At 46.6% G+C, this 144,179-nt stretch overlaps 4 protein-coding genes and 1 long non-coding RNA gene across 6 annotated transcripts; 4 read left to right on the forward strand and 1 right to left on the reverse strand.

Annotated features, from left to right (window-relative positions):
- Window positions 1-18,761: 18,761 nt before the first annotated feature.
- On the forward strand, window positions 18,762-60,832 carry LOC139047739 (uncharacterized). The gene is made up of 9 exons (XM_070521757.1): window positions 18,762-19,334; window positions 32,702-32,944; window positions 41,095-41,276; window positions 42,466-43,071; window positions 43,472-43,636; window positions 44,557-44,657; window positions 46,201-46,454; window positions 49,051-49,217; window positions 59,758-60,832. Exons 1-9 carry the CDS (start codon window positions 19,274-19,276, stop codon window positions 59,941-59,943), a joined length of 1,965 nt encoding a protein of 654 aa, XP_070377858.1. The 5' UTR covers window positions 18,762-19,273; the 3' UTR covers window positions 59,944-60,832.
- LOC139047743 (uncharacterized) lies at window positions 48,744-82,897 on the reverse strand. The gene is made up of 2 exons (XR_011507346.1): window positions 82,627-82,897; window positions 48,744-49,280 (listed from the first exon to the last, which is right to left on the reverse strand). It is a non-coding gene; the product is annotated as an uncharacterized lncRNA (long non-coding RNA).
- Window positions 77,290-84,501, forward strand: LOC139047740 (uncharacterized). The gene is made up of 2 exons (XM_070521760.1): window positions 77,290-77,795; window positions 83,915-84,501. Exons 1-2 carry the CDS (start codon window positions 77,417-77,419, stop codon window positions 84,160-84,162), a joined length of 627 nt encoding a protein of 208 aa, XP_070377861.1. The 5' UTR covers window positions 77,290-77,416; the 3' UTR covers window positions 84,163-84,501.
- Window positions 84,502-85,961: 1,460 nt separating this feature from the next.
- On the forward strand, window positions 85,962-111,807 carry LOC139055163 (membrane metallo-endopeptidase-like 1). Its single transcript, XM_070532730.1, has 4 exons — window positions 85,962-86,038; window positions 99,155-99,285; window positions 107,287-109,206; window positions 111,461-111,807. Exons 3-4 carry the CDS (start codon window positions 107,494-107,496, stop codon window positions 111,629-111,631), a joined length of 1,884 nt encoding a protein of 627 aa, XP_070388831.1. The 5' UTR covers window positions 85,962-86,038; window positions 99,155-99,285; window positions 107,287-107,493; the 3' UTR covers window positions 111,632-111,807.
- Window positions 111,808-130,537: 18,730 nt separating this feature from the next.
- Window positions 130,538-136,238, forward strand: LOC139047734 (uncharacterized). Of its 2 annotated transcripts, none has more exons than XM_070521756.1 (2): window positions 130,538-132,108; window positions 136,000-136,238. In XM_070521756.1, the coding sequence occupies exons 1-2, from the start codon at window positions 130,848-130,850 to the stop codon at window positions 136,002-136,004; spliced, it is 1,266 nt and encodes a 421-aa protein (XP_070377857.1). In that variant the 5' UTR covers window positions 130,538-130,847; the 3' UTR covers window positions 136,005-136,238. The 2 variants fall into 2 exon arrangements, with proteins under 2 accessions (XP_070377857.1, XP_070377852.1); XM_070521751.1 differs by having other exon boundaries at window positions 136,163-136,226.
- Window positions 136,239-144,179: the final 7,941 nt, after the last annotated feature.

Below are 144,179 nucleotides of genomic sequence, written 5' to 3' on the forward strand. Positions count from 1 at the left end.
CATCCTTTCATCCATCCATCCTTTCATCCATTCAGCGGGCTCACAGCGAACTAAAATAAATAATCTCCACAAACTTCGGCCCTCAACATTCATGCACGCGAGTGAAATACTATCACCGCTCGACACACGCACGTGTATACTTTCTATGGCACCTTTGTATCGTTGTATGTTACTTGCCTCGCATAGTCGTGCTGTTACCGACGGTTTAAAGTCAGTCCTTGCAATTCTGTGTAACCATACTTTTCGTCTGGTTAGGTTCTGGTTGCCGCGCGCGATGCAAAATAACTTCTTGCCATCCTTCGTCCGGTTTCGGCACCCAACCGCACAGCAACAAGGCATTTCGGACCTCCCGGAACGAAATTATCGCAGCGATGTGCAAAGCACAACAAGCGAAACGCGCGCTCTTCGCCCGGCGCGCCGGAACTTTCATGGCGGCAAAGGGGCGGACCAAGGTCACATGTCACCGATCAGCCTATCGCAGGCGTTGTCGGCTGGATCAAAGCCTGGCGGTACTTTTAAATGATTGAGGGACTTACCGCGTCGCGGCCCACGCAAGAGACGGCGTTTCTATTAGAAAGTGCACCTTCGTGCATAGCGTTCGCCGCCAGCGTTTTCTGGCAAACATTACGGTTACATGCGCTGCAGTTGTCAGGAAGCGTGAGAAGCAGTCATGGATCTTTGAATGCTGTCGCGTTCTACTTTTAAAGGCGGAGCTTGAGCGTCTTCTAATTTTTTTTAACAAAACGCTCTTTTTGGATTGAAGCACAAAGGTAGCTAGAACTGCCATGTATTTCATCTCATATTTCGGAAAATAATATCTCGAAATTGGTGTAATCCTGGAAATTAAATTCAAGTGGATGCGTCTTGCAAACTCGCAGCCTACAATTCGTTAAGTGCAATATGTGCCGTTAAATAATTAGTTATTTTTGCTAAACAGTTGAATATGTGTATCAATTTCAATGTTTAATGTCCGCCTCTTCGAATAATCCAGCTTAACGACAAGAATTTTGCTATCTGCCACAGGTGATTTTTAAAAATCGCGTAAAACTTAAGTATGATCACCCGGTATGTCGAACGCCGGCGCCTTCCCTGTATTATCTTGTTCGGTATCAGAAGTAGGTAGCAGTGCTGCGGATTTAGTTATTTTATAGATATCTAGCTACTTCTATGCTCCTCTGGCGACTGAACTCATTAAGCTGCCAGCAACTTATTTTTGCAATATTTTTGCAAATCTAGCTACCCTGGGGAACTTCAGCTACTTTGCTGCATATACATATAGAAAGCTAGGTTAAAGCTAGCATCTTGTGTAGATATGCGGCCCTATAACGTAAACCTGTTCCAATCTGTTTTTATTCCAATATCCTGACGTCAAATTTACGTAACCCTCGACGCAAGCATCGGGCTGTAACCTGCAGCGTTGCTTGAAAAGCCAAATCAGACGCGTTTCTCATTTCTAGAATGTAACTTTTTTTGCTTTCAAAGCGAATAACATAGCCTACATTGAGCAGTTTTTGTTATCTAATTCGCTGACAAGAGGCAAGGAGCACACTCAATTGGAGAGAGTTTCGATGGGGCTGAGCCAGCACAGAGAAAGTAGATAACCGGATGAAGAGGGAAGTGCCGGCGTCTGCGATTGGTCCGCTTCCCTTTACTTAGTTTGCGGTGGCTGGTCAAAAATCGCGACGGCGTGCAACGGAAGGTTAAAAAAGCGGATTCGTGCCGTAAGGTCTCGATAACGTTATACTGGCACGCAATTTTTTGTTATTTTACGCAAATAAATCCATGCTCCTCGGCAGTTCCGAGTAGCCCGTGCCAGAGCGAACGGCGGGCAGCCATCTTCCATTTCTTTCGGAACGGGACAGTCTTCGGCTATTCAGAAAAAAAAACAGTTTTGTTCGGCATATTAATGCGTCTTTAATGCGTACACGTCACTTTGACGCGGTGGGTTTTTGCGGTTTTGTGACGTCGCGTGACAGAAAGGCGAAGTGGGCGCAGCCCGAAAACGTTTGACCAATAGCAGATGGTCAAACGACGCCTTTCTCGCTAATGGCCAGAAAGGTTGCGGATGAAAAATTAGTATTTTTCTTTCGTTTGGTCTAATCATAGATAATCAGCGTACACATATCATATAAGATGGGGCGTTCTCGCGGTTTTCGTGACGTCGCGTGACAGACAGGCACAGTGGGGGTGGCCAGAAAGCTCTTTTGACCAACCGTCGACCGCTGATTGCAAAATTCGAACAGAAAAGTGTAATAGCTGTACGTTATAGCACCTCTGTTCTCGTATCCACAAAAATGGTCCCCCGCATAGAACTGTTCGTAAGAGCAGGTGCCGGCTAATCGTGGTGTCAGACATAATAATAACGAAACAGCATTTGCGACCGTAAAGCTTCGTAAATTCGGTCCCTGCTCATCGGTAACGGCGGTGGTGTGAACATTTTTGCTGAATTAGTGGCCTCAGAGCCAATTTAAACTTTCATCTCCGACGTGATAGAGCCTAGGCCAAGACTCCATGACGTGAGAGAGGACGAAGTTATGGTGAAGTATAGCTTGTCAAAAGCAAGTCAAAAGCAAGGAGTGTTTACAGCGGAGCTGTATATTGCTAGGGTACCATAGAATTTTTGTGTCCGCACACAAGAACTATCATCATCAATGGCTCATACACCCGTAAGCAAGAAAATAATGCAATGGCACATAGCTCCGTAAGGCAGAGGCTACAAACGCTCAGTAAAGTGAAGCGAACAATGCTTACATTCTTTCGGATCTCGCACACAACATACAGAACATCATTTCGAAAACTGTCATTATCATCAATGGCTCATACCCCCGTAAGCAATAGCTCATACCTCCTATGCTAGCAAAAAATGCTCTGGCTCATAGCCCCGTAAGGTTGGCTGTTAATGTTGCGATGACACTACCCCTGTGGTCGTTGTCAGTGATTTCAATGTGAATGTGTCGAGACCGAAGGGATTGGTTTAAGCTTTTCATGTTGCAGACATATCGGTTGCGATGCCACACCGATCCGGCCCAACCGACCTCCTGGCGGCGTAAGTGCATCGATTTGACATTATCAAAGGATGTGCCTGCAGTTGCAAGTATGTCGATCAGTGTATATCATAGTGACGACAAAGCCACTGTGACCGTCGTTACTAAGTGACATTATGTGATGCAATAAACTCTTTACCACAAGTTTTCCTACCACGATGCTTACAGCTCTGCTGGTCATCCACCTTCGCACGGTGGAATGGCCTTGAAATTTTAGGTTTAATATAACATTTTCTAGATAGTCAGTCCCCGTGGTTTCTTACCAGCAAATGTGAAGTCAGCGGCATCCATAAAGGAGGGCCGCGCTCTGTCACTGTAAATTCTAGGCTAATTGGAAAATAAAGGCTCGTTGTTTCAGGCTTAAGTATTATCTTTGGCTCAGCAGTGATATCACGATCTCTCATACAGTTTGCCAAAGCGTTCAAGTTTCATTCTTAAACAAGTGACACGAAGAGACACGTCGAACAATATGTACAGGACAAAATTGTCCGTCTGAAAGCCGCCAGAAGTAGCAAGAGAGCAGTTCCCGTTCTCCGTTATATGCTAACGTTGGCCAATTCCTCCGTTAAGATAGTGACGACCCGGGTTCAATATTTTTTAAAAGCTCCTTGGTCAAAAGATGTAAAATTAGGGCATATGCAGTGTAGCGGCGCTTTGTAAAACAAAATCACTTTTGCAAGTCCAGCTTCTTTCGAGCTACCTGGGGCCGAATTTACAAAGCTCTTCGTACGTAAATGCAGTTTGCGTGTGGCCAGCCCCATTCCCTAATAATATGTCTGACATCACGATTGGCTGGCATTCACTCTTACGGATACCCCTAGCGGAAGTGCTGTTTTTGTGAATACGGATCATGGGGCCGTATTCACCATGCTTTTCGTTCGTAAGGGCTTTTTGCCATTGGCTGACCGCCGTCGATAATATTATGTTCAGCATGAGGATTGGTTGTAATTTACTTTTAACAACAATTCCAGCGCAAGAGCTTTTTGTGAAGACGGGCCCTGATTTTTGATTTACCCATTTGTTTAGTTACTTTCGGGATCGATTCCAGCTGCTTCCTTTTCTCATTTTTACTTGACAACAGTGCTAGCCGGCGACCCTTACGAGCCTTTTTAATTAAATTCTTACGAGCGTTCTTACGGAGAGTCTGGTCCTAGACATGGATTTGAACTGGGCTCGTTCCCTGCCAAATAGATCGAGGTTTACGCACGATGTTCTTCGACGCGAGTTTGGCATAAAGCTTTCATCTACAACGCTAGAAACTAATACTCCAAGAAATACTAACCACTCCGTGGCCAGAAATACATGGGATCAAAATTCGCAAGGTCACGTTTAGGAGGCGCGAGTGTTTCTTGCAGTTCTCTACACACTGAAATATAGTATTTACAAAGCCTTCCACACTACAGTTTCAGCACCCGCAGTTATATACAAGATATGACAATCAGTACACTGCAACAGTGTCACTTCCGGGCTGGCGACAGGGTCGCCTATAGTAGGACACCACGCGAAGTTACAGGTGCACATGTAGTGGCTTCGCAGCCTTCGCGGTGAAAGAGAGCGCTTGCAATGACATCGCAAAGTGCACGCAGGTACATTGTATACCGCAATAGAGGAAACGAGAATTTAAAATGCGAGTTAAACGCTTATTAGAGTGTCGATAACCACCTTCTCAGCCACTTCTGTGTTAATCCGACGGCAGTTAAGTGCTCGGAATTGGCGTTTGCCTTGTCCATCTGTCCGTCCGTTCCATTGCGTCGGCGATGACTGTTGTAGTCAATGGCGTGTGTTGGTCGTCGTGAGGTCGCCTCGTAATTCCAAGTTTCACCATCGCAATAGAGCAAATAAAAATTTGAACCAGTGCCACTACAACAATGGTCATTTGGGAATCGGGAGCGCTAACGACTGCGCTATCGCGCTACGTTCTTTTCTTTGTTGCACAAGAGTAAAACAGTCTAGAAAAAATAAATCACTGCAAAAATTGAAGGCACTCTCTAAATTCACGCACTCAGAAAGTCAGGCTAGCAAATGCAAGCGTCCAATGAATATATATAGACCGGCGGTGATTCTTGATCTGCATACACGCTGCGAACGCAAGCAGCATATTCCCAAAATAACGACCTAGTGTTACGTGGTGTTTCGGCATGCCTATCGCGCATTCTAATACGCCAGAGGCTATGCAGGCCAAATGACATAAACACGTCATACGATGGGTCACAGGTATATTTAAAAGGTAGGCAACGAATCGTATATGGTGTGATATGTAAATAGTTCTTAAGCGTTCTTTGAAGAATGCTTACAGTCTGCAAAACAGTGATCACTTGGGTCAGCAGGTGAACAAAAACGGCAGTTTGTCTACCACGGCACGAAGCAGTCTCTTTTCTCCAACAATGTTTTTACAGGAAGGGTTGCTGAATGAAACTCAAATGGCCCCTCACCAGGCTTAGCATTTGAAGTAGACAAGCACAGTGTATACATGGCGCACTGACGATCGCGTCTGCAAAGCACTACACTGCTACGCGCAGCGAAAATAGCTGAAATTTCATACCAAACGCCGCATGCCCTTCTTCTCAAGGGAGCCGCGCTCTAAGCCGGAAAGCCGAGGTCAGACGCACCATTGCAATTCAAGGCTTCTGCATGTATTTGTCTGATCTCTTGCGTCACTAGACGCTTTAAAGTTTAGAGACATATAAAAAACAACCTACAAGTTGAATGCCAGCCAGTCTTTCTTTTACTCCGTGCCGTAGCGAGAGGGACGTACTTCCGTTTCGTCTGCTTGTTCCCACGTCGTGCAGTCGCGCGCGCGGAAAACGAGACTATCTGAGGCCATTTTCTACCTGGTTCCAGCGCGCGATCGTGCTCTTGGATCCGTTTGTGTCTGCCTCAATGCTTGTGTGGCAATGACTTATACTGCTAGTCAGATGAGACAAAAGCAAAATCTCGCGCGCGAGACCGTCACCGGAAGTGCGCCGCGCAGCAAAAATGCAAACGAGAGGGAAAACAAAACAAACAAGATGGCGGGGTCAGGGAGGTATGCATGCGTCACGCGATCCACCTGCTCCGGTATGGGAGATTGTAGAGAAGGAATTTCGAGGGGGGAGAGTGTCCATGTTGGCGGTGAAGCTCGACTCCTGAAATCATGGGTTCGCGGGGCTTAAAATGTTTCTATCTCTGCTCTCTGCTATTACCAAACCGATTTCAAAAAGTATTGTGGTAGAACGCTACCTAGAGGGCGCGTAACAACTTCCAACGTATAAACTAATTTTTCTATGTTGCCCGGTGAGGGGCCCTTAAACAAAAAAGCTTTGACAATTGGTAGAATTATCATCCAGCCGACACGCTTAAGTGCACGTTGGTAATATCATTTTTAGTAAGGTGCACGATAAAGGGGAACGGGCGATAATGTGTTTACCAGTGCAGCAGAAATTTCCTTCCGGGAGGCAGTGAAGATATAATCCAGACTAAATCGAGCCTTTAGAAAGTAAGTGTAGTATACATCATCGTCGCCTCGGTGCACACACACGTTCACGTCACTCGCAATTTCTCGCCCTACGCAAGCATATTCGTCCGTCTGGTAACGCTTCGCAGAAGCCCGAACAATGCTTGATAACCAGCTATCAGCAACGCTCCTAGATCGCGAAGACGCCTCGTCTGTGGCCATGCACTTTTCAATCAATCCAATTTGGCCAATCCCCTTCGTGGGTACGAGCCACGCTTTGAGGCAACAGCAATGGCATATGGCCATTTGCCCTTGGTTCAAACATGGGTCACTGAGTACTTAAAGGAAAGACAATTTTATTGTTGTCAAGGCGGCCCTTGTCGGTACAAGCAAACACGTGGTTTGCCTCAAGGTACTGTTCTTTCACCGAATTTATTTAATATCTTGCCGTGGAAAATACCACGACATCAGCGTGTTAGTATATTTACTTTACGCTGGCGGCATTGCCACTTTTGCCACGGCTGGTGTATTCACCGACTTTTCCAGATTTTACAGCTACACCTAAATAATCTAGGATCTCGGTTGGATAACTTACGCATGTCCCAGAATGTTAGTAAGTGTGCGGTTCTAGTTTTCACCATCATTTCACCATTTCATATTTCACTCACATATCACCTTAATGCTATTCTACAAGTTGAATAAGTTAGGTACATTGGTGTAATTTATTACGGATATCTTATTTGGAGCCGGCACCTTGATGGTGTTGCTGTAAAAGGTCTGCGTGCGATCGGAATAGTGCGCAAGTTGATCAACCATAGGTCGAGTGTGCTAGAAAGGCACTTTTAATGGTTTACCGCGTGCACACCTGGCCAAATCTTAAACTGACTTATGCGAGTACCGACTTTCTTTATGCCAGCGCCTTAGGACAGGTACAACCAAACACATGACTCTCCTATCTGCACGAGCTTTGTGAGCATCAGAACCTCATCCATGTCGCAAGCTCGCTGCACCATAACGCGCTGAAAAAAAAAAAGCGATGATTGCGTGAGCTAATTAAAGATCTGACAGGCTGTACATTCGTACTGTTCTAGAGTTTGTCTGCGTTTTATTTTACTGGCCTCCTGCGTAGAAGGTTCGACCACCGATTCCCTTAGAGAGAGACGCGTTGCGCTTATCCTTAGACCTGCCATCATTTGTGGCAACCACCGTATCGTATCTGGAAGCGAGAAGTACGCTTCTTTTCGGGCGATTTCGCCTTTTGACCGAACGATGCTTTTTTAAGACTTTATGATTCATCTTTGAGCCGCTCGCAAGTAGTTTTCACCACGCAGCCTCATTTATTTTATGCGCGCCAGATTATTTTGTGCCAACTTGACTGGATTACTATATATACACTGAATGGGAAAATTCGAGGTATTCTTCGAACTAATGTTTATTCTAGTTCTATTAAAATAATATGCGGCACTATAAATGGACTAATCCGATATCACATATGACAATTTCAACAAGTGATGTCGTTGCAACTGACTCATTGCAGTGGGAAGAAATACCAGAAAATATTGTTTGTCCTGAACTTCATTGGTATTTTTTCTTTCGATTGCCAGATTTCATATAACCTCTGTTTTATGCATTAAAGTTCAAAAGTAGCTGGAACGCCAATGCATTTCGTCGGACACATAAAAAACTACTATCTCGGAACTGGTGCTGTCCAGAGAATTCGTTCCGAGTGGATACGCCGTGTGAACGCAGCAACCATAATTCGTAGATTCAAACATGTGGCATAAAGCAATTATTTAAAACGTTAATTAGCGTAAATATGTTAATGATTGAATTGGGCATTTCGGTGTCTCTTGTCGATGTAATGACCGCCTCATCGAGTAATTTAGATCAAAGGTTAGAATTGTGCTGCCTGCCATAGGCAATCTTTAAAAGATTTGGTGCTGCTAAAAAACACGCCCTGTATATACATACATATATATATATATATATATATATATATATATATATATATATATATATATATATATATATATATATATATATATATATATATATGCAGGTGTGAGAAGCACGACTTGTCGGTTACTTTTGGTTTAGTTATCCAACAGTTTCGGTCGGTCCACCGACTGTTGGGTAAATAAACCGTAAGTAACCCGGAAGGGTAACTATTTTCCAAGCTATTCAGTAAGTTAGCAGTTTCCATTCGACATTATTCCATGTGCCTTCATCACTACGTGCGTGACAAGTAAGGCGGCGTGGTCAGTACACTTTGGCTTGGCTGCGGCAGCTGCAGCTCGTTAGCGCCCGCATTGAGAAGTACATTATAGTTACGTGCTTGGAAGATGCATTCAAGCTTTTAGACTGGGAAGGTGCGAGGACCAATAAGGAACATCTCAGCACATTGACGCATCTCCGACGCTCAAGCCGACTCGTATTTAATTTTTGTATAGCTCGACGAGGGATTGAACGATATCTAGAGCCCCTGTCGGTGCCGGTTCTAGCGCATTCAGCCAGGCCTGAAGAATCGGGACGCACCCTTATTGTATGAGTCTGTTATTGCGCTTAAATGTCGTCAGAAAAAGCGCAGTTTTGACCACTCAGGCGAGGGCAAACGAATTGCTCGCTTTCCGAACCGTTATGAGATCGTAGATGCAGTTGACTCACTTCCGACAGTGCTTCCGACAGTGTCGGCGGCTCTTGAAAGACAAAGGCCGAGCGAAACCGACGGAACGTTGCCCCTCAGGGCGACCGACCGCGGGAGTAACACGCGCTGGAGTTGAGTAGAGACCACTCGCTGAGAAGACGTCAGGGCCCGCGTCACGGCACCATTTAGTCATGGTGTCGTTCTGCAGGCGACTACATGAAGTTGTTTCTCTCTCTCTCTCTCTCTCTCTCTCTCGCTTTGCCGCCTGCCCTTCGATTCCTTTTGAAGGTGGCGCCACCGTGCACACCCGAGAAAGTGAACAACCCATTAGACGCCACTTGAATACTGGTCCCTAGACCTACCAGACAGGCATTTCGGGACAGCTCGGGGTCCGGATAGGCCAAAGCAGGACAAAAATACAGTCCCAGATGTAACTCGTGGGACAGCGGGACCATTGCTGTAAAAGCGGTACCGCATAAATCGGGATGTCTGGTCACTTTACCCAGAATGTATGGGCTACTCTGGCACAAGGGATGTGGAGACGTACATGCATTAAAGTCAACCTTGCTTTGTTCTTCTCTCCTCTTTGCGGGTGCTGGCTGCGGAATGCTGCTGTGTTGCCGATTATACAATATGGACCGCTGAATATTGGTCACTGCGTATCTGTGCTGGGTGTCTGAGGTATGCGCAACTGGGTATGCGCCACTGGTTATGTGTCACTGGGTGGGTGCCCGAATAGGCGAGTAGAGCAAGAGGCGAGAAGTGAACAAGTCGGCAACAAAATCAGATTGTGGAGAAAGAAGTAAAGAACGAAATTTGAGCAAGCGTGCATTGAACAAGGGGCTCAGAACCATGGCCAATTCCCCCCTCATGGGTACGTACCAAAATCTAAAGGAAGAAGGAGCGTTGGAGCTAACAGAGCAGTGAAGAAGTTGGCAACAAAACTAAAGTCGGCCACAGAGAAGTGAATAAGAAGTGGGCAACAGAAGCAGCCTATCTCGGCTGCTGCGGCGCCGATGAAACACACCGAGACGGTTGCAGGGGAATCAGCGACCTGCTTTATTGCGAGCTAGATTGATACCCGCCATCGGCAGTGGAGGGCAAGGGAGTGACCTCCTCTCCAAGAGAAGCTGGATGTGCGCGCATGCCCCGTGGCGTCTGGGCCAATGACTCGGCTACCGTTACACAGCCTTAAGTGTGAAGAAAGAAGTTTACAAAATAGAAGAAGAGCGTTCACTGCACGGGAAACGTTGATCTATATATAATTGGAGAAATAGATGTGAAGGAAGGCTCCGGAAAACATCAAGGAAAGCTCCGCTTAACACTGATTCCTACATATGCGTGGGATCTGGCGATCTTTTTGTATATTTGTCTTACTTTTCTGGGCCCATGCACCTGTCATCAATATTCTTCCCTCAACAAGCACCACGCAGGCCTACATACTTTTTCTTGAAGAAGACGGCTAACATTCTGTGCTCGTGTCATTTGTTACTGCCGCCGCCTCAACTCAAACAAGCGTCGCGTCATTAAGATTTCAACGTTGCGCTGTGTCTGCGCGTTCTGTATGTAATTGCAGACTCACTGGCCAAGGCGCCCCTTGAAGATTGCAATCGTTCCGGTGGTACCGGTGGCACCATCGCAGTCCTTCTGGTGGTGCCATTGTCAACCTACTTCGCTGCGGGTAGATTCCGAATGCGTACAGTTGAGCAAGCGCTGTCTAAACCCCTAGTAAGTGCTTTTCCTGAGCATCGGCACCTCTTATGTTTCTGGCGTAGTAAATGTTTCAATACATAGATGCTTCAAGCACAGAAGCGTAGACTGTTGGGCCAGTTGGTGCCTCATGTCCACTCCGTTTCTTCCCGCCCGTATGCTTCAAGTAGTTCTCACCGAATTACGCTGTCGAGTTCCCTCTCTAAATCTTTAGCTACACAGGTCTGGTTCGGTGAACTCCCTCTATGCATTTTATGTAAGGGGCAGGACACAATAGATCACTTTGTCGTAGTGCGGCTTCACTATACTCAGAAATCTTTGAAATTTTCATTTGCAAATTGGCCTGGATCTGACAGTTGCCGCTATCCTATTATTTGGAGATTCGACTCTCGGGTATACAGCAACAGAGGTGTCTGCGCCGTCATCGAGGATGCTATTATCAATTCCAAGTGGTTGCTCAGTTAAATGTAGCTCATTTATTGTTGATAGTAGTTGTACAACATCTTAATGCAGGCTCACGTCATTAATTTCCTTGAATCTTTCGCATGGAATTTATCCTTTCTCGTCAATTTAGAGTTGGCTTTAATTTCCACATTCATTAGCTTCATCCACTGGAGTTTTGAGCAAACCCCTATGTAGTAGGTATGAGCCACGAACTAAGAGGGAAAGGATAAGACGAAGGAACAGCATGTCTTTCGGATAGGTTGGATTCTTGTTCTTGTTCTCGTTCCCTAGTGAAATGGCGCAACCCACTCTGGGGGATCAGCCGTGAATCGGGCGGGGAGAAAACGGTGATTATTATTATTTTTTAGGAAAATAAAGTGAAATCAAATAAGTGTTTTGTGAATACTGAATTAAAATGTTTACTGTTACAGATATGAATGACCAAATATCCAAGTATTAGAGTAACTATTGTGTGCCGGCGGTTTTCTAGTTAACTAAACCAATGTTTGGAAATTTCGCTTTGTAATCTAGGGCTGCCTTTATGCGGCGCTGTTGTATACTCTCACTTGTAGCCTCGGTATCAGGATACAGCCACAGGAACGTTTGCCAAGCCAACCTTTGCGACATAAAAAGATGGCCTTAATAATATTTCCCATTTTCAATGATTGATTTATTTCTCCTTCAATACATCATCAAGTTAGAAAATTCATATAGCAAAAAGACAAATTCACAGTAATAATATTATGAATAGTATTACTCAAAATCTAACTCCCTTATTCTTTACGTCGACCCTTTAGGTATTTTTAATATTAAGTTTATGTTACTCTACCAGTTTCTGCAAGGCTAGCTACCTTTTTAAAGAATATTTTATTTCTTGTGTAGCGGCGTGACTATCGCCTCCAGAGCCGGTGAAGAAGACAACGGCTCACGTGCAGGCAGCGCGATAACTAAAAGCCACCCGATTCCTGGCCAATCCCCAAGAGTGGGTGCGCCAGTAACTGCCCCGCTACCCTACCCCATCCCTCATCCACCCTTACCGAGCGATGGGAGACCTTGCTAACCAGCACCGCCCTGGAAGACCAGCTCGTCCTGATCTCCAGGGGCCAGGCGGCTAGGGAAGCATATGGGTCCCGTGAAGAGGGAACCACTTCCATCGACGGCGTCTGAGAAGATGCCGAGCTCGGCTCAATAAAGTTGTTTCTCTCTCTCTCTCTCTCCAGTACATCACAAGGATCATCTACACCTACTAAAGAACACGCTGGCGCGCTCGACCTCAGCGGCCGCGCTATCGGCCGCTCCCGAGACCCCGTGGCACCTTTGCTGGCCTCCTCCCACACATGTATTATCGTTTTCTTTCTCGTCTCCGATGACTTATTTATTTTCTCTATTTTTATCGTATTACCGTCCAGTTTGTGGCATATCCCACACAGTGGGTTTGTGCCATTAAATAAGGCATCATCATCACCAGGCTGGGTTCCTGGACAACCTGGCCTTTGCAGACGACGCTTCCGGTGAAGGTCAGCCATCGACGTCGGCCGCTGGCTCCGCTGCAGGCAGAGGACCGCTAGCGCGCGCCTGCGAAGCATTCAGTGCCTGCTGTCGCAGGCAGAGCATAAGCAGCAGAAAACTTGTTCCTCACCCACACTGTCGCGTTTACTAGCGCGAGAGTGCTAGATCGCACTAATAGTTTTGTAAGCTCTATTGATTGTGGCAAAGAATGCAAAGGGGATGCAACGGCTGTATATTCTTTGTTTATGAGGAAGTCGTTACATCCTCTGAGGTGTCCCCTGTTGCGGGCACCAGTTACGCTGTTGCATCAGTCCCAGAGACCCCTCGACAGCATAAACGCGGAAAGGAGTGAGTGTATTCCGCGTTTTGAGGAAATAAAGTGGGATGCTAGGATCTCGGAAGCTCTATTTTGCTTCAGTGTGAAATTTAGTCGATTTGATCACAGCTTGTGAGATTATATGCTAGCTGATGAAGCAAGACAAACACTGGCTCTGTGGACGTGGTATGCAGTGGCTTTTGATGTGAAACGCCTTTAAAATCGGCGAGAAGAGGTCGCTTGCTAAAACCACTGGTAACATGAAAACATGTTATAGCATTACTGCTTATTTCTTTGCAGCCGCGCTACCCATGCGCCTTAATTTGGTATCGTTGTGCTGATGAAAGAAGCCATTATTTGATCATGCATGCCTCGCGTTTGCATATGGCGTCGTGATCATGCCACGCGTGACGTAATAGTAGCTAAATTTAGTTTCGCGCGCTGTTCAGAGAGGCTTGGCTTGGCAGCACGTTTGCCCATCCGAGCAGGAATGACCGCGTTTGAGAAAGTTTACTATGCCGTAGTAGGTATAGTTTATCAAGCTCAAACCGGCGCTCATCAGGAGTTATAAGGCCTACAAGTGTGCAAGTTATTGCAGGAATTTCACGCTTGTTCGGCTATGGCCCCCCTGCGTTTGACACGGGCCCAGAAATGGCGTGAACAGACTCGGTCACTAAGGCTAAGGGATATCCAACCCTTCCGACCGGGACGGAGCGTGTCCGTCTTCATAGGGAGGGCAGGCGTAGGAGATTGATGCAAGCGAAGGAGCGCCAGCCATCTACGAGTGCGGCAGGCTCGAACGGCGCATGCGCAGTCTCGGGCGCCGCCAGTATAGGGGGTGGGGGGAAGGGGTCATTTCTTTACCCTATAGTGCCCAACACTCTCTGCAAACCAAACAGACCCACTACGAATAGGGAGCGAGCACGATTGCAAAATTAGACCTTAAAACTCTCACTAACTGTAATATAAGTTAGACATCCAAGCTTTCTAATGCATATAACTGCAACTTGTGGTTGGTTGCGTCATTTCTGTAACTGTGACATAAGCTTAAAAATTAAACTAAATTGTGGGGTTTTACGTGCCAAAACCACGATCTGATTACGAGACACGCCGTAGTGGGCGACTCTGGAATAACTTTGACCTCCTGGGGTCCTTTTAACGTGCCCCTAAATCGAACTACACGGGTGTTTCTGCATTTGGCCCCCATCGAAATGCGGCCGCCGTCGCCGAGATTTGATTCCCCGACTTCGTGCTTAGCAGCGCAACGCCAAAGCTACTAAGCAACCACGGCGGATTGTAACGTAAGTTAGACATGTAAGCTTTCTATTGCGTGAATACCTGTTGCTTGTGTATATGGTTACGTCATTTCTGTACCCTATAGTGCCTGTACGCCGTCTCCAGCACGCGTACGGCGTTTCACGTACCCCACTGCAGCTGCGTCCCTCATACAGCCTACCCGAATTTTCTTATTAGCTAATGATGATTTGCATGTAATTACTTTCGAATGGGCAAAACTTGCCCGTATCGCAATCATCTCATGTGGTGACATAGAGACCTTCGCCCCTTCAAGGTCGCGCCACAAAGGCAACAGCACTGTCCTCTTACTGGCAGATGAGACATATTCGTCTGTGGGGAAAAAGTAACATGAAAAAGCTAACTAATATGGGTTCGCCAACCGTCCCGAATTCAGCGACATACAGTCCCGACTTTCGAGTAAATGTCCCGAGTTCCGACTTGACCCAGTCGGCCGGAACGCCTAATGTCTCGTCTTTTGCATTTTTTTTTTGTACTGAAGAACAGCCAATAACCCAGATGTTTTTATATTGCCTGACAGCTTGTATGCGGACTTATTTCTTGTCTACTGTTGCGTTGTCATGTACCCGCCGCGGTAGCGTAGCACCTTCGACGTTGTGTTCCTAAGCATGGGGTCGCGGGTTCGGTTCTCAGCTGCGGCGGCCAAGTTTCGATGGTGGCGAAATCCCAAAACGCTTTGTTTACTTGGATTTCGGGGCAGGTTAAAGAATCCCAGGAGGTAAAAATTATTCCAGAGTGCCCCACTGCGGCGTGCCTCATAAGTTTATCGTGCTTGTGGCACCTAAGACAGTAAAAATTAAATTTTGACATTGCCGTCAGCATACAGACAGTTTTCTTTTTGTCGTGGTTCTATGGTTCTGTTGTAGGCCCTAACCGCTCGCAGTACCTCTATCTGTATTGGTAGCCGTGTTAGCCTGGTAACATATTGCATTTTTTTCTTACGTAAACGGCTGACACAGTAAGACCCCCCCCAGAAAAAAAGAAAGAGGAAAATGTTACAGTGACGTCTGATTTCGTAAACGCGGATTACGCCCAAGCGTATGGACGCTGCGAGCATACATAGCGAGCACCGCGGCGTCGAAGCACAAACGGAAAAGGCACGAACGTGGTCGCGGATGCTACATTTATCTCGAAGGTGCAACGTCTGGTGTGCCACAGGGAAAGCGCGTATTGCGATTCTGTTCTCCACATGCAGGTGCCTTACTCCTCTGGCGCTCGCTTCCCTCGCGGCGATAAACATTATCTCGCCCATTTGAGAGACGGGGCATCTACACTTGCGCGTAAAATTTATGAAACTTGCATGTACAGACTGGCGACTCCTGGCACTGACAGTGTTGGTGCCAGAACGACACTTTTCTTTTTCTAATATCATAGGTTATAACTGTAATTTTAGTATTATGTTAAAGATATTTCTTTTTTAATGTCTTACTTTTAGTTAATCCTTTATTATACGACCGCATTCCTCCGCTACCCCAACGAAGGACCCTGTAACCGCTGGCTTCATGCCCATTCCACCGTGTGGATAAGAGCAATTAGTCGAGTAAAAACTAGTCAAGCAAAAATAATACGGTGGTCTTCACTGTGGGAGGATGGCTGCCGTCGCCGTGAGTGAGTTCAGATCCGAAGGAGTCGCTTAAGTCTGCTATCTTTTTTATCACATAGCGAAGAGCACGGTCTAAGAATTGCTAGGAAGATGAGAGTACAAGATTCCCTTTCCTTTTGTTAGATTATACACTAGAATTCGCTTAACTTGTTTAGAATAACCTTACTTCGGTAACCCCGTGTTAATTTACTTCCAAATTCGGAACTGGGGAGGCTCTTTGTATTAATTTTTTATTTAACATTATTTTTTCTTCTTCTAACCCCCCCTCCCCCCCCCCCCTTCTGATTCTCTCGCACTAAGCCGCGCCTCCACTATCACCGGCATCGGCCTCACGTAACGACTGATGGTAAGATAAGAAATGTATCAATCAAATAGGAAAAATAATCCTTGGAATATACAACCGCTGTTATCTTTGATCTTTGGGCTTCAGCAGACGATAAAGAAATGAAACTGCTAGGGCCTGTATTCACAAAAAAGTGCTTACTCACAAACTGTCCGTAAGAGCAGAAGCAAGCCACACATAGCACTTACAAAAGCTTTGTGTAGTTCGCCCCAACGTCTTTATGCAACCATATGTTACTTGCTATGGGGGCTGCAAATGCGGCGCACAAAAATTCACTTAGATGTTTTGGCCCGTACTCACAAAGAAAGTTATCAACTTATCTGTTCGTAAGAAGAGATATCGTCATTTTTCCACAAAGTGTCAAATACAGCCGGCCAGTGACTCAAAAAAAAAAAGAAAATCTTACGAACAAGGAGGTTTGCGAACTCGGGTCCCGGTTTCTTAATTGTTTACTAAAATTCAGCGCAGTACTCGACATCTTATGAAGTGAAGCGAGAGCCAGTCATAAGTGATCCTCCGTTTCTCTTCCACTCTTCCACGCAGTTTATAAACGCTATAGTACCTCCAAGAAACAGCTTAGGCCAACTTTTACCGCCGCTTTCAGGCGCCTCAAACGAAGTAACTGCTCGACGCGCGTTCGACAGAAAAGAGAGAGATTCGGCGAGAGAGGCGGAGACTACAGATGGGAGCAGGACGGGCGAAAGCTGTCATGCACCTCCTTCCACCTGTAGTTATGCAAATGCACGCTACTTGACGGGCGGCACCGCGGCCCCGGAGGCACTGAAATTAAAGTGCTTTCTCACAGTGGCGCATATGCGCTGCATGTGTAAGAACGCGCACACGCCATGCACTTCTCAAGTTTATCCAGTGGCCGACGTATATGCAAGGCTTCTTTTTTTTGTCGATACTATTTATTCCTTATGACCGGTCGCAGTGAGTGGCCGATACTGGCGGTATCAAAGGGGGGGGGGGGGGGGCGTTATGCCAGCCAATGACGAAGGACAAAGGGAATATAAAATCAAAAGAATGATTACATAATGTGTGGCTCCAGGAATAGGACCCCGTCACGCGCAGCGCGCCATCGGAAGCGTGGAGATTGAAAAAGTCATGATGTATCTCCATTTAAAAAGGCGTTTTTGACTACGTGGGGACTTAATTTTAATCGAATAAACGTCGAATAATAATGACTAAAATATTGCACGAGTGAAATATTCATGCGGACGCTTGGCTTAACGTAGTGCCTTTTTAGTACTTTTCTTTTTCTTTAAAGAACAAAGTAAAATAAATCAGTGCACTGAATTTCACAGGCTTTTCGATAGCTGAATGAAGGCTTTCTCAATTGAACACCGCACTCGCTGCCTATCGTGTCTGTCGCTCACCTAGAGGCGGTAGTGCGGCAGTGCAGCAGCAAGCCGCTCAGCGTGATGTCATTTTCGCTTGGTTTATTTTCAGTATAGACAGTTAGTCATCGTATGAGCTAAGACTCTGGTGCACCAGAAATGAGTGAGCGGAAGTGCACAGTGGGCAGCCAATACAACAGGGAACACGCGCTGAGAGAATATGCTAAAGAGGCTGTAGATGCTTTCCATAAATAATGCAGTAGCAGCCAGTGCACAATGAGTCGTCGGCCTGACTTTGTATCCCGACAGGTTCGAAGAAGTGCTTTATATGAACCGTGCCTGGCGCTGGCAAAACAACGCTCGCATCGAAATGAGTCCACGCACCGGGTTCTCGTGACTATGTTTCACTCCGATTCTATGTGCACGACGGCCTTGCCATTCCGCAAAGCGATAAAGCTATGGAACGCTACATAGCTTCCTGTTAAGTCACGAAACAAACAGACGCACGATCGCAAAGGCGTCACCTACTGTTTTGTAAACACGGGGGCATAGCGGAGGTACATTTCCAGCGATCACTCATCCTTGCCGGAGAGGAGGATCATCAAAGCGCGCTGGCCGTTGCACGTGTTGCCGTGCGCGAGCGTGCTAGCGTCCAGGCGGAACTGTTTCTGCAGCGCGCAGGGTCGGTTGTTTACCGAGGCACGACCGCTGCGTAAGCACCAGCGCGGACCGCTGAAAACCGGCGCGTTCCGAGAAGGCTTTCGGCGAGGCCGGCGTAGCGCAGGTGACAACGCGCTTCCACCTCGGCGCCGCACGTCAACGCACCTTGCGGCATCCGACGCGCGTCCACCGCTCCCAGGCAGCGCACTTCCTGAAGCGCCTTCTTCGGATGGGCCTTCGCAAGCTGGCCGCGAGGGCTCGGAGAACTGTTCGGTGGGCGCCGAGCAACATCCGTGGGAACACAATGCGAACCGCTGCCTCTCCAACCACAGCCCGATAAGAGAACGCGCTTCCTTGCGCCGCGCACGTCAGCAAAGGCGTACAAACAGTTCAAGCTGGCCGGGAAGAGCAGCGGCGGCGACGACGACGTGAGCCCCGACGTCAGCGGTGTAGCGCTCGCACCCGGAAGCCACCGTCGCGGGAAAGTTTGAAAAAGGGGTGCGCGCGATAAGCGGTAGCAAAAAAGCGTCGCCGTTCGTTCCAAGCGCCAGTGTCACATCGCCTACGGAACCGTGCGGAGTGCATCGAGCCTCGTGGGGCATCTACGTAGCCGCTGCGCGTGTTTTTTTCCCCGCGCCGATTTCGAGCCCTCCCTCCGGCCGTGCCGAGGAGAGGAGTCGCAGAAAAGAGAAGTGCGCCGAACCCGAGCAGCGCGCGGGTAATTTTCGACAGGAAGGGAGAGGGACCGACACGCGGGAGGAGAGCGCACGGACGGCCGCTGTCCGGAGTCCCACCGAAACGTCAGTCGCACAGAGGCAGCGGTCAGGCTCGGACTTGTGCGCCCCCCCGGGTCGTCGTGCCAGCGAGTCGGCCTCTGCAGCCTCCTTTGGACGAGCACGCCGCCGTGACCACGATGCGCGGAGGCGCCGGAGCAACCATCATCCTCCTGCTGCTGCGACTCGCCGTCGCTCAAGGTCAGTCTGCCCGAGAGCCTTTTCTCTCGACCGGGGCTTTAAGACTGCGGGTCGCGCGGTCGCCACGGTCTCTCACCTCTGCACTTGGGCACAGGTGGGAAGAGCGCTGGCGCGGGAGTGTGTGTGTGGAGGGGACGGGGGGGGGGGGGCGCTTACACGACCATGGCCACATGGCTGAGCATCCCCTAGTGAATACGCCCATTCTCTTGCCTGACTGCGCTTATCATTTGAGTTCACTTCTAGCCACTGTGGCTCAGTGGTTAAGACGTTCCACTGCTGAGAACGAGGTCGCGGGTTCGATTAGCGGCTGCGGAGGCTGCATTCATATTGGGGCGCGATTATTGTGTGCTGATATTTTGAATAACATTAAAAAACGCCATGTTGATCAAAACTAATTTGAAGCCCTCTTCCACGGCGTCTCTCATATGGCTGGTACGTGTTGCTTCCGGACCCTAAGTCCTACCACTTCTTACTATTCATAATACTTCTTGATTTCCACCAAGAATATTCATTAGACTTAGTCAAAAGTTGCATGATAGTTCATCTGGTCAGGATAACTTAAAAATTACGTCTTTTACCAAAGACACGGTCAACATACAAAGTGATGCTTGTTAATATTTCTCTCATCGTGCGGTTAACCTACAAATCGAGGTCACCTTTAAAAAAACAACTATACAGTGAGTTGATTTTGACATAACGAAACAATTGAGCTTTAGTGCCGTTGTTACCACGGTTAAAATTAAAAACTTGCCTACAGAATTCATACAGAGGCCGTGGATCACATGCATTTAGGCACCTCCTAACTGACCCTGCGGTGAAAGTTCATGCTCTCATCGGCGTCGTTCGCGCAGATTATTTTCCATTTCGCTAAATAATTAATGCGGGTATAGACTCTGGCATCTCCGTGTCGGTAATGCGAACTTTCGGGCGTGTTATCTTTAGCATCATTTCTTGTGTGTGTGTTCAGCTCGCTGAATACCACAGGAAAAAACGGTTTCGCATCAGCGTTATCAGCACCATGCATACTCGGTCCCTGCCGCCTAGTTCTTCCGCAATACCATGGATCTGGACCGGTACTCACAAAAAGCTCTTACGCTAAAATCGTTTGTAAGAGAAACATTTGGACCAATTCTGATGTTGGACATTATTATTAGCGAATACGGCCATCCAACGACAAAGAGCGCTGACGAACTAAGAGCTTTGTGAATTCTGTCCCTGTAGCTTTCAGCCCGCACCTGCACAGCCACTAATTGGTTCAAATTCACAAAACTCTTCATTCGTAAATGCATGCTCTTTGCCAATGGATGGCCGCCTTCGCTGATAATATCTCCAGCATCAGGATTGGCTGGAATTAGCTCTTACGAAGAGATCGAGCGTCAGAGGCTTTTGTGAATACGGGTCATTATCTTTCTGGCACTTTTTCTATTCATAGAACAGTGCCGTGTCACAGAAGCACTAACTAGTGACATCATCATCAGCCTGGCTTTCGCCCACTGCAGGGCAAAGGCCTCTCCCATACTTCTACAACTACCCCGGTCATCACCACCGTCACTAACTAGTGACGGTGGTGCCTTATTCAATTAGGAAGTTCATTTTTCTGCGTAATTTTTCCGTGCCGCTAAACTACGCTTGTTGTTCGCTCGTACGGAGCGCGAGAGATGCGCCATGGCCACATTTCTCGGTATGGCTGTTTGGACAGCTGAATGCAGCTCCATAAGTCACGCACAGCAACGTAGTGGGTTTCGCCTTTGAATATTTATCGTCTTCGGAAAGCCCATATGACAGAGCGGTTCTCTTTATAGCATAGTCTCCCTTTACGCGGTCGTTACTCACCGTGTTACGAGTAACGGCACTCGTCGAATGAAAAATTATGCCGGTCTATATACAGAAGCGGGAAGAGCGGCTGCCAGCTTAGATCTGACATTTGTATATCGGACGTTGGAGGTTCAGACCAGTTTCGGTGAACGTGCAACTAAAGGGCCGAGCAATGGAGTTTCTAGTGTCGTTACATATTCCTAGTTAGCAAAAAGAATTGTCGAGCGCAGCGTTGAAGGTTATCATGAAGCCTTGCACGGAATATTCAGCTAGGGGTGCTGCTTTGTGCGTTATGCGTTCAAGGAGCGTAAAAAAGGGCGAGTGCCAATGCTCTTAAAAAGTGACTCCGTGCAGTTGGCAAAGGAGGGGCGTGTAGGGTGTTTCCCAAGTAGACCACGCTTAGGATATTTCGCAATCGTTTAACGGGTAAGATTTAATTGCGGTATACAGAAGACACGCTCCGCTTGTACATGAACTACAAGAGCGAAAACAGCTGCTGCTATAGCAGTTATGCCAGAAAAGATGCTTGTTGCGGAGCGTCAATTTATTCGTATGTATAAAGCATTGATTATGATAACGAGCTCGTCGCTTCGGAAGCGTGCTGTAAGAAACTATATATACATATATATATACATATATATATACATATATATATATATATATATATATATATATATATATATATATATATATATATATATATATATATATATATATATATATATATATATATATATATATATATATATATATGAGAATATCAACGTCCCAACCGGCTGCATGATTGGCTGTGAGGCATGAGGCTTAGCGCGGTCGCAACTAATGCGCCTTTTAACGCAAATGGAAATCATATGGTGTCTGCATTTCGTCTTTACCAAAATGTGGCGGCCTTGCCCGGCTGTTCAAGTGAATAAGCGCGGGATGCGGCGTATCTGCCTTGTGCTTCATGTTGGCGATTCGGTAATTCTGTTTTTCTTCCGATATTCGTTATTTTGCTTGTTACTGTAACTGCACATAGCTCCCACTGCGCTTGTACGCCACTAGGGGCGCAAAGAGAAAGCGAAAGACAGAAAAAAAAAACGTGGGATAGGTTGCAGGAGATGCATATGTGGGCTCTACTAAGTGCATACAGAACGCCACAAGGTGCTCTCAGTCAGTGGGTGAACATAGATGTTGTCAAAAACTGGCGGTGATTAATGAAAAAAATCGCATATATATATATATATATATATATATATATATATATATATATATATATATATATATATATATATCCAGTAAAAAGAACAAAGGAATAGGACATTTGAAGGGAATATTCCGGAGTACTGTGGACGAGCTCCGTGGCGGATTTTTTTCTCGCCACCTGGCCATGCGAGAAAAAAAGCTCCGGTTACGTGAAAATCCTATAGTTTAGGAGCCCTGCCCTGTAGCCTCACAGAGACGTACCTTCAACATCTAAATTTCAAGGTCACCGTTCGCGTTGGGAGAAAGATCTCACTAAAAAAAAATGAAAGCCAAGCATAAGAGAGACGACATTAGTCTTCCTTCCTTCCGTTCTCTCTCCCTTTTTTCCCTTTGTATATATATATCCATGCGCTTCTTTTTTGTCAGCTTCGTACATTACTAGGAATTTAGCCGCGCAACTAGTGCTCTCTCTGCTTGCTTCGGTCGGTAGCAAACCGGAGGTGGTCTCTCTTTTGGCGAACAATGCCGCTACCCAATGACATCAAAGTTCACGCTTCGTTGTTTGAAAAAAAAAAGAAATAAGAACAAAGGACAAAGCACAGCGAAATAATGTTTTTTCTAGCGGCACTGCGGGCTCGACTTTGTTTTTCTGTGTTACGTGCAAGGCCTCTCTCTTTTCCTTTTTGCTTTGTTCGCGTTGAATCAAAGCACTGATGATCTCTCTGCAGTCACTGTTGATGGATACCCATTCTTCCTGGTGTATACTGTATACTACGTTCGGTTGTGCTTAGTGTCAGAGAGAGAGAGAGAGAGAGGCGTAATATTATCCTCCTCTACCACTCCGTGAGGAACGCAGCAATGCGACCGCTCAACGCGCCCGTCATTGGAGACATCCGAAGCGGGTTCACGCCGCCCTCACCCCACAATGCTGCCCTCCAATCTCGGTCCTCGGCGAAAGGGTCAATGATACCCGTCTGCGCCGCGCGACGCGGCCTCAGCCTACACCGGAACGGATCCTCAGTGTTCTCTGGGGAACTGACCGGCCGACCGACTCATCTGCAGAAGCAAAAGAAACAGGCCCTGCGGCGACTTGTCTCGTCGTGGTCAGCGTTTCTTCCTCCTGTACAGCCGCTGCTATCAGGTGTTTCTATCTGGCTTGTTCGTGGCGCGTGAAGAGCGCAAGGAAGAAAAAGGCAAATGACATGCTTTGGAAAGCAGCAACACGCAAACACTAGGAAAATAGGGGATCCGCCTTTGAAAGGAGGAGGGGGGGGATGAGGGGAGGTGGTTTGAAGGTTGGGTTGGAAGCAGAGAAGTTGTGCGCTCGTTGTTGACTCTCGCTACGGATGGCGGTTACCAGCATAGCACGATATCGGTCGTAACCACATGTACTTAAATAGACGTGGGTGTTGTCTCACAGCCCCTATAGACATACAGGTTGATGGATGAAACGACGCACGCAACAAACACCGACGCGTCCGCACACAAAAAACTGGAGGACGCTTAAGCTTCCCCTTTAAGAGGGGAACTCGATAGCATTCAAAGACCCCTGACTGCAGCTTATGTAACCGTAATGTTTACCAAAAAACACTGGCAGCGAACTCTATGCACGAAGGCGAGCTTTCTGGTAAGAACGCGGCCTCTTGTGTAGGCCGATCCCGGTGATAGTACACAGCCACGCCAAAATATTTACATCATTTTCAGGTTTCTGTTGTTGTTCGACACTTAATATTCCAGTCTGAGAATATTGAACATAAAAGACACGCGCTGTCGGTGTTTTGTTTCATGACATTTGTTTGTAGGCTGTCGTTCTCAAAATTCCGAGGTATAACTTCGTCCAGAATGTAAGACAAGGTATGAGCAACTTTAATGACATAATGGTGTGGCAGTATAACCCGCATATACCGCATGCCATATCGCAAGGCGTGGCATATACATAAACCTAAATATGTACGGAAATTTTCGCTCACGGGCATCACAGACAACTGCGTCGAAAGCGGCGCCGGACGCCGACACCGGATTTTCTTTGACACTGGGCCCTTAACGCCCCCGCGTTAAAATCTATCCAGAAGGTCTGATCAGGACTCTACACCAGCAAAACCTCTCAAAGATAGTCGCTAATTTTGAATCCTCTGTGTATAGATTTTGTAAGGTGAACTGAATGTAACTTAGGAGTCAATTTGTGCAGAAGCTAAGTCGTTAAGGAAGCAAGATGTTTCCTACACTGATATCACCAAGTGAAGCGTCAATGGACATCGCTAGCAACGCAATATGCTGAAACGAAGCTTGGAGTAGAAGTGTTGGCGGCGACGTATTGAGAGCTCGTGCTTGACGGAAATGTATTAGAGCAATTATCGCACTTCGATTGACTGCGCGTTGGCTGAACAGCTACTCAGTAGGCGTCGCTGGTGGCCATGTGACTTCAACACCTACGCAACACGGTGTGATAACGGCAATGCATGCGCGTCAAACTAGAAATTGCTAATGTTTCCATGTCACACTTCCATATTCTGGGAATCAAGAAAGCTGTGTTAAGCCAGCGTGCTATACCAGTGAACGGTAGAGGTATAGCCAACCCAAGTGGCTTGTTCATGTCATAGGACCCTTGCGTGCCCAAGCAGCAGCGTCGGCTGTGCTGCGCATGCGTAGAAACAAAACTCTGCTTGAACCCTGTTGCATGCATGCATGCAAACTTGAAAATAGTATTTCCTAACTTCTGTTTACATGTAGCCGTATTACAATGCTTGGTGACGTGTAAGTCTTGTCTTACCGAAAACGCTATAGGACGTGCTGTTAGAGGGACTGATCGAGCTCTGGATTCATAAAGCCGTTAGTGTTGCGGACACTCTGGACGCCGGCAACTGGTGGCAGTGAGCAAGATGATGTCGAAACGCTGGCTATAATGACAAAATGTTGTTAAATAAATTATTTTTGTCGATCTTCCCAGATGCCTACAATTTGTAGTTGCCATTATGATATTCTTCTTAGATGCACCTGTCAGAAAATTGGAAACATTGTTGCTTTCTGTCTGACGCTACGCATAATTCGTTCAGAAAAGAACGTGGACGGGAAGGCAGCTGCAGGCCTCGTGCGGCTTTACCTCAGTTTGGCTTGGCTGCTGCGGCGGCGGTTCCATAAGATAAGCAAACAGGTAGCCAGGCCGTAACACGCAGTTCCGCCACGGAATGCCTATCCTTGCGAAGAATAAGCTGGTGCTGACTTAAGGCTTGCCAAGCGTGTTTTGTCGTTTGTGTGCAACGCGATAGTACGCTGCGCGGGATAATGTCTGGTTGGCTGGGACAAACTACGGCCAAAACGTTCCTCAGATCCGGATATCAGGAAGGGTGCCAGGAAAGGTTGCGACGGCCTCCCGAACCCGCGCGTGTGCGATACGAGACGACTCTAGTGGAACCAACTGAGCTGCGACAGTCTCACTGTAGACCCCGTAATTTGTCTCTAGTCGTTTTCTGTGCGCATGCGCGTGCAACCTTGATGATAAATTGTGCACCACGGATGACAGTTGTATTGCAATGCGCTGGCACGAGCGATAAAATTTATCTTGTTTTCGCTCGTTGAGAGGCGCATCAGCTTAAGAAGGAAGCGCCAGCTTATTTATTTACCTCTTGCCCATCAGTTCGGTGGTCTGAAAAGCAGCAGTGGGTGCAAATACAGTTCCTCGGCATTTTTCTTTTGGATAAAGCAGCCCCAGGATGCTGAGAGAATAGGAATGCAAAGCACAGGCAAAAGACTGAGACTCCAGAGAGCGCAGAGTCCAATGAGTTATTTTCCTCGAAGACCCCGCGCGCGTTTCGGGCGGCGTGGCCCGCAAACTACTTCGCCAAACGCGCGCGCACCGCATAGTTAAGCCGCGGCAGATGCAACGAGGCAAAGCGTGTGGCTTTGAAGTACCAGACGCGCGTTATCCATTACGGTGCCGTTGAAAAGTCACGCATTCGTGAGTTAATCGGGTATCTTTTGCGGCCATCTCCACCCCAAAGAGGCACTCAGCTTTACCTTCTCATTTTTTTTTTGGGGGGGGGGGGGGGCAGTAACCAGAGGACTTCGACGAAGACTTCGCCGTGCGCTGCCCTCCTCGCGCGGGGCCAGTTCTTCGAACGTGGTTGAAGCGGCGGGCCTGTAGGCTGGGAAAGGGGGCTGGCGACCTTGCCGGTGGTGTTCAGCTGGAAGCCGCGCCACTGGCCTTGAGGGAACTGGCGCCCTCTGCACGGGCTCAGGAAGCGACCAGGACGAAGCCATATAGGAACGGGCGCACCGCACCTATACACAAGGAGCGCACGCGTGTACGCGAATCGCGCCTCGGCGCTCTACGAAAGCCCCCTTTTCTTTACGCTATGCCCGGGTGCAGCGCGGCACCTTCCGCGGAAAGCCGCGAACCACTTCGCAGTAATTTCGCTTTGCGTTGGCGGCTATTCGCTTTCCCAGGATTTGAGCCGCGCTGCGCAACCTAGGACGAGAAAGAAAAAAAAAAGATAAAGTAGAAGTGAGTGTAACATTTCACGAGCCTTCGAACGTTGTACCGGTTAAACCTCCGCAACGTGCACTGTGTGCCCACGTTGCGTGCGTCGGGTGCGCAAGGTGTCGGGTGCCTTGTACTCATTAGCCTCCTATATTGTTTGTTGTTTCGTTTTTTTCCCTATAGTGTAATTCGCCGCGCCATGAAACACTACTGTGAAGATTATCCAAAATTGTTGCCGTTTTCACTCAGTTTTTGTTGTCTTCTTTTTCGTTACTTCTCGGTTGAACGTTTACATAGCGCCGGTTGGCGCCATCGAGCGCAAAAGGAGAAAACCTTCCAAGGAAACACGGACGGTGCTCGCAAACACCGTCCGTGTTTGCGAGCACCGTGCCCAGCTTATGGTGCTAAGCAATAAAGCTTGATGTTTGCTGACTTCGTTTTGACCTCTGTGGGCATACAGTGCGGCGGCAACGTCGCGTCCTTGTTTTTCGGCCCTGCGTTACATGCGCGCGCGACCACTGCACTTGCCCTCGCTTGCGGCGACGCACTGAACAGCGTAGGCTCTAGACCAGGGGTTTCCAAACTCCGACCCGTGGCGGTGACCTGACTGGCAAGAGGTGGTCTGTCCAAAGTTTCTCCTCGCAAGGCCTCCCTGCGCCTTCTTCTCAGCGCGGAATGTCTCCGATATACCTTGGGCTATTGCGCTTCTTACTAGGAGCTCGCTTCACTGCGGCTAACATATCATACCGCGACGGCACCTTTTCAGAGGCAGTGCCGACGAATTAGGAGCCTGATACAACCATCAGGCGAGGAACGCGTGAAGCTTTGATTAGGCCGGTCCAGGTCAGAAGACAGGCCGAAGCTTTTTCGACTTCGCGCAAGCGCGCTGTGCTCAGAGAGCTTTCGCTAGCTATTCGCCCGAGAAACTACATCAAGTGGATAGCTGTAGTATGGTATGAAGTTCCTTTCTTCCTCAATTCACCTCAATTCAACTTCAATTCACAGCGTACATGGTTCGTTAACAGGGAAGACCACCTTCAAAGACTTAGACGAGGCAGTGTCGGCGTTTAGCTTTTGGCGAGGCAAGCAAAAATATGTCACAAATTGTGGGGGAAAACATGTCCAATGCCCAAGGGCAAATAATATAAGCTGCTGAAGCTTGCGGATTATCAAAACCAATGTTTCTGCACTGCATGATTCACGAGAAGGCCCTATGTGGGACTTATGTGGGCCCTATGTGGGAAGTGGGTGAGCATGTAGTGTGTTCTGAATCGTGTTGTTTCAGCTGTTAACGTTATGAAGTCGCATTGGCTTGATCATGACAAGTTCCGTAAATTTCTGAAGGCGAAGGAATCCGAGTTCGTTGACCTAATGCATTACACGGCAGTTCAGTGGTAGCGGAAAAGTTTCATCTCGCTTCTGTAACCTTACGTAATAAATAAAGTGCTCCTTGCACAGAAGGATCGCGTCTATAGCCACTACTGTGAATTTTCTGGCGGCTCTGGAAACTGTCCTGTTTTTGTCGGCTAAACGGACCACATAAGCGCACTGTGAAGCGGCAATGAGAGGTGCACCTCATTTGTGGCCTGTACGTGAACGTAAAAGGATTTAGGATAAAACTAGCTTTTTAGAAGCAACTGCAAAAATCGAAAGTTGGAGCGTTTTCACTGCTGTTCAAGAATTAGCGTGGATACTAATGAGGCATTTCGTTTTCTATTTGCGACAAGAATCCTTGGTGATATGCACACGAACTTTTGCGACCCATTATCTGATGCCACGAAGGAGGAACTACAAATTTTCCAAAATCTGTTTAGCCGCGATGTGGCTACACTGCCAGGTTCCTTTCAATTAGAAGCAAAAGAACTTGAAGCCAAAAGACCTTATTTAGGACAGATACAAAGAAGAAATTATAATTAATTTCTGTACGGTTCCCGAACATAAAGCAATTTACCAGCAGGTGCATGACAATTTTGGGCCCTATACCTACCTTCGCAAGCAAGCTTTCTCCATAACGAAGAATGGCAATTTGAGAGGCTAATTCACCTGACCAACATCTCAGTTTCCTGTCCATTATTGGCTCATCAGGCTTGTCACTATAGTTCACTGAAATAATGAAGTTAAAGCATCAGAATCACGACTCACATTAGCCCCCTTCCTACGTCTTGACAACGGTACGCAATTCACATATATTCAAATACTGTGCATTCTGATTAGTGCCTGGTGCGGTATATAGCTGTCATCACATGTTTCCCCATTTGAAAATATGTTAATATTATGTGAATGTAATGTATATATGTAAATATTTTCTCTCCCCCTTGAACTTTTTGGTGAGAATTCTACTCCACATTTTTTTTTTATTGGCGTTATTATTACCTTTGATATTTTTGTTTATCAACTGTTTCTGTTTTCAATATGTTGCTCTCTGTATGCGTTCCGATTCGTGTAATTCTGATTGTACAGTGTCTGTATATTGTACATTGCGCCCAGCGGCTCTCATCGATTTTAGCCGAAAATTTAAAGCCTTCGTAATTAAAGTAAATTCTCTTTCCGACCTCATGCATGTTCTGCTTCGCGCCTTGCTTCAGTGCGGTCGCACGATGTCACTGCCGTATGTACCATTTCTATTCATCTCCTGGTCTCTGTAATTATTGCGAAGTCCTTACGTGCTCTAGAATGCGTTTAAGTATGTTTGATGTGTTTGACGAAAACACAGCTATACATTGTGTTTTTTATGTAATTAGGCAGTTCCCACATAAATCACCTGTAACCGCCTGCCTCAGATCGATTTTTTTTATATCTCACTTGAAAACTTGCGATGGTAGCTTTATATTTAGGGCTTGACAATTTGGTCAATGATTATTAGTAATTTATTAGTGGCTGTCACGCCTAGCTTTTCAACCAGGTTAATCGGTTCAACCGCGCAACATCATTAGCTTAACTTTCCATTCTAAAGTGCCTGTGCGCACTTGAAGATATCTCATGCAGTGGCTCGTCTTCTTAAGGAATAAACTATCTGGTACGGCAGTGATTACTGTTCATAAATAGCGTACGGCAAACTATATCAAATAACGTTGCAAGGATGAGACCACAGAGAACCGAAATAAAAGGAGGTGACTTTTCAGCGTAACGTTTCTAAGCCTTATTTTATTAAAATAAGCCTGTACTCTAGTTTGCATGAATAGTATTTTCTCGCGACTCTTGAAAAGTAAACATTGTCAACGATAAAATAGAGCAATACGCAGGACGACAAACCAGAGGAAACATCACGATGAGTGCTCTCAGTCATGTGTACTGCGTTATATTATTCTTGACAATGCCACACCAACTGACTTACGCTTCTACACTACTGAAAGGTAAACAGTGCGCACATAAGTGAATACGGATTCTCAGAAACACAGCAGTTGAGGCAACGACACACCAGCAAAACAAAGGGCCCTTGTAAAGAATGGTGACACTTTCCAGACCACCTCAGTGCCCTGTAGATGCCTGTTTCGGGCAGATAGAATGGCGGCGAACATAACCCGGGAAATGAGAACAACGTTTTTTTTTTTTTTTTGCCACGACGACTGTTTAGTATTATTCCAAATGGATATACCAACGGTGACTTAACGCTAAAAGCGAAACTTTAGTCATAAAGCAGTTATTTCGCTTCTTTAGACGTTATGCCTCAAGGTCAACTCAAATAGTAAAGCTAAAAAATTATTTGGAAGAGCATGTCGTTTAAGTGGAATAATGTGTTTACGCTCAGTACCGTTGGTTATGTTTACCAATTGGAAACGCACGTCGATTAACATGAATAAAGTATTTAGCCTGCGGTCAGTATCGTCGATTATGTTTACGAATTGGGAAAACACATCTATTAACTTGAATAAAGTGTTCAGTCTATGGTCAGTACCGTTCTCAGTATTATTTGTATCTATTGTTCTCAGTATATGTCAGTATCTGTTTAATTGACTGATTTATTATTTATTAATTTATAAACTACCAATCTAAATTGATTAAAATTTATTACTTTCTACTTTGGTCTCCCTTTCAAAAGCACCCTTTCTGCTCTAAAATAAAAAGTCTCTAACATTAGTGTTTGTCTATACTTTAATTCATTCACCGTTCCCTCACGTACTTGTTCCCTCAAGTTTTCTGCCCCCGCCCCACCTGTATAACCGCCGGCTCCTTGGTCAATTTCCCGCAGTGGGCACATGGCATAATAGGAAGCAAGCAAATAGTTCTGGAGAAGAAGGCAGTGCCACTGTGATTGCTGTCGAAGTGAATTAGTTTTGAACCGGAAGAATCGCTGGTCTGCAAATTTGTTTTCTTCGTCAGACGTCTTGGTAATCATGGAACGCGCAATGGGTAAAACGTTCTCTCATCTAAGCAAAGCTTTTTATAGGTGGAACCAACTTGGGTGCACAGAGCCCTGGTACCACGCTGATTGCATGCATTTTCAAAGAGGGGGGGGGGGGGGACACCGGGAAGCGAGTAGTGACGCATCTCGAGTTCATGCATTTGTCATTTCACGCTTTGCGATCAAAACATTGGGCCAGTAAAGCGCCCGTGAGCCCCATCTTCTAAGCATGCCTTATATATATATATATATATATATATATATATATATATATATATATATATATATATATATATATGTAGTCGATTGCTTTGTGGCTTAGCATGAAACAAACTACAGCTTAATATACAGGGTGTCCCAGCTAACTTTAGCCAGAGTTTAAAATATGCGAAGGCCACGTAGCTGGGCAGAACGTGGACACAAGCCCGCAAGTGCACGCAATATTGCCGCTGGCCGCTCGAGGCACTTTGCGTGTATTCGTGAGCTTCTTTCACTCTCGGAAAAACACTCTTTTGCGGCACGTATTGATCAACAGCAAACTGTATCAGGAGTTTTTCATGTGGCTCTACAATTCTCTCGTTCAGACTTTTCATTAATTATAATACTTGATGAGTTGATTATTTAATTGAGACTAATTGTCTAATTAGGTGATACGAACAAAATAATTTGAGTATCTCCAAGTGACGGCAAACAACATTAACTTGGTTCTGTTCAGCGACTTGGCATTCACATACTTTTAACTCCGGCTAAAGTTAGCTGGGACACCCTGTATATAGGGTTACTATTCTTTGCACGGGTGCTTGAAGCATCAGGTGTAACCTGGGACAGCGGGCTTCTAACATTTTATGTGTTGATAACGCGCTGTTTTGAGCAAGCTGAGCACTGTTTACTCTAGAACCAAGCCAAACAGCGCTTAAAGGCAGAGTGCAACACTAGTGTGAAGGACACCCTTCGCATCGGTTCGATCCCTTCTCAGTGCGCTTAGCTTCTTGTTTTCTTAGTGCAAATGTTGAAACAACGGTGCTATTGAAGCGCTGATGGCAAATTAACGGCGGACGCTCGCTTCTCGCGAGATCGATCCTACAACCTAAGTTGGATTCCTGCTCCCGCTCTCATTTTTATTCCAACGGCTTTTTATGAAATTACGTGAGAGCGAGCTGCGTTTGCCGTTTTGTTTGATATTAAAAAAGAAAGTTTGCGGGCGCATTCACAGCGCTGTAAATATGTACGTTTCGCATCATGCGCGCCATGGCGTCTTACGGAGGCGTGACGCGGCTCCACCCATGGCGCCTTATATCACGTGACATTTTAACGAACACCCCGTGTGCGAGGCCACTTGCGGCGATGGGAGTGAGAGAAAGCTTTGCTTGGCCAGAAGGAGCCTATTTAGAGCACTCAAGCGTGCGCTTGCAAGCATGCCCAACCTAACTAGGGCGGCATTGTGAGGCGTATACAGTCTTCACTTTTGTAGAGTGCTTCTGCATGGACACGTCCGCGTAAAACAGGGCTTGTAGGACTCATGCAGCAAACGAGATACTTGATGCGCAGGATCGCCCGCCGAGCGGAGCAAGTACTTGCCTATCGTGTTTCCGGAGGAAAAGCCGCCGTGTGCTGCTGGCCTCGTGTGCCGGGACATCACGCTTTGCTCGTCGGCCATCAACCAGGTGCGCAGCGGTGGCAGGCCCACCATCTGCGGCTGGAACCGACATGTGGCCAAGGTGTGCTGCCCGCAGGACTCCCGGGTCGGCACGGGTCACACACCAGAGTTCATTGCTTTCCGAAGGCCGTCGGGTGAGTAGTTCGGAAAGCATCTTCGCACTCGCCGCGCCAATGCCGAAAATCACTTGCGAAGGAAAGACTTTGTCAATTCGGCCCCAGGTCTTTCGCGTGAACATTGAGTTTGCTTCGCTATACGTTAAACTTTGCGCGCTTCATAGTTGAGTCGCATTATGTACACATTGCCCGCGAGCTGGCAGTCCTATTATGCAGCTGTGCAGCCGAGATTATATGCATCTCGGTATATTAATGTGGCTTAGTAACGGGTTCTTCAGTAATTGCAGGGTAATCTATACGCCGACAGCTTTTTTTCACCCGCTTGCCGAGTGCCTTGAACGATACTGACAGAGTATTTTGCCTGATCAAATGCGACCAAGGGCTTGACGATACGATGGGATCTATCTGTATTAAGCTAATGTTTGTGCAACGACACAATGCATATGAGAAGACTCAATAACGCACATTTTCACTTTCAGATTTGGTGTCTCTCTAAAAGTGAAATGTCTGGCGCCAGCGCTCGGCTGGCGCCTTTCCGGTGGGCACCAAAATCTGTTATTTCGGCTTGTATTCCACTTCTAATTTTGACTCATTGAGAAGACACTGAGGTGATTTTCGTTTCGCCACCGCCTACCAAGGGCCCCTGAAATTCGTTGCATAATCCAGTGAACACTGGCAGTACGGTGAACGCTGGCTCTCTCATCTCAGTCGTCGAACATTGCAAACTCGTCCAAATGACGTTTACTCCGGATTGGGGTTGTTAAATGGGAGGCCCCATCGAATGCGAGCTTGCGTTCCTGACTCGACTGAACTGAGCCTCGGCTTCGCATCATTCTCAGAGTTCACGGCGAGAAGAGCTATTTCAAGAAACGTGCGCTTGCCAAGGAACGTGGAAGGCGCTCGTGCGTCCGAAGTGTCGCACATCCTGCGCCGGAAACGCGCACCTCAGAGCTCGTGATTTCCGATGCAGTAAGCTGGTCAACCGGGAACGTCCCCTGTTGTTTCCCGGGAAGGAGCACCGTGGTGGTCAGCAATGACGGCGCTCGCTGTGCCGGAAGACCACCCATTGGAAGCACGTATAAAGGCTGGAACAATCTCGCCACTGTAATCAGAAGCACTTAAGAAATGTCGGATGACAGAAGGAAGCGGCGTCCAGTTAGGGCACATTGCGAAAGTCAATGATAGGAACTCTTACTTGATCCGCTGATAAATGGAAGGTTTTTTTTTCTTTTTTAAATTTTAGGAAATACTTGTTGGCGATTCAGGATTCAGAAAGCCGGCTAGATTATACTGTAGGTATTATTGCGCATAATAGACAGACAGAAGTTCTCATAGCTTTGCAGGGTTCTGCACGTGTCAGACCCAATTCATGAGTACCGCTGGGTGCCGGTATTTGATCATTGCCAATTTTTTCCCCCCTGAATAATCTTGAACGCCTCCATGTGCGTATATATGTGTGCGTACGTGCGTGTGAGCATGCTACGCGGAGGCGCATCCTACAGCCTTTGGCAAAAATACGCAAGCCACATCGAGCGTGACCGGAGCAGGTCCGGGCACGCGCGTAATATGGTAACTGCGGACCCGCGTGTGCTTAGCGGGATGATATATCTACAAGATGCATCCGCCCGAACCTAAAGGACACGTTGCGTTTTGGCGAATGCTCACTGCATAAGACAGGCAATAACGTGCTGTGCTCGCACCCTTCACATAACTCTACGCAAGTTTGTACAAGTAAGCACTATGATTAACTCCATTGGGTTGACCACTAATGTCCCCATTTTGTTCGCGAGGTCACAAGTTATCTTTGTAACTAAGGGAGAGAAAAATTGAAGCTACCGGGCAGTATACGCACGTACAGACACACAGGCTGCAGAACTCCTGCCCATGCAATACCGATGCCATGCGCTTGACGCCCGCGGCACCAGACGGAGGTGCGCGTGTCCTTTTCCTCTTATGGAGCTGCGGTTCGCGCGCATTGAACTGGTTTCTTCAGCCTCTGCACAGGCCAGCATGGGAGCTACAAAAGTCAACTGCCCTCCCCTGCTTCGTCGCTAGTTCTTTCGCGAAGAAAAGCCTGCTCTCCTGCGGAAGTGCTTTTCTTTATTTTCCGCACACGTTCCCCGGGGTTTCGTCACCGATGGGGGAATCGCCGAAGCTCGAGTCAGCGCGGTATTTTCTTTTCTTGTTCAAGGCCGTCGCGAAAGGCCGCCGATGGGCTGCCGTGCACTGTCGCTAAGAGTGGAGCGGACAGCATTACAAGAACTTATCAGACACGCTCCGTCGGCCGTGGCGCGTGCGCGGAATAATCTGAGTCGACAGCGCGCCGCTGAAATGTAAGCTGCCCGGAACATTCAGACGCTAAACATGATGTAATTCTTGCAAATGAATCCAAGCGTTCCATGTGTTCTTTGCTCGCTGCAGTTCACTTCCTGTGTTAAGCGCTTTCGAGAAGCCATGACCACCACCCGAGAAGCCGTCAACGATGCAATCTGGCTCCGCGCATTAGTTTATCGCAGTGTTATATCGGCCAAATGTGTTTCTTGTTGATTTACACACCTCAAGTTCGCATCGAGGCTTGGGCAGCCGCTTTTGTATTTGGTGCTCAATGCGAAAGCGCACCCATTACTTCGATTTTGGTGAACATTTAAGGACGTTAAGTTGTATGTCACTGAAAGTGGTCCCGGTGAGCTGCAGTGTGGTCATCCCCATAGTCGCAGTGCCTTACCTTGGGACGTAACAGCGTAATATACAGGGTGTTCCAACTATCGGGCACCAAGACTTAAATATATGCTCATGTCACGTAGCTCGACAGAACCAAGCTAATGTTGTTTGCCGTCGCTTGGAGATACTCAAATCATTTTTCGCATTCCGCCTAATTACATAATTAGTCTTAATTCATTACTCAACTTCTGAAATACTATAATTAGATGAAAAGTGTCAGTGAGAAAACTGTAGGGCAACATTAAGCAATTCAGACGTCATTCGACTCTGTGAAGGTGGATGACCAGCGGAGCTGTATATATGGTGACAAATATGTTGATTATATATATGTCGATTGGAAATAAAAGACACATACCACAATGAATTTCGGTTTTTCATGATTTTGTTTTGTTTTCGTTGCTTTATTAAATTGCATACTCAATGCTTTCTTCATTTTTAACCTTCTTTTGTTTGCTTTTTCTGGATTTATTATTTGGTCACCAAGGTGACTATCGCTTTAAGATCGCTATTATATACAGCCAGTGGCTCTGTGGCGACACTGGAAAGGTTCTTGGCCAATGTGAAGTCTATACACGACGGATGACGCGTCGTGGGCACACTGATGTTTGTGTAAGATTGAATGCCGAACCTTTTCAAGAGAAACGCCACGAACCACTTTCCGTCTGGCCGAGACACGTCTATGTTGAAGTTACCCACAATCACGATGGGAGTGGAGTGGGTAGGGGTGATCCAACCAAAGGTTGGCGTTTGCGGCGCCATCTTCGTCCGTATTACGTGCCGCCCGCCGTCCCCGCGGACATTCCCGCTTCTGTTCACGACGGTGTTCTTCGTAGGCGCGCTGTTCTTCCGCAGTCCTCACAGCACGCCGCCTACCGGTGGAAGGGGGAACTGAGATGAGGCTACGTCGTTTGCCTATAGAGCCTGCGACGTCAAACCGCAATCCATACTAAACAGTGTCTATTCCGGTTTTATTTTTTACAGCGAAAACTGTATATGGCTAACCTTCCGTAGTTTTTTCGTCGTCCGGCAACAGAAACAGACTCAGCGATTTCTAACACAATGGGCTGCAGTGTTTGCTTTGTGTGTGATCACGTACGGTTGCAGTGCGGCGGGGCAGATGTCAAAATGCGGAACAGATTAGAACGCTCACCGCGAACCAGAGCGCGACGTCAAGGTTATCGCAGTATATATGCAGGAGAGGTATCGGCGCTAAAATCAGCCGCCTTATCGATGATGTGGACAGGTATAGTTAGTACACCCGAAGAACAACATGGGTACGAGGAGCGCCGGAGGGAACAGCAACGAGAATGTAAACGGCGCCGGCGCGAAACGACCACCGACGAAGACCGTTCTTGCGATGGTGAACGAAAACGAGAGTCGCGAACCCGGGCACCTCCCACCTAGCCACGACACCAGACTCTCAACGCAAAAAATGACAACCATTCCACTCTGTGAAGATGGAATGACAGCGAAAGCACTTTGCTTTCCGTTTGAGAGCTTTGACTGTCATCAGCTTTCGCTGCCGTTCCATCTTCACAGAGTGGAATGGTTGTCATTTTTTTTTATTGGGATATTTCTTTTATCGCTATACGTTTTGACACTTCTCATGATTAAGCGCAGCTGGGGTATACCCGACGATACGCTTTTGCTATGTGCTTTAGACATTTTAGCTATGCATGGGGTGGCCGACATCTTTTTTGCTTTCGCCCACAAACCGTCAGAACCTAGCGTATAACAGCTCCGCTGTAAAACTCCCGTTAAAGTTTCCTGTTTCCCAATACGGACTACATAAATGTGTTTTTTTCCGAGCGTGAAAGAAGCCCGGGAATACACGCCAAGTGCCTCGAGCGGCCAGTCGCGCGGCAATTTTGCGTGTATTTTCAGGCTTCTTTCACGCTCGTAAAAAAACCTCTATGTAGCACGTATTGGGCAAGAGGAAGCTGTATCGGCAGTTTTTCACATTGCTCTACAATTTTATATTGACACCTTTAATATAATTATAATATTTGAAGTTGATTAGTTAATTAAGACTCATTATGCAGTTAGATGGAATGCAAAATAATCTGAGTATTTCCAAGCGACGGCAAACAACATTACCGAAACATTACGAAACACGTATTCAACAACATTACGAAAGACGTATTCAACTAATAAAACAATTCGCTAATTTAGTTCCTTATTAATTACTTTGCCGCACATATTCCAATTTATGAATTGTAGCCGATGAGCTTGCAAGATGTATCCACTTGAAATGAATATCCAGGATAACACCAGTTTCGAGGTATTATTTTCCATAGTGTGGGACGAAGTACATGCTCGTTCCAGTTAATTTCGTGCTTCAATGCATAAAAGAGCGTTTCCTTAAATAAAGTAATTCGAACAACCGTGCATTTTTATGGCGAGTAAGATTGCGCATATCTTCAAGCTGGCGTCATTCTGGAAATTCATTCCAACTGGATAGGCCTTGCAAACTCACCGAATTGAATTCGTAAATTGCAATATGTGCCGTAAAGTGATTAATTAAGAAGTCACTTCCACAATTTTTAAGATTATTTGAATGTAGCTTTCGATTTCTCGTGCAAGTAATGTCCACCTCTCTGAATAACCTAGATGAAGTACTACAATTATGTTATCTACTGCAGGTGATTTTTAAAAGTTCCGGAAAACTTTAAAATGATCAGCCCGCATATGGCAAATAAAAAACAAGGTTGTGGCCTTTCCCATGCTTACTATGTGGACTTCTTGTCGTAAACAACACTTACGTGCGTAAGGGGGAATTCTGTTTGCTCACGTGGCACCTATTTAACGTGGCCAGACCTTTATCAGACCTATTTATGGGAGGGAGTTGATGATGCACGCTGAAAAAAGATAATTAGCCGAAGACAAAAAGTTAGGCCGCCGATGAGTGCTACATGGCATGCGCCTGGGAACCTGGTCTGCTTCGAGTGTATAAAAAGTTTGAATAAAGAAAAATGGAGAGTGCTATGCTAAGGATTGCCCTCCTACCTCACACCTTTCTCACACGAGTCCACCTTTTCGCCGTTTCTATAACGGGCAAACGAGCCCATGCTTTCACGCTGATATACAAATGTAAGTGTATGTACATTCAACATCCACAGAGGCCACTGCAAAAGAGGCAGGTGTAGCGATCAGTTCTGCGCGTGCTCGCCGTGATGAGCATGCTATAATATACAGCCTTGCAGGACATCTTCAATCGTCGTCAGAGCCCGGCAGCGTTGTACGTGTCCGTCGTCCCAGTTGAACGGCGGCCAGTTTATTTGCTGACGTCAGCAGGTGGGCGCGATTGCGGCATCCGCTTCCTCGCGCTGCACATTTCGTCGCCACGCTCGGCCGCCGTCGCTGCCACTGATCGGAAGCGCTGCCGGCCAGCGAGAAAAGGAGCCGGAGGCGACTGACTGTATAGGTTTGCGCTGAGCCAACGACGACCGATCCAACGGTCAAGCACGCGTACTGTTGTTTCCTGCAGGGAACTCTTCGAGAGGAAACGCGCTCGCATGTGGCCCCTCCACCTGGCGACGTCGTTGACGGCGAAAATGACCAGAGGAGAGCCGGCGAGCGCTGCACGCCCATAGCGCTTGCAAGGTCGTACGGCCACGGCCACCGCAGCGGCGGCGGCTCGATTTGCTCGGCCAGAAAGACAAAACACGAGCGGGGTAAACGGAAAAAACCGTGGCACGCGACGCGCGCGCGATAACGCCAATCCGCGATCGCTCACTGAAGGACGAGGGATACTTTGGTTTTTCACAATCTAGTATATATAGGTGTGTGTGTGTGTTTATACATACATACATACATACATACATACATACATACATACATACATACATACATACATACATACATACATACATACATACATACATACATACATACATCATAATAAGCCAGCAAGCAAAGATACTAAGGACAAGGACAACATTGGGGAAATTACTTGTGCTTGCTATCTGAGTAAAATAAATGATTATTGGAAAATGACAGTGGATTGAAAAAACAACTGGCCGCAGGTGGGATACGAACCCACGTCTTCGCATTGCGCGTGCGATGCTCTTACCGATTGAGCTTCAGCGGGGCTGTTTTCGCATTTACTTCGGGGGTACTTATGTTCTACTACTAGAACTAACCCTGGGAGTGTTAGCCAGCGCCACCACTAACACTCTAGGGTTAGTTCTAGTAATCAAACATAAGTACCCCAGAAAGTAGATGGGAAAACGGCCCCGCTGAAGCTCAATTGGTAAGAGCATCGCACGCGCAATGCGAATACGTGGGTTCGTATCCCACCTGGGGCCAGTTGTTTTTTTCATCCACTGTTATTTTCCATTAATTTATCATTTACTTGACTCAGATAGCAAGTAAAAGTAATTTCTCCTATATTGTTCTTGGTGTGTGTGTTTGTTAGCTTCTTATGATATGAGTTAAAAATCGGGCCCCTCGGTTCCCTTTCTTCTCGTTCACACACACACACACACACACACACACACACACACACACACACACACACACACACACACACACACACACACACACACACACACACACACACACATTATATATATATATATATATATATAGACAGAGAGAGAGAGAGAGAAAGGTGTTTATTAGTCACCTGTGTTTAGGCCGACCGTCAGAGCGGAGCACGGAATCTCAGCACGAGCGGCGTTCCCCGAGCAAAAGCGCTGGAGAGGATGGCCCACTATAGCGTCCCTCTTCTTCGCTACAATATATGTAGTGTGTTTGTGTGTGCGTGCAGGTTTTTCAACAGCCATACTTGCCGAAAATCATTGTCCAAAGCGGGAAGAAGTAATGGGAGTGTTAATGATGTCTGCCCTCTTTGATTACGCCATTCGTCGGCGCCACGGCCCCCCTTTTTGATGACAACATGCTGCTTACGCTGCCGTTGCTGTACGACGAAGATTGTATACCACTACAACTACAGAAATAATCTGAATAAGTTGGGAATATGGATGCCATTTTCGTTCTGATTGTGATCGTGTTTTGTACTCGCGTTCCTTTTCATGCAACGTATCCCCGCTTTGCGCAGAACTCACATGGTAGTGAAAAAAAAGAAAAGAAGCTGCCGAAATGTGAACCGTGAACCCGCAAGCAGCAGCGTCAGTCACTTGTGTCTGACACTGCAAAAGTCGGCTGATTTTACTGAAACGGTAGCAACACGAACGGCGACACAATCTGTAGGAATGCGCAAGTCAACCAAAGAGGCAGTAAATCCGGTTTGCTCGGCCTCATTTCGTTTTACTCTGTCTGTGCATGTAAACATGCTTAGATTGTCCGAGCTGCATGCTTTTATTGCCACAGTCCACGGTTATGTGGGCCTGCATTATTGGGCTATCTACAGCGTCAGTAGATATATAGTCTATTTAGAGACCCCCCTGTGAAAGGAAATGTTGTACACGTTTTGCATCATGCAGAATGCGGAATTTTGGTCGTCCCCCAAGTCAACGCTTCGGCCACGACGAAGATACCGAAAACGTCCACGCTGAAATCGTCCACCAGTAGCAGCACCTCGCGGTCTACAAGTTGGAGTTCGACACGGTTTCCTTCAACTCTGAAGAAAAGCTACGTTTACTGGACGGCGACATCTCCTTCAAAGGTTAGAGATCTTCGGCAATTTATTTACGTTCGCTAATAGTGAATGTAGTTCAGGTGTATACGTGGGTTCCGAGGTCTTACACTAAGCGTGTCGTTGATGCAAATTTACTTGGTGTGACAGATAGTACGTAACGTAGCCGCCGAAAGGAAGCAAAGAAATTTAGCGTCAGACGCTGACTACCGTATCTTGCAAACTTGATTAAACTGCGAACTTTTAACGTAAAAGAAAATTAAACTTTGTTGACCTGAATGTAGGTGAAATAATTTTTGTTACACAGTACCAGACGTATGCCGTTTTAGTTGATCTGTTTGTGTCAATTAAACAACAAATGCAGTGCAAGTGACTGATGGACAACGCTTGCAATCAATGCTTAAAAGACAGTGCAGCAGACATTCAGTGGCCAAGGGCTGAACAAACTATTTTCCTTTGATACCTGCTGAGCGGCACGCACGGCATCTTCAAAAATGTATTGTAATTTCACACTATATAAATATATAGTACTTAATAACAATATCTTCCAATTGGATTGCTCAATAGTAATGAGGAACTATGGATCTATGGATATTATAAAACCAGAGAGAAAGTCGCAATATGTCAGCGGAACACAGAAAAAAAAAATGCTGCGATTTGCACTTACAGTTGTTTAAATTTGCTGCTGTTAGTAGTGGGAGTAAGCATCAGTGCGACCTGCAAACGGGGTAGACAATCTGCCACATTAAGGTTACAGGAACGGCTTCAGAAAGCTGCAGCGCTTGCGCTCCCTTTACTTTCGTACTGCCCTCCACGGACACGTCAAAGTCATTAGTAGTTTGAACCGATAGTTGCGACAGCGTGCTGTGAGAAAGGAGGGGATGGCAGGCACTCCTTACGTTGTGAAAAACGACTTGAAATTGGGCGATGGCTCCGGACACTTGTTGTTGTTGTCTTATGGAAGAAGTTATGGGTAGTTCCTCGCACTGATGAAGTATATAATGGTGGCTTCGCTTCGACAAACTCAAGGAAGAGTTTCACGAGGGAGGGAAGGTAAAGGTCGGCGTCCACCGGCGCGCAAAAGCAGGAGCCAATGCTCGTGCTACGCCATCACGCTGGAGGACGGCAGCCTTCAAGGCATATATAGGCGGGCTGCGAAGTGAGCGATGCGGGAAATATATGCGAACCGACCGGGCCAACGCGGCTTCTGCATGTGCAGGCGAACGCGAATGCGAGCCGGCGAGCATCGGTGGCACCACCGCTCCGGGGCCACACACAGCCCACGCTGAGGCCCAGTGCAAACTTCGGGTACAACCTGAACCAGCGGAGCACGTCCGCCTACCTGACCACCACGCCCCCGTATTCGGCGCGGGCATCACCGCCGCAGCGGCAGGCCCCTGCGGCGGTGGCTCCAGCGTTGGCTCCGGCGCGGAGCCCGGCGCCCGCACCGGCGCCCGCACCGTCCGGCGGCGGCCACGTGCACTACAGCGTCTACCAAAGCAACCAGGTGGTGAGCAGCCACAACCAGTACGAGTACAGTGAGTTCCGAGGCTCCTCTGGCGACCGCAACCACATCACCGGCGGTGGCAGCCACCACCAGTATTGGGAGCCGCCGCCTCAGAATCAGCGGGGCTACGCCGATGGCGGCGGCCGCGCGTCCAACGACTGGTACAGCTACAACACGTTCTCCAAGAGGCAAGCCCGCGCCATCCGCGACTGGGGCAAAGGGTCGCGCGGCCACGGCTTCGGCAACGACGTCCTCCTCCAGAAAGGCTTCTCGAGAGAGGACAAGAAGCGGCGCAACGACTGGGCGCCCAAGAAGAAGGCAAGGAATCGCTTACATGACGCCTTGCGTGGTTACTCTTGGTGATCGGGGATATGACGGAAGTATTTCGTCCCTGTCGAAATGCTTCCGCGCGTAAAACGTCTATGCTACGGGGACGCATTTCCCGATCTCACATCTCTTTTAACGATATTTTGAAGATAATGCTTATTCGAAAGATTTTTCAGAGAGTAATTTCCTGACCTTCTGTATAACTTGGCGCTTTGTGGTTTCAAGCAGCACATGTGTCGAGAACGGGGCCAACGCAAGCGGTGCATATAGCATATTTTCGCTTGCTACTTTTGTAAAGTCACGACAGAGTCACGCAAGAAGTCTGAGCGCTTGCCTCACATACTGTGACCGTCTTCGCTAACCAGCATGCACGGTATCTATGCGGCCGCAGGTGGGCAAAGCGAGGCCGCCGGGCACCACGCACCGTCCGCGGCGCACCAAGCGGACGGGAAAAGTGGATGCCCGCGTGCCAGACCCGGACCTCATCAAGGCCATTGCACCGGCGGTCAGCCTCGTGGTGGGAGGCCAGGCGGATTACAACACCTGGCCCTGGATGGTGGGTTCCTCCCTACATTCTGTGCTATAGGCACGACACGCCCGTAGAAACCAAACGCTGTGACTATACATGTGCTTGCGGCATTCGGCCCCGTGTAGTGCAGTAATAGTGCGCTCCGGAGTGCGTTTGCGCCGTCTGCCGGAGGTGCACTTAGACAAAGTACACTTGTGTTGCCACTATCTATATCGATGGTGAACATTGGAATGAAATCAGTCTGGTTGAGCAAGACTTGAAGCTATAGGCTCGACACACAAACACCAACCAATTGGTTGGTGTAGGCTTATTAGGTTTAACGTAACGTTTCGGAGTACTTGGTTGGTGTTTCTTTAATTAGAACTATTCTCAAATGCAGCTATGCCTGCACTGCTAAGTTACTCGTGCTTCTCGATTTTTTTCTTTTATTCTTTTTTTTTTTACTGCTGTATGTCACTCCAGCTTTGGCCGCGCAGTAAATAGTATACGCCAGGGTAGGCTTACCCTCGCATACTAGGCCTTGACCGAAAGCTCTTTGTCGGCTTTAACTACTCCACATATACAGACCTCTCCATAGTCCATATACATGAACGGTATAGCACAGAGTGGAGCACAGCGCCGCCCCTTGACTGAATTGCACTTCAAAATGGCGCGGGCGCGACTCCCTTTTGCGAGTGTTCGATACATCATGATCCCAAATTCGCATGATCCGGCGAAGATGTCCAGCCACACTAACGGCAATGTGATTTTCCAGGGGCACGCCGTTGGCCTCATTTACATTTTCCTTCTGACTGCGATTGTACATCTCAGAGTAACAAAAGCACAAGCTGCATACGAACGCATTCGCGGATGATACTCGTACCGCGGCCCAAACGATGTTCCCCATTTTCGATATTTGGGTAAGCGGCTTTCATTAATGCTTTCTTTACGTTCTTTGTTTTGCCCAGGCGGCCATACTAATGGGCAGCGAGCTGAAGTTCCTATGTGGGGGATTTCTGATCAACGATCGATACGTTCTCTCGGCTGCGCACTGCTTCGAAAGGCACAGGTGAGTTACACCGACTCAGGTTATATGCATCACAAGAACACTTGTGGAAAGTCATTTTATACGTATTCGTGTATACGTCTCTCTTCTACGTATTATTGTCTTATTTACATGTTTGTCCGTACGCCCCTAACGATCGATAATTTATATTGTAATTTAAGATAATAGAAAGAGTACGCCTACAAAAATCGAGAAAATCTATGCTAGTATTCGCAAAGCCTTTGCTTCGTAAGAGGTGTTTACTACAACAGGATGCTAACTTGTGCTTGTTGGTACATGATGAACCTAAATCGTCCGTTTCCTTCTGCCTATCTTTTCTCTTGCACTGCTACTCGATTTAACTTAAGCTATTTACTGTTGTTCAGCCGCCTTCACTAATAATATAACCAGCCTCAGAATTTGCTCGAATTTGCTCTTACGAACAATACTAGCGTAAGAGCAATTTCGAGCCAATCCTGATGCTAACATTATTAGCGAAGACAGTCAACCCAAGACAAAAAAAAAAAAAAATCATGAATACTGCGAATTCGGCCCCTGGTGCTTGTGCCGTGATTGGCCGATGCTCTTCATATATACCAATTATTGCTGAGTATGAATTTATAAAAGTTATGAATTCAGGCCTTGGTTTTCAATGAATCCTTGTAGACATTCCGATGACGCTAATTGAACCACTATACTCCCCTAAATTGAAGCATAAGGCAAATGTGGAGTAAATTATACTTGCTGCTGTGAGTACCAAGTGCTAACCATTACGAGAAAAAAGAAGAAAAAGAACGAAGGAGCTACGGACAGCACCTAATTACAAGATGAGACTTTATAACAAACGTGGGCCCGTATTCATAAAAAGTTCTTACTCTAGAATTGTTTGCAAGAAAATATTCCATCCAATCTTGACGCTGGACATATTACTAGCGAAGGCGACCGGCCAATGGCGAAGATAACTTACGAAAGAAAAGCTGTTTCAATTCGGCCCCTGAAACAGTTGACCATTTTCTTCTTTGCTGCTGTCGCTTCTCCTCAGAATGTTCCTCGAATTTCCGACGTGGCGATCTATAGCTTTAACTTTACCTCTTGGTGCATTTCATTTGGATGCCAGCCATGGGTGCGTTATAGCAGCTCTCCATATTGATTATTACGTCTGGAAATTTTGCTGATATGTTGCAGGAGCGCTGATCGTGATGCACTTCTCTCTCTCTCTCTTTTGCGTGTGTGTCTGCGCGTGAGTACGTCAGTGTGCATTGTGATAAATGAAATTTCATTGTCATTGTGTGACCTAATGTTTACTTTTTGATTGTTTATTTCGTTCCTTTTCTTGCATGTGTGTGTGGCTTATGTTTCCTTCTGCGTGGCCGATCCCCCTCTAGGTGTAAGCACTGCCTCTGGCAACAGCAAAAGCGAATACTTTATTAAGGGCTACACACAATTTGTTCGCAAACCGCGACTGCTCTCAGGCGGCAGGCTAATGATATCCGAGCGATCGTTCCTTTCGTATAATGCAAACTGCGCGTGCACACGAACAACGGCAACGGGCGTCTCTCTCTGACAGGCCGTCGCAGAAGTACGGCGTTCGCCTGGGACAGATTCGCGTGGACGAGGGCCGCGTGTACAACGTGGAGAGGTTCGTGCAGCACGAGGACTACGTGCGCCGCGAGTACTACAACGACATCGCGCTGCTGCGTCTCACCGAGTCCGTCCCGCTGGCGCTCATCAAGCCCGTCTGCCTGCCCGGCCCGGACCTCGCCCACTCGGACCTGGTCGGCAAGGAGGCCACCGTCCTCGGATGGGGAGACACCATGTTCGGTGAGCGCCGCCTCTTACTTCTTCCTCCGTACCATTACGAAAGGTGGTCAAGTGTCGACGAACGGTGCCGTAATGTTGAAGAAAAGCGTGTTGGAAACACCGAAGTCATTACGGCACGCTGGTACGAGGCTTCGCTCCTGACGTGTGCCGAAACAACGCTTTTTTGCGGCCGTCTGAAGCTGTCAAAAGGGGGTCCTGTCTTAGATATGATCACTCCACATAAAAAAATGAAGAATAAGAATAAGAAGAAAAGAGCCTAAGGAGCAGGGTATATATGAATGCGTCACTGTCTTAACACGACACATTGGCGAAGTATGGGCCATAGAAATGCACACAGACCGTCGGGATGTACAGTCGGCGCCGAAAGCTTACGGCGAAAACGTTGAATTTCCGAGTAATTGCAGTGATAGCCAGTTTACAAACATACAGCACTATGATGTTTCAGGCTTCGCGCCCGGCTGCGGTCCGTAAACTTTTGACCTGCGGTCCGTAAACTTTTGACGCTGACTGTCGCGACGGCTGTAACAGAAGTTACTTACAGCAAAGTTTTTACTTAACCTATCAGGCCCTGGAATTTTTTATTCGCACCAATAGCTAGCATTGTTGCGTCCCCCTTCCTCGCCGTTATGCTGACGTAACGATGAAGGACGGGTTACGTCAGATTACTCCGTGGTTATTTCGTCAGCTCGTCGTCTACATGCTGTTTATGATAACATGCCATTTTAGTTTTGTTTTCTTTTATTTTTTTTTTGCAGTACATGTCTCGATATGAGTGAAAGTAAGCTTTATTACGACGCAGCAGATGATGTTATATTTTACTCGTTTTTGTGGTTTACGTTACAATTTTACACATCCTAACTCTAATGCTGTTTTCTGTTACTATAACTTACGGTAAACAGTGTCGGTTACAGTTAAATTATGCAAATGTGAATGTTACCGCGTTTCAAGTGCACCTTTTTACGCTTTCGTGATGGAGTATCGCGGGCCCCTCGGAAAATACCCCATAGGATTCATTCTCCATAAAAGCGCAAACCAAACAACCACCCAGAGAAAGCACGCAAACAAATGACGGTAAGAGCGCTAACAACTGCACATTTATTCGGGAAACACACATTATACAAGCACGAGGCTACGCTTTACTCACTCGCCATGCCACTTCACCGAATCTCATCATGCGCAACCCTCAACCACGTTCCGAAAGAGCTGTTTCGCCACCTAATAGTGTTAAGGAAGCTCGACTAACGTGTTTATCACCATTCCAACTATCTCAATTTAACGTTCTTTCTAACTCCACAGTAACTGCGAAGTCTCGTAATGAAAAAGACAAATACGTAAAGCCAAATGACTCATTTCCTAATTGTTTTGTCGCAATTTAGAATTTTCTTTTCTCTCTCTCTCTCTCACTCACTCACTCTCTCTCTCTCTCTCATTTTCTTACTTTGTGCGCTAAGCGGCGCAGTGGTTCGCTGAGGCTTTTTGCAGATTGGGACACCACGGGTTTAAAAGCGACACGCGCGCATAAAAGTGTAATTGTGCACGCGTCGGTGTATTTCCCCATTCGTTTATGTTGGTTGCTTTGTTTCATTCCGCTTTCACGGGGCTGCTTGGACCACCACAGCCTTCTATATATAAAAAGGAACGGTGGCGAGTAAAGGTCACGTGCCGAGGGAGAGCAAGGGCAACCACTCGACATGTCGGGGACTTTCGATGCGTTCGGTACTCTTGCAATGAACGCTTGCAGAAGACGTAGACTGCGGTTTAGTTGAAGCTTGGTGCAAGCCGCTTCCCCGCCGTTGTTACTGTGGTACGATCTTAGCAAGTTGCTTCAGAGCACCAAAGAACACACTCACATGTACGAACGCACTCATACACGCACACTTTAACGCAAGCGCTTCGATGTAACTTTGAAGTTACCAGCTCACTTTGCCGTTGGATCATTTCTTTCAGCGTTACGTCACGGTAATAAATTGGCGAAGTTGTTGTGGGAGTCGATGGTTGGATCAGGTCATGATTGTTTCACACCAAAAATTGTCTGCTCTGAGTAGATACAACTCCTATTCAAGTGAAAAAGAAAATGGAAAGAAAAAAAAACAACCCCCTTCGCGCTGGTCTCAATGAAACTTTGATGACAACATGCTCTACACTGACGACGAACAACACCACCACCAAAAATGCACAACTCGCACATGACTTGCGACAGGCATGAGCTGCATCCAACTGCGCTCGAATAGTTGTGTTGACACTGGGGTGCGCATAATTTCTGTGGCGCTAGAGAGTCATGTTAGGATATGAGAGAGAGAGAGAGAGAGAGAGAGAGAGAGAGAGAGAGAGAGAGAGAGAGAGAGAGAGAGAGAGAGAGCACCCACATACATAGCACTATCGGCACTAAACTTATCAGGGGCTGGATTCACGAAGCTTTTCTTTTCTAAGTACTCTTTGCCATTGGCCAGCCGCCCTCGCTAACGATATGCCAAACATCGGGATTGGCAGGCGTCCACAGAGGTCCTCTGTGGCGCGTCATCGCGGCAACATGTGTGCCGGGTGGCGTTTGTGCGAGGCAAAGTGCCGAGAGCAGGACCACCACTCGCTTTTGCAGGTGGTCCTCGCAGCGACATTCTGCAGGAGGTGAACGGCCTGCCCGTTGTTCCCGTGAAGCAGTGCAATGAGTCCTACTCAAAGCTCCGGGGCAACCCATTCCGCCGGGGCATCACGTCCGAGTTCATCTGCGCCGGCCTCCCTCAGGGAGGCAAGGACGCCTGCCAGGTAAGGAACCCACCAGCAGCACTTCTCGCAGTCGCGTCCTGGGGCCTGAAGGAGCAACTTTCTCTGCACCGTACACATACGAACAGTTACAACATGCATGCATTACGAAGCTCGGGCACGTATTTGCCGAATCGCTGCGCGAGCATGGCAAAGAAAGCCGACGTTTTCGTGAATGGCGACACCACGGATTTGCCTTCATCTTTTCTTTCTCGAACGGGTTTGGTTTTGATCTTGATTTATCGTCGCGCTTGCGAAACGCAGGGGAAAAAAATGTCGCATTATAGAGAAAGCCTGTTAGCTGCGGGCAACGTAACAGCCTCGTTGTGCTGTGAGAACCTAGGGCCCTATTCACGAATCTTCTCTTATAAAGACCTGAGCCTATCTTCGTTAACCGGTGGTCGGGTTGTGATCGGCGTGATAAGGAGACGTTTGCCACTACAACAGCCAATCGCGATTAGTACGTGCGTGAGATATGTTTTGTCAATACGGGCTTTGAATTACCCTGTGGCCGTAGGGGTAGGGGTAGGGGTAGGTGTGGCCGTAGGGGTAGAAAGGGGGAAGATAAGGGGTGGGTGGTTGAACGGCCACGCCCTGCTTCTGCGATGTTAGAGAAAGGAAATTTTCTCTTGAAAAGGCGTATCAAACGATCAGCTGAAGCGTTACCTTTCAATCACACGAACATGTGTTTGTAATACATTCTGTTGTGTATAAGAACCGATAATGAGCATCGTAAGCCACTGCTCGCGATATAGTGATTGCCTAGATGATATCAGGAGTTTCCGAATATTGATATTTGTCATTATTTATTCTGTTTTTTTCTGTTATAAATTGGTTGATATGGAGAGATTGAGGTATAACATACCTTGGCCACTTTATTTCTTTTTCGTTTAACAGTAAAAACAAAAACAAAACAAAAAATTATAATTATTGTTATAGATACTGCTTCTTTCTGTTAAACAGCACTGCAGACTCGTTTTATGCAATAACTGTCAACTCAGCGCTCTGAAAGTGAGCGCCACTATGAGCAGCAGCTCATATAACGGTAACATGGACACCAAAGGGACCGCAAAGAGGAGTGCCTTCATCTCTGCAATACAGGGGGAATGGAAAAAGAAGAAACAGTGACATAACAAAATACAGAGGGGTGGCGGCGTTTCCAATATAAAACTGTGGTTTCCTTCTGTATTTATTAGAAGCGGCCGAGTATTATTTTCGAATACGAATATACTATTCGACGGGAACTATTCGCATTCGTATTCGAAACTAAACTATTCGGCATTTTCAAATCTTAAAAGAAGTTACGAAATATTTGGCGCCAACTGACTGTTAAAGTATTGTTCCTGTCCTCTTTCTGCTGAACAAAGTATCACAAATTGTCATAAGTGAGACAAAGCCAACAAAACTGGTAATGGAAGCCTACATGACAGCCTGTGATTCTTTTTTTTTTTCTGGCCTTCAGTGTTCTTGGCAGTCTAGTCAAGTAGCAGCTTTATATTTTACGCTAAAGCCAGTGACGTTTTTCTTGCAACAAGCATGCGTTTTACATGTGTCTACGGCATACAAGTCCTTCAACGGCATTTTTTCGCTGCCAAAATTGCTGATCTTTTTCAGCAACCATTTATTTGGCGTTTTTGGAAAGCTAGGGTGCGATCTTGTACGCGTTCCAAATTAGAACGGAGGTGGTCCGTTCTTTACGTCACGAAATAGGCTGTCCGTTGCGTTGCGTTAGTCCGATAGCAGACGACAGGGACTGATTGACAGCAGATATCACGTCACAATTGACGCCATGGCGTTCGTCACGGTTCAAATTGACCAATCGTGTGCGGCTCGGTGGAACGGACCGCCTCCGTTCTATTTTGGAACGCGTACAAGATCGCACCCCTAGTCATAAAGTAGCCTTTCATTCTTGGAGAGCTTTGCAACCAAGTTCTGAAAGTTGTTGCGAAGATAAACTGTGCAGGTTCTTAAATGACAATTTATCGATATTTCTCTTAAAGCTGGTCACTTCTATCTGACTTAGCTGTCCTATATGCATTTGCCAGTATAGGCGTGCTACCTAATTATACTGGAATAAATGTTCCTTCCGCAAGCATATGCGTCTGCGTTAGACTATTCGATATTGAATTCGATATTCGATACTTAATATTCGTAAATTTGATATTCGCCCGTCTCTAGTATTTATACATTTTAGTCAAGAAAGAAAAGGAAACACGAAAGCAGCCTACATAACATCTACATTGTGTGTGAACGTAAGTGTAACTTCCTGTAGTTCTCTCTTCTCTCATCAGAATCGCGAATATATATATATATATATATATATATATATAGGCAATTTTTTTGTTCTTTTGAGGCGAGGAGAATGCGTCACGCAATAGACTCTCCTTGGAAATGTACTATACCTACTGAACATCATGTCACGAATTCCCATAGGTGATGCGTGAGAATATGTACAATGAACTGGCGCGAGCCTTAGTTTAGTTTCCGTTATTCTTTCACTGATACATGTTGACAGTAGCTATTCCAACAACTGACGCGAGAACAGCTTCTTGAGATTTATTTCGACGCTTATTTCAAGCTTTCGCCAGTAGCACTGAGTGGACATCACAGTATGAGATCATTCTCGATGATACCGGGGTGGCAGCCGACTCCTGGTGGTTTACTTTTCTTCTCCCCCGGACTTCCACGTTACAAACAGCACCATCAATATGGGAGCACGTTTATTCGGGCCAGGGGCGCGCATTTGACCTGGAAAGGCTTGATGCCACGGGGAGCGCACCCGCAGGTGGCCCGAAGCGCGCGATTACGACCACCGGCACCATAGCCGAGCGCCTTCGAAGACGGCAAGCAGATGGATAGGCTGTGCATCCCTGCACATAACTGCGCACACTGGAGGAGGACGCAACTGTCGACCAGAAGTGCGTTCAGAATAAGAACTGGTTGCGCACTCTTGGCTCCTTGATTATGGCTCCGAGGAGCTGCTTAGTCGAAGTGGCCCGGATGCCTTCTCTATTGTGGACTATTAGTGGCGGTCTCGTCGTTAGCCCGACTGCCGCACTCAAGCAAATGCGCTTCCATTACAGGGCGAGACGCATACAAGCTGTGCCCGATCTTCGTAGCCCGTAACTGTACGCATCTCCGTACGCGTCTTGCATAGACGCTCCGGCTACCTGTCGTGAGCTGCAATTTTCAGACCGCACTTATACCGGGCTTGGAACTGAGCCAGGAATAGGTCTTGCTGGAGGCAACAGGCGTTGTGTTTCTTTATGTCTGCGTGGACGTTGCGGGAATTTCTGTTTGCAAACATTCCATCCTTGAACTATGCCCGCGCCATCAACAGGTCACCCTCCAGCCGGCTTCCCTGTTCCCTTACTCAGAAACGATTGCGTCACCACTGCAGAGGGGGCAACTCATTCCGTGCTGAGGTGTGCGGGTAAAATGAGTCATTCGGGATGTTGACTCGGCCTCGATTCAAAACAGTTCGATCGCTTCTCAGCGTTTTAGCTAAGATCGAAGTGTACCATTTCGAGACGCCGGTCAGTGACTGTAACACGAGATTTGTTGTGACAACAAGGGTGCATATATATAGTTGATGCGCGGGATATTTATCACATCGATATGTTTACTTAACAATTGTTGTTTTTTCGTTGCCTCGCCACTAGATTTATTGAACTATGATGCGGTCGATCCGGCCTGTTGGAATATTTGCCTGAGAACTTACGTTTTGGGCGCCGCGTTTGACAGGTGAGCCATCTATGTAACAAAAAAAAAATTAAGTCATGGGGTATTATGGGCCAGAACTACGATTTGAAAATGAGCTACGCCGTAGTGGGGGACTCCAGATTAATTTTGACAACCTGGGGTTCTTTAACGTGCACCCAATGCATGGTACACGACAGTTCTTGCATTTGGCCCCCATCGAAATGCGGCCGCCGCGGCTAAAACTTGATCTCGCTACCTCGTGCTTAGCAGCGCAACGCCATAGCCACTAAGCCACCACGGCAGGTTAGCCAGCTATAGGGTCGTCTGTATTTGGTGTGGTGTACGTATAATACTGGAGGAGGGGGGGGTGCGAATCAAGCGAGAGGGAAGAAAAAAAGTAAGGGGTGGGAGACCTAAGCCCGGGTCGCGTTAAACCTTGCCGGACGTTCAATCCATCCATGGGAGACAGAGAAAGCATGTCGTCCAACTGTTGTTCGACGTGAGCTGGATTCATAGGCGGTATTCAAACATATGCCCTACAGCAGAAGCCGACAAGAAAGAAAGAAAGAAAGAAAGAAAGAAAGAAAGAAAGAAAGAAAGAAAGAAAGAAAGAAAGAAAGAAATCGTTGGCATATCTGCAGTCGGAGAAGATAGCTTCGCTTTCGGATGCCCATTTTATCGAGCACTCTAATGGCATTATCGAAGGCAAGCTTGAACTGCAGAGATATTCCGTAGTTCATCGGAGGACTCTCGTGGACGAAGCTATTACCTCCTCCGCCTAAACCTTTCATTGCACCCCCTCCCCGCTCCCCACTCCTTCTCTTCCCTCCGCGAGATGTATCAGGCATAACTGCGGGATCTTACATTTGCCTTCATGGTTGCTGACACCCTGGAAGCTCGCAATGCCGAACTACACTTATGTCGAGCACGCATGCAGGCGCGAGACTCGTTCTGGTAAAGGTCTCCATGAAAACCGCGTCCATCGAGCGTGCTCTCCATGATGTTTACGCTCTCGTTATGTGTAAGTGCCGGCGCTGTGCTCTGCGGTCGTCGGCGGGACGCTGTCTGGGGCGGCATGAACACGACGCCCGCGGGGAGTTCCCATGCGGCGGTGCGCCCAGCGCGCGTGCACATCGCCCGCGCTGAGCAAATCGCACGAACCAAGGACTCGTCTCTTACCTTTTAATATGATTTTTTTTTATTTTGAGATGCAACGCTGTTGGGCAACACTCCGGATTACCCGTGCCTATAGGTTTTCCCACAAAACGCTTAATTATCGCGGCTTCCTGTCTTTGTGCTGGTGGCGACGTGCGAAGGAGAGAAAATGCCGACAAGCGGTCCGACAGTCATTAATTAATGGCGCGCGGGAAATAGTCATGGAAGCAAAACGTTTTAAACGTTCGATGCTTTCTGCGCATCCTCTGTAGAATCGACTTCAATGTCGGTATTCCGAGTGAAAAAATTAAAAAAAAATATTCCTGCCTCCGCAGAGAGCGCATGCTTTGAAAGATAGAGAAGTGGTCGACCTAGTAGGTTTCTTACTAACCCATCCGCTTCAGCTCTGGTATATATGGTAGTATCACTGGTCAAACACATTCGCACATAAAAATTAAAGCGAGAATTACCTAAACACTTCTGATTATCTCCGCCTAAGGTCTACGACGCTCGTGAAATCCTTCTCCCCTCAGTGAAGTGCGTAGCAACAAAGATGCAACTTTGCATCACCACCGGTGGAGTGGTAAACAAAGGCGCACCGGTGTGCATGATCCTGACTCCTCGGAGATAGTCCTCTTCCATGCACTCCTCCCCAACTTCTCATTCCTCCTCCAAAGTTGCATGCTCGACTACTATTACGAGTCTGCATGCGTACAAGAAAAGCATATGCAGAGTGCATTACGTGACCATAGTGCATTCATTTGACCATAAGCGGGCAAACTGCAAATTTTCGACCGCTGCAGCGGTCATCGCGCCGGGTCAGGTGACTGTCGAATCGCTGTTCTGGGCTTCCGCTCACGGAAGTAGTCGCAGCTTGACCGCAGCTCGACGCTTTAGGCACCCGCAGAAGCGCCTATACTTTGGACAACACCCCGTGTTTCTCGATGCACGCACACTAGGCGTCTCGAAGCGTAACGAAAATGTTTTTGCTGGCTGCGAGTAGTACACAATGCGCCCCGACGCGTCATCGCCAAGAAAAGCGGCCACGCGAAGGACGCCCTCTCCCACATGCTAGCGAACTAAGCTTCGCTTTCTGTAGCGGGAGATTTTTGGGCTTTTAGAGAGGGAGCGAAGCGCTAGCACAAAAAAAGGAGAGAGAGAGAGAGAGAGAGAGAGAGAGAGAGAGAGAGAAGAAGAAGAAAAAGAACGTTGTCCCGTAGTACCGGTGTGTAGCAGGAAGCGACTGTGTTTTGCCCCAGCTCCATGATGTAGCGGCAAGCAGGGGACGCGGGCGCTCAGGCATGTCGACTGCCACCAGGCGGAGGCCTAAAAGCGTATTTCGTGATGTAAGACATCAACATTCCTTGCCCTCAACCTTCGGTGATAGCTTCATGCTTGGCGACTAATACGAGTTCGCCAACGTATATGCCTGGACAACATTCATTTGGGCTAGAGGGTGCATACTTGAATTACGAAGGAACAGCGCCAACGAAGACGATCACAAGTGGGGAGAACGACACAGGACCTGTGTCCTGTGTCGTTCTCCCCACTTGTGATCGTCTTCGTTGGCGCTGTTCCTTCGTAATTCAAATATGCCTGTAAGAAGTAAAACGAAAATAAAAAAAATAAAAATAAAACACACACACACACGCACACACACACACACAGAGAGAGAGAGAGAGAGAGAGAGAGAGAGAGACCAGATTGCACGCGAATTTAAAATCGGGTGAGCTTGTCGTCCGGTGCGAGCAGAATGACCGTTGTGGCAGCGCGGTCTCACCGCTGCCACTCAAGTGTGTGTGCGTGCGTACGTGCCTATACGGTTCGTTTCGCGATGGTTTGTCCGGAGGCAGTGACCGGGCGCTGGTCTGGAACCGCCCGCTGATTACCCGCTAGGTGAGGCAACGGCACTGCTCGCTGCTCTTTTGCGGCTGCGACCATTATGGCGCTGGAAGCTCGCGCCTATGCTCCATGACAGGCCGACACGCGGCGGGGAAATCACCGACAGCCGCCTCTGAATTGGCTCTCCCACGCCCCTTCCTTCCCCGTCATAGACGGCGGCAGCAAGTGGCAGGCGGAGAGCAGAGAGTTCGCCGGGCCTGGCACGTGAGGCTCGCGCCTCGCGTAGTCATTCTGTTTCGTGACCGGCAGTGGGAGTGGAAAACGAGGGTGTTCGTCAAATGCCGCCCCCCCCCTCCTTTTTTTTTTACTCTCGCACAAGCAAGCCTACAAAGAAATAAAATATAAAAAAGGACATGACACTCGGACTGGAGGAATTATCGTTCTAGGAACAGCTGTCTTGGAAGAAGGCAAAGTGTGCAGAGGAAATGGAAATAAGCAGATGTCGCGACCAAGCATGCAAGCATGGGTTCAACCAGCCGCTGCCACGTGCGTGTCTGGGCTGTTCCTTGGCGGGGGAAGGGTTGAACAGGTTTATCGACTCGTCAAGGTTTATTTTCCTACTCGTGTTAGAAAGAAAATGGCGAACGAGGGAAATGCCCTCAGTGAAACTATTTCTTTCTTTTTTTTTATGCATTCAAAACCAACGGGCATCTTGTCATCAAAGCGCATATACGGCTTCCTCTATTCGCATTGCTCAACAATGTGAAAAGTTTACAAGAATGTATGAACAATATAAATTTTGGGGTCTTACGCGCCAGAACAACGATGTGATTATCAGGGACGCCGCATGCAGTAGGGGACTCCAGACTGATTTTGACCACCTGGGTTTCTTCAACGTGCACGTAAATCTAAGTACACAATCGTTCTTTTTTTTATTTCGTCCCCGTCGAAATGGCGTTACCACGAACGGGATCGAACCCTCGAGTTCAACAGCACAACGCCATAGACACTAAGGTACCCCAGTGGGTTAATTTACATGAATGTTGCTTTATGCTGCATATTTATTGAAATTGCGTGGCTGACCTTAACTATAGATCATGAGATAGATCTATAGATCTATAGATCTATGAACTATAGATCTATGAACTATAGATCATGAGATAGCTCATGATCTGTCAGAGCAACAACTAGACAAAGACGAACATTTCCAAACTCACCCAGTTCTCGCTACTTTTGCAGATAGCATACTTGACAAGGCCGGCATTAAGCGCACCGATAAATTTGTAAGTGATAAATAAATTAAGCGCAGCATACCTTGACTTAGATTTGCGGAAGGTTTATACCTCTCGCAAATCTAATTCAAGGTGTGCATTTAAATCGATCACACATTCAAGTGAAGTTATGAGTAGGCACGCAAAGTAAATTTGAGCACAGTTATTGCTCATCAGTGCTTCGCTCATGTAATAGTTAAACAACCATTAGGCGTGATAAAGCAGCGAGATAGACATTAAAGAGCTACGCACCAGACGTTGACTAAGAACTTGCCAGTCAGCGACTGAGTGTTTGTTACGTTTTCCTTGCGTCTGTTTCTTTCACGCTGTTTTACCAATTCCTAAAGTCGAACCAACTAGTCAATGCTATATATTTGTCTGGAAAGCAAACAAGCATGTGGCATTCACCATAATATTCCCACTATGACAACAAAACTTTCTAAAGAAAGCAGGGGCCAGGAGGAAGGGAGTCAAGTATTGAAGGGATACGTTTGATATTGTGTAACATTTTTTCATGCCTATTCGCTTGCTTAGTTAGGTGCGCTCAAATGCGCAATCATTAGGTCGGTGCTGAAGTGAAAGCGATTGGCGGGCGCTTGGAAGAAAAAATATACTTATGGGAGCATCTGGTTTGCAGGTTTAGGTTAAATGCGCCACAATTAAGCACAATAACCAGTCGATTGATACATTTATGCATCCTACCTAATTAATTAAGCAATTCGTACATTTATCATGCCTCTTATATATACGACCCGAAGTATAATTAATTCGTCTGCAAGACAACCATCCACACAGCGATTATCGTCAATTTGTAACCAATATTTAACACCTGGGGCCTACATTATCGCTAAAGTGAAGTTCATTTCGTAATATAATTTATTTTCTCGCGCGGAATCACACCTGTGGCGCGTTCGGTTCGCTATTACGCCCGTGCGAGTTGGGCAGGTCTTCGTCATTCTTCGTCAAACTATGAGTGCAGCTTTGTAACTTTAGATATGGACCGCGCCGTCTCGTTTAAATAAAGCGCTCAAGCACCAAGGCCCCTTAATCGTTTTATGACCCTGCCAGCCTAAGATCTATACTTTAGGTCGGAGAGCAAGCTGCGGGACGCCCACGTCGAAAGTGCTGCCGGCGCGCCTTCCCTGAACTATAGTTAAAGCGAAGCAGACGCGTTTCTACGTAACCGCGGCATTAAACCGCCCAAGCACCCGTTAAAATAAAGCACCCCCTGATGTATGACCTGCAGCAGGCACTGCGGCACACGCGCACCGGCCACACGCGGGCCCGGCGGTGCAACTTTCGCTGACCCACTTGACCGCGGCGCGCATGGAGAGGTGCGGCCACGCAAACGCTCATCGATTATGCACTCCGTCTCGTGGCGGGCCGCATGTGCTGCATGTGCGGTGCGAAACCGCTATAGCGTGCGCGCACATCCATTCCGAGCACCCGCAGAGCGCGTCAGCGCATCACGCCATCCACGGGGCTCCGCGGTCCCGAAAGCCGCGCCAGCCATCGCGTACCGAGCATAATTGCCGACATGGCACCACACCGTGATAAGCTCGGGCGCCGCGCTCTTCGGTAGCCGCAGGTGCCCGGGGCGGGGGAGCCGAGAACGCTGCGCCGTACTGGCAGGGTCAAAGTTCCATGGCCAGGCCGCAATCCGGTTTCGCAACGAGGGGCTCGTCTGACTATCGGACACGACCGTAAATTGATCCCTCTGCGACGGGACCTTTGCTCATATACTTTCTCAAACCACAGGCGTCACGTATAGTCAGGTACCTATTCGGCCACACCCCAGCGGGGTGCCATCGCCTCCGGTTGCTGTTATTTTTCGTTCGTGTCCCATTATTATTCACCGTCTGTAGTGAACGCAGATGCTTTCACGTGTGCCACTGGGGTGTACGCCGAGAAGCCCCTCCCGTATTGGTTGCTTTGTGCGTAACTATAGCAATCACATTTTCGGTTGTGTTATGTAGACGTGGCTGTGCGGCTAGACCACCCATGTACAGACAGAATGCTAAATATTGGTCATGGTCACACCAGTTGGATTCAGTGATGACATTGGTGGTTCTTTCGAGACCTGGAGTACAACAGTTTAAGCTATTTACGCATTTTCAGCAAATTTGCTGGCTATGATATGACACTGACGTGCGTACGATGAAATATCGTCACTGCACATGAAACATGTCAGAATTAATGCGGATATAAATATTGCTATAGAGAATGCTTTGAAGTACGATACTGGCACATGAAGCACGCACGAAAACGAACTAGAAAGAGAGAAATACAAGTTTTAATTATAAGCTGCAGGTGTCAGCCTGGCTGACTCCTTTCACTTCGTTGTTCGTTTATTTAAGGTCTTCCACGCGACGTGACCATTGTCGCAGAATAAAGTCTGAATAAGCAATGAGAAATGTAATAGTTGTATCAGTTGTTCTGTTTTCGTAAAACTCTAGGTAAATAGTCGGCTCTTCGATGTCCCTTTATCACATTGTCTTGTTCACTGACTTAGCACTTTACGGTATGGTGCGTGCTATTGCTCACCAACTGCGCATGTTCTGAAATATTCGCAGGGCGATTCCGGCGGACCGCTCATGCTGGACCACGAGGGACGCTGGACGGCGGTGGGAATCGTGTCTTTCGGCTATCGCTGCGGGGTGGCTGGCTACCCCGGCGTGTACACACGTGTCTCGAGGCACCTGCAGTGGATAGATAACAACATGTACATGGACTCCATTGGCTACAACACAATTGTGTGAGCCGTGAGAGCCGACGCGACCATCGCAGTGTACTGAGAGAGAGAAAGAGAGAGTGCCTGGACGCGTTATCGGCGCGGACTATTCTCGGTGCCTCCAAGCCGGCCGCTCCAAGACGACCGTGCGAGAGGGGACGATCGTATTGAGGGAAGTCAAATCCATCGACTGAGGCAATTCTTTGCTCCGGAGCACCGGATCCGACGCCATTTTTTGGCGCGAGCGAGAGACAAGTGTCGTTCAACCCTAGCTGTGCTAATGCCTTCCAAACTTGCACAGACAAAGCGGAACTTAGCCGAGGAGTCTTGCTATGTACGGCCTCGCAAGAAAAGTCGGTGAGCAGGTGCTAAAGTAACCGTTAGTGTTTATGCGCCTGAAGACGGAATGTCATCACCGAAGCAGGTGTCATCCAATGAATCCTTTGCTGCTTTGGACACAAAGCAATGCTCGCTAGGCGCCCCACTTCTTGACATCGTGCGCTGGTGATTTCATTTCAATCACTGCCTTTGTTTTATGTATGCGTGGTTATGTGCATGACCAGGCAGGCATGCACGTCATTTGAAATTTTCGGGCACCACCACCGGACACTGCCGTACAGCACAAGTATATGGCTGTGCCATCCTTGTGCGAACGAGTGCGTGAGCGTGTGTGCTCGTGGATGAGTGAAAGTGTGAACAGAGTGGAATGACTGCCAGAAACTACAACTTTGGTGTTTTTATAGTTTTTTTTCTTAAATGTAGTGCATTGTGCCCAAGGTATTCACCTACGTAAAGCTGATCGATGGCGATAACCGCGGTGCTGGACCTCACGGTATATCGCGAAGTGTCTTTCTTAATACTCGGTATTTGTTTGCACTGTAACCTGAAGGAAATAAAATCGGAAAACATTGACACCGTAAAAACATTTGTTTGCTTGTATTGTATTTTACTGCTAACGCTGCAGACGATTATGTTACAAGTTACGAACGAAAGACGTTCCAGAATGACCTAAAGCTTACTTTCGATGAAAGATAACAGATGAGGTGAGTTTCCAACGCTACAGCTTCTACATAAATGTTTCGCCACAAAGTGCATATTTCACAGGTGGGGCCAGGTACTGTATTAACCAACATGCTTGTCATTGGATGGTTCTTTCACTATAATCTCGTTTGCATCACGATTGGCTACCGGTTCTTCTTACGAGCTGTTATTGCGTATACGAACGGCTTTGAAAATGCGGAATTTGTTCCGTACCTGAAAAATCTCGTTATGTCAACGTTTCACGCCTACAAATTTTACGAAAGACACAAGCATGAACTTGCATACGTTTGAGAAATTTTCTACAGCCCACAACTGCTTTACGATATGCCTGTTCTTTGGGCACTCCACTGAACTGTTGGCTGGGTTTTAACACGCTAACGTTGTGGTGAAGTAAGAAAACAGCTGAAGTAGGAAAACTGTCAATGAGACCACACGGCGGCATTTCTTTTTTTCACACTTTTTATAATCGCCCCGATTTCGAAGCATACCTAGTATTTAACTCGTCCCCGTACAATTAGTTGGGCCTTATAACGTGAAAAAAATGCACTGGCATTCTAGCTAGTTTTTTACCTGCATGTTTCACGTAGAATATTTCTGGCAAAGTATAATCTGGAATGCCATTGTATTTCATGAGACACTTCATGGACAGATATCTCGAAGCTGGCGGTAGAGCCATATATCTGCTAAGTCCACATGACTTTATTACCCGGTTTAATTTCTGAAACTTCAACATGTGCCGCAAAGTAAATTAACATTTTAATTAGAGAAAGTTCGTTAATTGGTCGAATAATCTTTTCCATAACTTGTGCAAGTAATGTCCTCCTTTTACAGAGAGCCACCTGCAGGAGGCTGAGTTGCACGATATGCCACCGGCGATTAATGCGACTATTAGCGTAGTCATAGCGGACTGTAGTGAGCACAGACTCGCTACATCAGAATTCACTGGCCTCAGAACGTTGACATGCATGACACACATAAGGAGGAATTTGCACGACTATGGCACGATTTTATTTGCTGTCTTTTTGAATGCAGCTCGTTGCTATATCTGCAGGGTTAACACATTTGGCTTTACCGTTATGCGAGCAAACTATGCAAGAAAGCCAACCCTAAACCTGACGTGATTGTTTGTAAGTGGGCTTCTCCGCATGCCTAATTTGAAGAGTGGTGCAGCGCGGCAGCGGGGCAATAGTTTAAAGGGCCCCTGAAACGGTTCGTACAAATTTTGTAGACGCGCAGGGTACAGCAAAAGTTAATCATTCACACCACAATTTGTGTGAAACGTCTCATATTAAGAGAGCTACGGGCGATCACGAGTTACCCTCCTCCATAGTCATGCATTTTCTCCTCAACTCGTTCGCCGAGAGATTGGGGCTAAGCTCCGCCTTCACAGGCTCTGCGTCACAATGGAACGTCGGGTCGTCGACTTAAGGTTCTCTATAAGCGAACGTGCGAAGCCTCTCCAAACTCTCCGCCAGCTGCTTGGCAATCGACCCCGAGCGAGAGCTATCCAAGCAGCATGCGTTGCGAACATTCTGTCGCAGCGCCGAACGTATCTGGTATTCCGGTAACCACAGGCGAGCTGGGCGTTTCGACAGAACGGTGGAGGCATAAACTCAATCTGATGAAGGAACTTTAGCGTAGACGTACGTGAGCTGCCTGTTCGGTCTCCACGGTCCAGCCACCCGTTGGCGCAGAACTTAACCAGCCAAACAAAGAGCTAACAGTGCTCTAACCAAGTGTAAAACATTTTAAACATTTACAAAAACAACGTGTTAACGAGTACACTCCTGCAAAAAATTTATACCAGCTGCAAAGAAGAATACATTTCGTTACTGCTGCTGTGTGTGGTTGAGCTCTGTGCCTCCAGGTGGCTGCCCCGTGCAGACCATTCACATCCGCGCTTCCACTCATTCCGTGAAACGACACGGTCAAATGGCCAGGCCCTGTCCCCTTGCGCTTGCGTTTACCCTAATACCGGACTCGCGAAACGCAAGTGCGTTAGAGGTCTGTTCAATTCAGCCAAGTTTCTCTGCACCTTCTGCACCTATTCACGGTGCAGAAGGTGCAGAAGGTATTCACTGCACCTAGACCCTCGATTCCCAGAGGTGCAGCAGTGAACCCTGCACCCCCGTGCTCGATTGAACGGGGTGCAAGGCGAGGTGCCGCCGCGGTGCACTGCACCCTTGAAACTTGCAGAAAGTGGGTGCAGCCTGGCACCCCCTGCACCTTTTCGTTTGTGGTGCCGTGCACCTTTTTTCTGAATCGAACAAACCTTAGTAATCTTGTGGTGTAAAGTGACGCCGCAAACGCGCAAATCCTGGCGCCGATCGGATAGCGGCAGTCCGATGCGCTGCAGCCACTCCGCTCGTCTGCTGCCTTGTAGAGGGACACGATGTCGCAGCTTGACATATTGTCAGATGCTACGTTTGCAATACACAACGCAACAAAGTCGAATCATAGTCTGAAAAAAGACTGAAACTAACTCTGACCCTGGAGCACTCGTCAAAATGAGGCACGTTGTAACACAAGCAGACGACGCTTGATGTGTGCCGAAAGTGCTTAAGTGTAGTGAGAAATTGTTCTGGTGCATTCTCATTCTGTTACTTTCTTTTTATAGACACAAATTAACTAACATTCCAACTATTACGAACATCATTTGTTTACCATAAAGATGGAAAAACTATCGATGACGCGCCCTGGGGGGCCAATCGGATAGCTCGCCCTACTGACGTCAATTGGGTGATTTACGTCTTATGGGTAGGGGTGGTTAAAAATTCCGCCGAGCAGTGTGCTGCGATTGGCAGCTATGTACATTTTAAAACCTTGTAATAAATTACACGCTTTACGCGGAACGCTTAGATGCGTCAATTAATGATAAAACGGGCCTACTCTAACGACTCAGTACGTTTGTAGAAAATCGTCAAAATCGTTTCAGGGTCCCTTTAAATCTGGCCTCCTGAGGTCGCACTACGTAGCTGCAGCTAGATGAAGCTAAGTATAGCTTATGGATAGTGTCCGCTCCAATTACGACGCCCCGCCAAAATTGCGACCACACCAAGTGCCACATAACTCAAAGACTGATCAGGATAAAACATTGCAGAGATAAGGAGGCATTGGATGTGATCCGCAGATGATTCGAGATGTGACTTACATGTGGGAGTTATCGAAGTTTCTCAGAATCTTGTTATTGACAAATAAATGCACTAGGGCATTTCAAACTATTGCTGCAAGAGAGCTAAAGGTCGGATTGAAATCAAGCTACAACGATTTGAGTGTATTTTGCGGAGCATGCTAGAGAAACTACTGGGTGCTCAAAATTAAGCTTTACGGTTTTCTTAGGCACTGGGAGGCACACGAAGACCACCTGTGCATATAAGTTATGTGGCCAGAGGGACACACAGTTAGATGATAGTTACCGCTGTCAGCAGCCCAATTACCTAAAATTGAATAATTATATTTTTATTGACTGCAGTGTGTATGTTTGTATACAAAAGTTAGAAGTAGTCGTGTTTCTACACAGTTTGACTAGAAAAAATTCTTTTAGCATGTCTGCGTTCCAAGATATCCGACTCCAAATTTTATTTGTCGTTTGTAAGATTACGCGTGCAAGATAGGATCGGCGCAAAGCCCCTCCTTGACGTGACGCGGCTGTTGCGTGCGGCGTTTAGTCTGACAAGAGGGCGGAGGCATAGGCAAAGATGATAACTGTTGCCCTTCCCCTCTCGGCTGGCGAAATCAAGATATGACAGCGCGGTGTACCGTGCAGTTCTTGCCCTTGATTTCAAAAAATTTACAGTGCTTGAAAATCAGCCCTCACTTTATTTGCGTAGCCCAGGCAAGGACCATGCCCACTCGTCTAGACACCATTACGCACGCGAACTGCCCTCCGGCTTCTCCGCTCGCGCCATTATCTCGGCATGGCAGCTGCCGCGACCGTTACAGGCTGCGCGGACGCGTGTTACGACAGCGGTTCCGGGTTCTTCGATTTTTTATTTCACCAGCCGAGAGGTAAAGGGGGACAGTTGTCATCTTTGCCAATGCCTCCGCCCCGTTGTCTAAACTAAACTAAGACTAAACGCCGCACGCAACAGCCGTTTCACATCAGGGAAAAGCTTTGCGCCAATCCTAACTCTTTTGCATGCGCAATCATGCGAACGATAATTAAACTTTGGAGACGGATATCTCGGAGCACAGACACGCTAGAAGAATTCTTCCAACTGATGCTACGTAGAAACACGATTGCCTCTAACTTTTGAATACAAACATACACTTATTGCAGCCAATAAAAAGTTAATTATTCTATCTGAAATAATTAGCCTGCTGATAGCGATAATTATCATCTCACTTTGTGTCCCTCTGGCCACATAACTTATTTGCACAGGTGGTCTTCGCGTGCCTCCCAGTGCCTAAATTTAAGAAAACCATACAGCACAATTTTGAACACCCTGTATATATAGAGAGATTTCAGGTGATTGGTGGAGACACAAGAAGTTAGTTATTAAGGTCGTACTAATTGGAGCGACTAAAGAGGCTCAAGGACTAGCTTCACGAAAACTAACATTAGGATCGAACTGAAGCTTCGAAGGTATTCACGAGTCACTGTTTCATTTTCACTTATGTGCGTAAGTTAGGAGAGGCACAATGAATTATTAACGTAGTGCTTAGACGTCTTACGTAGGGGGGGGGGGGGGCAATAAATTTTTTTTTTTTTACCGCTGTAAGACGACATGTCGTCCCCGCGGTAAATCTCGGGAACAATATGTCACTCTAAGCATGTGCGCCTTAAAATCATTCATAATCTGATATCTCAAAACAAAACAAAGAAAAAAATTGAGAGAGCGTCCACTCTAGCTCAGGTATAGCTGTCTTAAAGCCAATCGGAGAATTTTAAGAATATAATATAGTTTAAAAAACTCGAAAACCAAGAGTTTGGAGGAGTAGCCAAATCAGAAAATAATATTAGAAATGGAAGTAGAAGACTTAGCAAGGCTTATGTCGCCATGGAACAGCAGCCAGCAGATGGAACCCGTAAGCTGCCTAATTAGAAGCACGAAGGCTTCATAATACGAGGAAGACTACAGGAGGAAAGGCTGAAGGGTGACTTTAAAGGAATGCGAAGAGATGGCAAGACAAAACATAATTTAGAGAGAATCCTTACGTAATGCTAACCTTGTTTACAAGCGTAGCTGCAGAGAAGATATAGGGCGGCCCACAAGAACTACAAGGGGCGAGAAAGGCGAAAACGTGACATCTTTTCAGGTGAACGACAGTATTTCAGTAGCTTGCAGAATGTAAAACTAGTCTGGCATATTCCGACAAGTTGTTGCTAACGAAGTGAACGGGCTGAACAAGAGTAGACGGTGCTGCTGGGCGGCTGATAGCGGCCGAGTGATTCGCTCGGGTAATGTACAGCGCAGTCACACGTTTTAGCTTTGCCACAAAAGAAACCATGCGTCAGAACTCACGAAGGCATTAACATTAGGACGAGGCAGTATGCAGAAACAAGTGTTATCCCTTTGGAATCCCGCACTGTGGATACGGAAGGGGAAGCACCCGAGCCCTGTAATAGACGAAATGATAAATGAAAGAAATTGGGGGAAGGAAGGGGGGGGGGGTATTAACGTCCAGAAGGCTTACGGGAATGGAATTCACCGACTTTGTGCAAAGCTAAAGGACGTCATATCCCCTGAGCTGCCACAGCGGTAAAACGGTAAGCTTTGGTGGAGAGAAAAAGTGTGGCCCTTGTGAAACGTTAGAAAACAAATTGTGAAGTTCAGTTCATTCGTTGTTCGGGTTCCGAGATCCGTACTGTTCCAATATGTAGATGACTACTGTGAGCGTATGCGCGACCTTTTCAGTAATGTAAACATGATAATAGCCGCATATGCCGCAAGGCCAGCCAATTAATTCCAATCGTTCTTGAGCGTCCTATTACATTAAATAAAGATACAGCCTGGTAAGTATAAAAAGCTACAGGGGGTTCTTTCTAAATATGAATGATTGTATATTGTGTAGAGCTCAGCAATTCCGGCGCAGGAATGAGTGAAAGTATATCGGAATGCATATAAACAGGCTTTTGCAGAATGTAGTTTGCCAGAAAGAGAACATCTTCAAAACGCAAGAATATCTGCGCAGGAAGGGCTGGTGGGAAAAAACGCAGGAAAAGGGCCGAGGTGAACGATGATATATTCATCATCAGCCCGTCTATGCCCACTGCAGGGCAAAGGCCTCTCCCATACTTTTCAAACTACCCCGTTCATTTGCTCATTGTGGCCATGTAGTCCCTGCAAACTACTTAATCTCATCCGTCCTACTAACCTTGTGCCGCCCCCTGCTACGCTTCCCTTCTCTTGGAATTCAGACCGTAACCCTTGATGACCATCGGTTATATTCCCTCCTCATTACATGCCCTGCCAATGCCCACTTCTTTTTCTTGATTTCAACTAAGATGTCATTAACCCGCGTTTGTTCCCTCACCCAATCTGCTCTCTTCTTATCCATTAACGTTACACCCGTCATTCTTCTTTCCATAGCTCGTTGTGTCGTCCTCAATTTAAGTAGAACCCTCTTCATAAGCCTCCAGGTTTCTTTTCTCTTGAGGGATAATTTCAACCTGCTGTTCATGATCTGAGAATTCCTGCCAAACGTACCCCAGCCCATTCTAATTCTTCTGATTATTTCAGTCTCATAATCCCGACCAGAGGTCACTATCTGCCCTAAGTAGATGTATTCCCCTACCACTTCCAGTGCCTCGCTACCTATCGTAAACTGCTGTTCTCTTCCGAGACTGTTAAACATTACTTTACTTTTCTGCACATTAATTTTTAGAGCCACCCTTCTGTTTTGCCTCTTCAGGTCAGTGAGCATGCATTGCAATTGGTCCCCTGAGTTACTAAGCAAGGCAATATCAACAGCGAATCGCAAGCTACTAAGGTATTCTCCATTAACTCTTATCCCGAATTCTTTCCAATTCAGGTCTCTGAATACCCCCTGTAAACACGCTGTGAATAGCATTGGAGAGATCGTATCTCCCTGCCTGACGCCCTTCATTATCGGGATTTTGTTGCTTTCCTTACGGAGGACTACGGTGGCTGTGGAGCCGCCATAGATATCTTGCAGTATTTTCACATACGGCTCGTCTACACCCTGATTCCGTAATGCCGCCATGACTGCTGAGGTTTCGACTGAATCAAACGCTTTCTCGTAATCAGTGAAAGCTATATATAAGGGTTGGTTATGTTCCGCACATTTCTCTATCACCTGATTGATAGCGTGAATATCGTATATTGTTGAGTAGCCTTTATGAAATCCTGCCTGGTGCTTTGGTTGACAGAAGTCTAAGGTGTTTCTGATTCTATTTGCGATTACCTTAGTAAATACTTTGTAGGCAACGGACAGTAAGCTGATCGGTCTATAATTTTTCAAGTCTTTGGCGTCCCCTTTATTATGGATTAAGATTATGTTGTTCTTCCAAGATTCTGGCACGCTCGAGGTCATGAGGTATTGCGTATACAGGGTGGCCAGTTTTTCTAGAACAATCTGCCCACCATCCTTCAACGAATATGCTGTTACCTGATCCTCCTCAGCTGCCTTCCCCTCTGCATAGCTCCTAAGGCTTTCTTTACTTCTCATTGATCATTGATACTTCTTATGATCTTATGATCATTGATCGGCTTCTTATGTACCAGTTTCTTCCATTATCTCCTCAAGTCTAGACTACTTCGAGATCTTACTATCCTATGGTCACTGCAGCGCACCTACCCGAGCACGTCCACATCTTGTATGATGCCAGGGTTAGCGCAAAGTATGAAGCCTATTTCATTTTTAGTCTTGCCATTGGGGCTCCTCCACGTCCACTTTCGTTTATCCCGCTTGCGGAAGAAGGTATTCATTATCCGCAAATTATTCTGTTGTGCAAACTCTACTAACAATTCTCCCCTGCCATTCCTAGAGCCCACGCCATATTCCCCCACTGACTTGCTCCAGCCAGCTTCTTGCCTCCCCTATCATTGAAGTCGCCCTCAGTATAGTGTATTTTGTTTTGACTTTACCCATCGCCGATTCCACGTGTTCATAGAAGCTTTCAAATTGCTGGTTATCATGACTGGATGTAGGCGCGTAGACCTGTACGACTTTTAATTTGTACCTCTTATTAAGTTTCACAACAAGACATGCCACCCTTTCGTTAATGCTATAGAATTCCTGTATGTTACCAGATATATTCTTATTAATCAGGAATCCGGCTCCTAGTTCTCGTCTCTCCACTAAGCCCCGGTAGCATAGGACGTGTAGGCTTTTTAGCACTGTATATGCTTCATTCATCCTCCTAATCTCACTGCAGTGGTAGACTAGTAGTATAATACTAGCAAATTCTTCAATGGGGTATAAAGCTTCTGTGGATATGTGTCACTTGTGGAGAGGAACAACAACAACAAAAACAACAGCAGCAACAACAAAACGAAGTCGTAGTTTCACCCGAAAGGCGAATCATCGATTGCGATAGCAATGTAGTAGACAGTTATAAAAAGTAAGGAAATCAGTTTTGTAGGCTGTATGAACTTGGGAACATTCGGTTACTAACTGAATTAACAAGCATATCGTCAGCGCGCACAAGAAAACATGAACACATGTCACTCGATGTGCGCGGGCACACGCTGTCAAAACGCTGGCGTGAACAATCGCGGCAGCAGCAGCGAGCGAACTGACCTTCGTGATGCCTCTCGCTTCAACGCGAACTAAGCGGCGAGAATACAGCGCACAAGAAGCTATCAGCCCTCGGGGCATCTAGACCTAGGCTCTGTGCCCATAGCAGATAGCTTTCAAGATAGGGCCCGCGTGCGGCCGTGCTCAGCTGCGCCATACGCAGCCGCAGCCGGAACGTCACGGCGACGACAACGACGACAGAAATGCGCCTGGAGTGTCCGTATAATTGCTATCGCAATAAAAGCACTTAACGACACTATTAGTTCGACACAAACGGGGGTGAACTTTTCCCGGTGCAGCGTGCCACACACTGATTCGTATAAGAACGACATTTTGAGTAATCAGAGGATGACAAGAAGTGAAAGGAGTAATACGACAGTGTGTTGTGGGCAGACGATACAAAATTTCAGACCGTTGTTACAAGAATTAGCTCCTGTTCCTGCTGATAGAATGACGAATCTCACACCATTTGAAATAGTTATCCTAGATTTCACCGTTTCTCCTCGAGAAACTACGAAAAATACGAGACATTGTCAAAGTTCATCTAGTAATATTTACATACGTCACCACAAGAGCAGTACATTTGTAATCTGTTGGCGACACTTCCTCTCAAAGTTTTCTACAAGCTTTTCGGCGCTTCGTAGCTCGAAGAGGAATGTGCTCAGTCACTTGCAGCGACAACGCCATGACTTGCCAGGTCAAGGAATTGAATGCGGTCTTGACAACATTACATCGCGAAACAACTTAAGATTTCATCTCCAATCACCATGTTAAGTGGAAATTCAGCCCGCAAAATGCACCGTAGTGGGGTGGTTTCTGTGAAAGGCTCATCCGTAGTTTCAAGCCATCTGTACGAAAGTGCTCATTCGACGTTTTCTGCATATTTAAGAACTGAATACTTTAATATACGAAGTAGAAGATATCACAAATAACCGACCGTTAACTTACATTTAGGATGACCCTGGAGAGTGCACTCCTGGGAAAAAAAAAAGTCGCAGTTTCGCCCGAAAGGCGAAGCACCGATTGCGATAGCAAATTAGTGGATAGCTGTACGAAGTAAGGATAGCACTTTTAACGTCCGTATAAACTTGTAAACATTCGCTTACTAATTAAATTAATAATGATAGAATGTGTAAGCGTGACTGAACAAGGATGTATTAAGAAACAGACACACAGAAGCAGCGCTGCCTTTGTGTCTGCTTCTTTCTACGTCCTTGATCAGTCGCGCTTACACATTCTATCATGGATTCAAACCAGCTAGCCCGCCAACGTGTTTTAACTAAATTAACAAGCAGGGTGTCAGGTGCGCACTGGTAAACATTAACACATCTCGCTCAATGAGCGCGGAAACTCGCTGTCAAAGTGCTGAAGTGAGGAATCGCGGTAGCAGCAAGCGAATTGACCTTCATGCATCTCTCGCTTCAACGCGAACGAATCGTCGAAAGGAAAGCGCATACGAAGGTACCGGTACTACGCGCACTTCGCAAACATCGCAGAGCGCTTTGAAGATGAGGCCCGCGTGGGCGCCCACTTAGGTCATGTTTAAGATCCCTTTCAAGACACAGGACCACCGGCAACGCGTCGGCGTTCGCCAAAGGCGTCTACGACGGCGTCCGCCATTCGCGTGCCCAACGCCGTAGAAGACGCCGCGGTTGTCTCCACTCTCTACGGAGCAGCGGGCGAAGAGGACATCGAGACACCCTATACTCGCGGACAACTTTTTTTGGTTATGAAGCCAAAGCTACGGGGGCGGAGCTTCTGCACATGACTGTATTCGTACGCATTGTAGTCCGGGCGCGCTCGGCACCGGTTTCGGTTTCACCAACCTCGCACAACTTCTCCAGTCATGGCAGATACAATAACTCGGCGTGAATTAATGTTTATTCACATACTATATGTACCAAGTTCTGAACAGCCAGCATCGCAGCCTGCGTCGAAGCTCCGAAGCAGCCGTATGGCGACGCGCCACTGACGCTGCCGTCGGTAGAGCCGGCACAGCAGTCAGCTCGCTCACTCGTTTGTACGTGCCGATGGTTGTGATTTCCAGATGGGCTCGCTTGGTTTCCGCGCAGACGATGGAAAAACTTCTTTTGTGTGCTTCAACAATCTTTAGTTGCTAAAGTTAGTTAACAGCCTCTCAGGGGAGTTGATTGGCCGGACAGCAAGCGACGAACACTCACCAGAACACACGGGCGTCATATTGCGATTGATGAATATGCAAGACGTGCGATGGCCTCGGGTGTGCGAAAACTCGAAAGAGCAAACTAAAAGTACAATAAGATACCAATATTTGACTGGTGAATGTTACATATTGTTTCAAATTAGGTGCTGTAAAAAAAAACAAGTATTGTTTCGTATTTCTCACGTAAGAGAACGTGAGCAAAAACTGCGGGACTACTTCCAGCAGCGGTGAAAGAGGCGCGCTTAGTTTTCGTAGCCTTCCCTTCATAGCGAAGAAAAGTTGTCCGGGAGTATAGCAGCCGCCCGAGAAGAACGCTCCTCCTCCGTCGCCTGACCGCCCTGCCTCGCACGCGACAGGAGAGGGCACGCTTCCAGCACGCGTTCCTCGCTCCCGCACGCGAGATTAACCGCGTTCGCCGGCTCACCCACACACGCTTTCACTCGCACATAACAGCATACGGCGCGCGGCGACGGTTTTATCGCCCTTGGACTTTACACGGAACCTCACGGCGACGGCGGAAATGCGCCCGGAGTGTCCATCTAATTGTTATCGTAATAAAAACGGGCAGGAGACAGGAGTGACAAATGGCACGAAAATCTTCGACAAATGCGGAGACTACCCGAACAAGTTACTAAAGCATGGTGGAAAAGGTGACTCTTCAAGTATAAAAAAAAAATAAAATAGGAGGTACATTATTGAAGCCTGCTAAGAAATATTACCAGGAACTGACAAAAGGTCTTACGTGGAGAGTGAAATCCAAAAGCTTCTTGGAATATCTACGTGGTGAAGGAACTTTTTTTCAGACAGAGACAAATTATTTCGAGTGTCTGCATAATAAAGACACATGACAACAAGTTTTTTCGGAGGCCCACAAAGTTGGTTTATCCGCTCGAAGGATGTTTCTAAGCGGGCACCTGCTGCCCCAGGAAGATGGAGCAACAGGAGGAAGAAGAAGCAAACTCAGAAAGAAGATGAAGAAAGTCCCAGCGATGCAGAACCCACTGCCGCCCGATTCATGGCCAATCCCCCGTAGTGGGTTGTGCTATAACTCCAGGCACCAAACCAAACCGAACCAAACTGAATCTCCCTGGATGTCGGCCCTTTACCATTGTAAATGCATATTTTCCTTTTGGCGTGTAGGACACACGCACGCTAGATAGGGTTCGTACTTCTTGTGGACGGGACATCCTACTGTCAGGTGACTTCAATTCTCACCATATATCATGGGGATTAAAAATAGATTTATGCGGCACCAGATTATGGAACTGGTCATTGGACAATGGGTTAACGTGTGTAAACTCAGGATCTATTACGTTTATGCGGGGTAGATCTTACTCTGCAATAGATCTTACATTCTGTGGCCCGAGTGTCTCCGTATTTTCTTGGTTGCTATTTTGTGTGCTATTCTCTGGTGCGCCAGCTTACAAATTTCGCCCACTTGTTCTGATTGAGCCTACGGTGTTGGGCTGCTAAGCCCGAGGTCGCGGAATCGAATCCCGACCACGGCGGCCGCATTTCGATGGGGGCGAAATGCGAAAACACCCGTTACTTAGATTAAGGTGCACGTTAAAGAACCCCAGGTGGTCCGAATTTCCAGAGTCCTCCACTACGGCGTGCCCCATAATTAGAAAGTTGTTCTAGGCACGTAAAACCCCATAATTTAATTTTTCTGATTGAGCGAGAAGCCATGCGATTGTGCTGTGGATTATCGAAATTTGTGGTTAATAACGTCTTACATGAAGAAGTCAGGTTGCCCTCAATGTTGTGTAGCTTTCGGTTGCTGACGGTGCAAACATTCTTAAATATGTACGAATCCCCTATTAGAAGATTGGAAAAGATATTCATTTCCCAGCCTGCATCATTTTTCGGAGTGCACTGGCCCCGGTTTCCTATATCACAGGTGGTCCTTGTACAAGCATTGATTAACCCTTTAAATGTACGTATTTGTGAGGTGCCACCTATTTTTGATGTGCGAGAGAATCATCAGAGAGACAAATCATCGATGATGACATCTACCACAACAATGCCAAATTTCTCTCTCAAAATATATTAAGTAGACTATTGCAAGATCATTTATTGATTTTAGGTATAACTACGGTCATTGCACCAAAGGCCTCAGAGTGCGGAGAAAAATCTGGAATTCGCATTTTTGCTCCTGCTCTAGACTGGCTATTCTCAATTAGGATTCGGGACTACTTATCCGTATTTCTGGCTGAATTTGTAGCTGTAGTGTTAGCCTTATTAAGCGAAATTAATATCCACGGTAGTCGTAATAGCAGATTATTTATCTTTATGTACATCGCTTACAACAAATAGTGGTGCTAGCCTTTTACGCGCACTTCATTTTCTAGTGCCTGACCACATAAATTTAATAATATTACTTTGGGTGCTTGTCATAGGGGATTACACATTAACGAAATGGCTGACAGCCTCGCGAGAGCGGCCCTCAATGGCGCTGTACTATCATTACTTCCGGCATCAGCTTTCCTAACTACTACTAGGTTCAGGAGATATGCAATTGCTCTACACCTTTTGAATCAAACGATAGCAAATGTTTTCAGAATATCGTCACCTCCTATTCCCTTGGCACACAAATTCCTTTCACACACGACAAACTGAAGTAATTTTTACCCCATTATGCTGTCGAACATCATTATTAAACTTTTATCGTCACAGGGCTGGTCTGGCACCCTCCCCTCTGTGCCCATTCTGTGCAGTAGATGCAACCATCGATAATTTTTTCTTATTCTGCCGCCGTTTTTCCGCTTTAAGGAAAAAAAAGAAGAACGTTTTAGAACCAACGTTCACGCTTGGTTTAAATTTCTGCATTTTAAATATCCTTTCCTTTGGAGCCACATCTCTTGGAAACTACCACAGAGATGTCTGCTCAGCCGGGGAGGAATTCATAGTTGATTCAAGATGTTTTTCTTAATTTCTTCACGCATTATTTTTATCCGTTTCCACATGACGCTTTTGCCAGTTTTTGTAATACCAACATCTTCCTAATACCATCCAAATCGTGGCCGATCCCCCGCCGTGGGTACGCGAACATCGAAGAAGGACATCCTATCCTATCATATACTATCCTAACTCCATGTTCAAACCGTCAGAATAAATTGTTCTAACCGTTACTGTTCCTCGGTGCTCACATCATAGTCATGGCGCCTATGCATCGTACAGTGAGTTTCGGGCACTTACATGTACATCTTGAATAATAAATTGCGTTCTATTAGGCCATTATTGAATCAGCTTTCCTAACTTCGAAGTAGATAAAATGTCGCTAATTGTTCATTCATGTCGCCAAAAAAAAAAAAATATATGGCCGGTCGTTAAATAGAAAAATGTGTAACAGGCAAGAAAGTTGCTAAATCTAGCCAAACTTGAAAAGCATTAAAATGTCAACACTGATTACATACAGCTAAATGATAAAAAGCAAAGCTAACTTTTTTTTCTAGGGTGGTTTGGTAGAAGGCCATAATCAACACGAGATGATGCAAGTGGCGGAAGGTCTGCAACGCAGGCGTGCAAGGCGCGTCCCGCAGGCGGCTCGCAGCACGAACAACCGTACCCTGAACTGCGGGCGGCCGAACGTCATCTGCTATAGCGCGTTGCGGCGAGACCCGAAAGACAATGATCCCGGCCTAAGCAGGGAATACGTAGTAAAAAAAGTCATAGTTACGTGGGTGCTATTCTGAAAGACGACTTTGCATCAGCTGCTGTTTTGTTGGATTTTCCACTCTGCAGCCGACAGTGCTCGCTTTCGAAAGCGCGTGGGCGTGGAGGGGGAGGCAAATGACCTACACTGCCCTCCCCCACTTCTGGAAAGGGGGGGCGTGACAGTGCCACCGTATTCCCGCAATAGATACGCCTATGAACTCATATAGTTACGGCATCGCACTCAGTGTGCGCTCAGCAATCACCCTCGTGTCAAAAATAGTGCAACGTATCTAGGGTCTTATCTCACACAAGAATTTGTATAACACTAATATAACAAACTGACCGAGCTCGCTGAGCTCTTTCCCGCCGACAATGTTTCTTCTGTGCGCTCCCTCCTTTTTACGCCCGCGGGTCGGTCTGGAGTGCGGCTAGTGTGACGGCAATTCTGTTATTTGTGAGAGAGCGAGGCTTATTGCTGGTTGAACCCGAGAGTCAGTACTTCGAAACAATTTCGTGCCTCACATTATCTCCAGGAGCTTCGACTTCTCCAGGGGCGCCTGATTCTGTATATTTCATGGCACGTGCGTCTCAGGGGCAGCGACTCTTGCATTCGGTTTTATGCAGCTTTTTGTTTCACTTCACGAACAAAGCAAGCCCGAAGGGGGAAACCCTCGGGCGCTCTGAGAGGCTGCACGGACGTCCGAAAAATCTGGGATTCCCCTACTACTTAAACAGACGGGGTTGCTGACCAACGCCTGTGGCTAAGAATATACTGGCTAAACTATATCACCGACAGGTGTGAACTTCAGTAATGAATATACACGTCTCATGGTACAGGACCTGGATGTCACATGGTGCGCGGTGGAATTCTAACAAATATTCATGTTAGTATTTGTTCCGGCGTGGTCGCTCGCTCAATTCAGCATTTGATCTCAGCCTGGGGCGCAGTTTCGTGGGGGTCGCCGCGGTTCAGAAATGTTTGCAATCGTACGACACTTTGCTGAGGAGGCCTTTCCGTAATGGACCTATATAGAGTTGCAAATGTTTATGTGCCCACGAAAGAACTTCGTGATGGACAAGTTGATTCATCATCTATAATATTCATATCCGCGCAACGAAATAAAATGAAGTCAATAGAATCGTCTCCGCGGGGCGCTCGTTTTGATAACTATGATAGTCCCAGATACTGGTGCATCTGACCTATGGGCGATAGAGCAAAAAGCGGGTGGTAGAACAATAAGAAAGCAAGGGGGAAGGGGATATAGCAGCAATCGTAAGAATAGGAATATGATGATGATGATGAAGCCTCAGCTAATGGCAAAACCCACTGAGGAGGATAGGCCACGAATCGGGTGGTAATATGATACTGCTTTCTTACCTTGCCAGTTTTTTTTTCTTCTTTTGAGACAGTTGTTCTTGTTGTATTGTTAACTACCGTTCACATTTTCACGTCTTACACTTCGCACGTTTGTCGCTTGTCATTTTGATGATAATTTAATGGTGGCAATTTTCGTAAACACTGGCCTTGAAAAGAAATCACAGGCTCCTGCGTTGTATGTCTGAGTCAGACATCTTGTATGCTTCAGATCGTAGAGATGTCTAACAATTTACGCGTTCGTTAAGCTCGTTTTGCTCGTATACGTTTTATCGCACTTTTTCTTTAATCCACCATGACTTATTTGAATCATCCTTCATCATTTAGCTGCGGTTTGTAATACCACCCTGAAGCTGTGCAAACACCTGGGACAGCATCTGATGGCACCAGATGTTGACAAAGAAGAGTAAGACCGGTGACCATGCTTGCTCGTGGACAAACGCCCACGAGCAGCATGGGCCGCGATCACCATGGGTCACGATCACCCCGGGCCACGATCACCACGAGCAGACAGAGACCATCGGAACCAAGACGGAAGATACGATGAAGTTCGGCGCAGGTCGCGTCTGGCCGCGCCCGGCACGGACTTCAGCGGCGATGAACTCCAGCGAAGTGGTCGAAGGTCCCGTCTGGTCGCGCCCGATGCAGACTCCAGCGCCGTTTAAGCCTGGCGAAGCAGGCGAAGGTCCCGTCTGGCAGCACCCGATGCAGTCTGCCGCGTCCATGAAGTCCGGCAGAGCGGTTGAAAGTCTGGCCGCACGTCACCACGTCTGGCCGCACCGGATGAGGACTCCAGCGTCGATGCTCTCTGCGGGGAGCCGCGACGGTCGACCGGAGGAACATCGACTCCCAGGGTCGGGACGACGGAGACAGCCGGAGATAGTGCTCGACGAGCAGGAATACTGGCGAAGGCGACAGGCTGGTAAGTGAGACACGGGGGTTGTCACATCCGATGGCCGAGAAAATCAGTCACTCGGCAGGTTGGCTAACAGTCGGTAAAGTTAATAACCTGTCAGTTGGATTTCAGGCCGTGCGCTTCCAACCGCCATTGTTAAAACCTCAGCTGAACAGTACTCAAGCGATAGTCATTACGGGGGACCTGGGGACGAATTCGCCACGCTCTTCGTTTGTGAGCCATCCTTGCCTTTGACTGTCACCTTTCACTAATGATATGTACAGCTATAGTTGTCAGAAAAATGCTCTTCCGGACGATTATAGCGTAAGATAATTTTTTGGAAATGTGGGCTCTGATCCTGGCTTTTATCTTGCCACGCATCTGACATTAATTGGCCAGTCATAGGCAGCTATGACACGCTTACTCCACATCTCTTAATCTTGTTCTCATCGATCATTTTATGGACCTGGGTCTGAATTCATAGTCAGCTTTGTAAGAACTACCGGTCATTTACTGGCGACGTGTATATGCTGATATGTTCGCTTGAAGTGTTGGCTCGCGCTATTTTTAACGAGCCGTTTTACTACCTCATGAAGACTAGTACCGTTTCCTCAAGTGTTAAAACATGCCTATAGCAGTTTTCATATTAAACGACTCATTAGGTGATATGGTAATCAGTTCTGATGGTGTTTTAAACTTGATATTGAATTAGGACACGAAGAAGTTTACTGCTTCTGGTGGCATCTGCGCAGCGGGGTTTCCTAGTCCTATTTGACTATTCTTTGAATGGCGTAGCGCTTAAATATTTAGGCGTTATTTTAACAGAAAATATTTCTTGGTATAACCCCATTGAATATGTAAACGGAAAAGCACTAAAAGAAACTAGGCCATTTGCGCCGCACTTTAACTGAGACCACTCGCGACACTAAACTGCTTTTATATAAAACGCTTATCTACCCCATTCTTGAATGTGCGTCCGTGGTTTGATAGCCCTACAAACACTGTGAAATAATCTCCCTCGAAAACGTTCAAAGAAAATCCATTCGCTTCATTTGCTAAAATTACAGCCGTAGTTTCTTGCCAACACCGGTAGTACAAACACTGGGCATGGACCCACTGCCTTTGCCTTATCGCATTGAAGCTCTTAAATTCTTGCATGCAATATTTAACTCCACCTCTAGCCTTTGTGATGGTTACCATACCACATTTACAAAGAAAGTTATATCCGTAGCTCCCACACTTTGAGCATAGCACCTTTTTAGAATGCAGCTCTGAAAGGGCCCCTCACCAGGCCACATAGCAAATTTTGGTTATATGCTGGAAGTTGTTACGTGCCCTCTAGGAAGCGTTCTATCGCAAAATTTTTTTCATATTGGTTCTATAATAAGCGCGATAGAAGTATTTCAGTGCCGCGAACTCATGATTTCAGGGGGCGAGCCTCACTCCAACATAGACGATCTCTCGTCTTGCCCGCGTCTAGCCTACGCAAGCGAAATTCCTTCCCTGCGTTCTCCCATACCGTAGCTAGAGGATCTGATGACGCATATGTCACGGGCTCCGCCTTCTCTTTCTTTTTTCTCGCTTTTTTCCCCCTCTTTTTCAGCGAAAGCTGTATATGACTAATCTTCTGTAGTTTCCCGGCGTCCGGCAATAAAAAACGACTTAGCGGTTTCTAATAAACAATGGGTTTCATTGTTTGCTTTGTGTGTGATCACGTACGGGTGCACTGCGGCGGCGCAGATGTTAAAATGTGGAACAGATTAGACCACCCGTCATGCAGAATAGCGTGACGTCAAGGTTATCGCAGCATATACGCAGGAGAGGTATCGGCACTAAAAACAGCTGCGTCATCGATGGGGTGGACACCCCAAGAACAAATGCGCACGAGGAGCGCCGGAGGGAACAGCAACGAGAATGTAAACGGCGCCGGCGCGAAACGACCACCGACGAAGAACGTTCCCGCGATGCTGAACGAAAACGACAATCGCGAGCGCGGGCAACCATTCCACTCTGTGAATATGGAATGGCAGCGAAAGCACTTTGCTTTTCGTTTGAGAGTTTTGACTGTCGTCAGCTTTCGCTGCCATTTCATCTTCACAGAGTGGTATGGTTGCCATTTTTCTTTTCTTTTTCTTTTCTTCTTTTCTTTCTTTGTTTGTTTTTGGTGCGCGGCCAGCTTCCGCTGACTGTCTCTCGCGCGAGCTGTTGCGTTTGTCTCGTTTCGCGCAGCACCCGATTTTGCTCGCTGTGCACGAGAACAGCTGACTAGCGGTATAAGTCAGTGCTCCACGAACACTGAGGCAGACGCGAGCGGATCGCAGAGTACGATCGCGCGCTGGAACATGCCAGAAAATGATAGTTTCGCTATCTGCGCGCGACTGCACGAAAGCAGACGAAACGGATGCATACATCTCTCTTACTACGGTACGAAGTCAAACAAAGACACGCAGACACTCGATTTTTAGGTTTTAATATTTCTCTAAACATCAATTCGCCTATTGAAGCAACAGATAAAACAAATAACAGCTGTTGCCTCGAATAATTCTCGAGGTCACGTGCCACTATGAGCGATGTCACAAAACTGCCATGTACGTAGGCGCACTTCTGCGATATACGTCGACTCTCCCGCTGGGAGCGCGGCGCCCGCGAGAAGGGCGAATGGCGTTTGGTTTGAAATTTAAGCTCTTTCCGCAGCGCGCAGGGATGCAATACTTAGCAGACACAATCGTTATCGCGCATTGTATGCACTGCTCTTGTCAGCTCAAGATGGCCAGACTTGGTGAGGGGCTCTCAAAGTGCTCGTTCCTGCATTGAGCGTTGGCGTGTCTCGTTGACGTCGTCGTCAACGTAACCGAGCGAGCCGAAGGATGAAAGAGCGAACGCAGAGCGCAACGGGGCATAAAAAGCGAATAGAGCGTGAGGTGGAAAGCGGTGGAGGAGGCTACAGTGAAATTATGAGGCGGAAAATGGAGGAGGAGGGTATGGCGCAGTGCCGCCATACCGGAGTGCCGCTCTGCGGCGACGATTACTACGAGATGGCGCCAGAGTAGCGCGCGTCGTCTGTTCACCGATGGCATGTGGCGAGAACACCCACTGATACCATATACTGGGGGCGAGGACTTACGGAGTCGCCGTCTGTAGGAAGCGCCTCCCTTGCGTAGTATGAGGGATAACGCGGCGCTCTCCTCGTAACTTTGGCTTACGGCACTCAATGAAAACACCACGCGGCAGCCCTCCTGGAGATTTCTGTAAGTACTGTCAAAACAAGGGAAGATTTTTACTGTCAAAATAATAATCTTGGGCAAACTGGAAGTACAGAATCGTTTACAGACACTGTCTCTTTACCGAATATGTACAGTGAACGCCACAGCGCGTGGTCACCGCTATGGAGTCTCCCGAACCGGCTTCTTGCCTGTAAGGTAGGCAAATGCTGAGAGCGAACTATGTGAAATATGTTTTTATAGTGGGTTGCCTGTATAACCGAATGGAGCATAACAGAATGAAGCCTCAAGTGGTCGGACGGATTCGCAGCGACCGACTGCGCGTCTGCATGCATGTCCGCGCGCAATGTTTTGCTTTCACTGTGAGCGCGTTTTCGCACCGTGCCATGAGCTTTAGGGCGCAGAATATGAGCACTTGACAGTACACAAGCAACCATAGTTGCGTGGACGCTATCAGAGCTGTTCAAAAATAACTTCGTGTGCCGTCGCGACGATTCAGTACATTAATTCATAACACAAACATGACCATGTGCCATGCCTTTCTTTAAATGTGCTTCTTGCCGCTCCCTTTCCCTTCCAGTGAACTTGCCAGTCTCTAGCATCAGCAAGTTCATAGACCAGATAAAGCGTCACGACACTAGCCGCGCAGCGGGCGCGGGGGAGCGTCTCAGTGCGCGCTTTCCAAGGTCGATTCAAATAGGTCGCGAAGCTTCGGGCGAAAAGCGGTTCAGTACAGATTGTCACCGACATCAGCATGGGGGGTTATGGGAGCAGCGATCGAAGCGCGACTATGTTTGGAGGGAACAAACATTGGGAAAGAAAAACGCGTTTTTTTAATTCAAACGAGACACAGTTAGATTCATTCAACGAAAATAAAATTCCTAGTCAATTTTATAGATTCGTGATGAGTTAAATAAATACGTTTAATTTTATTATTATTAATAAATGCATTTCTTTTCAGCGCCCATCGCTACAGGGGGCGTTGACACCACTGTCACTCGCAGTGCAATGTACGTCTTGAAATGGGCAGAAAGGCGCACTCGTATCACCTGTTGAATTACACCCCCCTCACAATTTGTGCTTTCTTGCTTGTCGAAGTTTGTCTGAATTTGGTGACGCGGGTAGCTTCATTGCTTCTTAATCTGTTCAGTCCAAAGTAGTGAGTTACGACCGCCAGATAATTGTGTAGTTATTTTCGTGCGACTGCGCTGGCCGACGGACGTGGCATCCAACAATAGGATCAGCACTCTACACCTAAAGCTTTCGTCGGCCTCCAAAGAAAGTATGTTCTGCGCAGGGATGCGATTTCGACAACCGTACGGCTGGCCTTTTCCTGCATCGCTTTCCACGCTGAAAGCTAGAAACGCCCATCAAGTCGAATGGCGGGGCATGTGGATATATAACTCCAAAGGAAGGACAACAAAACAAATTTCGTGCCTTCGAAAACAAAATGACGTCACTTCTGCTTTTAACGGACATGGCGGCACGTTCTTTTTTCTTCCGCCGGAAGTGTTCCCACCACATACAGATGTCGCTAAGCCCCATGAACCGGCGATAAACCGCCATGTTTTGAACGTATGGGCTCCTATGGAAGCTTCGCTACCAGGTATATTTACCTTGCGCTTTCTGCTACTCACCGAACATCGCAGTCCCGACGCCGTAGCAGAAGTCTTCCTCGCGTCTGTGCTTACTGCATATCCCTGTTGTAGCCGATGGCTTGCCGGTTCTAAGTTTCGCGAACCAAGCTTCACGCCGCTTCTTGTCCTGAGACCACGTATGAATAAGGCTGACACCAGGCTCCGCTGCGTACGTCCGGCACTGCGGCGTCGAGCAGTAGTTCACCATGCTGCACGCCTCCAAAAGCAACCACTACATATTAAAGTAGTTTCAAATGCTGTCAAGCAGATACCCAAGGCGCGAAAACCTCCCCACTTAATCAGAACCGCAGTGCAGGTGGGACTTTAAACTTTCGTTATCAGTTCGCTTCGGCGCTTCCGAAGCAGCCGACGCGGCCTCTGTGACCACATGTTTCCTCACGCCACGTCACGCCGATGGCGGCGCCAGCTTTTCCAGTGGTGGAGCTCGCCCCCACTGGAAACGAAGCGCTGCATGAGCGGAGGTCTGTTTGCGGAGGCTGCTGTGAACGCACCCACGCGTCACCCATGCGCTGCCTCTCGCGATTTCCTGATTAGCGAGACAGTCGCGCCACACTTCGCTCTGTTTGCAACGTGCCGCACGAGACAGATTGCCCGCGCCAGCCAACTTACCACGAAATGTAACACACACAGAGCTGCGCTCAAATTTCGCATTAGGGAGTATCGTAATCGTTGGTGAATTTTCGATTCACACTAACGCATTCAAATACAGCTTCTTTTTCCACCCATAATACAGTCTCGGAATTATCTGCCTGGTAAGATTCGTTCCCTACCACTAAACGAGTATTTAGTTGTCATCAGCGAATACCTTGCTAACATGTAAATTGCTTCATCTGTATTATTGTTCTTTGTGTGTATGTGTTTGCTTTTGAGTGACAGTTGGTTCAGTTATTCTCTTCTGTTACTTCCTTGTCTATTACTGATATTGTGTAACGTTTCCCACTCCTGCTATAGCCCCAAAATTAGGGCTGCTTCATATGCAAATAAATAAATAAATAAATAAATAAATTAACGCACATCCTCACGAGAGGATGCTCAGGGCACGGAAAATTTTGTGGCCTACAAGATTACCACCTCCTTCCCCCTCCGCTTCCGCCCTGAATTATTGAATCTTGCCCCTTTGTGAGCTTAATGGAAAAGCGCTTGCGTGTAAACGCTTGCCACATATTTTGTCTGCTCGAATAACGAGTGATGTGCCTCGCGTTCCCGGTCGTCTATACGCGATGTAAATTAACCCCTCCTCCTTTGCTTTCTTTTTATTTTTGTGCAGAGGGTGAAGCGCAGGCAGCACCAGCTATTGATGGTATCTTTCCTGCATTTCGCCGGAACACCCTCAACCTGTCGCGCGCTTGCCTTACCTTCGCCGTCTTAGTTGTTGTTGTCATCACCTGCTACATCATCGTCACACGGCTCATCTTCCTCTCCAAGTGGTCTCCGATGTCCCTGCTCAACAGCTTCTACGGGCCCTCCCTATCCAGTGCTACCCACGGGACCCAGCAGCCAGTCATGTGGCGATAGCCGCCGGAATCAGGAGAGGCTGCTCTCTTGCAGCTGCCCTAGGCAATATGAGCATGCGCTCCTCCTATGCAATGCTGCCATTTATTTCGGGATGTCGGAAACACACAGCCGGCGTAACTGGGCCCGTGTTTACAAGACTTGTCCTACGTAAGACGGTCTCCTCATTTGGGCAACGTTCAACCGGCGGCCACTTACAATAAAGGTGACACGGAAAGAACCCGCCAGACGGTGTGCAATCGCCGACATCCCTTAAAAAGAAGCTTTGTATATGATGGACACTGTACGCAAACGAAGAGCGAAATACGTAAATGGTCGTCGGCATTGTTGATTTTTTTGCAATTTCGCTGCATTATGCACAGTTGTGGAATGCAGTGCAATCTTCCGCATGGCCAGAAGCATTAGAAAACATATGCCTCTGCACTAGCTATACTGTTGCTTCTGAGTGGGAGAACAAAGTGTTTTGTGTGCTGGACAAGCTCCTTCCAAGCACGGAGTTATATACGCGCTGTTGATGAGCTGGAAAGGTATGTAAGGCTGAAGATGCAGAAATGCAAAGCGCTATCCTTCATTGCGCTATTTCTCATAGAGGAAAGGGGAAGAGAAATGAGGTCAGAGTAAGACATTATTATGAGTGGAGCAATAGTGTCTTCTAACTGTCTCGCTTACGTCACTATGCACTTAAACATCATAGAAACGCCAGAACACATGACTGCGCGTTTATACAGGGTGTCTCAGCTATCATGCACGAAACTTTTAAAATCTGCAATGTGTTACACTCCCGTAACACATGAAGGCGAAAGCCTGCTACACACTAAGTAATGAATTTAACCGATCAGAGGGGTCAGACTTCTTGCACACTAGCTGCAGTGTGAAGTAAACGTATTGCACTGTAGGTCGATCTCCTCGGCCCATGCGAGCACCTAAGGCACTCTGAAAGTTATTTCGTTTTCTCCGTCTTTTTCCTTTATTTCTTTGACTGGTTCTTACGTTCTTTCGTTTTTTTTTTCTTTCTTTGTTCTGTCTTCCCTTGTTCTGTCATTCGTTCCTTCTTTCTTAATACAGACAGTCTTAACTCATTTATCGTCTCTGTTGCTTCGCACTCGATTCTTCATGTTATGTGGTTATGAGCCATTGCTGCTGATGATATTTTTGTACTATGAGCCATTGGTGATTATGATATTTTTTGAACCACTAGACTTGATAAAAATACTCTCTGAACCACTCGACTAAATGCCGCTTTTTTCGGGTATGAGCCCCCTCAACGAACCACTTAAGGCTTTCGCCTTAAAAAATAAAAAAAGAAAGAAGATTATGCACGATTGAACAAGCACATCTGTAATCGAAGATGAACATCGAAAATGAACAAGTACATCTTTAAATGCCCCCCTCTTAAAAGCAGTCGATGGTTTTTTACAGCGGAGCTGTTTTACGCTAGGTTCTGGCGGTTTGTGTGCGTAGGCAAAAAAAATGGCGGCCACTCCAGAGCTAAAAGAGCTAAAGCAGAAAGCAAAAGCGTATTGTCGGGTATGCCCAGCTGGGTTTAGTTGGACTGCCAGCCAGTGGGCACACCGGCTGGCAGTCCCACAACATCGCGATGAAACCATTCCTGCTTTTCACGCACGTATTGCTACTTGGAACGACAGAGACGGCCAGTGCAACGAATGAAGCTGTGTGTCGAGTTTGCTCAGCTCACTCGAACGGAGTCTGCGCACAAGAACTGCCGCATCAAGTCGACACCGACAGCTGGACACCGCCCCCTTCATCGTCATCGTCTTCACACTACATAAGGAATAGCCCGGTCTTGGATCCCTTCAGTGGGCACACCGGCTGGCAGTCCCACAACATCGCGATGAAACCATTCCTGCTTTTCACGCAGGTTAGTAACAATTATGGTTCTATTCGAACGAGTGATCGTTGTTTCGTCCAGCTGGTGTGCCCTCACAATGTGTGTACATTATTTTCGCGCTTACGGAATGTTTTTGTTGCTCTTCTCATGCTCTGCGGGGACGTTGAGTGTAACCCTGGGCCCGGTACTACTGAGGAACTGCTTCGTCAGCTACTCGAAGGCCAGAAAACCATGCAAAAACGGTTGGGTGCAATAGAAGTTCAGTTAAAACAGGTGGAAGAATCTATGTCAACTGTAAAAGAACTAGGCTCTAAGATTGCCGATTTGGAAAGCACTGTCCAAAGTCTTGAAAGGAAACTGGTCGACCTTGAGGATAGAAGCCGCCGCAATAACCTTATCTTATTTGGTATTAACGAAAAGGTGTCTGAAACTTCGGCAACACTTTCTGAGACAGTGGTGAACCTATTTCGGGACAAGTTGGACGTACAGGTCTCCTCGATAGAAAGAATCCATAGGCTAGGGCGTAAACAAGCAAACAAATCTCGGCCAATAATTCTTAAAATGTTCAATCACTGCGAAAAAGTGAATGTACTTAAGAATTCTCATAAATTTAAGGGAACCGAAATCTCTGTGTCTGAGGATTTTTCCGCTGCTACAAGAACAATTAGAAAAAACCTCTGGGCGAGTGCAGCTGAGGACAGAAAAGAAGGCAGGAAAGTGAAACTTGTATACGATAAGATTAAGATAGATGATGTCATGTTTCGATGGGACAGCACTTTGATGAAAAGGGTTCCAATTGTTCAAGATAGCCGCAGTGTAAAACGAACACAATGAATAAATGATTGCCCTAAAAAGACGTTCCGGTGCATCAATGTCAATGCCCGAAGTATAGCGAACAAATTAACTGACTTAGACAGCATTATCCTAACGCATCACCCTCACGTTGTAGTAGTGACGGAAACGTGGTTATATCCAGATATTTATGACAGCGAAGTAACACCGTGTAGTTATAATATTTTCCGGAGTGACAGAAATGGTCGCGGTGGTGGCGTCGCAATAATATACAAAGAATCTCTGCGAGTGTCAAGGTTACCAAACATTGACGGGCTAGAAAGTGTAATAGTGAAAGTATTCCTAGAGGAATTCCATTTAATAATTGGGGGATTTTATCGGCCTCCGAGCTCCAATAATACATTTGTAGAAAAGCTTAACGAATTCTTATGCCAAAATGAAATCCGTTCTGCTAACTTGTTGTTGACAGGGGATTTCAACTTTCCGTCAATAAATTGGTTAACCGATACTCCAGAGGCTTTAACTAGAGCCTGTCAATCATTCCTCGATGTGGTGCTCTTGCATAATCTGACTCAGCTAGTCACTGAGCCCACCCGCGTACAAAATTGCTCACAGTCAACTCTGGAGCTCTTCCTTGTTACCGCCAACCTGCTACGCCGTAACCCCCATGTGGATGTCTTAGAAGGAATATCAGACCACAAAATGCTCAATCTAACCTTGGAACTGCACACTACACCAAAGCTTCAGAAGAAAGAGATAGTTATTCCCTTGTTCTCACGTGCAAGTGACGTCGATATTTTAGATGAGCTATACAGTTCGTTTTCTTCTTTTTCTGGTTTGTATGAATCACAGAGTTCTTCTGTTGAGCACATGTGGGTTTTCTTCAAAAACTTAGTTCACCGATGCATAACTGATTTTGTGCCAAGAAAACGGAAAATAGTGCGCAGCAGCAATCCATGGATGACAAAGGACATTGCGCGTCTGGGGCGTAAACTGAAAAAAGCAAGACGTCAGCATACAAAACGTCTCTCACAGGCCACAGCCGATAAGGTTTCCGCACTACGCCAGTCGTTACGGGACTCTATCAGTAAGGCTAAACACTATTTCCATACTGTGCGTCTGAAAAACTTTCTTGTCTCATCTCCAAGTAAGTTCTGGCGATATCTCGCGCCGCGCAAGAAAACGGTTCTTGGCCTCTCTACAGATAGCGCGACTACGCACGACAAGTTAGAAATTGCACAGGCGCTCAACCAGTACTTTAGTTCGGTATTCACACATGACGACGGTTTCGCACCGCAGTCCTATTCCATGGTTGATTTGCCTCCAATCACTGACATTTGTGTAACTGAGGAAGGCGTGTTAGCCCTTCTGCTCAACATAAACACCAAGAAGTCGCCAGGTATCGATGAAATACCCAACACCTATTTAGTCCGTTATGCTGAGTGGTGTGCAAAGTACTTAACCTTAGTTTTTAAGAAATCGCTAGAACGTTCAGAGTTGCCATCAGATTGGAAATTCGCAAAAATCACTCCGATTCCTAAAGAACAAAACCCGTCAACACCTTCTTCCTACAGGCCGATTTCTCTTCTGTGTACTTCCGTAAAGCTGCTAGAACACATCATCTGTAAACACATAACCGATTTTCTTGAGGAGAACCACGTTATCGATAACCGACAGCATGGGTTCCGTCGCGGTCTTTCCACTATTACTCAACTGATTGCAACTGTCCACGACCTGGCAGCAGCATTAGATAGGCAAAGTCAAGTCGATATCATTTTTCTTGATTTCGAGAAGGCGTTCGACCGCGTATCACATCATAAGTTACTGTTAAAATTAAAACCCATATTAAAACACGATTGCCTTCTCTCGTGGATTGAAGCCTATCTTTCGCACAGGCGTCAAAGTGTAGTTGTCGATGGTGTCCTTTCTGATGCGGTCCCAGTGGATTCCGGTATTCCGCAAGGCTCTGTTCTAGGTCCCCTTTTCTTTCTAGTATTCATTAACGACATTGCTGAAAACATACATGTTAAACTGCGATTGTTCGCTGATGATTGTATAATTTATCAAAAAATTTCTAGTCCTAACGATCAACCTCTTTTAAGCGATTCGCTATCTACAATTGAAAACTGGTGCTCGACGTGGCAAATGACTGTGAATTTGAAAAAGACCGTAGCAATGACTGTTACACGGAAAAAGAATCCCTTAAGTTTTACATATCGCATAGCCAACAAACCTCTCTTAGTCGTAAATACCTTTAAATACTTAGGAATTCACATAACCTCTGATCTTCGATGGAATGCACATATCTCGTATATCGAAAAAAAAGCCCTAAGACAACTGCATTACTTGAGAACACTAGCTCAATCTACTCAGGAAATAAAGCTTTTAGCCTATAAAACCTATGTACGACCGCTATTAGAATATGCTGCGGCAGTATGGGATCCCTGGACCGAAAGTAACAAAGCGAAACTAGAAAATGTCCAACGCAAGGCAGTCAGGTTCATATTTAATTGTTACAGCTGGAGTATAAGCCCAACAGCCCTGCTGCACACCGCAGGACTCGAACAGTTGGACATCCGACGTCACCGCGAACGACTAAAATTATTTTACTTATATTGTCATAATACAATAAAACTAGAGGAAGGCATTCTAGTTGAGCCCATTTCCCACCGCCCTACGCGTTCCTATCATTCAAAAAAAGTCGGCGCAATTTTGTGCAAAACAAATGTTTTTAAATACTCATTTTTTCCCCGCACCATTGTTCAATGGAACGATCTGCCTGGAAACGTGGTCAGTTCCGAAACGGTTATCTTGTTTTTACAAGCCCTGAGTGAACAATAGGGCACACATGCAATTCGTTTTGAATCGAGTGTTTTGTTTTTTTGATTCTACTGTGTTTTGCACTCCAGCCGAGTCTCGTTGTTTTGTTGCAATGTACGATTTCTTTGTTCCTGTTACTTATGTACCCCACTCCTGCCTAAGGCTTGTAATACAGGCCGGCAGTATTTGCTAAATAAATAAATAAATAAATAAATAAATAAATAAATAAATAAATAAATAAATAAATAAATAAATAAATAAATAAGAAGTGTCAAAAGGTATTGTGATAAAAAATATATCATAATCAAAAAAGTAAAACCGGAATAGACACTGTTTATTATGGAGTGCGGTTTGACGTCGCGGGCTCTATGGGCAAATGACGTAGCCTCATCTCAGTTCTCCCTTCCACCGGTAGGTGGCGTGCTGTAAGGACTGCGGAGGCACTGCGTGCCTACGAAGAACACCGTCGTGAACAGAAGCGGGAATGTCCGCAGCGACGGCGGGCAGCACGTAATACAGACGAAGATCGTTCCGTAAACGCCAAGCGTGTGCACCTTTGGTTGGTCACCCCTAGCGACTCCACTCCAATCGTAATTGTGGGTGATTTCAACATAGACGTGTCTCGGCCAGACGGAAAGTGGTTGGTGGCGTTTCTCTTGGAAAGGTTCGGCATTCAATGTTACACAAACATCACTGTGCCCACGACACGTCATCAGTCGTGTATAAACCTCACATTGGCCAAGAACGTACCTTTCCAGTGTCGCTACAGAGCCACTGGCCGTATATCTTAGCGATCATAAAGCGATAGTCACCTTAGTGACCAAATAATAAAACCAAAAAAGCAAACAAACGAAAGTTAGAGATAAAGAAGAAAGCACTGAGTATTCATTTTGATAAAACAAAAAAAAAATCGTGAGACAACAAAATTCTTCGTGGTATTTGTCTTTTATTTTCAGTAAACAAATTTGTCACCATATATACCGCTCCGCTGGTGATCCACCTTCACAGGGTGGAATGGCTCTGAATCCTATTTTTTTCCTCCAGTGACCGCTTTTCGACAAATGTTAAACGTAATTCCTCGGCGCAGGAGACGTCTGCACGTATCGGAAGTTTCCCGAATGTTATCGATGGTTGTGTCCATAGTATGCTGTCACCGAACCTTGGGTAATGTAATTATATGCGCGACGCGAATTGTGTAGTAGTTTCTGGAATGCACGCGGGCACCAGCGATTACGCTGGAAGCTTCGTCGAGTCATGTATAATAGCCGACGCGCTTGGCCCAAAGATCAGATTTTTGACGATCGCCGACTGTGTTCGCCTCTGTCGTTGTGCTTCGAATGTAACTTGATTTTAGTTCGCCAAATAAGCAGTTAGTTTCGTCATTCACAGTTTTGCTATTGTGTAATTGATCGTCAGTACAACGTGACATTAGGTCAAAATTTCATGTTTCTAGGAAGGTACACGTCTCGTGCTTACATGGTCCTGGTGAAAAGAGAAAGCCTACGAAACACTAAATGTGTGTGACAACGGACGGGGGGCGAGGGCGAAATGGCAGCGCCATCAAAAAGTCTCATCTGAAAAACAATCTGTTCCTGGATGTTGTTAGCATGTTTTCTCAATGAGGCTGTTTCCCAATGAGACCTTCAGACAGTGAGCCTTCATGCAACAAGACCATCGGACCGCGATTCTTGTGTCCATGGGCCAAACCCCCGAGCCTTACTGATATTGACAAAATCGGCCTGTATTTGTATATACTAGAAGTGGTCGAATACCAAGCTTTTCGAGTACGAATCGAATGTGAATATTAAGTATCGATCACCAAATTGTAAGTCAAGTAGTCAAACACAGACGCATATATTTGCTGCAGGAATATTTATTTGGATATCATCAGGTACCACGCCCGTACTCACTAGTGCCGAGAGAGAGGGAGATTTATTTAGAGAAAGGCAGTGAGGTCGGCCTGAACTATAACTTGCTCCGGCCTGCTACTCTACACTGGGAAAAAGGGACGGGGAGGAAAAGGGCTGATGAATGATGATGATGGTATGAGGAAGAGATGCGCATATACAAGTTCACAGCGTTGTGGCATCTCTAAAGCTGCGCGTCCAGTCCAGTGGCTTGCAGAAAGGCTATAGTGGCAATTCTTATCAGGGCTGCGCTGTTTGCATTAGGCCAAGGACCTAAGAGAAACTCGTCTGATCATCATCATCATCATCATCATCATCATCATCATCATCATCATCATCATCAAGCCTGGTTACGCCCACTGCAGGGCAAAGGCCTCTCCCATACTTCTCCAACAACCCCGGTCATGTACTAATCGTGGCCATGTCGTCCCTGCAAACTTCTTAATCTCATCCGCCCACCTAACTTTCTGCCGCCCCCTGCTACGCTTCCCTTCCCTTGGAATCCAGTCCGTAACCCTTAATGACCATCGGTTATCTTCCCTCCTCAATACATATCCTGCCCATGCACATTTCTATTTCAACTAAGATGTCATTAGCTCGCGTTTGTTCCCTCACCCAATCTGCTCTTTTCTTATCCCTTAACGTTACACCCATCATTCTTCTTTCCCTAGCTCGTTGCGTCGTCCTCAATTTAAATAGAACCCTTTTGCGTAAGCCTCCAGGTTTCTGCCCCGTAGGTGAGTACTGGTAAGACGCAGCTATTATACACTTTCCTCTTGAGGGATAGTGGCAACCTGCTGTTCATGATCTGAGAATGCCTGCCAAATGCACCCCAGCCCATTCTTATTTTTCTTATTATTTCCCTCTCATGATCCGGATCCGCCGTCACTACCTGCCCTAAGTAGGTGTATTCCCTTACCACTTCCAGTGCCTCGCTACCTATTGTAAATTGCTGTTCTCTTCCGAGACTGTTACTTTACATTACATTACATTACTTTAGTTTTCTGCAAATTAATTTTTAGACCCACTCTTCTGCTTTGCCTCTCCAGGTCACTGAGCATGCATTGCAATTGGTCCCCTGAGTTACGAAGCAAGGCAATATCATCAGCGAATCGCAAGTTACTAAGGTATTCTCCATTAAATTTATCCCCAATTCTTCCCAATCCAGGTCTCTGAATACCTCCTGTAAACACGCTGTGAATAGCATTGGAGAGATCTATCTCCCTGCCTGACGCCTTTCTTTATTGGGATTTTGTTGCTTTCTTTATGGAGCACTACGGTGGCTGTGGAGCCGCTATAGATATCTTTCAGTATATTTACATACGGCTCATCTAGACCCTGATTCCGTAATGCCTCCATGACTGCTGAGGTTTCGACAGAATCAAACGCTTTCTCGTAATCAATGAAATCTATATATAAGGGTTGGTTATATTCCGCACATTTCTCTATCACCTGATTGATAGTGTAAATATCGTCTATTGCTGAGTAGCCTTTACGGAATCCTGCCTGGTCCTTTGCTTGACAGAAGTCTAAGGTGTTCCTTATTCTATTTGCGATTACCTTAGTAAATAGTTTGTAGGAAACTGACAGTAAGCTAATCGGTCTCTAATTTTGCAAGTATTTGGCATCCCCTTTCTTATGGATTAGGATTATGTTAGCGTTTTTCCAAGATTCCGGTACGCTCGAGGTCATGAGGCATTGCGTATACAGGGTGGCCAGTTTCTCTAGAACAATCTGCCTACCATCCTTCAACAAATCTGCTGTTACCTGATCCTCCCCAGCTGCCTTCCCCTTTGCGTAGCTCGCAAGGCTTTCTTTAGTTCTCATTGATCATTGGTACTCATTGATCGGCTTCTTATGTACCAGTTTCTTCCGTTCTCTCCTCAAGTCTAGTCTAATTCAAGTTCTTACCATCCTATGGTCACTGCAGCGCACCTTGCCGAGCACGTCCACATCTTGTATGATGCCAGGGTTAGCGCAGAGTATGAAGTCTATTTCATTTCTAGTCTCGCCGTTCGGGCTCCTCCACGTCCACTTTCGGCTATCCCGCTTGCGGAAGAAGGCATTCATTATCCGCATATTATTCTGTTCCGCAAATTTTACTAATAACTCTCCCCTGCTATTCCTAGTGCCTATGCCATATTCCCCCACTGCCTTGTCTCCAGCCTTCTTCTTGCCTACCTTGTCATTGAAGTAGTTCATCAGTATAGTGTATTTTGTTTTCACTCTACCATCGCCGATTCCACGTCTTCATAGAAGCTTTTGACTTCCTGGTCATCATGACTGGATGTAGGGGCGTAGACCTGTACAACCTTCAACTCGTCTGATAACGGCCTCTTATCGACGTTAGCAATGGAAGAGACCAGTTGCTGTCGTTGTTGTGCATACGTGGGACACACGCAAAATGTATGACCAAGTGTTCCTGGTACCTTATAGTATCCACAGTTTGGGTCAGTATTACTGCAGCCTATCAGATGTCTATAACGGTTGGTGAATACGACGTCAAGGTGAATCTGGTGCACCATGCTTGTTTGGCTTCTTTTGAGCTTGTGAGGCATACGGGGAATTCCCTTTCGTCGTCGCATTTGTGTACTCGCGTGTGACTAGTGCAAAAATGTCAGCTAAGTATCAAGACAAAGGATAAATTTTAAGCACAATATCGTTGATTGCAATTTAAAAATCGCAAAAAAACTTTATCGGACTAAGTCCGACCCTTACCAACGCATACCGGAGCCTTATCGGACTCGATCCAAGCCTTATCAACCCTTATCGCTCGGTTTTAACTTTATCGGGTACGATCCGACCCTTATTAATTATGGGGTTTTATACGTGCCAAAACCACTTTCTGATTATGAGGCACACCGTAGTGGAGGACTCCGAAAATTTCGACCACCTGAGGTTCTTTAACGTGCACCTAAATCTAAGTACACGGGCGTTTTCGCATTTCGTCCCCATCGAAATGCGGCCGCAGTGGCCGGGATTCGATCCCGCGACCTCGTGCTCAGCAGCCCAACAACATAGCCACTGAGCAACCACGGCGGGTGATCCGACCCTTATCAACTCTTATAGATCCTTATCAGCCTGATCTGAATTGATGCGACCCTTATAAACCCTTATCGGTGCTTATTAAGCTTATGAGAAGTGATCCGACCATTATCAGCCCTTATTGCTCTTTATCATTTCATCCAGCCATGTTGTTCAATCATTATCAACCGTGGTGAGACCCATATAACACCTCATCCCTCATTATTATGCTTATGAATTCATTGGCTGCTTATCTGTGTGTTTTGCGCGACGAGAAGCGCGTGAGTTGTCAGAGAAAGATTGCATTTCGGTCGGGGAAGGAGCTCCCCAAGAGAAGGCGCATCCCGCGACTGCGGACACGCATCGGTGATGTGATGTTTGGCATTAAATTTTTGCAAAATCGGAATTTCCTTTTTATCTACAATGCTCCAACACGGCTCTACATGTGGTCTTAAAGATCGCTTCCTTTCCACCATCACCATATCTTGCAGCAAAACTTTCACAGAACCTGTTTTCCTGTGACATTTGTTTTGTACCGCCGGTACAACACATTCATATAGTTTAGATATATTCGCCTTCTGCAAGCGTGGGTGTATTTTAAAGTGTGCAGTGGCTCTGGGTACCTAGCACTTACCTGGGGGTACCTTTGGATAGATATCGTAATAAAGACTCACTCTGGCTTGAAAAAAAACGGATGAAATGCGTGAGATAGCCGAAGCATGGTTGTGGCCCTGAATTGCCGATTTTTGCACGTGCCACTATTTGCAACGTTTTTCTTGCTGCCAAAATTATGTATGGGCCCTATAACGCAAGACTATTCCCCTCTGTTTTTATTAATATCTCTTGGCGTCAAATTTACGTAATAACCAACGCAAGCATCGGGCGGTAACCCACACCGTTGTTTGAAAAGCTCAATGAAACGCACTCCTCGCTTGTAGGAGGTCACTTTTTTTTTTTGCTTTCAGAGTGAATACCATTGCCTACATTGAGCAGATTTTTTTTATCGAATTGGCCGACAAGAGGCGAGGAGCACCCTCAAGGGGAAAGGGATTCGATGGGGCCGAGCCAGCACAGTGAGAGTAGATAACCGGATGAAGAGGGTTATGCGATTGGCGATTGATGCGCTTGCAGTGGCTGGTCGAAAATTGCGGCGGCGTGCAGCGGAACGTTAAAAATGCCGCCAGAACGGATCCTCAAGATCCGTTCTGGCGTTATTTGTTATCGATGCGAAAGGGCTCGATAACGTTATAGTAGCACAGAAAAATGTTTATTATACGCAAATAAATTCCTGCTCGGCGGCCGCTCCCAGTAGCTAGTGCCAGAGCAATAGGTGGGCAGCCATCTTCTATTCCTTTCGGAACGGGGCAGCCTTCGGCTATTCAGAAAAAAAAATCAGTTATGTTCGGCATATTAATGCGTCTTTAACGCGTACACGTCATTTTGACGCTACGAGTTCTTGTGGTTTCGTGAAGTCGCGTGACAGACGGGCGAAGTGGGCGCATGCAGCCCGAAAACGTTTGATCAATGGCAGAGTATTGTGGCGAAAAAGGCATCTAATGAGAAATAATTATTTTTCTTTCATTCGGTCGAGTCATGCATAATCAGCGGGCCCACATCATATCAGATGAGTTGTTTTCGCGGTTTTCGGGATGTCGCGTGAGAGACAGGCGAAATGGGGGTGGCCCGAAAATTTTTTTGACCGACCGTAGAGGACTGATTGCAGAATTGGAACAGAAAAGGTTGTAACAGCTTTACGTTATAGCACCCTATCTTCTGCAGGCACTGTATTGCACACGTGAGCACACTCAAAAATTTCACCGCATCTTTACCACGTTTATCTGGTGATCTACGTGGGAGCGAACATCAACGACAATTTTGTTTCCTCGAATAAGGGAAGGTGGTGTCGTTGTGTCACTTGTTTCTTCAGCAAGTTGTATCACATTTCATATTGGTAACAATCAAAAGCGACCCTTTTCTGTGTTTTTTTTTAGACGTTAACAGTTGCTATGCCTCATTTTCTTGTTTCTTCAGCCATTGGCCCTCGCTACACAACGTCACGGTTCTTGCGCGAAGTTGTGACGTCCTATCGGTTCCTTAAGGCAAGATTTTCACTTGAGTACCTCTCTAATGCAAAAATAAAGTGTCTTATGAAGGATCCTATTGAGAGAGTGTGTTCCCTGTACCATTGGCTGAATAAGTGTACTATTCTATCGGTTAATGTTTCAAGAAGCGCGTGGGAAAAGCGTACTTAAAAGGGTTAAAAATATGTGTATACGGCGAATGTTAAAATAGTTTTCATCAAGCTTCACACGGGAACCTTGCCTGTTAAAGCGTGGTTAGAAGAAAAAGGGATCTGTGTGCCATGGGGAAGCTGATGCTTTTTGTGCAGCAGAGCTGAAACTATTGAACATGCTTTCATTGATTGTAATAATGTCATATTCTGTTAGGATATATTGCAGAGAACATTAAACTACCCCTCAATACACATGATATTCGTTTTTTCCCTGAACGTGATTTTGAACAGACGGACGTTATCGTTTTACTGGGGCTGCACGCAGTCTGGCGTCGTCTGTTAGTACATAGACACTGTGATGTTAAAAGGCCGATCTGTGCTTGAATATTTTGTGGAAATGGTTGTGAAAGTACGTGATGTGTACAAGACGATTGACTGCGATGAAGATGCGATGTCAATGTTAGATGCTTTAATACATATAAAACGAGTGTGATCTGTGACCACACACACCTATTAGGCTTGTAGCCAAGCTGCAAATAAATAAAACAAAATACATGTTTGTCACTGTGGGTAGGACACTCGGCCTCTGAGGGAGGGGTCGTAAGTTAGAACTCGCCGCTAACGTTATTTCCTTTCAAATTTATTTTGTTTTATACACAGTAATCATTTTTAAGTTTTGTGGAATTTTAAAAAATCGCCTGTGGCAGATAGCCTAATTCTTGTCCTTAAGTTGGGTTATGCGAAGAGGCGGACATTACCAGCGCAATAAATCGAAACAGATGTTAAAGTAATTAACAAGATTCATTAATTAACTCCTTAATGAATTACTTTACCGCACATATTGCAATTTGCGAATTGTGGCCGGTGAGCTTGCAAAATGTATGCACTTGGAAAAATTTCCGGTATGACACCAGTTTCGAGACATTTCGTAAAGTGTGGGATGAAACACATGGGCGTTCCAGTTACTTTTGTGCTTCAATGCATAAAAGAGCATATCGTGAAAAAGTGGAACAACAGTGCATTTTTACAGCATGCTTGATGGAGCATATCTTCAAACTGGCGTTATGCTGGAAATTCATTCGAAGTGGATCCATCTTGAAGACTCACCGGTTACAATTCCTAAATTGCAATAGGTGCCGTAAAGTAACTAATTCAGTACAATTCAATAAATTATTTCAAAAGATAATTAGTGGATTTTTGTTAAGTAATTGAATATGAGTTTCGGTTTCTCGAGCAAGTAATGTCCACCTCTCGGAATAATCCAGCTCAAGGACTACAATTATGCTATCTGCAACAGGCTATCTTTAAATATTCCACAGAACTTAAAAATGATAACCCTGTAAATTAATTTTTTCATAGCGATTCGTCTTGCGTGACGGACGGGCGGAAGGACGCGTTTACTCGTTGGGTATAGCATGGAAATGAGTTCGCTTTTATAAACTGCAGGAACACCCTTTCACCCATCGTTGTTGCTCAGTGGCTATGGTGTTAAGCTGCTGAGCACGAGGTCGCGGGATCGAATCTCGGCAGTGGCGGCCGCATTTCGATGGGGGCGAAATGTGAAAACACCCATGTACTTAGATTTAGGTGCACCTTAAGGAACCCCAGGTGGTCTAAATTTCCGGAGTCCTCCACTACGGCGTGCCTCATAATCAGAAAGTGGTTTTGGCACGTAAAACCCCATAATTAAGGAACACCCTTTCAACATCTTTAGAGAATGGTTGAAAACAAGGCTTCCAAAAATACATGGATACTGTGTGACTAGCTTTCCCAAAACGCTAAATGAATGGTTGTTGAAAAAAAGATTAGCCCTTGTGAAAGAAAAAAAAAACGACCGACACAAGAACTTGTGGGCCGCAAACACATTAGACAGTTTTAGCAGAGCGTTGCCTACGCCCCGCAGAACGCACATTTCACGCGCACCGCTGGCTGCTTTGAGTGCATTGATTTCGCTTATCTAACAAGCGCGTCTCCCAGAGACGCCAGTGATGCGCTCTCGGCTCAGCTGTAAAACGATTACGAAAGCAACTAGATGCACCCTGACGCTCCGCTAAATCGGGTTGCTAGCGGAACGTGGTCAGCGTTCTACGTTCCGTTGCCGCTATATGTGTTGTGCGCACGCGCATCCGTGTTCCCGGTAGCGTTCTGCTGCGCGGCTGTGTGCATATGATACGTCGGTCTGAGCGGAGCGGACCGTAAACACTCTGCTAAAACTCTCTATTTAGAAGGGCTCGTTGTAAGGAAACATCGCTGGTTGTAGCGTAAAAGCTAGAACTGCTACATAGCCAGTAGCGAAACCGAAAGCAAAGCTTGCGTTGCCCATTTTCTTCCTGCATTGGTTGGTAATAATTTTATTTAATTGTCCCGCAGGTTCTTGGCGACCCGGACTCAGCTGTCCCACAACGGGACGTCGAGATACCGACTCGCGGGCCTGCTGGACGGCCCAGGGTTGGTCGCCAAGGTTGGAGCTGCGCAGAGCGGCGGTCCACCTCAGCGACAGGGTCTCGGAGTTTAATTCGTATTTGTGTTGGGCGTTACATTGCCATGGCATGTGTTTGAGTGTAGCTGTGTCCTGTTTGCATATCTTACATGTGTATTCTTTGTGTACTTCAGGGAATATCCGTTTGAGGTGAAACGGGTTCGGAAAGGTATTCGTTTGTAGTTGGTGTTGGGCCACTTCTTGTGTCCTGTTTAGGTCTTCGCGTAGTGGTGGGAATTTTCTTCTGGCTTGTTGGTAGATCTTTGTGATGTCGTTGTATCTGGTCAGTCTGTCTCGTTCGGCTCGGTCGTCTTCTCGAGAAGCCGGCCGGGCGCGGTCCGTCAGCTCTCGCGCTCTGCGGTGGGCTACCTCGTTGAGGTTCGCGTATGCCTGGTCGCCCGTGTTGACGTGGGAATCATACGATTAGACTCGGGTGGTCCCTGGGGATGCGTCTTCTCTCAAGGATGTTGTTGGCTTTGGGCCAAATGCGTCCTTTGGCAAAGTTTCTCACCGCCGCCTGGTAGTCGCTCAGGCCGGCGTTGCAGTCCGGATTCGAGAGAGCCAGGGCGATATGGCTACCTCTTCGGCTCTCTCTGGATCTTGGTCTTCGACGCTACACGCGCTGTCGGCTTTAGTGTTGGCGTCTATTACTGCTACGGTGAAGCGTCGGTCGTCGGGGCGTTCCGCGGCGTCGACGAAGCGCGCGTCGGTTTCCATGCCGCACGATCGGAGGAAGATGATGATGATGATGAAGCCTCACTTAATGGCACAAACCCACTGAGGGGGATAGGCCACGAATCTGGTGGTAATATGATTCAATAAATAAAATAAAGCTTTTGTCGCTGTCTTCTTCTACTAACTTGCGATGTTTTGTCCAGCTGACGAAGAACAGTGACCAATACTTTAACAGTCACGTGTTGCGAAATATCTGGTTAGCTTGTAATATTCAAAAATACCGAAAATAGTGCCCCTCGAATAAGAATCCGAGTAGTTACTGCGTCGTATTCTATTCGCATACGAAACTTCGAATGTTCGCCCCACGGCGGGTATATACCTATAATCATTTATACCGTTGTGCAAATTTTCGAAGAAAGAAAAACAAGAACAAGCTGTTCATCTCTGGCTCATAGCGTAGGGCAGCTCGTTTCCTTGGTAGTGGTGGGCGATAATCCCCGGAGCTGTTGGTATGCCGTGAAAATAACACAAATACTGCTATCGTCACCGCTTGAACAAATGCTTTCAGTTCTATCCTCGGACCGGGAAGAGCGTTTTCCAACTGCGAAACTTCCTTTATCTTATTTTTTTATCATCTCAGAAACCCGTATGGGTTTGTTTTGTAGCTGCGTGGCAACTCTCGCGTGGATGACAATATTTCTCTTTCGTGAGACTTCTTCTACCGAGCGGATTTCTGCAGAATTATATTGCCATATTTTCGCTGTCCTAGGCGCTTCGAGTGGTCGACTAATTCGCCATAGGCCTGCGATATGCTAGCCATTTGGCAAGCTCATGTGGGTGACCGACCTCCCCGGAAAGGCAGCTTTCTTTCTAGGAAACCGGTATAGGCGTCCGTTGTATGTAGTTTCGTTTCATTATCGAGTGGTTGGCCATCCGTTAGCTTTTTTTTGTTAATTTCATTATCTTATTTTTCATTTATATTATTAGATTTTAAAAATGCTCTTCGCATTACTGTCTACCCTGCGCCCAGACATCAGCGTATTCCCCGTAGTGGGTGGGGCCATTTACCTTGTCACCAACCAACCAGCCTCACCATTGCCATTGTCGTATGCAGATATATTGCTATCAAAGCTTATTAGCCGCCGCATAAACCTGTAGAGCTTGTAAGCGGAACCGACGTGTCTTTCGGAACCCACCGTGAAGCATCATGAGTATCGAGAAGACAGACACCGCGTCAACTCCTGTAGAAACGTTAGCCCCGCCGACATCATCAGAGGAATCACCAAAAGTGCAGCACCAAACCGAGGAACAGGGACCGCATAGACAGGTGAGCCGGAGATCACGGCTGTCGGAGGAAAACCGCATGGACTCTTCGACCTTCGGACACGTCCGTCGTCGGCCGGGAACGAAAAAGGCGCGCAGCGGCGAATCGACTGAAGCTCCATCCAGCAGTTCGTTCCGGGAAACACCAGAGGAACCGAGTCTGTTAGCCTTCGAGACGCCTGACATTCCAACCGAAAAGATTTCCGAACGCCAGAGACACAGTCCTAATGATAGGCCACGGCCTAGCGAGGCCGCATCGCCATCGTCGAGCTGCTTTCCGGAGAATCATGTCGCCCAGCCTCAGCTATCAAAAGAGACAATTTCTGTTGTTCAAGATGGAACCAGCGGGTACACCACCAGCGAGAAAACGAAAACACCAATCGGAAACCGTTCGCCGCCGCTGCCTATGACGCGGAGCCGGCGTTCTCAGAGTGACACAGCGTGCAACTCGCCCCCTAAAAGGGAAGAAAGTTCACCACTTCGACTTCAACAACCAGCAAACAGTTCTGGACTGACGACACCGCGTGCATGGGCCCGGTCACGCGATGGACGTTCACATTCGCCCGCAGACGTCGCACGTAGGGCCCGAAAGCCTGAAACTCCACCGCTACCGGCGAAATGGGACTCTGACCACGCTCTGCCGCTGGCGAAGAGAACCGAGCCTGCATTCGCTTTAACAAGGGGTGGGGTGGCGCCAAATGTCATCGGAGCACGAGTAGAAGGAAAAGCACACACGACAAACTCAAAGTGGCTAAGTGAAGGCAGCTATCCAGTCAACAAGTTGGAGCAGCGCCCTTCGAAGCCGTACTTTTGGCGAGCGTCACCGCAGCGGCAGCGTGCTCCTTTAGAGCGCGGCAGGACTTTTTTTACTCCGCCGCCAAGCCCCACAAGTTGGGTGAGTACACAACGCAGCATCGTATAAGGAACGCGCCAGCTAAAACCATGCGTAGAGTGGAATCGCCTAGGGTTTGTTGTCCTTCCAAAGTCCAGGAACGATCCCTTCACTTTAACGGTAGGGCGCAGTGTTCCGCAAACCACGCGGGGTACCACGCAAACCACGCAGTGCTTAGGGGATGAAGGGGCTAAAAGGCTATTATTGGCCTCACTCGAGTAGACGAAAACTAAGGATCAACCACTCGCCATTGTGATTCCTAATTCTTAAGTCCGTGATGCTCTATTACATGTTGTGCAACGCCAAAGGTGAGCCATAGAACGCAGGCAGAGACGACAATGCGCTTGGTCTTGTGTGCCCTGGTATCTAACTCGTCGCCTCCCTTGTACTTGCTTACCGCATTCATAAATGTTGGGCCCCGCCTGCAGGAGACACGACTACTCCTGACGGAACGAAAATGTGCGCAATTATTCATCGAGACAATATTTTAGAGCGCGACTCTTAGGCTCCCGTACCTGCGGCAAGCGTCGGCGTTGTCCCGCGGCGTAAACGAGTGAACGAGAAAAGGATCAAAGAGCGAACGCGTAGAGCCGTTGGAGATGAAAGACGTGAGGAGGAAAGCGGAGAGGAGTGCAGCGGAATCATGAGGCGGAAAGCGGTAGAGGGTATGGCGATAGCGTGAGAAGAAAAGCGTAGTACGGCGATGGTGGCCAGAGCAGCGCGGGTCGAATGCGAAGTCAGTCGGCGGCGGCTACTAAGGGCACATTCACACCGGCGACTTGAGGAGGTCGCGCGACCATTTGCGACTCGCGACCAAAAAGCGACCGAAGGCGACTGATGTTCACACCGGCAAGCCCGGCTGAGCGCGACCCGCAAGTCGCAATCCCGGAGATTATCGTTCTCAGCGAGAACTCTCGGAATCTACGCGGAATTTGAACGCGACGCCGGAGGAGGCCGGATGTAGACACACGAAAGATCACTTCCGGTGCGCACTGATTGGTTTATCAGTTTTGCGACCACGGTCGCGCGACTGAAAAATCGCGCAGAGAGCGACTGGCCCAAAATGGTCGCTTTTCAAGAAAGGCGACCATTTGCGACCATTTGCGACTGGTCGCTTTGCGACCAACTTGGTCGCGCGACCACTGTCAGTCGCCGGTGTGAATGAGCCTTATAACAGTCGCGCTGCCCGCGCGCTGGCTTTCGCGATCTCCAGATTAGCGAGCCAGTCGCGCCACACTTCGCTCGTTCGCAACGTGTCGCACGAGACAGATCGTCCGCACCAGCCAACGTATCGCGAAATGAAAACATATACAGAGCTGCGCTCCAATTTCCCATTAGGGAGTATCGTAATCGTCAGTGATTTTTTTTCCTAACCAGACGCACAGATTCGTTATGCACCGCCTTCAAAGTTATACTTCGACAAATCTGAACTAGAAAAATAAGTAAATGAACTATGCGAACACTAGTTTTGCGTTGGCAGACGTTATGTGCAATACAGTAATACTCAAGCGCAAAATTGACTACTAAGATTTGTTATCTACTTCTTAATTAATTGCTTTTATGCACATATTGCGATTGAGTAATTGAAGTCGGTTAGGGCTGTAGGTACGTGCACTTGGTAGAGATTTCGAGATTGGTACAATTTGAGAAATACGTTCTCAAAATCTGGGGCGAAGTGCATTGCTGTTCATTTAGCACAAAGAACAGTGTCTTGCCTTTTGAAGCGCGAGCTGTCTGTCTGAGGACATGAACATACAAGAGCAAATATTCGCAACAGGGTGGGACATGCGTCTGCTGCTGCTGCAAAAAAAAAAATATCGTTGCAGTTTTGCCCGAAAGGCGATCAAAGCATCGATTGCGACAGAAAATTATTAGGCAGTTATACGAAGTAAGGATAGTAGTTTTATCGGCGGTATAAACTTGTAAAGATTTGCTTATTAGCTAAACTAAATTAACAAGCATGGTGTCACGCGCGCACAGGCAAACATGAACACATCTCACTCGATGACCCCGGATACTCAGTGTCATAGTGCTGGCGTGAGGAAGAGCGGCAGTAGAAGCAAGTGAATTGACCTTCGTGCTGTCTCTCGATCCAACGCGAACTAAGCGGCGAGAACAGAGAGCACACGAAGCTATCAGCCTTCGGCGCACCTAGGCTCTGTACCCATCGTAGATTGCTTTCAGGATAGGGCCCGCGCGACCACGCTCAGCCCCGCCATAAGCAGCCGCCGCCGGAGTGAACCGGCGCCCACCCCCTCAACCTTCGGTGCCTTGCGCGCGATGGAAGACGGTGCGCTTCCTCCTCGCCTTCTTGCCTCGCACGCGCGAGATTAAGCCACCGTGATTGGCTCACCCTCGCACGCTTTTACTCGCATCCGCAGTATACGGCGCGTGTCCATGATGTTATCGCATTGGGACTCACGGTGACGGAACATCACGGCGACGGCGATGCGGACGACAGCTGAAGTGCGCCTGGAGTGTTCATCTATTTGCTTCGCAATAAAAATGGGAGACAGCTAAGTACGTTGTGTTGAGCGGTCAAATGTCACGATATTTCTCTTGTCAGGACCATATATATAGGTAACGTCTATGCCTTACAGAAGTGTTGGGATCAAACCTGATAGGGGTGTTGATATGACAGCGGTCGAGATAAGCAATAAATGTTTGTAGCATTAGTAGAAAACAGCAAGGGAGAGACGGGGACGGTATCGTCACAATCATAAATAACATTACGGGATAAAACAGAGCTGGGCAGAATGCCAGGTTACGATATGGTAATATCTATGTAGCCAAATTGTCACCTATATAAATTAGGTGACGATTTTTCACCCCTCCGTTTCAAGAGGGATGTCATTAGAGATCATCATTGCCACCATCTTCATCATCTATATTTCATGAGCTTGTTCGTGACAATCTGTGTTGAATGATCTCCAATAAATGTAACCCTATTCTGAGTTCACAACCATGCATGCCACTTACGATGCATGATGCTGCTCTCGTCAGCAAGCCCAAGTGCCTTCCGCCGTGCGAAGTAGGACGAATGGTTTCATAATAGGTAGGGCCACTGAAAATGGGGAAAAAAAACTCTTCGCCTTGCACTAAAATGTGGCTGATTCTCCCACAATTCTAAAAAGGACAACGCGTGACTACTTGGCTTATATTTTTTTCTACGGAGGCATGTTAGCACCATGGCATACCTTTGTCTTTTTTATGTATAGCGCGGAGCGTATATGTATATTTGTGAGTGTCAGGGTTTCGCGTAATGATTTCCCGCTTGAGTCACCAGCTGCTGCGAAGTTTCCTGTGACGAATAGTTGCACTTACGCTTGCAGTATGATTTTACAGATACACTTATTGCACCAATGGGGATGGATGTCGGTCCTCTTCTCAAATTGATGGCCTTCCCACTACGCATACACAGTCCAACGCCTTAATAACGAAGCACTGGAGACTTGCAAAACCCTTCGTTATGCAGGTCACTTCATTGAAAAGATCCCGTGTTGTCCTTCTCGCTATAATGGAGCCAGGCATTTGATTGAAAGAAGTGGCTAATCTTCTGCACACTGCCTCTGATGAGCATGAGCATGACACTCCGGTTGACATAGCATCGAGGTTCACGGCATGCTCCGCGGCGAAGGCGCAGAGCGACAGTGGCTTTTCTTTTCATCATTGAGGTGGGGGACTGATTGACTGAGTTCTTTATTAATATCATTATTACAGTTACATATTGAGGAGTTCGGGCCCACAGCTTGGCGCGCTGCATTTGGTATTGTGTCAACCGGCACTCCTTACGCACCGTAGCACAGTGGCGGCTGCGACGAGCGGAAGCGACGCCTCTACGTACCTCCGTTGTATATGACCAAATGAAATGGGCTTTCAGGGAAGTCTAAAATCTTTCGTTGAGTAGTCAAATTCGTAACAACGGCTTTCGGTTTAGAGTCGCTCACAAAACTTATGAAAGATAGGAGTTCGCCTGGGACATGCGGAATTCTTCGTTATACAAGTCATTTCCTTATAGTTCGTCGTAAGTATGAGTAACACGCGATCTAAGCGATCAAGGCCTATGTGCTGTGCACATTGCCCTTTCGATTTCAATTGCTTATACCCTTTAGGCCGTGTTTAGTGAAGTCAGAGCGGTCCAAATTTTTGAGCACCTTTAGAGGATAATGAGAGGCAATGAAAGGAACGAGTTGTCTTACGAAAAATTCGCCAGAACTCATCTCACGATGAATGTTGACGTCAATGAGATCAACATTGAAGCAATGTATCGACACACCGTATCGCAGCCGCCGGAACGAGTCATGTATATGAAGCGTGTACATGCAGCCCGGTTGCTCCTAACGCCGCCGCAGCGAAATCCCCGCATGGCGCGTTTGCGAAAGTCTATTCAGACAATCGAACATACATGACTACCAGATAAATTTAAATCATTTTTGTGCTTAAAGAGCGGCGCATACATACCAAGTGACCCAATTTTGTATTCAAAGGGGTTCATTTATGCGTTGCGCACCTAGTTTCACATACCCAGTGATCCAGAAAATGGTGTGAAATGGGTTCGTTGAAGAGCGACAGATAAGCAGCTGGCACATACCCAGTGACACAAGTTTACGTGAGACAGTTAACTTGATGACGACACGCACGCAATGCCACATACCATTGACCCAATTAAGTCGTCCGACGATTGGTTTCGAATCCATTTCTCTCATCAGAGCAGCCCGGTTTTTTAACCATTAGACCATGGACTATCCAGTGACCCAAGTTGGCGGGAAAACGGTTAGAGACACAGACGGGCAGATAGACAACCCCCGGGAAGTGCGTGAAGTACCCCAAGAATAATAACAGCAATTAAAAGCAAACAAAACATCTATGCTGGAGTTTTATTTTCGGTATAAGCGTATAATATTGTTGACAGGCATGTCTGTTTGGTTGGCGAAGCTGTCGCGCCCCACGGCCAGCACATTTACTTCGTTTAATCTATGAAGACGGATCATTTTTCGAGGTTAACGTAGCACTATGGCTATGTATTTCACCGGAAAAATAATCACTATGTGCATTTGTAAGCGCATTTACGAAGCTGTCATCTCAGTTGTGTTTTCACAAAACATTTATTGTAATTTTATTTCTCCTCTACAGGTGCAAACACCACCTCAGCGTTCTAACAAAGATCCGGCCGTTAGTGACAACCCAAGATTGAAGAGTAGGCTTTTACTGATCGTATGCATCGTTGTCCTTGGCTTGCTGTTCGCCATAACCTGGTTCTTCTTGCGATACACGGCACACGTGGGCAGCCAGGAACCGTTACTCTGCCTGACGGATGATTGCCGCGAATATTCTCTGTACATGGACTTGCGCCGCAATCTTTCTGTGGACCCTTGCAACGACTTTTACACGCACGCTTGCTCCTCGTGGCAGCCTCCTAGTGGCTATGGACAGGTCGTCAGCACCATGATGGGTAAGGTCATGATCAAGTGGATACGGTCCTTCGCAGAATTTTTAGACCAGGCAGCGAACACCGGCACAGCGGGCAAGAAGCCGCAGTCTATGTTCCAGGCGTGCGTGGCAGATCGCTCCACGGATCTTTCCGATGCCAAGCGCTTTCGTGGGTTCCTCTCTGAGCTCAACATGTCATGGCCAGAGAAGCCGCCTGTCGGGTCAAGCGCGCTCGGAGTGTTGATCCACCTAGCCTTGAATTGGCGCGACACCTTCTGGCTGACGCTCAGGGTTGAGGTGGCCAATGGCACACAAGCGAAGAAACAGCGCAGAAAGAGGCTACTGATAACGCCGGGAAACGAAGACGTACTCACCTTCTTCGCCAGAAATCATTTGCACGTGCAAAAGCGCGGTGCCTACGTGGATTACTGGACAATGCATTTTAAGGCCCTCTACGGAAATCAAACCGTTCCTTTCACGGAAAAAGAAATCCTCGAAAGCGGTTCGCTGCAGACGACGGTCGTGAACCTTCTGCTTGGCGCGATGAGGCGGAAAACGAAGGTGCCGCTTCTCATTCCACTCTCTCGCATCGGCGAATACACGGGGGCACTGAATTCGTCGCTGTGGTTGGACAAGCTCAACGCTCACGTTAGCGACGATTTTTCGTTCACCAGCGAAGACGAAGCGTTTGTCGAAGACCGCTACTTTCTTAAGACAATCGGTCGACTGTTCACCGAGTATGAAGACGAAGTCCTGCTCCGTCAGATGTCCTGGGAATTCGTTCAGACGCACATCGTCGTAGTGGACAAAACGCCTTTGGAGATAATATTCTGGGGGAAAACGCACGCTGCACCATACATTCCACTCTATTGCGCCTTGTACGTAGAAGACATCTATAGGCCACTTTTGGCTTTCTTGTACTCTGCTTTGAGTGTGACATCCCGCGACCGCCTCCTTGTGGACGCTGCTCTGAAGAGCCTTGTGAGGAAAGCCACGGAGAAGGTGAACTCATCCTGGTTAAGCGAGCCAAGCAAAGCCGTAGCCGTGCAGAAGTACAAGTCTATGCGTGTCAATCTGTGGCCGCCAGACTTTTCCCAAGAAGAAGTGGAAAAGTTCTACAGATGCTTTCCCAACAGTGGAAGGTCCTTCGTGCACATGTGGATCGAAGGACACGACTGTCTAGGTCGCGTGGCGGGTACTCCGTTCCAGGAGAGCACTCGTGGCATGCACAACGTCATATCTTCCAAATCAGCCATCTACGACTACCTTTCAAATTCTGTTGACGTGGCCGTTACAACTTTCGCTCCCCCCGTGTACTACTCACATGGGACGAGAGCCATGTTTTACGGCGGCCTAGGATTTTTGTTCGCCTTGCAGATGATGAAGGCGCAAGACCCTACGGGAGTCTACATACTAGCTAATAGAAGCGTCGTGGACGGGACCTGGATGACACCGTCCGACTCAGATGGGCTCCAGAACAGGATTCACTGCCTTGGCAATGGCACCGAATATTACCTCGCGTCCCACGTTGCGGCGTTGGAAGTTGCGTACTCTGCATTCGTCGCAGACGACGGCCTCGATTACAGTCGCCGTCCAATAAGCAGGAACCTGACGGAAGCTCAGGTAGGTTGAAGTGATCAACATGCTGGCTTCAGATACGCTTTGAATAACCCATTACTGCATAATTATCGGCTCACTATTCAACGCGACCAGACCGACAACAGGTGTTTAACTATAAGCTGCATGAGGTATAGAAAAAATCAGTCTTGAATGTAGTCTGACTGCCTTCACTGGACAGTTGGAGCCTTCCCCTGTGTGAATGTTTCGCTGAAAAAAAAAACACTATATATATATATATATATATATATATATATATATATATATATATATATATATATATATATATATATATATATATATATATATATATATATATATATATATATATATATGTACGTACGAGAAGAAAGGGGGTTAACCGAGGGGCCCGATTTTTATTAGCCATATCAGGAGAAGCCAACAAACACTGACACCAAGGACAACATAGGGGAAATTACTTGTGCTTAATAAATGAAAATAAGGATACGATAAATTAATGCAAATTAAAGTGGATGAAAAACAAATTGAGCAGTTGGGAACCGAACCCGCGGCGCCGCGGTAGCTCAATTGGTGGAGCATCGCACTCGAAATGCGAAGGTTGTGGGTTCAGTTCCCACCTGCGGCAAGTTTTTTTTTAATCCACTTTAATTTCCAATAATTTATCGTTTCCTCATTTTCATTTATTAAGAACAAGTAATTTCCCCTATGTTGTCCTTGGCGTCAGTGGGTGTTGGCTTCTAATGATATGACTACATATATATATATATATATATATTTGGCGAGTGTATTCTTTTTTATTCACAATAGTTGTTATCATCTACCCATAAGAGCGCGCGACGGCAGCGAGTTCTACTGATTAAGAAATATGCGATGAGGCGTATTACCTTTCTCCTATTAGTTCGAATGGTAATGAGACGAATTGTCGCTAATTTGTCATTGACCGCATGAATATCAGTCCTTCTTACTTGTAATTTCAACATATATATGGTGAGCCAAGGCTGCAGAGGTATGAAATTTTCACGTAGCCAAGACAAGCTTAAATTTTATCATCCATGTGCGACTTCTAAAATGGGCAATTTTAAAGGAGCCCTGCGACCATTTTATACCCGCCAACTTTGGCATCATAACGCGTTGCTTCCGTTATCGTGAGAGAAATGCAAAAAATAAATAATAATACATATGAAAATCGACGTGCCCAAACGAAAGCTATTGAATTTACATATTCAAAATAAAAGCAGACCACAGACAGAGGCACATATATACGCTTTCTCATTTCATTCACCCAGCGAGGACTAATGCTGTTTCCAATCAGAATGCGGCATACATCCCACGATACCGGAAGCTTTCTTCCCATTGTGACCTTCCCACCGCACGTCGCAGTAACGCTAGCCGCGCTATTTTACGGCGTCATTATCATGGTTAGAATAACCACGTCTAGTACGGGTAGAGCTGAGTTCTCAGCGCGAGTCAACAGCAAAGCGCAGACAACGAGATGTGATTCACACGAGATGCACGGTCGCATGCTTCCGAGCCTCGCTGCATATGGTCGCGCCGTTTGGGTAAGGCGCCTACAAACGCACCCTCTCCCGCACAGGAGCTTTTATAAACAGTCATCCATGTTTGCCAAACTTATACGGAATGACCTTTATACGCTGTTCAAACGTACATGCTAGATGCAATTTTTTTTTTATTACACTCCGAGTTGGATAGTTGAAGAGCGCACCAGTGTCAGTTGCAAACAAAATTTAATTCTATTGCCCAGTTGTTTGTCACCTTCCTAAATATGAAAAGCATAAAAGACGTTTTTGTTTATAAATTTGTCAGTGTATATGCAGCACAAGAACGCACAATGTATCCTTCATGCCAATCCAATCGAAACGACCAACATAAGTCACGTGTCTTTGCATCACATCCGCTGCCGAAAATTGTTGATTTATGTAGCTGCAGTCGGGCGCGGGAACTGATTTCAGGAGCAAATTAAAATGTGAAATGCTCTGACATCAGCGTTTTCACTGGTACTGGAGGCTTTGCCAAATCCTACAGTAAGCAAACCTTCAATGAAAACAACATCCATAATTTGAGGCACATGGCCCCTTTAAGAACGCCAATAAATTTAGGCTTGAATTCGCCAGTCAGCAAACCCGACATTCTTCTCAATCATCGGTCACCCGCCATCCTGCAGCCAAGAGGGCAGTTATTCCTTTCAAGAGCAAGCAACAACTGCACTGTCGCCCTTACACGTCATATTTTTTTTTCTCGTTTCCGCAACTGCGCGCAGGTCTTCTTCTTGGCGCTATGTCGCACCACGTGCCACGTCGCCGAACCTGCCCAGGATCCGGTGACCGACTGCAACGCACTGCTCAGGAACTCGCCGCACTTCTCCGAAGCCTTCCACTGCGCTCGTGGGTCGCCAATGAACCCGGAGAAAAAATGCGCCTTCTTCGAATGAATCCGCCGGCCACGCAATCCCTGTCCCGCGAGATCACGCGTATCGATGGCGCAAGCACGTCGCGTCGTAGCGGCACCATCAAAGCACTACGTGAACTCTGACAACTTCGGGCGTGGCCATCACGCCGTATATTTCAACTCTAACAGCTACCATAAACAATGTGAGAAGAACTGTAACTGGCTATATTGTCATTCGATTTAAGTATATTTGGTCATTAGTATATGAATGCAATCTGCGCAGAATTCTGGGGAATACACGTTCGTGTCTTCATGCATGCTCTAAAGTATTTTTCAAAATTGGTTTCCCTATCGAATTGCCATCATCGAACGGTGGATACATTATTTTGGACATATTATAGAATATAACATGTGGAAGAGTGCTAAGCCTCTCTATGCTGGCAAGGAAGCACCGGGAAAATCTAAAGAAAGGTGAGCTTAAGAGGACGCTTTAGATCGGGGCTCCTATCTAAATACACACGGGAACGGAGAAATCGTTTTTCCCAGAAACAACTTCACCGAACTTGATGTGGTCTGTTACATTTCAAAGAAAAAAAAGTTAAGCTGTATAGTGACTGTTCTAAGTAGAATTATGTTTTGGACGCCAATGTTTTTATGAAAATTGTAAGTCACGAAATTTAAAGAACTAAATTATCGCGTTTACAACTCTCCAACTCAACCATAACAATTATATGACAATCAGGTATACTGCACCTAATAATACATATAAAGTGGACAAGACTGATGTATTTTACATCTCTATGAATTATACCATTAATTGTGAGTAGTACTGTTGCAAAATATCCTTGTAAATGGTTCGCATAAGCTGGAATATAATACATGAAATTTGTCCGCTTTATAGTCTATAACGAATGCAGTTTACTGCTATCTATTTTAGTGCAGAGCTACGGATTAGTAAACTTTGTGATTCTACGTTTTCTTTTTTTTTTTTTGAAGCACACGTTGTCTTGGCTATATTTCTAAAATAATCCATTCGCAAAATCAACAATCCGCATCTTACAGTAATTAGAATTTCAGTTTCTCCCTCAAGAGCCACATATTTCATTCAAATTAGTCGAGGGGTTGTTTCATGAAAGCATTTCTGCGTTTTACAGGCATTTGATTTTTTTTGAGAGTCTGCTATGGTTATGCTAATATACGCATTATTCGCCGGTGGCATATCATGTAATTCAGCCTCCTGGGGTGGCTCCCTGGGAAAGTGCGGACGTTACCTGTACAAGAAATGAAAATGATGAGCCTGCTAATTAACAAGCTTCCTGTAATTAACTTTCTTAATCTACCTTAAGGCACATTTGGCACAACCACAACCGGCTTGTGCGGATGTGCTTAGACTGTAACTCTGAGGAGACCATCGAGCGGGTCCTCTGCCACTGCCCCCGCGTTGACGGTGCTTGTGTTGTTAGTGTCATTCCGCGTTCCTGTCTTTCGGCGGCGCCGTTTCGAAGAAATTGACGTCGAATGTCAGCGTCTTCGGAGTGCACGCACCAAACTGCGGTTGACGCTTTAACCTTGACCGTTTAGATCCCGGGTGCTTGCCCTCGTCCGTCATCAACGCAGAAAGTTACTCTAGCTCTCATCGCTTTTCCTGAAATGAGCGGACCCGAAAAGACCCTTATAGAAAGCCCGCGTTTACTATTGTGCGAGTGAGCTGTCTCTTTCTTGCGCTTTCTTATTTTTTTTAATCCTTCGTCCCCTCTCCGCCGTGCAGGGAAGCAAATCGAACATCCGCCAGGTTAACTTCAATGCCTTATCTTGTTTCTTTCTCTCTGTTTCAAAGCTGACACGTGATTTCACAGATGATTAGCATCATCATCATCATCATCTTGCATTAAAAAATCCCCGCCCCTTCCAGTCCGTGAAGATGGTTGATCAGTGAAGCTGTGTTACACCGAGTGTTGCAGCATGCAAGTCAAGCTTCGCGAGCAGTATATATTGTAAATCTTTTGTTTCACCATTCTTTCCCCTCATATTGACTTTTGCGTGCTTCGCGTGGTGAGCGTGCATTAGGAGTGTGTGTGTGTGTGTTTTTTTTTTGCGCGTGAAATTTGTGTTTGCGTTTTGCCGTGCTTTCTTTTTTCGCGTGCAAGTTGCTTAGCCTTGTGGTCTTCCCATAGTTCTAGCTGGGAAGGAATGTGGGGAACCATTAATCCAAAGCTTCGTATATTGGGTGCAAGGCCCACCACTGGAGATGCGGATCGCTGCAATCGTTTTGACAATTGCTTGGATTGGTTTGACGACTGACGTCTTTGTGTTTTTTAAAGGGACACTAAAGCGAAACAATAAGTCAGTATAGACTAATGAAGCATTGTTTGAGAACCCTGCAGGCAGTCATTAAAAAAATAGTTTGATTATTAGATGAGAAAATGAAGGTCCAAGTATCAATACTTGAATTTCGCGCCGAAACCCCAGCGCCAGTACGTCAGCGTGACGTCAGGGATACCAAAGTATGTTTTCGAATTTGGGCAGCGTTGGCTGAATAAAGGTTCCCGAAACTTGCCATGTTTAATATTTGGTTCCTTTAGAACACAATGTAGTCAATCTGTACCGCTATATATAATTAGTAGGCCCTAGAAGATGCCATCAAAATTCAAGACGTCACAGCCCCCAGGTGCGGGAACTTAAGTAGGCGTCGCCACCCGTATTTCGTTCTTGCGCTTTTTCTGGCTTATCAAACGTCTTATCGTTGTAAGAGTGGTGCTTTCGGTGTTGCAGAACGGTAATTTACTGATGCAGAAGAAATCATTTTTCACTTTAGTGTCCCTTTAATGAGGCTACACACACGTTTGACCCGCCGTGGTTGCTCAGTGGCTATGGTGTTGGGCTGCTGAGCACGAGGCCGTGGGATCGAATCCCGGCCACGGCGGCCGCATTTCGATGGGGGCGAAATGCGAAAACACCCGTGTACTTAGATTTAGGTGCACGTTAAAGAACCCCAGGTAGTCGAAATTTCCGGAGTCCTCCACTACGGCGCGCCTCATAATCAGAAAGTGGTTTTGGCACGTAAAACCCCATAATTTTTAACACACGTTTGGCTGCGACGGAGGGAACGACGTCAGTGACGGTATGCCCGTAGTGCGCCGTTGTCACTTGCGTTCGATATCACGAGTTTGCTCGGTGACGTGGTTAGCAACGTACGCCCGGCATTACCGCTTGCGATTCTTCAAAATTAAATTGCTTCAAAGTTAAAGCTGTCCGTCACGTAAGACCATGAATGGCGCATACCCCCTTAAGCAATTGCTCATACCCCCGTAAACGCAGCCTTTCCATTATGACGGCAGAAGAGAAGTGAAATTCTGCGCTGGAATGACGAGCGGCAAAGGAGCCAGCTGTGGAAGAAGGTGACGACGCTCGAGCCATTGCTGATGATGAAAGTTTTAGCGAACTCCGGCAACGATGACACAGGGTCCGCACAAACAGCTTCGTCGTAAAAAAAAAAAAATTGACCGCCCTTCCGCTACTGTGAAGACGGGTCCAAGCGAACCTCGGGATCCGCGGCTCTTCGTTGTCGTAACGCTTCGGCTTCGCGCTCCCTCAGGGCGAGGTTGGCACGTCGACGACGACACCTTTCTCGAGCGAGTTCCCGGCTGCGTTCACCAAACGCCACCTGCTCTTCGGCCGAACGCAGGACGCGCGGCGCGCTCCTGCTGCCATTCTGTCGACGCAGCCTGCTCTTAGGAAGAATGAACCAAACACGGCCTTCCCATCTGACTGCCGGGCCTGAACTGGAGGGAAACGGTGGGCGCGAGGCGAGCGAACACGCGATCACACCCTTTTTCTCCTCCGGAGAAAGGGGACGCCTGTGATTGACTCATGCCTTGCGCTGCGTCCCACTTCATGCATATAAAAACCCGCTTTAAAGGTCGCGTATGATGAACCGTTCTGAACTGGAACCAACGTTTCCATCCACAGTATGAACGCTACCTTTTCTGTGCGTGATTGTCATTTTGCCCTCTATTCTTTGATTATGCACAACTGGTGAATCTCGGTTTGAATGCTACTGTAATAAATACCATGAAAGAAATAAAAAATAAACTGACAGTGCCTGAATCGGTTAGCGTAGTGGTTTCACTACCCGGATGTCAGTGGTTTGAATCAGCAGTCCGACAAGCAATGTTTATTTTCGCGCGGCTTAGTTTTTTTTTTTCGTACGGCAACACCAACACCGACGCCGACACGAGAGAGGCAATACAAGCTTCGCCTGAATAGCATAAATCTCATGCACAATCTGGGCAAAAGTTATCAGATGCACAAGTTTTAATCCATGTGAAGCAAAGCTTCAGTGAAGCGCTGTGTATGAAATGCTATATAAGTAACGGCGATGCGTAGCATTGTGTTTAGTATTGTTTCATGCAGCGTGCAACCTCATGCAATGCTTCCACCGCAAAGCTCCCAATGAAGTTTAGTCTCATGAAATTACAGTCGACTGATTCATCTGGCAGTGTTCGCCCTATTCGGCCCTGACGGGACCGACGTAACTGATTTAATTACTCGGCGGGTCGAATTAAACAAGATGCAATAAAACAATGAGAAGAAAACGCCGGAACACACTACTGATTCATTTGGCAGTGTTCACCCTATTCTATCACACCCTCAAATCAATGGCGCGCCCGCTTTATGTGTCCAAAGTGGAAAGCTAACATAGGAATGACATTAAAATTCCCAAACGAAGTAGAAATCGAATGCACACCCGATTTATCAAGAAGAAAAATGTGCAAGAGTCTAATAGGTGTCGCACAATGGCGGCCGGCTTGTTTTTACATTAGCTTCGCCTCAATACACATGTGTTATGCGCCAAAGCATACGAACACCGCGAATGTTGTTTTGGATTCGTGTACGATTGCACCAAGCAGGCGATTTCCGGTCAGATTTTCATGACAAAAAGAAAAGCCTCGCGTTACAATCGGATAGATACCGAAATTATACATTAAAGATTATCTATGGGAAGGACATAAATATGTTTGCGACGGAAGGTTAGTTTGTTCAGTGCATTCACTGTCCCCTAAGCTCTGCTGGGACAGACGCTGCCAGTAAAGGGGTCGCTATTAGGGTCAGAATACGGGTCAGGCGCGTGCATGCTGTCTGGTCAAGCTCGAATTATCAGGCGAAGGCCAATTTCAGGATAGAAATAATGAAAGTTGGTGCCCACAGAAAAGCATGGGCGCCGGCCGGGACATTCGGCCGGGATCAAATTAGCCGAAAAATGAGAGTAACCGCAGTTAAATTAGCCGAGGTCTACTAATCATGTTTATGCACTACACTGGTCACAAGCTATGCCAAAATGAAAACGCCAAATCAGACAGCCACGCATGCCTCAGCAAGAGATAGGCAGATGCACCGTGTGAAAAGAATACGAAGCGATGCCACGAGGACGAAGGCCATGTACCATGCTTGTCGAGGGAAGAATTGTAACGACGGGAGTATGTGCAGAGAATGCTGCTGCAGAAGTGCTGCTGCATTTGAGGATTGTGTACCTCCTGGGGCACATTAGCTAACTAAAAAAAAAGGAAACCAAGGAAGTAAGAGAATTTGTTGAACACAATATTTTATTCCATCAACAGGTCGGTGTGCTTGAGTGATACTTAAGAGCCGGCATTATATGTTGAAATTTTATGTAGGAAGTTGTCATTCTTTATTACGCAGAAAAGAGTTGTGCGCTTACTTGCACTACTTTGTCGGTCAGCATACAAGGTTTGTAATAGCCCGCTCGCTTGGCTAGCATTTGGTTCACATACAAACTTCGTATATAGATATATTGCCCAATATATCCGCCGAGATACCGACCTAGCCAGCAGCAGAAAGCAGGAGCCACCAAATCAGGGAAGGCAGGCAAAAGATGCTTCGCTTTCAAACATCGCGTTATAGACCCCCGATGTAAGAAAATTTTCTGGGTATAGAAAGACACCGAAGCGCATGCGAACGACAAGGCTCTCAAGATTTCGCGAGGGCTGTGGTATATTAAATGCTGCGGATGTAATTGATACTCATTAGTGTAACGAGATACATGCACCAAGAACAAAAATGTAAGTATTGCAAGTAATATACCAAGTAAAAGGACGCGCTCAGATCGTGTTATCCTTGTCAGAGCATGCCGACTGGTTCAGCTCAATCGAGAACAGTTTTTTCTACACCAGTCGCTGCCCTCGGCTGTGACTGCGCGCCACTGGTTGAAATACAAAGGTTAAGGTTCTCTCTGGAAAAAAGAAAGTAACGGTCGCTTTATTTCTCTTTTGCCTCGTCAGTGATGTGGTATAAGCAGACATTGAACAAATAGAACGTTTATTATGAAAAGACGGGATGCGACGCACCGACAAGAACTGCTCCGACATGGCAAGACGATCTTGCCGGAAGTAAAACTCTATCCTTTCGTGCATGGTATTTTATATTTTGACGTCTTAACTTTATACAGCGCTGAGCCAAAGCCTTGCCGCACACCGCGTCCTTAGCTGACCCCGAGGATGAGGAGGCAGCGCGAGCGCTTTGGGAGAGGCTGCTTTGACTAAAACCACTGTATTCTGGAGAGTAGCAGCCTTCACCTCAGCGCGCTCTCTCCCATGGGACAGCGCGCTGCGCACGGCATGCTTTTCCTGCCAGCGGCAGTCGGCCCCCGCCGATGCGAGCGCTTGTTGTTTCAGTCGATTGAAGCGTTATTATGGTATTCATCACCTAATGACACTGATACAAGTGTGGTGAAGTTCCGTTAGGTCGTGCTGACGAATAATTTTGAAAAAGCCTTCAAGATAAACTGTAGCGGAAGCACTCTAGAAATAGTTATCGAGCAGTAGTTCAGCGGCTTGCTCTCCGTGGCCGCGCCGTGCCAAAACCACGATCTGATTATGCGGCACGCCGTAGTGGGGGACTCCGGAATAATTTGGAACACCAGCGGTCATTTAACGTGTACCTGAATCTAAGTACACGGGTGTTTTCGCATTTCGCCCCCATCGAAATGCGACCGCCATGGCTGGGATACGATCTCGCGACCTCCATGCATAACAGCCGAACACCATAGCCACAAAGCAACCACGATGGGTAGTATATCCGCCTTTATCGAGCGCACCGAAAGCATTTCGGTCAATGCTACTATATGCGAGACGCATTCTGGACTTGCGTGAAGAGTCAATAAAAGAAGCAATGCACGCGCTTGAACTTTGCTAACTTAGCTTCTCAATAAACCGACACCATGCAACATGTACATTTTATCAGCATTAAGGGGGCCAAGTGCAACTATGCCGTCTCATGTCGCGAATAAAGCCCGCCAGTTACGCGATTCTCTTTCGTGTTGCTGGCTTCTTACTGCACGGCGGATGCCGACGTAACTTTAAGTAGCTCCGAAGTGGTATTCGGAAGGCCACAGACTGAAGTATGGGCGCCTACAGCGTGCGTTTGAAAAATCAGGCCACATTCTCAAATTCATGCATAAGAATTTAACATCATTTGGTTTGACATGACATCATTTCTTATGCGCATTTTTTTTTCATCAAGCCATTCGCCGCCAGTGTTCGAAGATTTCCGAGACTTAAATATACGGAACTCTCTAGCTTCTAGGGATGCAAGTACTGTAGTCGGATACAACTTAAGTCTGCAGTGAAGCCCCGCCGACGCCCATATAACCGCCAGCTACGGTTCCTTCGCGAGGCTGCAAATAGTTCGCACTTCAAATTACCAAAATAAGGCGATAGCCTAAATATAAAATTATAGGCGCGTAATTTTATACGTTTTCACTCGTCTATAATAGGGCAATGGTGTACGCCTAATTCTTTATTGAACTGAAATAAAATGCTAGCTTCGCTGCAACTATTTATTAGCAAGTTTCATTTCATTTGGCAGTGAAGTTTCCCGAGTAAAACGATGCCAGCAGTGAGATGAACTGTACCACGGACTTTTGAAGACTAAAATGCTCAGACTCTACACACTTTGTCCATGGCTGGTGCACACCTCATCGCTTTCGTCGACGAAAAGACTCTTCAAGAACAACAGAAAAAAGTATCAAGTACGATGCCCTTTTGAAATAGTCGCATGACAACGATTTTGTTTGCTTGTGTGATTGGCTGGAGGTGTAACAACCCCGCGCGGTCCATGTGCCTTGGTTGCCACCTGCTGTTTTTTAAGTTGTATCCTATTATAATTAATGAAAGAGTTCTTCAGAGATTTGTAGCTAGGCGTGATTAAGCATTTGTGTCTGGTAGTCTATTCGCAAAAAAAATAAATGCTCTTTGAAATTAGCCTCGGAGTAGTTATTGTGACCTGAATTTTTTTTTATTGGTGAACATAATTTTATGAGATAAATGCAGCCTCGAAGAGCACGCCAGTGCGATTGTAAGGAACACGAAATTTAACTTGCACTAAATACGTGAGGAATGCACTGTGCCCAGTGAACTGACACAAAGCATGAAAGCAGATTACACTGGTTAACAGAGCCGACCAACAAATTTGCGAGGAATTCTGTACTTTTTGCACAAACTTCTAAACAAAACGTACTCGCTAGAGACAGCTTTAGACACACGCACAAAATATAACCTTTATTTATGGCTAACCAGTTTAATATCGGCTATACAAGACGATATACAGGCTATACAATATTAAAACATTGTTTCAGGACTGCAAAGAGCACAACACACATATGGGTAAGAAAAAGTACAGATATCACAAGTATCTTCTTCCTCAAGCTAAATATATAATGACAAAATAAATGTTTGCATTAGCATACATTACCTCAAGCATCTAAAATTGTTGTCATATCTTTGCCATAACAGCATGCATACCAACGCTTTTGCTTGCCCATTTGCTGATCGTCCGTAAAATAGAGCTCAAACGTGACAGCATTATTCGAGTTTATTCGAAGCAAGGAACATACCCCGCGTATTTTTATTTAGTTACATTGTTCCATAAAAAATTCACCGATGATTACAGCGCCCCCTTTTGCGAAATTTGAGCGCAGCTGTACACGTGTTTTCATTTCGCGTGCCGATACTTTGTATTATGATTATTTAATTTCGCGGTTTATCTTAGGAAGAGAACGCTGCGAGTAGCGCGGCTGGTGCGGACAATCTGTCTCGTGCGGCACCTTGCAAACGGAGCGAACTGTGGCGTGACTGCCTCGCTAATCGATAGATCGGGAGAGGCAGCGCGTGGGTGACGCGTGAGCGCGAGTCACAGCAGCCGCCGCTGACAGACCTCCGCTCATGCAGCGCTTTGTTTCCATATCTGGTATCGGCGGACGCGCTCTCCGCATGCTTTATTGATGACGTTGTCGATGGCGCCATCTCATAGCGGTCGTCGCCGCAGAGCCCGTCTTGCGCGGCACTGCGCTTTTCTTCTCGCGCTTTCGCCGTACACTCCTCGTCCGCTATCCGCATCTTGGTTCCGCTGCACCCTCCTGCTGCACTTTCCTCCTGGCGCTCTATTTGCTATCGCCGTCTTTCATCACCCGTTGCACTCCGCGTTCCCTCTTTCATCCTTCGCTGTGGTCGTTCACTCGGTTACGCCGAGGGACGCCGACGCTCAATGCAGGAACGGGCGCCTAAGAGCTGCGCTCTATAAAACGGCGCACGTATGGAGCAGTTTTTATTATAATATGTCAAAAAAAGTTACTGATATACTTTGTAATATCAAAGCGGGATTCATTCTCTGTCCCGTCAAAAAAAGATACTTCTATGAAAAAAAATATTAATCGCCGCACAGACACGCACGTAGACATACAAAGCGCAAAAAAGTATCACGCTTTCAAGGTTTCCCAAGTACTATAACACAGATGTTATGAAGGAAAAACAGACACATAATTATTTAGACGAACGGTGAGTCTCCGGCACAACATTTGTAATTATATATGGCTTAAACATAATGCGAATGGTGGAAAAAACAGACTATCTTTTTTTAAATTAAAATCAAAGTAAAAGAAAGAGACGTAGTCACCTTATAATGGTGACGGCTACTCCTTTTCGCATAGCGAAAACAACAATATAAAGAAAAATATGCAAGAAAATGAAAAGAAGTCACGTCATATGGTCAAAAATACACAGCACACAGTCCTATACACCCATGAACATAACAATATAAAAGTTAATGCAAGTTGCACCGCAATGAGTTTGTAAACAAGGTCAGTAACACGCACAACTGGCCTTGATGTAGACTGCGATGAGCATATAAGCAGAGGAGGAATTACACAGAGTTAAAATAATGCACGCACAGAATACAAAAAATTGAACACGTAATATACAAGCACTAATAATTACAAATAATAGAAGCAAGTTATAGTAACATCATGTGATAATTCAGTGCAATATCTAGTACTTGTTAAGGATGCCTGTTTCTTCATAATAATGCTCAAGTGCGTTCAATGCTTTTCGCTGTGCTATTTTCGATGGCCATGGGCTCAGCAATTTCGCGAGTGAGGAAGGCCAGTGAGGATTAGTGGAGTGTAGCTCTTGTTCTAGCTTCCGTCTTTTGCATCGCGTATATGGGCCATTCGAGGAGTAGATAGCGAACATCCTCATCGTCGTGGCCACAGGAGCAAGCCGGGGATGGAGCCCGTTTTATGCGATATAGGAAATGTTCGGTATATGCTGCTGTCCCAAAGCGCAGTAATTAATTAGTGTCTCGGTACTTTTCGAAAGCTCTACATCCAGCTGGTATTTGAGTTGAGGGTCCACTTCGTCTTAGTATTTTCATTAAACCAGGTTGACATACACAAGTCCTTGTTTAGTACTCTCAATATGCGTTTCGTGTCCATGGGTAATAAAGGGATGAGTTGAATTTCTGCACCTTTATGGGCCGATTTTGCTAACGTGTCTGCGATTTTGTTGCCTGATATACCAGCATGTCCCGGGACCCGCTGAAATATCACTTCATGTTCTCTTTCATTAGCCTGAGTTAAACTGTTCAGTACTGCGTATGTTATTCGTGCGTGTGGTTGACTGTCATCACTATTTTCAAATATGCTAAAGCCTAAAAGGAGTCCGTGCAAATTACCCACTTTGTTGGTGTCTCATATGTCTTGATAAAATAAGTGGTTTGGAGAATTGTCACTAATTCCACTATTGTTGGTGACGACGTGCGTCCTAGTCGACAGGCGTACTCTACCTGTAAGGATGGTATAACATAAGCTGCAGGCGCACTTACATTGATTAGAGAACCATCCATATAGACGTGAATAGATCCCTGGTACTGGTCAAATAGGTGACGTAATGCTAATTGTTTCGCTGATAATGTGGAAGCGTCGCTTTTATTTTTAAGCCCTTCGATTGACGTTTCTATTTTCGGCGCCTGCAGAAGCCATGGTGGGTAACAGAGGTCTGAGTGCCAAAAAAAAAAAAACTGATCGTGGAAGTCGTGATTTATACTCCTGAAACATGGTGTGTATCTGTGCACCCGGACGGTTCTCTATCAGAGCGAGAAGTCGGTGCGCAGAATGCTGGGTAGAAATTCTGAAGAGATGTCGGCATGCTTCCAGGCTGCGAATCACGGTGAAATGTGGTTCCCGCGCTTCTGCAATAGTGAGGGGACGACGTAGCTTGCCGGACTCCTAGGTACACTCGTAAACTCCGAGCCTGCAACAGCTGTTGCCAGTGGAGGGACGTCACAGATAATGTGTGCAATACAGGTGCCGGGTAAGCAATCCTCTGACGGACAAGCGCTGAGTGGAGGTGAAGCAGGGATGCAGTTGTTCCACCCCACTTCGTGCCTACGATTCTACGGAAAACATTTATCACACACTTAATTTGGTCCTCCAGGGCGGTCAAATGATGAGTCCATCGAAGCTGGAGGTCTAAAATCACGCAGAGAAAACAATGTTTCCGAACCAGCTCGATCTCATGGCTGTCTTTTGAAAGACCAAGATTTATAACTTTTTTTTCTTGTGAAAGGCAAAACCGCTGATTTGGCATAAGATATCTGCATGCCCCGTTCTCTTAAATAATCACCTATTGCGTTCAAAGCATCCTGCAGCCGATGCTTCACAACTTCTAGAGACTTGTTTGATGCCCATATGCAAATGTTTTTCAAGAAGTTAGCGATTCATTTGAAACCCCGTCCATGGCGAGAGTTGAGAGCCCAAACAAAACATGAAGGTGACTGACAAAGTCAAAGGTCTTTTTAACATCAATAAAGAGAGCAACGGCAATGTTGCCACATAATCTCGTGGTCAACAAACGTTACCAAGTCAAAAATGCAGTCCATTGTACATATACGTTTTCTGAAAGCAGCCATTTGATCTGGTAGATAACTGCTCCATTATATCCACCATTGCAGTCGAATATCGATCATTTTCTTCCATCACCTGGTTAAACCAACAGGACTGAAGGAGTCAAGAGACAGTGGCGTTTTGCCAGGTTTTAGCAATGGGACTACATTAGCGATGCTCCAACTCACAGGATGATGTGCCTCCTCCCACATCTTGTTCAAGACGTGAAGGAGAGGGGACGTGCCTGTTGGGCCAAGGTTTTTCAAGGTGCAATAAGAGATATTGTTAGGACCAGTCGCTGTTCTTTGGCGTGTCTTCGAGAGAGCATGCTGCAGTTCTTTTATACAGAACTGAATATCCAAATGGGCAAGAGATAAATTGCAAGCACCTTCAACCTGCTGCTGCACCGAAAAAATTCAAGACTAATCTTGAATTGATACAGGCTGTGCGAAATTTACTACTGCTGCGCAGAACGTGTTTGCACTTTCGAGTTCAGATAAGCCAAGAGCTATAGCAAGGCTTGTGAAGGGACTACACTGTGATACCGGATGGCCAAGGGCGTTTATTAACCTCCAGAGTTTCGGTAAGGGAGTGACCTTCACTCCCTTACCGAAACGGTAAGGGAGTGAAGGGTAAGTAACGTACAGAACTACGGGTAAGTGACGTACAGAACTCACGCCATAGTCGCTGTCCCAGTTTTTGCATGTCCCGGTTAGATTTTCTGTGTGCAGCTTGACTCCCTTGATAATCTTCAAGCCATCCGGAACGACGAAACCGACATTCTGCTCTCCGTCTGACGGCTCGGAGTCGTTCATAGTCTGCGTCGACACTGTATTGTCCTTCCGGAAAAGTTGTGTATCACGTAGGCCTGGAATAATTAGTTAGTACCGATGACATGAACGTGTCCAGGTCATTTACTTGGTTCAGTACCGCAGAATTATATTCTCGAAATATTTGTCAATTAGTAAGTTTAGTTACTCTAGGAGATCTCTCCGTATGCATAAGAGGATGTGATATGAGAATTGGCTAGTGGTCACTGCACCATGTCTCATAATCTCTGCACCATCTAATACCGCGCGTAAGGTCAAGGGAGGCTATGGTAAGATCAAGAGAACTAGCGTAATTGTAGCCTCTTAAAATGTAATCGATCCATCATTAAGCACAACAAGGCTGCATGCGTCTATAGCCTTTTCTAAAGACTGGCCTCTAGAATCAGTTTGGCTACTTCCCCAGGTAACGTTATGAGCATTGAAGTCACCGCAGAATAGGACCGGTCCTTGAATCCTTCGAAAGAAATGCATGAAAGTTGACTCAGTAATGCGCGATGCTGGTTGCATATAAACGCAAACAATGGTCACTAGCAGCTTTTTAAACTGAACTTTACAGGCAGCGAACTCAGGCACATCAGAGTCCGAGGAGAAGAGAAGACAGGAAGGTAGATCGCGCCTGACGCGTAACATAGTTCGGCTGGGGTTCGGAGTTCGTGCATATGAGTATATTACATAGTTCGAGAGACGGAAATCATGGTCTACACCGGCATCGTTAAGACTCACAACGGGGAACCTGTATTGCGAAACAAGCTTCCTGAAGTCTGCACTCTTAGATCGAATGCCATTTGCATTCCATTGAAATACGGTTGTTTCGAAAACAGTTATCCATCTGGCGAGCCATTATGTTATGTTGTAAGCTACTTTTGTAGTACCAGTGGGTGTAACAAAGGAACAGCGCTCACCTCTGGAAGGTTGTTCGCTATAGGAAGCGTCCGCAAAATTGCTTTTAATGCAACAAAGAGCATAGACATCACCATATGTTGCTGAGATGATTCCGCTTCACGTGAGACATGAGCAGGTGCTTGTGTTCTCAAAGGGATGAATGCCTGCTGAGACTCACATTGGAGGTCGACAACACTTGGCGACATTTTTTTTTTTGGCTGTCTTTCCTGCTTGGTTTGCCTCTCATCTCCGGAGTTCCTGAGTCGGGTAAACCATTGAGTGCTCGTTCTCGTAGAGCGTTCCTCTGTCCTACATGCAAAACGGGAACTTCTCGTAGCGGAAAAATGTCCCCCACAGCCCAGGCTCCTGCTTTTGACATGGCCTCTGCTTTTCTAGAGCTGAATAAAAAACTAGACAGTCTAATGCCGCTGAAAGATAAGGACGATAACATTGAACAGTCCGTTCAGACGATGTCTGACCATTTCGATGAAATCATCAAGCGTCTTGATAATCATGAAAAAGAAATTACGCACCTGCGAAAAACAGTGGCACGGGTCGAGAATGCGCGATGCGATGAACAACTCTCTCAGCTTAACACCGATTTGGACGAGTTGGAATTCCGAAGCAGGAAAAAGAATATAGAAATTCATGGTGTTGCTAAATCTGAGAATGAGAACCTCCTAGCGAAAGCGAACGAAGTGGCTAAGCAAATCAGTGTTGCAGAAATTAATGAGAGTGACATTGAGGCCTGCCACCGCCTTCCCGCAAAAGCGAACAAGACACCACCCATTATTGTGCGGTTTCAACGACAAGCGCAAAGAGACCAATGGCTTCAAAACAGAAAGTCTTTGGCGGGAAATGGAAAAAACACCTACCTATGTGAGAACCTGACTCGAAGAACTAAATTGTTACTTCTGCAAACAAAAGATTGGGCCAAGAAAAACAATTGCCGGTTTGCTTGGTGCTCAAACGGCAAGGTGCTTGTTCGCCAAAAGGAAGGTGATTCTGCTCAAATAATTCGAGATGAGAGTGACCTCGTGGACGTAACATCATAAACAGGTTCCATTTATGTCTGTTGCACTCAATACCCCTACAATATTAAAGCACTATGCCCAATTTACGTAAGGAAAACAATAGCACATGCATTAGCGTACAGTGTGCTAAGATATGGAATCTGTTCTTTTTATTTCTGTTCAGTGTTTTGGCGCAATAAAGTTGATTCTTTACTAAAATCCATAATTCGGGCGGTGATGTATGGTGTGCACATTACTAACAATTCCAGTCTTTTTTCATGCTCGCACATGCCCTCGTTCAGGCTGTTATTCAAAGAAACGGTAATCCTTTTGTATATATGGAACAATGAGTTCTGCCTTCCGTATGTCCCCGCCAGAGCATTACGTACACGTGACCGCTTTACCTTACCAAGAGTAAGGACAAGATATGGCAAACGTGTCCGTGCCTTCTATGTACCTGATGTATTAAATGACCTGCCAGATAAAGTTTTATCTTCCAGCACACGGAAAGAAGTTAAATCTTATATTTTTGATTTGTATGTGTAATTTGGTTTCTTTTCTTCCTTTCTTTCTTTCTTTCTTTAGTGTTATTTTTGAGTTTTGTACATAACTGATTTACTGTGCCGCTCCCTGGCTTGCTCCATTCTGCCGAGCGCTGCCCCACAAGCCCATTGTTGGCTTGGGCAGGCTCGTATTTGTATGTAATTTTCGAAATAAATAAATCATTTATATATATATATATATGATGACACGAAATGCATATCCTCTCCCATGCGAAATCAGTAACAGTGTTTGTTAGCTTCGAATTGAAAAGCCCGTCAGTACTTAAATGCTTTCACCTTAACGCTAGGTCAGTTAGGAATAAGGTAGATGAATTTTCTATTTTGTTAGACAGCTTCGGTTTCCCTTTTGATGTTATTATGATCTCTGAGACTTGGCTGACCGACAGTGACACCTTTGAATTGCCATCATTTTCAACTTTTTCCTTGAATCGAAAAACCTCCCGTGGAGGCGGTGTATGCATACTTGTTAATGACCATTTTAAGTGTGAAATTTTGAACGAATTCAGTTACCTGAAGGATGATGTTGAAATCCTTTCAGTTATATCAGGAAACATTGTAATGTCCGTGGTCTACAGGCCGCCGTCTGGTAACATGGACTCATTTCTTGAAACCATGGAATCTTATCTAAGCTTGGCAAAGAGCAACAAGTACGACGTGATCATTGGTGGCGACTTCAACATAGATATGTTATGTACAACCGTGAACAGCGTGAATTTTGATGTGTTACTTAGATGTTACTGTGTCACAAATATGATAACCGCAGCAACCCGTCTAACCCCTACTTCCCAAACTTGTATCGATCTATTTTTAACAAATATTAATTCTCCACTCATTCACTCAGGAGTTACATGCTGTGATATAAGCCATCATATGGGCATATATTTATTTTGCCAGAAGGAGGTCTCGAAACGCTACCTTGGTGTAAAAGCTATGTATCAATGTGTAACGGAAGGTTCCCTAGAAAGCTTTCGCACGGACCTTCTAGATGTAGACTTTTCTGACATATATAGCGAAGCTAGGGCGGACAGCCCTTATGACTTATTCCTCGACGCCTTCACTCATATCTATAACAAGCATTTCGTTCCAAAATTAAAGAGGCTACCTAAAGCAATAAAAAAACCATGGATATCACGTGAACTCTACACGCGTATTAAAGAAAAGCACAAATTATATCAACTATTTATTGATACAAAGGATACTCTTGTTCTTGAGCGCTTTAAGAAATGCAGAAATAAATTAAATTCTGACATACGACAGGCAAAGCTCAGACATTACGAAAACTACTTTGCAGCTGCATTAAATCGTCCTGATAAGATCTGGCGTAAAATCCGGTCACTCGACTCTGGCATCTCGCAGGTTACAACTCCATATAAAATTACAAGCGATGGCATAGAATACTCAGGTAATTCTCTTGCAGAAAAATTTAACAACTTTTTTACGGCCGCACCGAAGTCCTCAGCAGACACAACTCACATAACTATTGATAGATGTCCCTCGTCTTTGTTTCTGGAACCTGTCTCTACAAGTGAAATTTTGTCTACGTTCAGAGGCCTAAAGAACAGTACATCGTGTGATGCGGAAAATATACAGATACGTCCAGTTAAGCCCGTCGTTGATATCATTGCTGCGCCATTGGAGCACATATACAACTTATGCTTAGAAACGGCCACTTTTCCCCCGAGATTGCAGATTGCTAGAGTAGCAGTCATATATAAAAAAGGTAGCAAAAATGACTTTGGGAACTATAGACCGATCAGTATTCTGCCCGTCTTCTCAAAAGTGTTCGAGAAGCTCATTCTTAAGCGAGTTGAAAGTTTTTTAAATAAGCACAGTATACTTTCTGACAACCAGTATGGCTTCAGAAAAAACCGATCGACGGAACTTGCTCTTTTACACCAGAAGGAATATATACTAAGGAACTTTGAACATAGGAACCTCGTCTTGGGAATTTTCTTAGATTATAGCAAAGCCTTTGATTGCATAAATCATAGCATCTTGTTTCAGAAGCTTGAATGTTATGGAATTAGAGGCGCAGCATTACTCTTAATTAAATCTTACCTATCGCACAGAAGACAGTATGTCCAGATAAACGAATATAAGTCAACTTTACGAACAGTTTCGTGCGGGGTACCCCAAGGGAGTATCTTAGGACCATTGCTTTTTAACCTGTACATTAATTATATCGTCAGTGTGGATACTAATGTTCGTTTCATAATCTACGCCGATGATACTAGTTTGTTTTTATCTGACGATAGCAGTAGTAAGCTAAGGACAAATGCAAATGTGCTCCTGGAAAAAAATACATGTATGGTCCGATAAAAATCTTTTGTCTGTTAATACTGCAATGTCAAAGGCACTACTTTTTCGTCCCAAAAATAAAAAATGCGGCGATTTCGGTGAGTTATTTTATAACAGAGACCAGATTGAGTTAGTAAGGTCATTCAAATCACTTGGCGTAACATTCACCGAAAACATGCTGTGGGATGACCACATAGACAATGTAGCATTAAAGGCATCTAGAGCCATAGGATTTATAACGCGTTCCAAAAATTATCTCCCACAAAAGGTAAAACTCTCTCTATATCATGCATTATTTCGCTCACATCTAAACTACTGCTCATTAGTATGGGGTACTGCTACACAAACCGTTTTGAAAAAACTAGGAACTCTCGAAAAACGGGCCCTCAGACTAGCTCATAATCTGCCAAGTAGACACTCAACAAAAAACTTATTTTTCAAGAACAAGATCATTAACGTTTTCAGCCTCTATGCCTATAGACTACTACGCACCTACAAACTAGAACAAAGAAGATGCATAAGTAATATATCTGACTTAGCCCCGATTGAATTATTCCATTGCACATATCCACGCCGGCATAAACCACACTGGGTATTAAAAAAAGTAAGAACAAACTATGGGCGCCAAATGGTAGCATTTCAACTTCCATCCTTACTTACCAATTAATTGATGAAAATAGACTTAGGAAGTATTAGCTGCTCTAACCTTCGCAACTACTTTCTCATTAACGCGTCCCTTTGATTGTCAAACATTTAGACATCTGGGAACGTTTTTGTGTCTAATTGTGTTATAAGCGCATTTTTGGTTGCTGTTCTTTCGCTGTTTCGTAAGCGTTTTTGCTCTCAGTTGCTGTACTTGTATTTCTTTTCAATCGGTTTATATTTTTTTCACACACGCAGGTGATTGTGTATTTCGCATACTTGCTTTTACACTAATGCTTTGTTTGACTTTGTATTTGCTGTCGTGACAGAGGTGCCGTCGCATGCCACTGCTCACCTGCTGTACGGGGGGTGGGAACTTAGTCAAGCGTCAATCGCTTTTATTCCCATCCCCTCCATCAATGTAATGGTGATGGAAATAAATCATTATTATTATTAATATCTCCTGTAAACCAGGAAGAAGAAGTCGCAGAGTAGTGCGGACGTGCCCACATCGGCTCCCTTTTTCCAAGGTTTTCGGCTGTTTTGCGAAGCCGACCCACGGAAACTATACCTTTTATGAAGCGGCAAGTTCCGAGGATCCCGCAGACAGTGGACTCTTATCGGTGGGTGGACTTTTCACCATTTTGTGACTCCTCGAATCTCTGACCACGCCGCGAGAGCGCCAAGCCTAACGGGCTACGCCTACTTAGGCGCGGCAGCGCGAGAAGGCGTAGGCCTAACCCCCCGCCGGCGCGGGCGACCGGCGTTCCAAGCGAACTACTGACCAACAGAAACCATGCCCGGGGCCATACTCGTCGAGGGGATGGAAATCGCCCCGGAGGAGCTCGATGAAGCGGGATGGACGACCGCCCTCGGCAGCAAACGAAAACAACCAACGAGTACGCCGTCATATGGCGGGCAACGTGTCACCAAGAATATGCCGGCTGGCAGCCGCACGGCCAACTCGCCGGCCAAAAGGTTCATGAAGCAGGTAACGGCAGCCTCGAGGCTACCGAAATTACCCAAGGACCAAATCAAGATCATCGTGCGCCCCAAAGGAGGCCTTGACGTTTCCAAAACGGATATCATACTCCTCGCCCAAGCCCTGGCCATGGCGGCGGCCTTGACGGAACAGCAGACTGCCGAGGACACCGTGTGCCCAAACAAGATGCAGAACATTTTGGTTATCTCTACCCCTCACGATCAAAACGCGAAGGCGTATGCTAGAATCAGCAAGATACATACCAAGCTCGGCGCCTTTGAGGTGTCAGCCTACATTTCTGCCCCTGATGACACGTGCAAAGGTGTAATAAGAAACATCGACCCTTCATTTGACGAAGGAGCCCTTAGGAGGCTGATTCTGAACCCAAGAAACCCTACGGCATTGGAAGTCAGAAGAATTAAGAACACACAAGTAGTTGTTATACTGTTCGACGGCATGCGAGTGCACAACACGGTCATGTGTGGAGCCGCCCTCGTTCCATGCTTTCTGTACAAACGGCAGATGGATGTATGCTACGCGTGTGGCCACGTGGGTCACCGAGCCGACGTGTGCCCCAGTAGCGAAGAGGAAAAGAAGAAGTGCCATGGCTGTGGGAAAATGAAGTCATCAGAGTCACAAGAGGAGGAACACCAATGCACACCCAAATGTGAAGCATGCGACGGCCCCCATATCACCGGGGATAGAACATGCAAACAACGCTACCAGATCCCATACATCGTTAGGCGTCGGCGTCGAAGGCGACGACAAATGTTGCGAAAAGCACAGATGGCCAGCGGCGATGACATCAGCATCTCCTACGCAAAGAACTCGGCGACACCTGCGGCAGCATATGGTGGCTCCAACCTGCAATCCCGCTCACAATCGAGGGGGCGCTCTCGCTCCAGGAGGCGAACCGGCTCAGGGAAAGGCGGGAATTCCAGCGCATCCAGGTCGAGATCCCGGTCCCGGTCTCGCTCCCAGCCCGCGAAACGGGCCACGTGGGCCGACAAGGTCAAGGGCTCCGGCACAGCACCGTCGATGGGAAAGAAGACTACGACGGCCAAAAGAGCAAGCGGTGAGGCACAGTCAGAGCAAGTGAATGATCCGCGAATCCAATCACTTGAGGCGGAAAATCAACAGCTCAGGCGCGAACTTGCAGAGCTTAAAGAAGCCTTAAATAGCATTAGAGGGCAAATCTCGAACCACGATGAGGATAAAATTAAAGATCTAGGCCCACTTGCTGGTAAATCCAAGCGTAAAGCTCCCAACCCAGAACCGGTGAGCGAGACAGAAGGGGAGGATGAGATGGCTGAGCCGAGCGAAGCCATAGCTACCGCCGCCGATCCTCCTGCCAAAATAAACAGCAGAGGCAAGCTAGCTGCCATAGAAAAGACCCTAGGACGCATGATGGAAATGCTCTCCGGGATGGAGACGAGATTAACTCAACTAGAGAGACCCAAGGTCCAAGCCAAAGGCAGGCTTACGGTGTCGACAGTGCAGAATCAGGCAAACCCGAATCCCGAAAGTGGGGCTAAAGGGCTAATTCATCATACTCAGTAGGCAAAATGGCGAACACAAACAGCACGAATCTGAAAATCTGGCAGTGGAACTGCGCAAGTTTCCAGAGGCGCAAGGCCCCACTAGGACAGTTTATCAGGTCTATTGCGGACAAGCCGCAAGTTATATTGTTACAGGAAACGCTATGTACAGCTGAAATTTCCCTCTCGGGGTACCGCACGGTAGCATACAGGAGAGAAAAGGGCAGAGGTATCGCTACCCTAATCAGAAAAAACATCTCGTTCGTTGAGCACGAGGTCCGCGCGTACAAAGCGGGCCTCGAGGCCCAGTTAATAGAGATCGTACCCAACAGAACAATCAATTCTAAAATTTTCATCCTCAACGTGTACAGCGCACCATCGGATAGGAAAAGAGACTTTAAAGCATTACTAGGCACCACGTCTAGGGCGGCGAGAAACGCGCCTCTCGTTGTCGCGGGTGACTTTAACGCACCCAATACGGAATGGGGGTACAGTTACAAAAGTGCAAAAGGGACAAACTTGGCCTTCAACGCTGCAGAGCTCGGCTTAATACTCGTCACAGACCCGAGGCTCCCCACCAGATCCGGTAATTCGGTCAGTCGAGATACGACTCCCGATCTCACCTTCCTCCGAGGTATCGAGGGCACGTGGGACAACCTCCAGGAGGGGCTAGGCAGTGACCATTACATACTTGAAATTATGTTGCGTGTCAAACCCAGACCACCCGCGAGATATGAGTATGTGGACTGGGACCTGTTTCGAAAAATCCGAAATGAAACATTCCCGGCAGACGAAACTTATGCAGATCTGCTAGATAATCTGAACAAGGCGGTCAAAGGAGCAACCAAAGAAATCATTACGGATGTTGAAGTTCCTAAAATGGACTCGAGACTTGCTCACCTTCTGGAGGCTAAACACGCCCTCTCAGCCAGGTGGAAGACCCAAAAGCTTAATCGTAGACTCAGATCGAAAATCGCGCTTCTTAACAAGGAGATTGAAACCTATTCGGCCCAGCTCGCCCGGCAGCAATGGGATGAGACGTGTACCGAAACGTACGGGCGTATGCGAAGAGGTAGCAAATGGAGCTTACTTAAAAGTCTCCTCAACGATAAACAATCTAAGGACACTCTTAGCCTTGCAACGGATAGGCTCATTAAAAAGCAAACCGCAATCGGTCTCACCGACAGGGAATTAGCCAACAACTTAGCACGTACTTATCTCCCCCTCGCCGAAGACGCGGATCGCCCAGTAGAGCGTTTGAACTACATGGGATTGTCGGCACCTGATCTAGACGAACCTTTCACCGTGTCAGAGATCAGACACGTTCTCTTCAATCTAAATGGCAGATCAGCCCCAGGACCAGATGGAATCACGAACAAACTCCTTAGGAACCTAGACGATAGGGCAATCGAGATAGTCACGGCCAAAATAAATGAGGTATGGAAAAGTGGACAGGTCCCGATAGACTGGCGTACCGCAAAAGTGGTACTCATACCCAAACCAGGAAAACCTCCACATATAAATAATCTGCGGCCTATTTCCCTTACATCATGCATCGCCAAGGTTGCGGAGCACGCGATACATAACAGGATCACTGAACATATTGAAAACAAGGAGCTATTTAGACACAATCTAATCGGCTTTAGACAGGCGTTGTCCACGCAGGACGCTATGCTTTTGCTTAAGAAAACAATCTTTAATAACCCTACTCGCGACGTGAGAGGGATCCTCGCACTGGACCTCTCCAAGGCTTTCGACAGGGTCGCGCATAAACACATCCTGACAGAGATTTCGTCTCTCACCCTGGGCCAGCGGTTTCATGATTACACCAGATCCTTCCTCGCTGATCGCAAGGCACACCTTCGACTAGGCATGGTCACGGGAGGACCCTACGAACTAGGCACCTGCGGCACCCCGCAGGGCTCAGTCCTCTCCCCACTCTTATTTAATATAGCCATGCACAAACTCTCCACTGGCCTCGCTGCAATGCCGAACGTGGGTCACGCCATTTATGCGGACGATATTACGATCTGGGCGCCGGGCGGATAGCTAGCCATGCTCGAACAGTCGTTACAAAGCGCGTTGGAGGCTACCGAAGATTTTCTTTCAAACACAGGCCTTGAACTCTCCCCCGCTAAATCAGAGCTACTGTTATACCGCCAGTCCAGACAGGGGGTCAGAAATCTTGCGCCTCTGGAAACTCTGCCGGTAGAAATTCGAGCTAAAAATGGGCATCCCATACCGAGGAAGGATTCGGTCAAGATACTAGGTCTCCTCATTGATGCCAAGGGCTGTAACTCGACGGCCCTCAACAGGCTCACTGGACAGGCTAGTAATGTCCTAAGACTTGTAGCCCGCGTCTCAAATCGAAGAGGCGGTCTTAAAGAGCTAGATAATTTGCTCAGAGCTTATCAGGCATTCTTCCTGAGTCATGTCACCTACATCGTGCCGTACCTTAATTGGGGTAAAGCGGAAAAGGCCAAGCTCGACTCCCTAATCAGAACCGGCCTCAAGCGCGTGCTCGGCCTTCCGCAGTCCACAAGCACTGAGAAGCTGCTGGAGCTAGGACTCCATAACACCATCGATGAGCTAATAGAAGCTCACACAGCGGCTCAGATAATGAGACTTTCATCCACTAAGCCAGGGATTAAGATTTTAGAAGAAGCAGGAATCCAACCCAGACATGAACCGGCGACCAAAGTTAGCTTGACCCGGGAAACCAGAGCTCACATCATGGTTGACCCCGTCCCGCGAAACATCCACCCAGTGCATAACCAAGGCAGAAGATTCGCGAGAGCCAAGTCCATCCTTAAAAGGATCAATCAGCAGAAGCTAGATGCCCTCTTTGTCGATGCTGCCAGATATGACAGTGGGGATAAGTTCGCTGTCACGGTGGTAAACGTGGGGGGCAACCTGGTCAATGCAGCCTCTGTTTATACTAAGTTTGCCCATGTGGCGGAGGAAGCGGCGATCGCTCTGGCTTTTCACAGCTCAAAAGTTCCCGCTATCATCTTCTCGGACTCGCGCACCGCGGTTAGATCGTTCTCGTCCGCCCTCATATCTGAACAGGCGTACAGTATTGTGATCAAAGCACTACAAAGGACTAGGGAGAGTACCGAAGGAGGATACCAAATCTCGTGGTTCCCAGCCCATCTAGACAGCTCAATTAACCCGCTTGGATGTAATCCTAACGAGCAGGCCCACCGGAGAGCGCGCGATTTCACGCACCGCGCTGTCACGGGTAGCCAGGCTTGGAACGAGGTCAACATCCACAAAGATCCATTAAGTACATTCCACGAAATTGTTTCTCATTATCGACTAGGCAGGAGGACATTTCCACCCCCTCACCCCAAATTGAATAAACCTCAGGCTACCACACTAAGACTCCTGCAAACCCGTACATATCCCACTCCTCGGTCTCTTCACAGGATAGATCCTGAACACTCACAGTCGTGCCCCAAATGTGGTCATGACTCATGCTCCTTTGACCACATGCTCTGGCTGTGCCCAGCCCTTAACGCCTCTCCACCCATCACGAAAGAACAATGGCAGGACTCTCTCAAGAGCAGCAATCTCAACATTCAACTCCAGGCTGTCCAGAGGGCCCACGACATTGCCGCGGGACTTGATCTCCCGGTTCCATCGTGGGCGGAGCCACCGACTTGATCTTCGGGAGCCTTCGGTTTCGCTCCCCGAGGTCTCAGTCCCTCAGGACTCAAATAAAGTTCTTGTCATGTCATGTCATGTCCTGTAAACCATTAGCCATCATCGCACACGTTTTCTTGCGCTCCGGATTGTGACGGAGGAGCTGCTTTCATTGCGTTGACAGCATCTAAGTTCGGAGCAGGCGAGCCTTGCTTCGGGGTCCGACCATGTAATATTTCTTGTCGCCTGAGTAATGAAGCCGCTTGATGCTTGGGTCATCCAGCGTATGAATCTGTATGGTCTCCGTTACAGTTGGCGCACTTGGGTTGATTTCTTTGGGTGCAGACTTTACAATCATGCGCTCCAGCGCAGATCTTGAATCGAAATTGGCCATGGCAGGACTTAGCAACGTGGCCAAATCGTTGGCAATTGTAGCATCGAGTTGCAGGTTCCAAATATTCTTCGACTGGATGACTCGTGAATGCAAGTAGAACGCGTGTTGGCCATGGTTTGTCAGGCAATAATTGTAGGGCGACGCTCCCAATAATTGTAGGGCGACGCTACCTGGTTCCACTGCTCCATCTTCTCGCCGTAGCCATCTGGTCTGACTCCTAACGGAAATGATGCAGCTATTTTGTAAGTACTCAACTAGTTGGTCTTCAGCGTATTGAATTGGAACATGTCCTAATTTTCCTAGATTTCTCGTGTACGACGGTGGTACGTATGGTTCCACTGCAAGGCGGCAACATGAGTTAACTCAAGTAGTCTCGTAGAGGCAGCGAGAGAAGACACATTCACAGAAGAGTTACCTTCCCTCGTTACACGATATGATTGTACCTTCTCTCTTGCCGTGGTAATAATCTCGCTGGCCAACTTGTTTGGATTCGCTTTCCAAAACGAAGCTTCCGACTCGGTGAGCTTGAAAATCACTGGTATTCCCGCTTGGCGTGATTTCTTGTACATCATCGTGATGAACGACCTGTCTTCCGCTTCCATGTCGGCGTTTTCAACTATTGTGACATCGCTGTACGGCTCATGATCGTCACTACGTGCCCTCTTGGGAGAGTTTGTCTCGAGGTCAGCATCCGTGGTCGCACTTGGGTTGAAGTGGTCTCTGCCAGCCGGCTGCACAGCGGGCGGTTGTTGTTCTGCAGTAGCATTCATCTCTCCACTTTCGTCAGGGAAGCGCTGGAAGGAACGGGGTCCCTTCTTTGCCAACTCCTTCGGTTGCCGTGGAAGCAGCTGTTATGGCTTAAAGGCCAAAAAGTCCCGCTGGGTGAGGCGGGAACCCGTCGACCAGATTTTGGCTAATAAGTGCTGAGGTCAAGCGAGGAAACACACAAATTAAGACGAAAAAGCGGGTCCCTGAGGAGCTCACGTCCGGTGGTGGCACACTGCCCACACTATCATGAAGCAAACAGTAAAAAAAGAAGAGATAAGAAAAAAACAATCGTTAGTGACGTGTTTTAACACGCTATATGTGCGGCGCACTGCTGCACTGTGATAATTTAACAAAGAGTACGGTTAGCAAAAATTATAACAAAAGCTTCATGCGACTTTGCCGACAAGTATAAACAGAAGTACAGTACTTGCCTCACAAAGAACGGGCCCTTCCGCAAGGGCAAAGTCGTCTCTTCCGATGTTGTGCGGCCATTCTTTTCGCCGCACGGCGTCCCACTTTCCTCGGAGGATTGAAAACAACGCTAGTCCTTTCCCCGGCATGCGGCTCTATTGAAAAGCGCAGCAGGCAGGCATTCTTCCGGCAAATGAAGCTTACCTAACTTGCAAAGCGCACGTGCGCCATGACAGCGCAATCAACACGTGGCATGCGAGTGGCTGCCGGAAAAAAGTAAAAAGCAGCCAAAACAAGTTTCAAGACGTTTTTTTTTTTTTTTTTTTAACGTGAGGGTCAGCTGATAGGGCGATTGCGCGCGCCACAGCCAGTCAGCGCGCGGGAAACGCCAGCGCGGCCACAGCGAGGAGGAAAGAGAGGAGGACAGCGGCGCGGCTAAGGGTATGACGGCGAAGAGCTAGGTGTCGCTACTTTCCTGAATAAAGGGGTTCTCGCTTGGACGGGGCGAAAATTTTTGTTAGCATATCCGCTTCCGCGCCAAACCAGCCACCATATCCGCTTTTATGTTTTAAAAACTACTGAAATGTGATGATGTGACGTCGTCTGCTAAAGCATTATCCGCATAAATGTATGGCAGACGTTCCTCTTGGTCTACATACGCCAGCAAGATTCTCCTTTCTGAATTTGTTATATTGGACAATATTCAGTGACACGAAATCGGCTATGCAGCTGCTTCGAGTTGTAATGAAATAACGGCTAAAGAACGGCCACCACATTACATTTCAATGGATTCCCGGTCGCTGTCGTATACATGGCAGTGAACTAGCCGTTGCAGAAGCGAAGACGGATCTCGACCACTCAGAGCTGCTGTTTAAATTTTCTTTTTGAACAGCAGATGCCGAGTGCCTTCTCTCAAGAATCAGACAAAACGCCACAGAAAAGCAGTGGTACCATCAGGAGAATCGCTACAGAGTATAGATTGGACCCTAACATAGAACGTAGACTACCGTCAAGCATTCAGCGTCGCTGTACCAGTCTTCTGCACAGACTTAGGCTGCGGGTGGCGTTTACGCGAGTCTCCAGACTGTGAGCTGTGCCATCTGCATGAGACTATAGGGCACGTACTTCGTTACTGCACGTGGAAGACTGCTCTTGGAAGAGCGACAGAAGTTGACTGATGAGCTTGCGCGCCTCGACAGCCCACAGTTGTCACAGAACATATGCTTGGCTATTGGCGTGACTGCAGATCTAGTTTTTAGGCCATTCAGGCGTTACTTAATGGTCTTTTAGAAAGTACGGGTTGGGACTCCACGAGAATACTTGCCCGTTATGTGTTCTGCCTCTTCGTTCTGTCGCCGTTGTCACCCACCTTGTTTCCCTTACTTTCCGTCTTCGCCTTCCCCTTGGTTGACTAAGGTTGCAAGCTAGAGGAATGTACTTCAGGTCGACCTCTCTGCCATTTATATCGTTAAATTTATCTCTTTTCGCCTGCCAACGTTGCTTCGCATTGCGTCTTCACAGTATAACAAACATGAATGCAGTGAAGATGCAGTACAGGACAATAGTGAGAATGGAGCAGGGACACTAATTAAAATTTATTTTTCTCCCTGAAAAGACAACCTGACCTTGGAGGTCCAGCTCTGGCTGACAAAAAGGGCGGTGAGGGCAGCTGACGACCACGGCTTCTTGGACTGAGGAAGCCTTGCAGAACAAGTGCAACAACCGTTTCAGTAAACGTTTATTCAAACAATAAATATCTTAAAAGAAAGAAAGAAAAGTGCCCTAAGTAAATGTTTTACTTCTCATGGACATGGCACTGGAAAAGGTCTCTATTTTCAAATTTCCTTCAAGGAATACTGACAAGAAATTTTCAACTTTTCAACTTTTCATTTTTTTCCATGGAATGAAGGTCCTCGATCTTGCAACCCTAGAAAAGGTACTGACAAGCCTCAGATCGCCCTAAATACTTTACTATAATATAACATGCGTTCAGACCGCATGACGAAGACGGCGGTCACGTGGGGACCGAACATCGGGACACCCACTGAGGTGGCGCAGTGGTTTTGGCCTTGCGCTGTTAAGCCCGCGGATCTAATTCCGGCCATGGCCGCTGCATTTCTATGGAGGCGAAATGCAAAAACGTCTGTGTACCGTGCATTGGGTGTACGTTAAAGCGCCCCAGGTGGTCGAAATTAATCCGGAGTCCCCTACCAGGGCGTGCCTCATAATCATATCGTGGCTTCGGCATGTAAAACCTCAGAATTCATTTTAATTTAACATGGGGATATTTTGGCACTCGCTACTTCAGTCGTCTGCTATGGTGCTACTCGCTGCGCGACATAGCAGACGGCCGAAGGAGTTGGAAATAATGCAAAGAAATCACGATGATCTGCTCATTCACCTTCTGTATCACGACGTCATAGCAGGTGTACCCTGCAAATCGAAATCGAAACTGGTTCGCAGGAAAACTGCCGTAGTAAATTATTTAGGGCGCTCTAAGGCTTGCCGATAACTTTTTTTTAGGGTTTCGAGGCAAAAGATTTTCATTCCAAGCGAAAAATGAAAAGTTGAATAGGTATAGCAAGCTCACCCCTTTGAACCTGTTGTCGTTGCTTTGCACTGCATTTTCATTGCATGACAACCTTCAATGCGTGCAAAGTAATAGTGTGGTGGGAGTTACGACACTAATTCACATTTGTTTTAGAGCGCAGTTAGGTGCCAGTTCCTGGAGCGAGCGTCTGCGGCGGCGTCGGCGTCGGCGTAATCGAGCGCACAAGCGCATGCCAAAGATGAAAGAGCGAATGCGGAGCGGGATATGAAAGATGCGAGCCGCGAACGGCGGATACAAATGAGAGCGGCCCTTTCAGTCACTTTTGCGCCAGAAACTGGTGTCCTGCGGACACGCCCGACAGCTCGTTGCGCACTCGTAACTGGTCTCAGCTGGACCGCGCGTTTCGTACTGTCGTCTGCTCGCGTCAGCTCTCGCTCCCCCTTGTTTGGTTTGGTCTCTTTCTTGCTTGTTTCGACTGTCATGGTTTGCGATTGTTTTTGTAATCTGATTGTATGCGCGACGCGAATGGTGCAGTACTTTCTGGAAGCCACACGGCACCAGTGATTACACTGGAACCTTCGACAAGTCATGTATAAAAGCCGACGCGCTTGACCCGCGGATCAGATTTTCGACGATCGCCCAATCTGCTACATGTCTCTCTCAAATTCTTTGCCCCAATATATCGCGAAATGAAAACACGTATAGAGCTGTGCTCAAATTTCGCATTCGGGAATATTGTAATCGTCGGGGAACTATTTCTCTAATTGAAAGCAAAGTTCCCCAAATAAACGTTTCCGAGATTAACTTTACAGCATACTTTTATAAAATTCATCAGCCCATCCACTTTGTAATAATAATAATATTTGGGGTTTTACGTGCCAAAACCACTTTCTGATTATGAGGCACGCCGTAGTGGAGGACACCTGGGGTTCTTTAACGTGCACCTAAATATAAGCACACGGGTGTTTTCGCATTTCGCCCCCATCGAAATGCGGCCGCCGTGGCCGGGATTCGATTCCGCGACCTCGTGCTCAGCAGCCGAACACCATAGCCACTGAGCAACCACGGCGGGTCTTCCACTTTGTGAAGAAGGACGAGCAGCAAAGCTGCGCTGTGCTATACCTCAATCGACGCATCTATGTAAATAATAATAATAATAATAATAATAATAATAATAATAATAATAATAATAATAATAATAATAATAATAATAATAATAATAATAATAATAATAATAATAATAATAATAATAATAATCTGTGAATCCCAGTGCGCCAACAATTTTAACGCAGCTTTTTCATCCGCGTTTACTAACGAAACCGATCCGGCTGTTTCTCCAAACCACGCAATTATTCAGGAGACAATGCTTGCACTTGTATTTTCTTCAGAGGGGATTTTGTCCCAGATAGAGAACTTAAAGCTTTGATCCTCTGCTGACATTGACAACATCAACGCTAAGATACTGAAGAACACCAAAGATACATGCTCATCTATGTTGTGCTTGTTATTCACTCAGTCACTCCTCACAGGCCAACTGCCCAAAGAGTGGCAACAAGGGAAGGTGGTTCCGGTCTACAAATAAGGTAACAAGAACTGACCTCTATATGACCGTCCCATTCCATTATTATTATTATTATTATTATTATTATTATTATTATTATTATTATTATTATTATTATTATTATTATTATTATTATTATTATTATTATTATTATTGAAGGACGCAGACAATGAATACATCTTTTTAGTGTGAAGGGATTTATTCTTATTCATTTATGAAGTAGTACCACGTGCAAGATTGCACACACAAGTGAAACTACACCGGGCATAAAAATTTCTACAGAACTATCGCTTTGGCCTTTTACTGCGATTTTTTTTCATATATTCTGCAGACGGTAATATTTCATGACTGCTGTTGTTTATTACTTTTCGTGGTAGCTTACATTTCCTTTAGACTTGAGAAATATTTGGCAATTGGCGCATATTTAATATTTTTCGAGAAATAAACTATTTGTTCCATGAGGAATATGTTCAAAATATGAGTTTTGTATGTGTGTATACTAGATGATAAAAATAGTCTCAGAAGAAATAAAGGCTAAACTTTCGCTTAATATTATGACAAAGTTGGAAAAAAGATGACGTTCTGGCTCACACTGCGGCTTCATTTTCACAATGTAGCGGTCCAGCTAAAAACATGAGCTAATCGTAATTGTATAGTATGCTTTCCAGCCAATGTACTTAGAAAGCCTTAAAAGAGGAAATTTTGTTTTAAGTGAGAAAAAAAAAATTGAACTGCACAATCACAAGGTTGCACGGAGTATCTATTTGTATCGCGTTCACTGCATAGCGTCGGTCGACGTTCTAGCCCGGGTCGTTTCACGGTTTCCTTTTTTCTATTTTTGAAGACAAGATCTTCTTGGGAAACTTTATGTTGATTTCGGGTTCGTGGGGTGTGGGTTGCTCGATACTTTCGTCTCGTAAATTGGACGATTCGAAGTCTTCTAATGCACGCAGGACAAGGAAAATGGCGTCAAAATGTGAAATGTGTGCTTGTTCAGGCAGAGGTGGTGATGATGTCCACATACTGTATCGTCCATTGCGCACGTTTAACGCAGAATTAAGAGCCGGCAATCAACTTCGCTCAGTCCTTTGACACTATTAATTACTGACTTCACGTAGATTGTTCTGTGACGTCCATTCGGTCCAACAGAACACTGTGGTAATTCAGCACCTGGGAATAAAGCTTTCAAATACTCTTTGCGAGGAATACGTGCCATTGATTTACACGTTAGCCTGTACATTGAAGAAAGTGTAAGTGACAGGAGCCATCTTTGTCAGGCAGAAAGCGTAGAAATGTTGGTGTCCTTTACGGGCGCGTTTTCACATTATCCTACACATGTATACCTATAATTTTTATTTGCATCCGGTCACACAGCGGTGTAAAGATCACGCCTTCTACTGGACAGGAAATATGGTAACTAAAGGCAGTGTCTAGTTTAGACATACCGTCCATTATTACGTAAATCCGTGTACCTGAATTCTCAGGAACAGAAGTCGCACCAGAACTGTCCTGCACACCATCGACTTGATACATTTTCTTCGCTCATGAACCATCAGAAAGAAACTGTAAACATGGACGCCTGTTTGCTTGCGTGACGGCTTTAGCTTTCCCCGGAATATTAAAGAGCAGTAGCAGACGATACGGTTGTCGTCCACTCGTATAATGTCCGCTCCTCTCGTCGTCTTGTCGCTTGCCCAACCTTCGTGGCAGGTGTCGTGGAACGCGTTTAGCGATTTGAATAGATGTTCCAATCCCACTACTGAAACCGTTTCGAGGAAGTTCTCGGTATCCAGTGGGCCAGTGGCCTTTTTCATCGTTTTAAGGTTACTGAAATGCCACAAATCGTATTTTCGTTGGATAGAGCCACACTTCCACTTCCGGTATTAGGCAGCGCTGTGTGAACGGGCACATGGGGATTTAATTTCGCCGTTTACGTACTAAATGCGAATTATTACTTCTCGGTACATAACTATACGCTAACTCCGTGCGTTTTTTCCATTCCAAGGTTCATTTTGACGTCTGTTTCCTTGTCCTCCGCGCACTAGAAGCTCTCAAGCCGTCTCATTAAAGCGTGTTTCTCTCTGTCTGAAGATCATTTAATTTACGTGACGAAAGTGGCGATGAACCCAGGCCCCACGAACCTCAAATCAATATGAAGTTTCCAAAGAAGACCTTGTCTTCAAAAAAAATTTTTAAAAAAGGAACATGTGAAACAAGCCGAGCAAAAACGCCGACCGACGTGCTGCGCAGTGAAGGCGAAAACAAGGAGATTCTCCGC

Source organism: Dermacentor albipictus, chromosome 1, assembly GCF_038994185.2.
Source record: "Dermacentor albipictus isolate Rhodes 1998 colony chromosome 1, USDA_Dalb.pri_finalv2, whole genome shotgun sequence".
In the NCBI taxonomy this organism is placed as follows: Eukaryota; Metazoa; Arthropoda; class Arachnida; order Ixodida; family Ixodidae; genus Dermacentor; species Dermacentor albipictus.

What these genes read in the sequence shown, in the direction of transcription:
- LOC139047739 (XM_070521757.1), top strand. Translation starts at nt 19,274, where the DNA reads ATGCGCGGAGGCGCCGGAGCAACCATCATCCTCCTGCTGCTGCGACTC. An exon ending in ACAACACCTGGCCCTGGATG is followed by an intron (nt 43,637 to 44,556) that starts GTGGGTTCCTCC and finishes TGTTTTGCCCAG; the next exon opens with GCGGCCATACTAATGGGCAG. An exon ending in ATGGGGAGACACCATGTTCG is followed by an intron (nt 46,455 to 49,050) that starts GTGAGCGCCGCC and finishes TCGCTTTTGCAG; the next exon opens with GTGGTCCTCGCAGCGACATT.
- LOC139047740 (XM_070521760.1), top strand. Translation starts at nt 77,417, where the DNA reads ATGAAGTTCGGCGCAGGTCGCGTCTGGCCGCGCCCGGCACGGACTTCA. An exon ending in CTGGCGAAGGCGACAGGCTG is followed by an intron (nt 77,796 to 83,914) that starts GTAAGTGAGACA and finishes ATTTTTGTGCAG; the next exon opens with AGGGTGAAGCGCAGGCAGCA.
- LOC139055163 (XM_070532730.1), top strand. Translation starts at nt 107,494, where the DNA reads ATGGACTTGCGCCGCAATCTTTCTGTGGACCCTTGCAACGACTTTTAC. An exon ending in GGAACCTGACGGAAGCTCAG is followed by an intron (nt 109,207 to 111,460) that starts GTAGGTTGAAGT and finishes AACTGCGCGCAG; the next exon opens with GTCTTCTTCTTGGCGCTATG.
- LOC139047734 (XM_070521751.1), top strand. Translation starts at nt 130,848, where the DNA reads ATGCCCGGGGCCATACTCGTCGAGGGGATGGAAATCGCCCCGGAGGAG. An exon ending in GACGGCCAAAAGAGCAAGCG is followed by an intron (nt 132,109 to 136,162) that starts GTGAGGCACAGT and finishes ATTCAACTCCAG; the next exon opens with GCTGTCCAGAGGGCCCACGA.